This window comes from Columba livia, chromosome 16 (genome assembly GCF_036013475.1).
Source record: "Columba livia isolate bColLiv1 breed racing homer chromosome 16, bColLiv1.pat.W.v2, whole genome shotgun sequence".
Classification (NCBI taxonomy): Eukaryota; Metazoa; Chordata; class Aves; order Columbiformes; family Columbidae; genus Columba; species Columba livia.
Genome location: NC_088617.1, coordinates 8,347,856 through 8,469,751, shown reverse-complemented (window position 1 = coordinate 8,469,751; position 121,896 = coordinate 8,347,856). Strand labels below are relative to the sequence as shown.

The following is a 121,896-nucleotide window of genomic DNA, read 5'->3' as shown; positions in this document are numbered from 1 at the left end:
AATTTGCTTAGAGAAGGTGCGTCAATGGCAGAGGAAATAGCGAGCCTCTACCAGCAGAAAAAGCACTACACTTTGATATAATAACCAAAAGAATCCCCTTAGTTTTTCCAGTGAAAAAGCAGCAAGCCAAATTAGATTGCTACATTGCAAAATGTTCCATTACAGACCCATAAAGAAGCTGAGCTGCAATTGCAAAACCTTTTAAATCCAGAAGGAAAGATACTAGTGAACCAAAGAGTGAGGCTGGAAAGTCTTGATTTTCAACTCTGGTACTGCTTTACAAGCCAATTTGTTTTAAGAATTCACAATCAGAATCTGTATTTCTTTTGAAGACACACATTTCTAACTCCTTTCAGAGTAGCTACATTAAATCAAACAATGTTTACAACTTGAACAAAAGACACAACACAATGTAGGTTGGTTTGAACTCTTTATTTTACATCAGATGTTCCATATTCGAGTTGTTTCGGTTAGAAGTTCCTAGAAGAAAATGAAACAAACATTGTTATTAGTTTGCTTCAACAGCTCAAGTAAATATTTTTGACCAACTGTGTAATCATCCTATAAACAGTCTATATATTTTAATCCTAAAAGTTGGATTTGGCTATGGAAGTTACCCCTGCAAGAGTGAGAGGATAAAATAAACATACATACTTGGAAACAATTCCATCATTTTTTGCCAGACGCAGAATGGAGTCATCTGATTCACCCTTTAAAAAAAAATAAAGATGATTCTGAAGTGACCAAATAATTGCTGATACACATGAAAAAGAAAGACAGCTGCAGTGTTTAACGCTGGTAGGGAAATGCACAACACTTTCCACAGATCACTATGTTTTGTATGCACAGATCAGCGTTTTCCAAACAAGCTGTTAAAATACTTTGTCGCTGTTTAGGATAAGAAATAGTTTTAACTTGATAGAATATGTACTTGCATTAACAAGATAATACTTCTGGGTAAGCAGACTACTGATGAACTCTAGGAAGATTCACACCATGTTGAACAAAATTAAGTCATGGTAGCATCATCTCTAATAATTATAAAAAATAGGTATTAGTACCTTGGTACATTCTTATAAGAAAAAAGAAAATCACATGCACCCTTCAGTGATTAAAAAAATCAACATAGGTAATTCCACAAACCAAAGGATTGAGGAAAAAAACAGAAGAAACAGATTCTTGCAAATGAATTTGGTCCCATCTTCACTCTGCCTTCATTATTCCCACAAAACGCGCTTCCTCCAGAATGAGCTGAAGGCAGACTGTGCTTCAGGACCAAACAGAAACCTAAAAAAGTACTTACTAATCAATATAAAAGGAAGCACAATAGCATTGTATGTCAAGAAAATACTTACCATTCTACGAATTGCTCCACAGATGGCGTATGTTTTGAACTGCCCATTTACTCTGCCTGTCACCTTGTCAACCTGTAATGACAAGTAAGTCACTCCACACAGATTCTCACAAGATTTTATATTTACATCACATTTGTCAAGCACCCAAAGATGCAAAAGGCTTGTTAAATTCTGCAAACTACAAACCTCAAGGAAAACACTGAAGTTAAAGACGATTATAGAATATATTTTCACAGTGAATTTATGGTTTATTAGATAGTGCAGCTATAAAACTGAATAACAAGAACACCGTAGAACACGGTAGCCAAAAGAAGAAAATACCTGAGTTCTCAAAAACTAGAAAAGTTAAGTATAAAGTCTACCTGTGGATCATACTGCCTTTGTTATTCTTTTTAATGTTTCTTTTAAGGTCAGAGTTATGGAAAACTGAAGTGAAGGAGGGAAAATGATGGTCTTGTTGGGCAGAAAAACAACCAACTTGAGAGACACAAATTATCTCACTTCCTCCAGTTGCTGAGAAATGTAACAGAAAAAGAGACTGAGCAATATAAATAGTGAAATTAAACAGTGTAGTAAAGCCAGTAATACCACGTGGGTTTGTTTTCAAGATCTGCTAATCTCTGATCCTTTGAAAGTAAGAAATAGGGATCACTGAAGGAACGAAGCAGTGAATAAGAAAAGTATTTGCCTTATCACTTACAGGAAACTGCAAACAGCATGTTCAAAAACTATTTTTTAAGTCAAACAGATAACACAAGACACCCAGTTGTTTAAAAATATGGGAATGTAGTCTTGTGGTCTCCTATTCAAGAAGAAATAAATCAAGCTATATAGCTCACACAGGATAAGAACATTGTGTACACAGAATTCCTGCAAGATTAATACCAATAAACAAATGAAGGGAAAAAAAGCCTGCTAAAAGAAGTTTAAATCAACGGGAGCCCATGTGCATTTGCTGGGATCCTGCAGGAGTCAAGGTTTTCTCAGCACATGTGTTAAGCTTGGAGGGATCCGCAATAATTCTACCATGAGAAGATGAAATTAAACTCAGACAAGAACAAATTCCTTATGTTACAGAAAGAAAACCAGATACGTGAATACCAAGTCGATGCAAATAGCCAGCCTGCCTCAGGAAAAATGCTAAGCATATAACACCCCAAGCACTGAATTAATCAAACGATAATGCTGCACAAAAAACACATAAGCAATTTCATTTGTCACCTATCAAGAGCAGCAGTGTCAAGTATTAACAGGAATGATTGAAGCAGAACACGGAAGATGGCATTTTAGTTAAGCAAAGAGGAACAGAAGTAGAGTTCTGCGCTGGAAACTGTATCTTAAAGTCTGGACAAACTAGAAAAAAGCACAAAGAATATCAACAAAAATACAAAATTAAAAAGTAGAGTGCAGAGGGACAGACTGAAGAGCTGTTCTTTTTTAGACAGGTGAAGGTACAAGGAATAAGAATCAGCCAGAAGCAAACATTTCTTCTTTCCTTCTGGACAAGGAACTCTCTAATTCATAACTAAATGTCTAGTGTTCGGAAGTTGTGTTTAGTCAAACAGTGAAGCAGAGCTTTGTGCAGTCCCGCTGTTTCTTAACCTCTATCAAAAGTTTAAAAGCGTGGCTGGCTCTCTCATCACACAGTTCTGTTACGGAACTTACCTCAGAAATGTTTATCTGGATAGAAGCATGATCCTTAGCACCAATTATTCGGTTGCTAGCAGAGCTAAGGAATAAAATCACAAGATATATTTAAACCAAACAAAATAGTGACAATGAGAAAAAATATTAAAGCCAAATCTACAGCAGCTAATTAAAGTTGCACAAGAAGTTTAGAGCATAACAGTTTAAGCTTTCACAGCTCGGCAAATTAAAATGCAGTTTTAAGTAGATTTAAATGAGACTGTCACTTGGTAGCATCAGGCTAAGTTGCCAAATATCCCTTCACTTTGGTTTCCATGTGCCCAGTTCACCCCATACGGTGCACACAGCAGCACAGTCCTTCAACACACAAAATATCAAGTTTTTCTTCTATAAGGTGTGAGGAAATACAACAACCAAGGTCATTAACGAGAATGCAGTTTCTGTGCTTTTCATTGGGAGTAGCAGTTGGAAAATCTCAGAAATCAAAGGTTTGACTTGAATCTAATAAAATACGTCCAAATGATTTATTTTCCAGTGACTTTTAAACACACACATTTACAAAAAGCTCCTCGCTCTCCATTTGCTGTAATCTCAAAACTGTACTTAAGATGTGCTACCAAGGCAACAAGCCATCGCTCAAGAGGGTCACTATGAGCTTGTAGCACAGAAGTGTTCGTTTGCTTCTGAAACAAACCCCACAGGAGCTGCCACTGAATCATTTCGGTTGGAAGAGACCTTCAGGATTACCAAGTCCAACCATAGCCCAACTCTGGCACTAAACCATGTCCCTAAGAACATCTGAACACCTTTTAAACCCCTCCAGGGATGGTGACTCCACCACTGCCCTGGGCAGCCTGTTCCAATGCCCCACAGCCCTTTGGGGAAGAAATTGTTCCCCACATCCAACCTCAACCTCCCCTGGTGCAACTTGAGGCCGTTTCCTCTCATCCTGTCCCTTGTTCCTGGGGAGCAGAGCCTGACCCCCCCGGCTCCAAGCTCCTTTCGGGCAGTTCAGAGATCAGAAGGTCTCCCCTCAGCTCCTGTTCTCCAGCTGAACCCCCCAGGTCCCTCAGCCGCTCCATCACACTTGTGCTCCAGCCCCTTCCCCAGCTTTGTCACCTCCTCTGCACTCTCTTAGTATTTCAATGTCCTTCTTATGGTGAGGGGCCCAAAACTGAACAAAGGATTCAACTTAACCAAGGTATACCTATACTTTTTATAAGGCAGCTTCTCTTCACTACTACAAAAAAAGAGGCTCTGGCACAGATCGTGTCCCGGGTACAGATGCCGCAAACCCGCCGCCCGCTCAGGAAACCGCTCACCATTTCCGCGGCACGTAGAGGTCCACGAACTCCCCGGCGTCGTTCTGCATCTCGCTGCTGAGGCACTGGCGCCGAGCGGTAACTCCTGCAAGTGACAAGGCCGAGCTTACGGGCTGGCCCCTACGGGAACCCGCCCCGCGGAGAGCGGGCCCAGCCCGGGACACGCCGCCCCATTCCCCGGCCTCACGGCAGCCCAGGAACCGAGGAGGGAACCGAGGAGGGAACCGAGGAGGGAACCGAGGAGGGAACCGAGGAGGGAACCGAGGAGGGCGCCTCCCCCGCCCCGCGGCGCCGCTCGGGCCGCCCCACACGCTCTCCCCACAGAAGCGACACGATCGCGCTCCTACCTCGCGTGTGCGGCGGCGGAAAAGGATGAGCAGCGGCGGAAGCGGAAATACGTCACGAGGGAGGAGAGCGCTTCCGGCGTGCCGCCGTCATGTCACAGGGCGGCAGCGCGGCCGTTAAATGTCCGTTAAACGGTCTCTGTGGCGCCCCCGCCCCTCCGGGAGCGGCATCGGCGCCGCCGCTCGGCCTCGTCCCGCCGGCCGGGGGCTTCGGAAAGGGGACCCAAGCCCATCCGCGCCGGGGTCTCCGTTAGTGACGGGACGGCCATGAACGTGAGGGGACTCACAGAATGTGAGGGGTTGGAAGGGCCCTGGAAAGCTCATCCAGTGCAATCCCCCCATGGAGCAGGAACACCCAGATGAGGTTACACAGGAAGGTGTCCAGGCGGGTTGGAATGTCTGCAGAGAAGGAGACTCCACAACCCCCTTGGGCAGCCTGGGCCGGGCTCTGCCACCCTCACCGGGAACAAGTTTCTTCGCATATTTAAGCAGAATCTCCTGTGTTGCAGTTTGTACCCATTGCCCCTTGTCCTAGTATTGGCTGTCACCAAGAAGAGCCTGGGTCCATCCTCCTGACACTCACCCTTTAGATATCTGTAAACATGAATGAGTCCCCCCTCAGTCTCCTCTTGTCCAGCTCCAGAGCCCCAGCTCCCTCAGCCTTTCCTCACACGGGAGATGCTCCACTCCCTTCAGCATCTTGGTGGCTGCGCTGGACTCTCTCCAGCAGTTCCCTGTCCTGCTGGAACTGAGGGGCCACAACTGGACACAATATTCCAGATGCGGTCTCACCAGGGCAGAGCAGTAATATAGAGTAATACACGCCAGGGTGCCATTGGCCTTCCTGGCCCCAGGCCCCCCAGGTCCCTTTCCCCTACACTGCTCTCCAACAGGTCATTCCCAACCCGCCCCGTGCACGTAAAAAACACTCCAAAAGAAGACATTTGGTTACAAAACACGTATCAAAACAGTGTTTATTTCACAGCGTCTTAACCTCACAAGTTCATGGGGAAAATACGGAATGGGCTACAACAAAGACCTTTAAATAATGGAGTAAGACAAACCCAGTATTGTTGACATGACAAGGTACAACAGCCTCTTCACCAGAGAGCTCTCCAGCATCTGTACACAGCGCCAGAAACACCCTTGGCATAAACCAGCGCTTCTCTGCAAAGCAAAAGGAGTTGGGCTGGGAAAATGTCAGGCCAGCATATTATTAATATTTTGGGTCCCAGTTTATTAATGGACAAGGTAATAATAGTCCTTTGCCACACGGTGGCAGCTTTTCGGTGAAAATAGATTCCAACACAAGACTGCAAGCTATGCTCCAGAAACGGAAAAATCAACACATAGACAGACACAAGTCACCACATCCCTGCAGAAGGGCTGTTTCTGCACAGACTCCGATGTACGAGGCACAGACCAATGCCACGGGACGGCATTGGCCCCAAAGCCGCGCTCTACCAGAGACACCGGCCCGGTGTTTGCTACACCAAGTTGGTTTTGGCCTGTGCTCCAAGCAGCTTTTTATGCTCAGGAACACTGCACGTGCCCAAGCTGATGTGTAGAGTAACCTTTAGACAACATAAAGCATCGTGTAATTTAGTGCTCCTTATCCTAACTTGTTCTTCTGAAAAAGAAAACAAAAGCTTGCCGGTTTATAATGAGAAACTGTAACTTCAGGGAGTGTAACTCCAGCCTGACACCCACTGCAGCTAGACAAGCTTCCACTGAATAGAGACCGCAAAGTGTTGCAAACCAAAGTGTATTGTTTTTCCTTAGATGGTGAGAAAGGAAAGTTAATTTCGTTACAGAAAACTCTTCATACACTAAACAAAGAGGTTCCCAGAGAAAGACAATTTCTTATTCATACTAACCTAAGTGTTTTACTAGTTCTCGAGATACCGTGTAAGAAATTTCTTTGCTCAGTTCTACTTCTTTAGAAAGTGGTGGACCACTTCTCTCTACTAATTTGAAGGTCATTATACACTAGATGTTTAGTATGTCACTATTTCTTGCATGCAAGGACAGTTATATTCAGTAGAAAGTTTAACTAGTAGGCAATTTTTTAAACCTTTTGGAAGATAACTGGCAAGCCTGTCTAACTTACGAGCTACTATCTCACTTATGGAGACTGGAAAGCCCTTCTGTGTTAGAGAGAAGTCACAAGCATATTGAATTTTACACAAATAACTTGAAGCTACATACAGCTGAACACAGTTACAAAGGATTTCATAGTGACTCTAATTACGATATACAAAAAAAATACATTTTGAGCCCTAAAGAGGAAGGGGCTCCAGTAAAGTTTGCTGCAATTCTAATGAAGCCAAATTAGCTTCAGATAAAACACAGCTGAAGCACAAAGATTCAGCTTTGGTTTTGGCTACAACCAACACTTAATACAAGGAACAGGAATTTACATTACTTTACATATTGGATAGCAGGTCTCTCGCCTCAGTCCAAGGTCTAGTATTCCACTTAGGAGTCAAACTCAAATTACAAATTTCTCAGTCGTAATAGCCAAGCATCAGTTTTGTTCCTTGCAAATGGACACCGTTACTTGTACCCCAATATTGCTTCAGAAAATAAACCCTAGAGCCAATATCACAGGAGGTTCCGCATAAAATCAAGAGTTCATTCCCAACCCGGACATTTTAAAAATAAATGAAGGAATAGCCAATGGTCAGAGCAGTTATTTAACCCTTGCGTAAGCATCAGAGCACTGCTGGGCACCAGCCATTTAAAGTGGCTGTTCAGATGTGCAACAAATGCCAGTTTTATGAGGACCACCACAGTGATGCAATGCTTGGAAGAACCGAGTGAAAATAAATAAAATAAAGCATTTTAAATATTGAGCATGCTTTGTTTCATTGGCTTAGTTTGGCAGCAGCAGCTCTACTGACTTAGGTATTTGCTCAGAGCATGTAAGACCATATATAATACAGTCGTACTAAAAAGGTGCTTATTTCAGACTACAAACACTGAAACAGATAAAAATCATTATACATTTGACAGAAAATTGCTCTTAGTCCAGGGCTAATCTCCCACTGAAGAGTGAATTAGGATGGCAATCGCATTGCTGCAACTACCTTGTTCAACACGTGGTACTTCATTACACATTTTCAAACAATCCTTCCTTTTAAAATAAATGTTCTTAAAGTATTAATAGTTAACTAAATTGGAACAGAGTAGTTTCAATTTTGCTACTTATAGACCTATAGTATAGTATAGATGCCCTGTGTATCATTAGTGCAGATATACTGGAATTGTTTTCCTTATACGCAAGGCCAACGCAGGTAAAGAATAAATGGCTATACAAATTCATGATTCCCCACTAAATAACATAACTAACTTAAAAAGCACTGGTACCAGACCAGCCAGTTTTAGGCACATCTTTAAAAAAATAAAGTATGCATTTCACTAATGTAAAAACGTGAGAGGATTCTTGGAAACATCTGAAATTCATGGTGCGCTGGAATGGAAGTGATGCTTCCTTTAGTTTCAAGGAATACAATAAAAGGTTAAAAAAAAAAAAAGGAAACAATACCATAGTATTCTTCATAGGGAAGAACAGTTTTAGTAAAACCAAAAAGATAAATAAGGAATAATAAGCAGCCATGACAGCTGACAAGTGAATATTTGTGCTTTAAATGTCCAAAGAAAATAAAGTTCAATGACTGTTCTCGTACCATCCCCCAGGCTTGGCACACGTGTCCGTAACACACACCTCGACAGTTTAATCACAGCCCGCAGGCTCCAAACTGCGGCGCAGCTGTGGCAGGATGCGCACAGCAGCGTCGAAAGGCCAGCGGCGATGTCCCCAGCGCTCAGTGACGTCCCCAGCACCGCTGGCTGTCAGCTGCAACGCGGCTTTGGTTACGACTGTTGTGTGAGCCGTCTGTAATGAGGTAAAACTTGGTTTTCAGGAAGATAGAGAGCCAGTTCCAAAGCTACAAGGACGGTGAATTCAAAACCGATGAGATCTCTTCTGTTGAATCTGAATCGCTCTTCTAGTTTCTATGATAGTTATTAAAAAAGAGAGGGGGAGAAAGAACCAGTTAATCCACAAGATACCAATGCACTGTTAAATTAAGTCAGCATAAAATAGGAGTCAGTGATGCACAGTCAGGGCTGCGCCTACAGAATCAAAGGTGTTGCCAAGGATCAGACAAGTAAACCAGCTTATCAGCTCAGCTGTGACACCCACACAACAGCTACATATGTTTGCCTGAGAAGCAGTCAATGTAAAAATAACCTCGCTGTAGGATCAGTAGGACATTAAAACTACCTGACTGGTGCAGTGTAATGAATTAAAATAAAGAAAAATCATGGAAGAGCCCTAATGAGACATAAAACTGACTGAAAGGGCTGGTCTTAAATGCAAACATACACTGCCGCAAATCTTGACTTTAATCCTTGTCTTGTTCTATGAAATAGAAGGTTTTGACAACACCTGAAACAAATCTCCTGTACTTACATCTATAAGGTGTTTAACTTCATGTTTCCTGAGATCGCTGCTGATCTTGGCTGCGAGCAGAACACAAGCACCAGCGCACAGTTTGCGGTTCTGTTTGTTGAGTTTGCCTTGGAGGACGAGCTTCTCAAAGTAAACGTAAGCCATGGAGACGGTAACCGGCTCCAGATTACACTCTTCACTCAGGTTCCGCATCTCTCTCTTTAAACTGGGAACAGGAAAAGAGGACACCTTCTCAAACATGATGGCTTTTATAAAATGCTGTAGAAATACTGCAGCCTGGGAACTCAGAAGAGCATCTGGGCAAGGCTCCTCTTTGGAAACTGTGATGTGGATTATCCCAGAGTGGAGAAGCCCAGCTGGCAGCAAGCTGGAGCTGATGCACAGATTTAACCCTGCTGTGGGAGAACAGCTCTCCACCTGCCCATAAACCCCAGGGGCTTGGCTACCTCACTGACACACAGGCTACTCCTGAGTGGTTGCCTATGGGCCCCCAAACTGGTTTGTGATTCATAAGACCGAACACCCCTGACCTACAGAACACCACATCAAAGCCGCATGTGTCACAGCAGTTGCTGCACTGAGGCCTGTCTGCTCCCCACCTCATGGAGGAACCAGGTCTGCGAGGGAAGGCAGACTGGTTTACACCCTTCCCAAAACAGCTGGCGTTTCACTTCGGCACTAAGGCAGACTTTATGGTGTGTGCTGCCCCTCAGGGCTGCCATCCATGCTGCACCTGCAAGAAGCTCTCTGTGCAAGGACACTACTCAAAGCAGCTACAAAGAGGAGTATATGCAGGATGCCGGCAGCACACAGACTCCGCCTGAGTGTCTGCTCAGCACTGAGAGTTACACAGAGCTCTGGTGATTCAGCAGAGTCATGGTTAAGCTGCCTACTTCAGAAGGCCCCGACTGCATTAACTGTGATACTGGCAGGACTACAGCTCTTGCGAAGTGCAATACTGCGTCTCACTGATGAGCAGCCAGATACATTTCCAGGAAAACAAGGAATTCGGTGTGGCATAGTCCTGCCTTCATGAAATGCTTTTCTTTATTACAACTGCCCAGACCTAATGTTCTTCTTTATCCTATAATCTTATTAGAGTTCATGGTCATCAATGAGCCCGGTAATTGAAAGGAGAGAATAGCCCAGGGGTCCAGAAAGACAACTCAGAGCAGGACTGCACTACAGCCAGCCAAGCAGGTTACAATATTTGTTTCAAGGCTAATGCTGCTCCACTGTTAATTGGCTATGAATGTTAGTCCACCACAGTTGGTGAAACAAAACCCTTTTAGACTGAACTATGAAAACCAACTGTTACCCTTTCTCATCATCCTAAAGATTGCTGTACGGGGTTGTCATCCTACACTCAGCTCAACTGGCAACAGAAAGATTAGTGTTTAATCATATATACTATTAATAGATCTAGTATTTGTTCCACACAAGTGGAAGATAAAAGCAGCCTTGTACAGCACAGAAGATGTTCTTGTTATTTGATGCTTGTCTCTTACCTTCTAATTTTGCTCAGTGTCAACTTGATATGAGGAAACTTCTCTCTAAAGGTTTCATTCATATCCTTTTTAAGGTCCGAGGGTTTCACATATTCTATGACTGTAGTCTGAAACACAAGAGGCAAAATTTACCATTCCTCTTGTGAACAGTACTAACAGCCAAGTCTTCCAAAGACACTAATGCAAAGGCAAACCCGAGTTTAACATTTCTATAATGTCCTAAGTTACAGAACATGTTGAATCTCAACCACAGACAATCTTAAAAAAATAGTAAGCGAATGGTTACAAGAAGCAAATGACAATATGGAGATACATGTGAGGTTGGTCCTCAACAAGCTGAGTGTACAAACCCAAATATTTGTATTTTTCTTAATCAATTCACAAAAAGCCACAACCTTTTCGTCCTACTGGAAGTTTTCTTCCTTGAGTAAGTTACTTATAGGAGGACCTTCCAGGCACACTCTCGCTCCCCTGTTCAGGTATGCCAGTCACTCACCATGTAAGAGGCAAAGATGAGCACACGTTTATGTTTTCCACACGGCCACTGAGGATCATCCAGAAGATTTGGATCATACTCTGCGGCGTCCCCAGCTTCACTTCCTGAGTGGATGAGGAAAGCAAAACAGACAGAGCTTTAAATTCCATTTCCTCTTAAAAAAAGAATTTTCAAACAGCAAACATTAAGTGTGTTGGCAGACCCCGTGGCACAGGCAAACTGCAGCTACAGTCACCTGTTTACATTCCATGAATGCACCAGTCAGGTATTAGAATTATTAAAAACCCCCACAAGCTCTTTCTCCAGCATGTGCCTGACCAACCATTTCAGACTTAGTGCAAACCAACAGTTTGTCATCCACAAATATGCACAGAGAGCAACTGCACAAGACTGAATTCTTTCACCTATTATCTAGAAGACAGAAGGTTTGCTCTTTTACACAAGGGATTGTTGTCACAAGCTCTTCGACTCATATATTGTTACGGTGCTAGAAGACTGGGAGAATCACCTGTACCAACCTACACCAGATGTTGCTTGTTGAGTAATATGAAACTCTGCATTTCCAAGGAAATGGCATTGTGCTCCTTGAATTGTGTAAACAGAACTAGGCCAGATATATGGAGGATATAAGGAGTGTGTTCAAGTCTTAGTCCTCAACCTCATGCTTCATTAACAAGCCTGCTTTACTAGGCTGCACTAAAACCAGTCTCCTTCCAGCTGCAGCACGTCCTTCCTAAATAACACACTTTATCACTTGCAATTGTTTCAGACAAACATTTTCTGCTGTGTGCGCAGCAATGGCAAGGCTGGCGGCTGTCCTTACCAATGTCTGTTCCTGCTGGTATCGTTTTTCCTGTCACAGGTTTATATCTTGATCCAGGAAGACTCCGTGAAGCACTAGCTCGACATGAGGGAACAACACAATGGCTGTCGGCTTTGCGAACAACTAGGGCATTGGTGGGATACAAGAATTTTGCATAGGAGACAACCTTAAAGAAGAGAAAGTTGTAATAGTTTCAAAAGAAAATTTATTGAAAACCTTATTTCCAGACATTTATGATTTCCCAGCTCAGAGTCCCCTGGAATTTGTATTTGGGAGTGGGGGCCTTGAAAATGTGGGACAGGAAGAAAGGGAAAAGTTGGATGAGGAATGCCTTGTTTCCATGATGCAGTGTGCAAGTGTTGTAACAGATTTTGTGGAATGGCAAAGAGAAGGGAAAAAAAAAGTCACATCAGTAAAATTCTGGTAGTGCATAAATTTAAATAAAGAGGTATAAATTTCACCCATGTTTCTCTCAAAACATCACTCACATGTTGCCTGAGGTACCAGAATTAAATCAGTTCCCCAGAAGCAGAAGCGATCACGGCCTCCAACAGCCTCCTCGGAAGCAGTTTTATCACAGGCCAAACATTTCAAAGTTTAAAGATCAAAACAAACTTCAACTGCTCCAAAAAGTTACAGCTTTTGCTTTACAGATGGCAAAGTACTGCATAAATGAAGTGATCTGCCCCAGCATGAAATGGTTCTGCTGCCCGCAGCTCCAGTCAGCTGTTTGGTCATTGGCATTACAGATCAAGAGACCAAAAAAGAAACTCCTTACCTTGCCATCAGCACCCAGCTCTACACCTTCCAGTCCAAGCACCATCTCAGTGGAGACTGAAACTCCCCCAGAAGGATGTCGTTGCTTCTGTCCTTCCATTTTGAGATCGCTAAATGCGGATAAGAAAAGGCAGTATTGGAAAATGCTCCTCTATGGCAAACACCAGAGTCCACCCACTACCTACAGCCAACGCTGCCAGGTCAGAGTTCTGTGTGAGAACAGTGCATCCCTCAACCCCATCTCCAAGAAAGCATTAATTAAAGTATTCCTTTCAAAATTTAGAGATGTCAATTAACTGAAGAATCAGATTTAGCCTCATTTTAACTCAAATCTGTCCCATATACCTATTAAAAGCAAACTTTTAATACAGTCTTTATGCACAAGACCATACAATTTATAACACTCTAATGCTCAAACACTTAACAGCCAATATGACTTATATTAACTAGTTTTCCAGGATTAGAAACTTGCCTTTTCAACTGCAATTTTCCAACCCTTGTGCACACAAGCTCAAATTCAGAATCAGGGCTGCGAGCAGAACTCTGCACGCAGCTTTGTCACCTATATTCCAATGCGAAAAAGCAGCTTTCAGTTGAAGAACTGCATTGCCAGCTTACATGCACAACAACAGCGCTCAGAACTGCTCTAAAATAGCTCCAGTGACCTCGCTGCTTTTCTATGAAGTGAGAGAATATTTTCCCATCAACTATTTTTGCAGCAAGTGTATTTACATACAATACAATTCCCACCACTAAACATCCGTTTCCTTCCTCCATAAGTTACATACAGGACAGAAGTGACAACACAATTGTTTTGCCAAAAGTGGATTAGAACAAAACTCAGTGTTTTCTATGGTATACTTGTAGATCATAGACTTTCACAGAATCAACTTTGACTCCACAAAGCAAAGCTGCAGAGAAATCCAGTGAGTGGTTTCGTTTCCCACAAGTGATCATACTGACAGTTCTATACAAAAATGTAGAACACACACTAAAAGCAGTATCAGTCTAAACTGCTGCTGTATTTCTCAGACTGCAAACAGTGACATTCATGGCTTAGGAGAGCTGAAAAAAAACCCAAAAGCATTCTAAATTTCCTGAGATGGAATTTCACTATAAAACCTTGAAGGGTTTCCAGTGAAGGTGGCAGCATCCTTCCCTGATGCTCTGTAGGCTTTTATGCTGAAAAAAATGGTTTGTTGGACGAAAGACAGTTGATTTCTGATCATTTTAGAAGCATAGGAAGTCCTACAAACCACATCATCGGTTCAGAACTGGTTTCAGGGATTTCACAGGACTGGGGTGCTTTAATTGTGAATAAATATCTGAAGAAAAGTCTACTTCTCCGCTGTTTTTCTCTTGGAGTTTGAACACTTTGACACCGTGGCAATGTCTGATTCTCCTGCTCTGATAACAAGCTCTTGTCCTTACACATAAGCCATAAGCTAAGTAAGTTCACCTGCTTCAAAACAGGAGACCTACACCAACCATACACATTTGAAAAGAAGATCTTTTGCAAACAATAGACCAGGCATTTCACAAAACCATTAAAGACAACTCACGTGATCCGTAAACTCTCCCCGTAAGGTAGGATAGAAAAAGCCACACACAGTGTTCGTTTAGCACAGATTAACACTATCCTGTAAGCAGACGGGAAAAGATCAGGATCAAAATTAAGATGCAGAAGTTACAACACAGCTTTTTGTGGAGCACAAACACAGAACTCTTAAATTGTTCTGTAAATTACACAGATACTGCTATGGATTTTATGGTTCCAGAAAGCAGAGGTTTCATTCTGACTCTGCAGATCCTTAAAGCTGAGCTCTACATCAAACCTCAGTGTTCAGGAACCACCATCACCTTGAGAGCTTCTCAGAGGAGATCCCAGTCTTTAAATATATACCTATATTTATGTCATTTTTACATAAACCTCATGAAAAGATATAGATAGTATTTTCAATTTAGATGAAGTTTCACACCTCAATAATAAATATGAACGCAGCTCCCCCTTCTGCCCAGCAAATACAAGCTAAGAATTTGGCTAAATCAAGCCATCCGGAGATAAGCAGGAGAATGATTTAACCTCCTTGGAGCAGGATGGCAGAACCATCAAAATATTGCTGCAGATGTAGCAGATATGAGCACCTACCGCCTTTGATAGACGTCGGTATGAAATTATCAAGAGCCCAAGGACATCCCCAAATTAAACAGCTAATTGTGTTGAACTACAATCTACTTCTGAGCACATCCTATTGCACCTGAGCCCAGGGGGCACTTGGATCTCCACAACTTACCTGCTGTTCTTGGTGTCGTACTGCCTCATGTTCTTGATGAAGTGCATCTTCTTCAAACTTTTGTGTCTTGGAGACCCAGATATATGCTTGGTTCTGCAATTATAGAAAAAAAACCAATAAAAACTGTTAAGAGCTCTGAAAACAGTCGTGCCAGTTGTATGATCAGATGGCAGCACTAGCATGCAGGACCTCATATTGGCGTGGAAGAGGGTGGAGGGAGGAGAGGACTGCATGCAACGAGTTGAGATTAATGCTGCTTTTGAAAATACAAGTACCTTCGTACACTGGCATATTCCACTACGTCTTCTAAAAAGTCTAGAGAGCAGCGCTGGGAGATAAAACGCCTTCTGTAAAATGTACAACACCACGAAGAGTGAACAGTATTAGTTCATGGCCTCTGAGTTTATGAACTGCAACAGATCTATGAGCTCTTAGGACAAATGGCAGGTTTTTGGGATTTTTTTTTGTTGCTGTTGGAAGAGTGTTTAACCAAGAGTTTCGAGTTCCTAAAAAGGCCAAGAACTTGTCTCCCCCTCCAGGACCCCTACAGTACATACACCAACTGCGTTAACGAGCATTCACTATCTTCAACATATAAGAACACCTACCTATAACTTCAACACCTAAAAAACTTTCAAATACTCATTTAAAATCCTACAAGAAATATCACAAAAAAAGCCCAACCCCCTCCTCAAGGCAGGGGAATAAATAATTTCCTATCAGTCTGTGGACAGATACAGATATATCTGGATGATGAGTGAACATCTGTGTATGTTCTCTATTCAGAACACAGCTGTGTCCAGCTGCAGGAGGCGACAGACCGAGATAGCTCAATAAAATTGACAGATCTCTCTGGAAAACAACAGAGAGAGCTATTAGGGAAAGCAAAGAGTACTCGGTACCCATCTGAAATCCCAGAAGGGAAGATGCAAGGAGAATAATAGTAGGAATCAGGCGAGTTAGTGTAACAATAATAGGATATGACATTTAAGAAAAAAAAAAGTAGTCTTTGACAAAGTAGGATACATGACAATTGTCAAAGTCAAGTCATTCTTTGTTGGTAGAGATTTCCAAATGAATTGTGAATTTCTTAAAAGAAAAAAAGATCACAACTCAAACAGGTAGGAGGATGAAAAATTAGTGTTCCTTTCTGTAAACACAAGAGAGGTAAATCCTCCCACAGGACTAACAGCTTCAGAATTGCCAGAGACTGCCTCCTACAGATCAACAGCACTAAGGGTGCTACTGAAAAACATTCCTGGCACAGCTTTAAGGCCCTTCACCTGCACTTCAGTTTTAAAATTATTATATGTATACATTTTTTTTGCTTTTCAGCAAGAACTGCATAGGAAATTTTAATGCTTTCACATATACACAGTTCTCCAGTGTACTTTGGCATCTAACCTGGGATAAAAACCAAAAAACCTTCATGAAATGTGAAGGCAAATCTCAAACCTCCTGGCATGAACGCAGTTGGTAACACCCAGAGTCCTCCTGCCCTCCTGGGGAGACCTGGTGAGATGCAGATGAAGATGCCACATGTAGAGAGCAAAGGGAAAACACAGCTCAGGCCAAGGATAATCAGCATTGGTATGAAAAAAAGCACATCGTTCTGTAAAAGGATGCGGGTGTCAGTAACTGGGTGGACTGGGAGAGACTTGGCAAGACCTTCACCATTAACTCCAGCTGCCCATGGGACCCGTCCGGAGCGTTACACCTGCTGAACATCACCTCGTTTTCTCAGTAACATGGACAAGGGTGACAGTCACCCCAACCTGCTGCTCTAAGAGCACATCTAGAAGTCAAAACCTGCTGCAGGGAAGGGAAGATCCTGCCCCTCCTCTCCAAACCACGATGACTCATCCCCACTCTGCCAACAGGAAACTTCATTTTTAGCTACGCCTGTAAAGAATATTTTCTGTTCTCAAGCGAAGCTGTCACCTTGGAGGAATCCCAGATGCCAAGCAAGACACTTTCCCTCAAATCTCAAAACAAGGCGTACAGAAAGATCTCTCACTAATCCAGTTAGAGCACCTGGAACAGTTTTTGTGCTCACACTGATGTTTTATAGAAACAGCTCCCCACTGCAGCCCAGGAGAGACTTGCTGGATTCCTTATTAACACTCATGTACAGAACTCCTTTATTAGGTAGCACAGTACTTGGAACGCATTGCAACATTTCACACTTTTTGAGTAGTCTGCACTTATATATATATATTAATACACTCATTTTTTTTAGTTTGAATGCTCTCCTCATGCAGCTAATCCATATTCCAACAACAAGCAGCACAGTATCATTCCAGCAGCTCCTGGTTTTGATGACAAAAAGATGTCGAGTCACTTATCCTGTGCTAAGCAGCTTCACCTGGGATAACACTTCTTGCTTGTGCTCTGATCCACTGGAATTCAAAGGATTTTAAGTAGTTTACACAAAGCATTTGTTGCCAAGTGCAACCTAAATACTAAACCAGAATACTAAAAGTTATACACATGCTGTATGTTACCTTACACACATCCTTAGCGACATGCTACCTGATAACTAGAAATCAAAGTATCCAATGTTAAAGCGTTAATGAGTTCTGTGTAATTTCAACAGCATCCTAAAGAAAGTCCAAACACTTGTTAGCCAACACCCGCTATTTCCTTGACAATTTCTAGGGGGTTTTCTTGCTCCTATGTCCTTGGCCAAGAGCTCACTTGTGGGTGCTTTACCCCACTAATTTAGGAGCCAGTAAAGCAAGACCCTCCCGGGACTTGAACCTTAAAACCAGCAACTGTGTTTACACAACCAGAATCTCCGAGGGACCCACAGAGAGAAAACAAGTGCGGCACATGCTCCGAGATAAGGGGCTATCACACACAGGAATTCTGGATTACGCCTCAGCTTATCTCCACGTGCACGCATGGACATACACAATCCAAACCCGCTGCCGAATCCCTGAGGAGCTAAACATGCACTTTTAGAAGCCCACAAAACCCCTTGTGTTCAGGTAGAACCCCATAAAACTAAGTTCAGAGCTGCATTTTGACTCCCATCCTGGGAAGCAGCAGCCAGCCCACACGTTTATCCTTTCTGATGGATTTCCCACTGGGGAAACCCCAACTGCTGAGAGCTTCCAGCTTTGGAGTTGTCCTCTTCTGCTCTGGCCAGGGGGCAAACAATAGACAAGAAACACTCAGGATCCCTGTCCCTGGGGCTGACACAGCTCTCAAGTGTTCCCAGCAGAAAAGGACACAGCTAAGAACAACCTATGTATAGCACCGGTAATCCCTGCGTGTCCTGTCTTATTAATTGAATGGAAAAAGCTGGTTAGGTCGCAGCTCCAGATGAAAGAGCAGTGACCTTTCCGACAGCTTGCCAAGAGTAATTTTCCCCTTCCTGCCCACGGGCTGGGCTACCTGCAGGCACCCACGAGGACCAGGGTGAAGTCTGAAGGTAGCTGGAAACGTCAAAGATGGCCATTCTTTGGCAGAGAATAAGTAGAATGCAAAAGAGATATTAACCCTGTGCTATCAGATGTGGCTTCAGGCACACGCCAGCCTTGTCCACACCTGCTCCAGGGCCTGTGTGTGCTCCAAGGGACAGCCCTTTGTGTCCCTGCTCAGCACTCCCACGCTTTGCAACAGCCCTCGTCAACATCACTTTAACTTCTAATATCAGTCTCTAAATTGCAGCGGTCACTGATGTTAAGCCACTGCGTGCAGCTGCCATTTGGCTGTTTTGAAGCTTTTGTCTGTTTTGCCCTTCTGGTTCCTACATTTCTGCTAATTTCTTCTTTATTTTTCTTCTTTCTAAAACCTTACTGGGATTCTCCTCAGCAACCCAGTTAACCCCCACCTGTTGCACGGACAGGTTTGCACTCTGAGCCCAGCACACACCCAGAGTTCAATCAGCATCCGGCTGTTCTCACCAACACAGCAGCTCGACTTCATCTTCTGCCCTGACTTCTCATCCTCATCACTCCCAGGATCACCGAGCAACACGAGCCTCCCAAGACTCTGCCAAAGCCAGACAGTGACACGATCTGAGGCCTCTGGGCAGGGGACTGATTTTTGTCACACGGAGCCACATCCATACGATCCTAGAACAGAATCCATCGCCGTTCTGCAGGATACAGCAGACAGCCCCGGGCACCGCGCTCACAGCAGCAGCCAGGCTCATGACCTCTGTTGCTCTTCAGCCATATGCACTGTTAATATTATAGATGGGCAGAATGCGGGAGGCCAAGGATTTCTAATTACCATGTAAAATTAGGGGCTGATAGATTTTGGTTTCTTATTTCTCCCTGGAAAGAGTTTTATTTTAAGACAGATGCCCCTTTGTAAGGTCCTTTACATGCCTTGGTATAATCACAGCTGTCAAGGGGCTGAGTTATTAATATAACAAAGACAAAAATAATTTATTGTTTTTGGGAAGCACTAGCTTAGTAACAACTGTCAAAGGTAATTTGCACAAGAAATCCAGATCCCAAATCCTGTTTACAATAGGAAGACATACCTGTCAGATTTGTTTTGCCAAGACATATTTTAAAGATTAAGCTGTATAGCTTTCCTTTCTCACGGGCAAGCCAGCAATCCAATATGAACTGCACTTCAGTTAGACTACGTGAAATACTGGCGTCGAGGGATTAAGAAAAACAGTTCCAGTTTTTAAGCTTAATTTTCCACAACAGCCATTACTCACGCAGCCCAGGAGACATTTATTGTTTCCAGGCTTGCATCTCGGAGTGTGAGCATCCCTGAGCTCGTCCCCGTGCCCCACATCTTCCCACCCCAGCGCTCACGTTAACGAGTTCCAGCTCACAAGCACATTGAGTGCAGCTCACTGGTAGCAGCAAGCTCTCAGTAATTAACACCAAAACGAGTCAGAGACCACGTTTATACTAAATCACCATCAAAACCACATATTTGGTGAAACAAATGACTTCAACAAAGAACATACACCATGAAGTGCCCAGCACTGAGCAAGCTGTTTTCATGGACAGATGGTTTCAGTTCTGATGTTCAACGAGAGGCAGAGAAGACACCCTGCATAAATGATAGTAAGCGTACAGCCAAGTGCTCCTTCTTTAAAAATCAACTACTCACTGCTTTATGGCACCACAAACGTGCCGTTTGGATCGCAGGCCATCATCCCAAGAGCTTGTTCTGACATTTGTTTAAGTATCAGACTGCCAGAAAGTAAATACAAGTCCCACAGCAGGGTTAGTTTAAGTTATTCCTCCAGTAATCTTCATTTCAAAGAGTAAGCCCAAATTAGCCACATGAGCATGGGAAGAACTTAATGCTTCAGAGCAGGTCCCTCTGTGAGGCCTCAGGATGAGGGAGGAGGCCCAATTCCTCCACCTTTGTGCCCTTAGTCAAGGTTTGTTTGCGAAACTGAAGGGGTCCCAAGGGTTTTCCTGCAGGTCCCCAGCAGCCAGGAGAAAATCCTGCACTCGGCCACCAGGAAAGCCACGTGTAAGGAAAATAATGTGGCACGCGCCGTATAGCACAGGAGAGAAGGAACAGAAATGAAGTATAATTTGAGTGAAGGTGGCGGCAGAGTAAGTGGGAAGCTCACTAAGCCTGGAGAGTTTTAAACACTAACAAGGAAAGAAATTAGACGCTCTTCACAGCAGCTGCTGCTTCACTGCTGATTCACAACCACATATGATTAAGACGTAATTCTACTAAGAGACGAGCTTTGTATTCATTGCCCTTCATAAATCACATTGTTTTGGCGCTAAGAGTGTTTAGACAATGTAAGGATAAAACAATGCCTTCCAGTAAGGATTATGAAAGCCATCTGTTGCAACAGAGCCACCAAACCAGATGTAAGGATTGCTCTGCCCTGAGCCCACTTCTAAAGCCCACTCCTAAAATCCCTGCTGCTTCTCACAAGGCAAACTAGATGTGCTGGCCAGGACACAACCACTAAACCATATTTCTCCAGATTCCTACCAGTTTGTGGAGATGTTCTGAGCTCACCAACCTGCTTCCCTCTGCACTTTGTGCTCTGCTCACCAAGCACTGAACCACTGACTGAATCAGGTGAGTGAATGTGAAGTGTGTCCTTGATAACCCTGTGGGCATTACGCTAGAAATATTCATGCACTTTCCCGAAAGATGATTCTGATGCTGTCATTTCATCATGTACCTATTAGAATAAAAGCCATCAGCTCTAAAAAAAAAAAAAAAAAAAAAGGAAGAAATAAAAGAGAGAAGCTTCTAACTGAGAAGGAGAATAAAAACCAGGTGACTGGAGGAAACCCTGTCAAAGACAGTTTAGAGTGTTTTTATGGGCACTTGTTTCTTCCCACCACCACATCACTCATCTCCTCCAGCCCACAATCAAAAGGCTGTAGCCTCAGCAATGCAAAATTTTATGCTTAAATTGCAGCAACCACAACAGAGCAAGTGCAAATCCGTCCGTACTGGTGAGGGAACCGCTCTGACCAGCAGCAGTTCAGCCTGTGCTGCGGGTGGCAAACATCTGCCCAGCTCAGAGGCAGCTCTGGATGCTGGGCTGAGCTGGGTAGCAGCACACGGAGCCCGAGCTGGCCCAGGAGGGACGCTCCCAGCAGAAGGTGGCTGCACATTCGGGGTGTTCAGAGCCCCAGGATCTCAGCCTCAGGCAGCGGGGTCAGCTGGCAGCAAACTTTGTGTGTTAAAGACTCGATACATCTCAGGAATCAGAGGGATATCTCATGAAATGCTTCACTTGCACTTACGAGAACAGTCAAAGGTTCTCATTTAACATCTTTTTTCAGAGGTCATACTATAATAATTTACAGTTAATTAAACACACAACAGCTATAAACCAAAAGTTAGGAACTTAAAGCTTTGCATTTGAATAGCAAGTGCGAGCGGCTTTAGCCGAGCACCCTCCATCTGCAGTCACCTGCTTAACAACAATACCTCGTCCTCATTAAATAATCCAAATTTCATTATGCTTGTGTGCATGTCAGATTTTGCATTTTTAAACTCCAACTACAGAGCCAGAAGACTTTAGAACAGCCTTCAAAAGAAGGCTCACAAGCATCTGCAAGCTCGCTCAGTCTGACAGCCCCACAGCTTTAACTGGGTGACAGATGCGAAAAGGAGAAACACGGGACAACTGAGGTTACGTCTTCAAGATTTAATAACTCAAACAAATACTGCAGGAAATTAAAAAATAAAAAGAGAATTACGCAAGAGTCTCTTCCTCTCCCTCCACCTTCCCCCCGCCTGCTTCTAAAGCAAACCAACCATACCCAAACCCAGAGAAGAATCCATCTGTAGCTCAGAACTACTCTTGAAAACGGAAAGCAAAGATCTTTCCCTCCTCGCCTCATCCCACAGTTCACAGAAGCTTGTAGAAACAGCTCACCACTGCTGGGAACTCTTCTGAACTGGTTCAGTCGCAGTGCCAAGAGCACCCTACAGCCCTGAAGAAGCTTCACCTACAGCCAAGTGAGACAGCTGTCTGGTTGGCAAAGCACATGTAAGTCTGGGCAGCCCACATCTCTGCAATTGTCAAGGAGTTTGAGGCTCAGCAAAGTCACGGTAAGGATCCCAAGAACCTAAACATGTCCTTCTCACTGAACATAAGTCTCCTACGGGACTTGCTTACTGGAGGTCTCAAACGGGAGCCCACCAATTCCTCTCTGAAATTAAGCTATTTGGCTTTTGACCTGCATTTGGTAGCATTTTCCCCTCTCTGCTGATGACTTGTTGACTTGAAGAAGCAAGACAGTATCATTCCAACCACCCTCATCACCTCCTGCTCAGAGGATCTGGGAGCTGGAGCAAAGGAAAAGGTGGAAATGGCACTTCCAGATAATCCCCAAACCCACTGCTGTGAAAAGCTGGTGAAATAACTGCAATTACAGTTAATTCTGTACAGACTCCTCCTACCTGGAGATCCAAGTCACTTTAAAAGCCTCTGGACTCTTCTAAATGAAGATGTCAACCTCGGTGTTAGCAGTGTTTAGCAGAGGTGTGTGGGATACCAAGATGTGCAATTTCTGATCTCCAAGTCTCCTGCTAGGCATACAATTGACTTCTGATTAATGTACCTGGCTGAGAATGCCAGATAAAAAATACTACAGGCAGCTATAAATTACAAACATTTAATACTGGACCCATGCAATTCACCTGCAGTTGCAAATACAAGAGAAAACTACCGAAGCAAACTGTGTATGCCAAGGAGGAAACTGCAGCCTTAACTTTTCAGCTGATGTTTAAGTAAAGTTCAGGTTTCGAATATGTTCATTTTCAGCCCTGAGCAGCACATCCCAGTCTGCTCTTCTGTGACCTGAAGGATCCAAACTCGCAGGCTCTGACAGATCTTGCTGCTTCCTAAAAAGCACCATGTGTGCTCAAGTTATTCCAAATAAGGCTTAGAAATTAAAAGTAAGGCAATTTTTTTTTTGGTAAATATTTATAGTTCTCAAAGTGAAAGCAGCAGCTAAGCTGACAGGAGAACAAAACAACACATTAACCATCATAAGCATAAAAGTCTGACCAAGCATTCCTGCCATTCCACCCAAGAAACTAATTTGCTCACACCTATGTCAGCAATCTGGCATCCAATGAACACTTAAAAGCAGAGTTGGTCCAAAGTGTTGCTGTTATCAACTGCTATTTAAACTCCCACCCTTAAAATGACCTAAATTAGCTCAGTCATTTCTGATTTATCAGCAACCACAAACCTGAGTGTTTGACTCCCTGACCACTGAACACCAAGGACATTACAGCATCAGATGCATATAATTCAGTCTCTGTATTTATTCTTAGGCCCAGCAAAATGCATCAAATATATGGCAAAACCAGCTGCTTTACATTGCACTGTAGGGAAACCTCAGAAGCACAAGCAGCATTGACATTCTGGTCTGTTGTTCCCATTCTTCCTGCTCTCATAACCTGGCTATTTTCAGGGCTCTGTTATCTGTGTTTCCTCAGAAAGCTCTACCAGTTTCAGACCCAGCTGCAGAAATTCATTAAAAATCTGTGAATGCCGGTTTGTTCAGTTTGCTGCCACCCTCCACTGCTTTTTGTGAGGCTTGTTCTTTGAAAGAACAAAAGAATGGGGCAAGATGGAAAAGGAGAAGGCATGGCACGCAGATTAAGCAAGCTAGTATAATAACACGTTTGTAATTTCAGATCCTGTAAACAGAACATTCCTTAGGAAAACAAAAGTAGAAGGTTAAAGTCATTAAGCTCATAACGCTCAGCCAGCAGCACAATGAAACAGATTGAACGGTGCCTCTGTGGGAGCGCACACCGCCAAAGTTTACATCCTAAAGGACCTGACAGCTCCAGAGCAACTCTGAGAAACTCCACCTTATGTCAGCTGAGCAGATCACCCATTCCTTGGGCTCTACCAAAGATCCCACGTGTTGCTAATAAATAAGCAGGAGCTGTAGCAGAGGTGCTGTCACATCTGTGCTGCCCCTCTCATCACCTTCTTGCAACTTTGCAAGCAAGTTGAACAAGATCAGGTTTTGCAATAAAACTCTGCCCAGTGAAACCATCAGTTGTAGATAAAACCACCTCCATGGATAAGGGCAAGACCCAGCGTGATGAAATCACCGGGCACAGCACTGCTCACCAAACATGGATGGAGCAAATCTAGAGACCCCTCAGCCCGTGTTCCTACTGTGTTTACAGGAGGCTCCACTGAGGGCGATTCGAAGCAGCTCATGACAGTGACTAAAAAAGGACTCCGAGGAAACAGCTGCCTTAAGTGGGCACCACAGATTAGATGTCCAGAGTCACAGCACTGATTCCGCCTCCCCCTTCCCTCTGATGACTTCATACGCCTGTATGTTTGCATGATGCACAGCTAACCTATCTGGAGTGTAGCAACATTACTGTACGGCAAAGGGATGCCCAGATTCCTGAGTCCAAATGAAAGGAAACCCATTTTTTGCAACTGTTTGTTGATTTCTGAACCTTATTTTTCAAACAGCACATCACACACAGAAATGGAAGCAGCATAAGCACCACTGTCCCACAGGAAAGTCCCTGAACCGTTCCTCATGTATTTGCAACAAGAGGAGACACCGCCACCCCACAGGGATGAAGGGATGCTCGATGCAGAGCAAGCCATGGAACCATCCAGAGAAAATAATAAAGTGCTCCAAGTCGCATGTGAAATTGCAACTACAGAGGGATGGTCCATCTTACCCACTCCTGTGCTCAGTGTGACTGCAAGTAGATGCCTTGGGTCTAGCACATCCCCACAGGCAGCATAAAACTGTCCTTGCATCAGAAAATGTGGATCTTCTGCCCAATAGCTTTGGCAGATATTCTCCACTCTTTTCTCTTTAAAGACAAAAAACAGATGAACTCTCACTCCAAATCACCCTCATAAGCGGTACACAAAATGATTAATGCCATACAATATACCCTTTCAGCCATCTCTTCCAAGATGAAAATTCATGGTCTGTTCTGTCATTACTCAGACAGAAGCCCTTTCATTCCTTCAGTCCTCACACTTATCTCTACCTTTTATTTCTGATTTATCATTATTTTCAGGTGGATTGATTAGAATTACTATAATGGAACATAACAACTAAAGTGAGATGCCAAAGAAAGAAGCAAGAAGGACATCATATGAGATGATCCTAGGAATATTTTCTTAATATCCTACTGACTTAGACATGGGAAGGGGGAAGGATTGATCTATTTACACAAACTCCATCAGCCCGGAACTCAGTATGTACAGGCACACTGAATGTCACCCACTTGATGCAAAACTTGCCTTCAAGAGCTTTACCTACAATATTAAAGCAATTAAACTAATTGGACAGCAGCTACTGGTCTGGCTTTTGTGGACCAGGGGTGCTAGGAAGGAGCTGTGCCACAGCAACTCCCTTGCTTCAGGCTTCCCTGCTCAACAAGCAGTACACTACAGCGCAACCTGTGCACACAGGGCATCCATTGAGCATCCCCAGCTTCAATTTCTGGAAGAAGTACAGAAAGACCTCTTCCATTACAAGAAGAAAAGCAATGAGTGGCAAATGACAGTTCAAGAAGGAAAATACCCAGTAGGGATGACACACAAGAGGACCGACCAACAGCTACTTCTCTTTAAATTCACTTGACCCTCCAAGGAGACATTTCCTTAGGATACTCAGAACATCTCCACTGTGAGATGTATACTGAAAGGTAACACCCATTAGGGCATTAGCAAAGCTCCCCAGCTTTAAAGCACAGACAACATCTCAATTGCAGCTCACTAACGAAGCTCTGAAAGACACTACAAAGACCACAGAGACTTTGATACTGCTCTGCCTATCTGCAAGCTTAGAGGGCCAGCTCACTTTACAAAGCTGTTTATGCAAAGAACAGCCTGAAAAGAGTTCCTTCAGAGCTCAAATCCCCAAGATCTGAGCGAGGGCCCACCTTCCAGTCGATTAGAAAACCTACACTGTCAGGCTGACAGAAGTCCCTTGGAAATGCGATGGTAATCCTGCACTAAAGGCCAGAACATCCTCCCTGAGGCTGACTCAAAGTTCCCAGCGTACAAGTGTTTATTAATATCTAGAGTTACTGCACAGACAAGCAGCAGAGATTAGAAGGCTCTACATCAGCACTATGGCCATTGCACCGAGGAAGAGTCCTACCGAGCAATGACTCCATCGGCTTCATCTGTAAACGGAAAAATGCAAAAACCGAGCTCGGGAAAAGCAGGAGGCAGGGTTCAGGATACGGCAGAACTGCAGCCAGAGACTCAGCAAGTGAAACACTCTGCAAATCCCCCTCACCAGGCGCTCCCGCCAGCTGGGGAATCCTCCGCGCAGGCAGCCGCACATCCAGGGGCAGCGCTCCCCGGCTCCTGCAAGGCCGAATCTCCCCGGGACAGGTGCTCCCTCCCGAGGCTGGCGCCGCCTGCCAGGGCCGCTCTCCCCCGGGGGCAGCCGTTTCCCAAGCTCCGCTCCCCACGCCCCGGAGCCGCCGGCCGGCCGAGGGCCCTGGGAAAGTCCGTCTCTTCCCAGGGCCCCGGGGGGTCCCGCTGCTTCCCACGCCCCGCGGGGTCAGGACGGCCCCGCCGGCGGGGGCGGAGGGTGTGCGGGCTGGCCCAGTGTGCCCCGTCCCCTCACTCACCTCTGCCGCTGCGCCTCCAGCGTGAAGCCACCGCCCGCCGCGCTCTGCGTGGGGCTCAGCAGCCCCGGGGCGCCCGGCTTGGCGGGCACCAGCATCCCCGGCAGGGCGGGCGGCGCCGGCGGGCACAGCGGGCCGCCCAGCAGCTGCGGCAGGAAGATGCCCCCGCGGGGGGGGTCCGCCTCCCCTTTAGCTCCGGCGGCGGCGAGAGGGGGGACGCCGGGCAGCAGCAGGGCGGGCGGCGACTGGCAGGCGGGCGGCAGGGACAGCAGGCGCGGGGGGGCTCCGGCCGGCTCCGCCACCGCCTCTTCCCCCTCGCCCGGGCCGGCGGGCGACGGCTGTTTGTCGGCAGGCGGGCAGGGCGGTCGGCCGTCCAGAGAGATGTTGTTGAGGAAGAAGAGGGCGGCCTGTCGCCGCCGGGAGTCGCCCCGCTTCCGCGGCGGCGGCTGCTGCTCGCGGGGCGGGCGGGGAGGCGGGGAGCCGCACGCCGTGGCCGCGGCCATTCTCCGAATGAGCCGCGACGGCCTCGGCCGCCCGGGCGGGGCGGCGGCGAGCGCAGCGCGGCCGGCAACTCGCACGCTCATTGGATGCGTCGCGCCAGGATGTAAATGAGTCCGGCAGCGGCCCAGCGCTTATTGGCTCGGCTTGTCATCACGGGTAGCCCCTCCCTCTCCTCGCCGACCGGTGAGGCTCGGCTGGGTCCTAGCGCCGGAGGACAACGGCTCCGCGGGCCCGGGCAGCTCGGTGGTGCCCCCGCCAGGCCGGGAGGGGCTGCCCCGGTAGCCGGGCGGGCCGCGGCCCGGGACACCCCTCCCTGACCTTCTCCCCGAGCCTGTCACGCAAACAGCCCCTTCCTCCCTCAGGTGCTCCCCTACCACAGCCACAATCCCACCAAGTCCCCACCCAACCACCCACCATGTCCCCACACAAACATCTGCCATGTGTCTTCATGTGACTTTTTAAAAACTTCCCCCCATCTCCCCACCCAAACCCCCAGTGACTCTGGTGGTCGCCTGTTCCCAAGGTCTCCTGGCCTTCCTGCACGCAGGGAGGACACATCTGCTAAAACCATCAGCAGGCAGCTGTGTGCATCCGACTGCTCCTACAAAAGCAGATGAAGATGGTTGTTCCTCATGCTCCAGCCCAGCAGCCTGGGACCCAGCCATCCAGTTTGTGGGGCTGGCACGGACCTGAGGGCGCAGATCCCCATGTGTGGCATGGATACCCATGCGCAGCCCTGTGACTCACTGGCAGCCCCCAAAACCCCCGTGGAGGGATGAATCCCTATGTCTCCTGGCCCCTGAAGCAAAGCCAAGGCAGCACTGATCATGGACCGTATATGGACAAAGCAGACCCGGATTTGGGAGAGCATAAACTTAGTATTTATATCCACAAAGTGACTCAAGGCATTTCTGCGCAGCATGCCGCTTCCCGGACTGGTGTGTTTATAGTGCACGGAATAAACATATCCCTTAGGCAGTTGAACCAATGTCTACCGCATCCAGCGATGATGCTCTGACCGCTTGCCAAGTCAGAAAGCTCTGCCCTTTCCGCCGTCCTCAGAGGACGCTGACGTGCAGTGATGGTGTCTGTGCCACAGGGCCTGGCAGAGGAGGTTTGGGAGCTTTGCTGGGTGTGACGGAGCCTCTGGTGACGAAGCAGGATGTGGGTGCTGGTGGCCTTGGTGTTCCTCTGAAACCGAAATGGCCCTTGCAGACTCCTGCGCCTCCCACCTTGTGTGCTGCAAAATCCGAGCAGGATTTTGCCCATAGACTCGGACAGATCAGACCCAATTTACCATTAATGAAGGACTACTAAGATGTTTATAATTAAACATATTAATGTATTTGCAACACAGGACCCTTAGAATGGTCAATTCTTTTGACAAATATGTTTAAAGAAGCTACGTGAAAACTCTTAATATTGCTTGCAGTTTATAACAGCAAACTTATGTCTGATGATACAACTTGAAATATGGGCACTGAATAAAAGAGAGATTTTGAAACTGTCCTGTAAAACACACACAGGTCCTATGCCTTTTCATATGGCTGTTTCATAAGATCTTTTTTTTTTTTTTGGAAACTGTTACAAGCGGGACATCAACACTTGTCTAATATTATTAATAATATTTAATAATAATAATAATAGGATTAGGATAGGAAACATAGACAACATTTTCTTGTGGGCTTCCATTTAAAAGCCTACAGTGAAATATAAACTCTCCCCTTAAAATCCCAATAATATCCTGAGTATCTTATGCTATTCAATATAGGTCAGATTTTGAGCCTAAATTATTTGGCAGAATCATCTCATATCACAGCTGCAGAACAAATATTTTGGGATAAAAGGGAATTAAAATCCTTCCTACTGGCAAGCTCATCAAATAAGCCAAGGGATAAGTGGGCATGGAAACCTCGCTAGGCTTGCTGCAAACAATTCTCTAGAACCCAAGACTGTTTTTTAAAAACATATTTATTTTTTTTTCATTCTTTCCTTGTAAAAGCAGCTGTGGGATGTAAATCGTCCCACTGAGTCAGCGCAGGATGAAGCAGCCTCCATAGCTTACTGGGTTGCTAACTTCAAAGCTGAATTTAGCGGTTTGAATGTCACTGCTGTTACTGCTGGGGAGCTTTCATCTTCATCTGACAAGAGAACTAGCTCGCAGCATATGAGTACAGTGGGCATGTTGCTGTGTTTCAAGGGATCTGACACTAAAACAAATGGGTGGCACATCAGCATCGTTTCCACAAAAAGTAGGGCCTGGGTATAACCCAGAGCAACCTTTGCTCCCCCTTCCCTGCACCGAGGGAATCCCTGCAGAGGGGGCACAGAAGGAGCCTGAGCTCTGTTTTGACTGGAGATGCTCCTAATTCATACACAGGGATGCTGTTTTGGAGAAAGGCTGGACTCATCACAGTCTTGCTTTAAGTTCTGGGCCAAAGCACGCTCCGGTCTTCTGCAACCCCCGGACAAATGGGAAGACAGGCAGTGTTGCATTTACAACAGCATTATTGCACGAATGTCAAGTGTTACTCCGACTCTCCAATGCTCAACTCATGCTCCTTTTGCTCCTGGAGCTCCTGCTCTACCTTAAAAAAGCCCTGGGCTGTGTGGTTACATATCTGAGCAGTCAGGGGTTGCTGGAATAAGGAGCTGGTCTGCAGTGGACCAAACCTGTGAGTCCTTATTCCAATATTATGATGGGAATAGAGCCACCGAAGTCATCGAGATTTTTCTACAAGCAAGAACTGCAGGATTTGGTCTAAGCATCTGATATGAGACAGCACTTTAAAGTACATATGTGGGCTGGGTGTTATATTTTGTGCAAAATCATGGCCCAAAATCAAGCAAAGATAAACAGGTCATGAATATATTTAGGCTGGGAACCAGAAGAACAGCCTTTCAGTTGGAGGAACTGGTAGTGTTAAGATTAGGGAGCAGAAATTGCTGAACACATTTTTCCAGCCTAAGCAGGGTGTGAATGGGAATCCAAGAGACAGGGGATCAGGGGGGTCTCTGGAGGACTGGGAGGATGATGACTAAATCCGGAGCTTACTGTCCCCTCTCTCCTGAACAGGCTCTAACCCAAGGACCTTGTCCAAAGGATCCTACCATAGTTCACCCCTGGTAAATCCTCTCCTAAATCAGCACAGCCAGGGGGACCAGGGCTCTTTGGAATTCATTGTCACACTCACCACATCCCCCTAAAGACCAGCTGCTGCATTTTTGGGACTATGTGTTCTCCTGAGTTCATCTTCCCCCTCCTATTTAGCATGTCTCAGAAAATCCTTGGAGGTACCATTCCCTACATGTGTTATACATGTAAGGAAAATATATATATGAAAAATTCTAATTGCATTCATACTTTGGACCACTGCTGCTCTCCACTGGCACATCCATCTCCATCGCTCATCTCCTGCATCCCAAACCCATGAGCCGGGTTTGACTCAAGCTGTTGGCCCCACCAATACATTAGTGACCTTCAACGGTTTTAATCTGTCTTCAGTCGGTTCCATTTGGGAGTCCTGGTTTCTCATGGCTGCTGATGGAATGGAGTGACCATGTCCCCTGGGTGCTCATCCGCAGTGGGTGACATAATCCTCTGCTCTGACTGCAGATTTCCAGTTACAGCAGAATAACTTGTTGAGCCCCAGGAGGCCGACATTGTCAGCAGACCTCTGCGCTAATAACAGTGTGCCTGGAAAATGACTCAGACTCTCCTGCGCGATACGAAGTATTTAAAAAACCATGGATCTGATTGATTTAATTGTATAGCTCTGTGCCTCTGCACTCAGGAGGGATGTATGCTCGAGTCGTGAAAAATGAATGTGAGGAATTGTGAATGAATGAATCAAACCCTCTTCCCTGAACCACGTGGCACCTCACTACATGCTGTTATTAATAGATGGATAATTTTCATGAGGGAATTCTGCAAAATGTGTTTTCTGGAGAGGTCCCTGGAGATCAGCACCTCTAGCAGATGATTCGGTAAGAGCAATGTGTGCAGCAGAGCCGAGCCGCAGCTGGGGAACACTTGAAGGGTTGATGACAGTGTTCAAGGCAGAACAATAAGTCATGATGCCCAAGGGCTGCAGGAGGAACGTGCGCTTTGGCTCAAAAATTCCTACAATAAACTTTGCTTGAGATAAAAGAGAAAAAACTCCCCAGATCTCTCCCTTCCAAGAACCACCACTGCATGTTGGACAGGCTAAATCTGTCCCCGACTTCACAGCCTCCTGTCAGCAACATACAGCATTGCTGTCGACAATCCAATTGTCCCTGTCCCTTCAAAGCCCCCAGCTACACACCGCAGAGCCGCACATGAGGCTGCCTGGGCATGTGCTGCTTCTTTCACATGTGCAGGGTACATCTGAACTTGGGAAGGACCTGTGCAAAACACCCAGCCTACTTAAATCCCCCCAACGGGACTTAAGCAAGACTTCAGTAATGCCTGGAATGAGTTTTCCTACGTTGAACTGAGGAATGAAGCTGCATTTCCAAAGCCAGCACTATAAATGGGCATTGCTTACTGCTCAGATCTCGCCTTAAAGAAATTCACTGCAGAGAAAGCTGTGCTCAGTCTCATGAAAAGGGCATGAATTAAGCCAGCTTCGAAATATCAATTGCCATAGAGGCGATACCACCACAGAAAACTGTAAGCAGGAAGAATCTGATGTGAATTTCTCTATTTTTGTCGCTTTTGGTTCCTGCATGGCAGCCAGCTGCGTCCCCAGCACAGTTCCCTTTTGCTTTGAGCTTGTTGCACTTCCCACTTTGCTGCTCAGCACCATCGCTGTTACACAAATAACAGAGGAACCTTTGTGTGGTGGCATTTTTTTTGAGTTGGAGGTGTGTACTCACAGCTAGACTTGCACAAACTTATTTCTGATGCAATTTTACAAATAAAGTTCAGAGAGTAGCTGAAAATGTTAGTTCACTGCTGAGTTTAGGGGGAGGCTGATGTGCAGGGAGGAGCAGGGGGGTCTGTGTTGTGGGAGTGATCCAGTAAGCACAGTAATTTAATGATCAATGAGCAAAAGAGTTGTGATGGTCTGTTACCGGAATTGTTTTGCATGATGGGCGATAAGGGAGCCAGTTGTTGCTCTTTTGGATGGTCTAAAAGCAAACAAATGCTGAGACTGTTTCAGATTTGTTTGGGATTTCAAATCCAGCCCCTGGCCTGGGCAAACCCAAGTGTGCTTCGAGCCTGGTTCTCTGGGAAACCAGTTCACCAGCCCAGGCATCCTACCTACATCACGTCACTGATGACATCAGAGCTATAATTTCTCTGAACAAAACAAACATGAGCTGCCAGTCTGCCAGCAGGACTGGTCTGTTCACAGGACAACTTCTCTTTGGCTGGGTTGTGACTCTAAGGGTAACTTGAGTGGCTCTTTTGGAGACCATTGTGTAAAATAGTTCTTGTGCTGAACAGAAGTGCAGCAACAAAAGCGGTTTATCTCTGCAAAAAGCACAGATTGCTGGGTCTGGGCCACAGATGCCCCTCGAGATCATCAGCCAGACACCAGTGAAGTCACGTTCCTGCTCTCAGGGACAGCAGGATCAGCCCAGGGGATGAGCCCACCCAGTGTGCTCCTGCGAACACGGCACCTCCAGCAGAACTGAACCTGCACATCGAAAACCTCCTGGGCTCCTTGCAGGTCTCAGATTTCTTCCTTAGAGCAGAGGAGTTCCAGTCTGAGGCTGGCTGCATATCACCAAATCAATAGGTGCGTTTATCTGTCAAGAATGACTTGAACAAGAGACTGACAAGCATAATTATGAGAATTAATGACTTCAGCAATTACCTGCGATTCTGCAACATGGTGTGGAGGGGTAAGAGCAAGCCAGGGACTAGGTAGGAGCAGAGTTTCCAGGGCTGGATCAAATGCAGTGTATAAAGTTTTATTTTACTTCAGCCACTTGCTCAGTGGAGCCCTTTACACAGAGCTGACAAAACCTTTATTTGTTTTTACAGTTGTGGGATTGCCCTAACTATGAAATACGTGTCCCTGCCAGCCCCTCACACACGTCCTGCACAGAGATATGGGGCATCAGCTGAAAATGGCAAGAAAAAATATAAAAGAAAATAGAAGTCCCATAAACAAAGGTCAAACCTGTGGTGGTCTTGTGCAAGTGGAGGAAAAAAAAAAAATCTCCTTAAAAAAAACAGAAATTGAAGAGTTCATTATTTTTGGCATGATGTCTGCACAGTTTGCTTATCAAGGGATTGTCATAGGGAGGAGATTATTTTATAGTCGCATAAAAGTTCCCTCCCTCTCCCAGTTCTCCCAATCCCAGGCTGCCTCTCTGCAGTCTGAGGGGCTGGGGCTCCCACATGCGCCTCTTCCAGCAGGACACCTTGGGACCACCAAGCCCTCCCATCTCATGCTCTTCTCCCTGCCATCTCCAGGGCCATGTTCCACCTCCCTGCCCCTGTCCTTGCTCCTCGCTTAACTAGAAAAACATGAGTTTTCTCTCCAGGCCAAATAAGATCCACATGTGTATGAGCCCTGGGTAGGGATTTAATCAATGCAGGTTTGTGCGTGGGGCCCTGCTGTGTCCAGCTTGGTCACCACCCTTCGACCAGCCACCTGGATGATGTTCATGGAGGGTGGGGTCTGGATAGTCCATTCTCCTTGCATGAAATCCTAGGGAGAAACATGGTGCTGATGCAGGGTGAGTGCTGTAAAGGTGTCTCCTGTTCCTAGCACCAGTCTGAAGGTCACGGCGCTGCTCCATCAGCAGTGACCTGCCAGCTCCAGGTACCACCTACACCTTGCACAGCCCCTCCCAGGGCACCGACTGAGGATTTTCAGGGTGTTTTACTCCTTGATGAGTCCTTATGAAATCCCCAGCGCCTGGCCCGGCTCAGCAGGAGGAGCCACTCTCCCAGCCTGGGTGGGATGCTGAGGTCTCCAAGCCCTCTCCTTTGGTCGGCAGCGTCGGTGCCGCTGCTCATCCCGCCCCGCTGCTAGCTCTCCTCAGAGGTGTCGTTGTGGGAAGCAGAGCAATTCTCAAGTTCCTTTGTGACCCCCACTGAACACTGCTCCACTTTGACTTTCTTTCTTCCTCTCATTGACTTCTTAGCTCCTGCAAACAGCAAGGTGACCGCAGGAGTTAACCACTTATCTCAGTGAAATGAAAAATTCCACTGTATCACCTTGGGCAAGCATTTTTTTGCGGTGTGAAATGTTGTTCAGCCTGAAGAACAGAAGGCTGAGGGGAGACCTTCTTGCTCTCTACAACTACCTGAAAGGAGGTTGTTGCATGGAGGGTGTTGGTCTCTTCTCCCAAGTAACAAGCAATAGGACCAGAGGAAATGGCCTCAAGTTGTGCCAGGGAGGTTTAGATTAGATATCGTGAAAAATTTCTTCCTGGAAGGGGCTGTCGGGCATTGAAACAGACTGCCCAGGGCAGTGGTGGAGTCACCGTCCCTGAAGGGATTGAACAGACGTATAGATGAGGTTCTTAGGGATGTGGTTTAGTGACAGTGTTATGTTAATGGTTGGACTCGATAATATTGAGGGTCTTTTCCAACCAAAATGAGTCTATGCGCTCAGCAGAAGAGCACCCTCCTCTCTGTGACAAGGAAGGTGTCCAGTGCCCTCGGGCGTTTCTCACAGGAGCCCCTTGGGAAGCAGCAGAAGTTGTAGCCCTGAGCATAACGAACTCCTCTTCCCTACCTTTTGTCCAGGGATCCTGTCCTCTTTTTCTCTTCTTCTGCAGTGCATGAGCTTTGTCTTTCGTGCAAAAATATTTCCCATCAGCCTGGGCTTCTTGTAGGATGTCATCTTCATACGGGGCAGCCACCTACATCAACAAGAAGAGCAGTTCATCTACAAATTAACCCACTTTCCCTGGGAGCTGATGACCTGGTGGCATGACTGGGGACCTTTGTGACCATTGCTACAGAGTGGTGACAAATATTCAGAAACCTTTATCCTTCAGCAGCAAGTTGGGTAACGGTGAGGAAATGGGGTTTGGCACCTTGTGTAGGAAGGGCTGTCACCTCCCAGAGTGAGCTTGGGTCAGGACAACCTGTCTTACACCTCTTGGACCTGATGGCTCAAGCTAATGGGCTGGGGAGAGCAAACGCACCTCGCTGTCCGTCGTGTCTGGCTCATCAGATTCCTGCTTCCCAGACTCAGCATCATCATCATCTATGGAAACACAAAAAGAAGGGTTTTCTTTTGGCTGTCAGGGAACCCGACAAGCTCACAAGCAGATGCAGAGCTGGTGGTACAGCCTCTGGGAGCCATCAGGGCAGAAAACAGATTCAGCAATAAACTGCGTTGCAAAGCAAAGGCACTTTGAGCTACATGGCTTGAGATGAAAGTTTATGGGAGGTCCAACAGGGCTCTGTTGGGGAACCAGCTCCCAGTGAACAAGTATCTGTAGGACTTTACCACCCCAAGGTTGCAAGCGCTGCCCTGAAATCCATGGCTACATGCAGATTGGGAACCTGAGGTGTGTTTAAAACCCCCAGCTGTGCCATCTCATTTGAGACCCAGATGAGGAGGAGCGTGTCTGGGTAAAGAGGCCAAAATGGACAACCCTCAAATTTGCTGCCCATGCTGGTCGATGGCTCTTGACAGGGCACATGTGCCAATGAGCACAGGAAGGAAAGGTGGAGAAGCTGCTTCCCTGCACAGCAAAAGGATTTTTCTGCATGCAGGCCCTGGGGCTACACAACCCCAGACATGCACCTGCATGCACCAGACACGCACCCAACCTTTGCACAGAGCCGAGCTGCCCCGGTCAGTGGCCGAGCCTTGCTGGCGGTGGCATCACCCTGTCTGCACACACAGCAGCAACCCGTGCTGGCTGTGGAGGGCAGAAAGGGCTGTGGATGGAGCTGTGCCCTCCTCCAAGGGGCGGGAATATTCTAGGACCTCCACATTTCTTGCTCCTGACACCCACGTCTATGCAGGGTGGGACTGTCAGCAGAGCTGCCCCTGCCCAGCTGGGAGAGCAGATGCTGCTGATTTCAGGCACTCCCAGAGTCCCTGTATTCTGATCCCATCCTCACTTTATCCTTCCATGGGTTAAGGTTCACTAGAAAGTGCAGAAGTATTTGTGTATTGTTTCCTGGGCTTTCTGTCAAGCTTCAGGTGAGAACTGAAGAAAGTCCTGTATTCCCACACCCAGAATGTAATCAGCTGAAATTCTTCTGCTATGATGATATCTCCTTAGCATGTAAATCATGGAGGACTCTTTTTTTTTTCTTTCCTACCGTGCAAAATCCTGCTCTGGAGAGTGTTCCCAAACTGCTCCGACACGCCCAGACCAACTAATCCAGGTGAGCTCAACTTTCTGGCCAAGCTGGTAAGGCTGGTTCTGAGCAGCTCTCAGCAGACGTGCATCCTGCTCTGCTCCCTATGGCTGCTGCCTCTCACCCACCCGGCAAACCTGCTGCCCACATCCCACTGCAATCGGACAGGGAGAGAGCACCCTGTGTCCACAGATTGCAGACACTGCTGGTTTTGGGAAAGGAAAGGGCTTCTACATGGGATGGAGCAGGGAAAGGGAGGAGAGCAACCTCTCCAACCTGCTGCAGGTACCAGCATTCCTCCCTCCGTGCTCAACACTCTGTGCTGTGCCAGCACAGGGCATTCTTTGGAGCAAGGGGGCACAGACAGGGATGTTTTTTCAGGGTTTTGCCAATAGGTCAATGCTAAACCAATCTCTTTAGCTGCTGGAAAACTCCATGCCACCCAGAAGCTGGGTGCAGGGTGCTCTGTAGGGTGTGCAAGGGCACCCCATGGGTGGTTCCTGCTCTGTGCAGGGCAGAGATGTTGGGCTTTACTCCAGAACAGCCAGGGTTTTCTTCCTACAGGTACCTCGCCTAAATTTTGAGCATCCCTAGGTTTGAAAACTGAGCCCTCAAGGACAAAAGTGTCAAACTTAAGAGTTTCCTCAATGTCCCAAAAGAGCTGGGAGCACCTGCATCCCTGGAAGGGTGTCCCATGTGGGGTGACTATTGCTTCAGTCAGCAGGGATTGCGGGTGGTGCAGAGCTCAGCACAGAGAGCTCCCGGCTGTGAGGTATCTTCACCAAAATGCACCTTTTGCTCTTGCTGTCTCCAGCGTCACATTTGCTTGAAGCTTTTTACCTGGTTCTGCTTTCTGTGCGCTGACAGCCAGTCTCACCCCGGTCTCTGGAAGAGCCTCTGGTTTGCTTGGCGTGGACTTGTTTGTTGGATGTGCCCGTGAGAAAGCGAGCTGTAAGACAGAGGGAGGGCAGCAGTCCCATCAACACCAGATATTATCTCAGCTATCGAAACCCTGCCTTTGCCAGGCAGGACAAAAGGGCAGTTCCCAGCCCCTGCATCATGACTGTGACACCCATGGGGATGAGCATCGCAGAGGCGTTTCTATGCGCTCGTGACGTGTTACAGGGGAGCCCAGCGCCCTCCTGCACTGACTGGCAGGGACGGGTGCAGGTGCTGCTGCATACTGGTCCTTGGACCTGGATGGAAACCCATGGATGGGCACCAGAGGGGAAGGTGGGTAGGGAACAACAACCAGGGCTGGACAGCCATGGCTTTACATGTGCAATACAATCCTGTTGGCTTCACATGCAGCAAAGCCACCTTCCCACAGGGATATTCACAGTGGTCAAAACAGCACCAGCACCAGGGCTGGAATCCCCGGGAAGGGACCACAGTTGATATCAATAGGAACTGTACTCACCACAGCTGCTGCCTCCTCCTCCTCCTCTTCTTCCTCCTCCTTGACAGCATCAGGCAGTGCCCGGGTGGCATTGGGCCAGTGGCAGGGTAAACACAAGTTGTCCCTCTCTGCCCCGTGTCTCCCGCAGGGGCCACAGGCTACCGGCAAGGCAGGGCTCTCCCTGGGGCTCAGCCGTGGGCTACCAGCCCCCTGGGGCTCCCGCCGGTTGTGCCAGCCCATTTCCCTGCCACGGCTGGAGTCTGACAGATCCAGCGGTGCGTCTGCACTATCGTCTCTTGTTGCCTCCACCTTTCCTCGGAGCTTGATGCTGTCTCGGCTCAGCAAAAGATCCTTCTCTGCTTTCCCATCCATGGCATCCTCCAGGAAGGACCTTTCCTCCTTGCATGCCGGTGTGATGCTCAGCCATGGGGAGAGTGGCCGCTCCTCTTGGACGGGCTTTGGGTCTCCATCAGCCCGCTGGTCGGGCTGGCACTGCTGCATGAGGAAATGCTGGAGCCGTTCCCTATGCTTGAGGAGCTGCAGCTTCTCCTCCAGGTGCTGATCCCTCACGTACACCATGGTGGCAGGAAGCTTCAGCAAGGCTGCGTGATCTTCCCAGCCGTCATGCGACCTCGTCCTCCCATCGGCATCTTTGGACCTGAGCAAATGGCTGGAGAAGCTACTGCCATCCCGGTCAGCCGAGGTGCAGCTGCTCACCAGCCCCAGCTGGTGCAGGGAAAGGTGCTTGTGCAGGAGACAGAGCTGCTCTCTTCGTGCAGTCATTTTTAGGTTTTCATATGATGGAGAAACCTTGGGGGAGCCTGGCTTGCTTGCTGTTAAATAACTAAAAGAAGGAGGAAAAAATAATCAGGTTAATTAGAGCATTTTCATGTGATTTCTCAACTCCAGCAGGTGACATATGTGGTTTCTCCTGCCCTTTCTGTGCCCTGTGGCAGCCCTTGGCCTGTGCATCACTCTTGCCTTTGGGTGCTGTGCTGGGGAGAAGGGTCCTGGTGGCCGTGGGGGTCAGGCAGCCACAGCAGGTCTCCACATCACCATCCAGCAGTGCTCTCCTATCCCTGGGTCACAGCAGCTCCAGGCAGGGGGTTGAGCGAGTGGGGGATGCGGTGGTGGCCGCAGAGGAACAGCCCACCCTTCCCTAATCTCACTCAGTGGGAGATTTGTACGGCCATGGTAAGAAGGTTGATATGGTGTAAGAACCTGTCCTGCAAACCCAGCTCCTGCTGTCACTGGTTATTTGGCAGCTTCCATGTGTGTGAGCTTTCCCCAGGAGCTCTCAGCAGATCTGCTCCCAGCTCTGAGAAACTGGCTGGCTCTACAGGTGAACTCACTAGCTTTGTTCATCCCTCTGCACTCCTTGGGCAGGATAAGCCCGGGGAGATGCTGAGCCCTGCAGAAAAGCCCATTAGAATAGATAAGGAGGAGCTGGGATTGCTGCCTCCTGGGGGGGGCAAGTCCTTCTCCTCCCCGAGGTGGGGGCACCCCATTCGCTTTATGGGTCTGTCTGACAAAACCGGAGCAACAAGAGGCTGATTTCATCAGACTGGATTCCAGTCATTTTTTGCTGGTGTAAACTGGGAGATACCCCCTGCCCCCACAAGGCTGTGGGAGAAGTCTGGAGAAGAAGTTGGGCAGATATGGAACATACTGACCACCGCATTGCCATCTGCCTGGTGGGACATCTGCAACGGGCCATGGGTCAACCCCACACCACCAACCCCGGGGCAGGGAACTCACCTCTCGAGGCTGGGGCTGTGCTCGCGCTCCGGCGGGAGAGGAGGCTTCCTCACGGGAGGGGACACTGCTGCCCCTGAAGGACTTTTCTCCAGGAGGCAGGGTCTGGAGCCAGGTCTCACCAGGGCGATGGTTCCATGCAGCTGGTTGGCGATCCTCTGGGATGCCTGGAGCACGGGGAAGAAAGGCCATGTGAACTGTTCTGCTGCGCACCCTGGGCTGGAGGGAGCCTCGCCGAGCAGAGACACAGCTCTTCTCTAGTGTGAAGTGCTCTGACACAATTCTGGCCAACAGCTCAACTGTATTTGTATTGGTTTTCCCAGGAAATTTCCCCCTTCATGTTTTCTAGCAGGATTTGCAGTAGTCTTTATTTTCTGATTGCACAGATGTGTAGTTCAGGATGTCTTGTGCCTCTTCTCAAGTCAAGCCATGATTCAGTGGCTTAACCAAGATAAGATCCTGAAAATTCCCCGACCCCTAGTCAGGCCACTAGACTTTATTTATGCGATCTTCTGGGCACGCACTGGTTTGATGGGTCTATTTCCAGTGGAGTACCCAGCTGTGAGGCCAGGACATTATCATCTCCATCTGCTGTCATCAAAGGCTCACCACATGTTCTGACTTGATTTTTTTCTGCCCACCTGGAGATGTCACCAGCCCTTCCTGCAATCCCTATTAATTATCCTCACAGCCTGCCTGCAGCCTTACCAAAACCCCTTTTCACCTGCTCTTTCAAGTTTTCTCTGGAGTTCAGGTAAGTGAATCCTGTGCCAAAACAGAAGCGTCTTTGTGGGTGTGTGTGTGGGCTCGAGTTCCCACGATGGGGAACAGGGCTCCAGGTCCTGAAGTCTCATTTCCCACTGCCCAATATCACTCAGCATCCCTGAGCTGACACATAGTCTTTCTGATTTAAAGGCAGAGCAGGCTTGCATCAATGCACTAAACAGCAACCACTGAATTCCAGGCCCTCTGAAAATACCAATATTCATTATGCTGCAGATGAAGACACATCTGCAATGGTCTTGGGCAGGGCTGCTGTGGTGTATTTGTTCTCAGTAGCCACAGCTCCCACGGTTTACATGTTCTCCAGGCTTTTTCCATTCATAGTGCTCCAGCTTCTTGTCTGCTCAGATAATGGAGAGCTGACTCTGTAACTCAGAATAAGCTACACTACGAGGTGGCTCAGCCCAATCTCCCTGGGTCCTTCACTCCTCAGAGCTTTCTCCAGCGAGATACCCGAGAGAGGAACCAGCGTGGTGGGCAGAGGATATAAGGATGCTAGATGTGTTGTCATGGAGGATAAACAAGGGAGCAAACAGAGATGTATATGCTCACAGTGGGGACAGGAGCCTTTGCTAAACTCCAAATACTTTGCTTGCAGTGAGTGGCAATTTCTACGGAGAGGATGCATCTGGCATTTAGTAGATGCCCTCCTTGGTTCTGGCAATGGCAAACCGCCCAAGTCTGGCTAATTGTTTTACCCTCTAAGTGCCTCCTACTCATTCTCTATCCTAGTCCACCTGCCTTGATCCAGATCAGATGACCACAGTGTTGGGGAGAAGGCCTGAGGACACCAGGCTGCCTCCAGCAACTCACCATTTCTGCGAGGCTGACTTCTTGGAGGACAGTGCTTGGGGAAGTCCTGCTGCTTGGAGAGCTTCTCTGTCCTGCAGGCTTTTCTGCAAAAGAAGACACAACCAGCCACCGTGACGGTTCGCAGAGCTGTTGCGGGCTGCCCTGCGGCGTGTTAGAGTCTCACAGCCTCCTGAGGATGCTGCTGGCTGGCACCAACCACCTCCTGTTGAGGATTTCCAGCCAAAATTTCTGTCTGGCTCGAGCCAGCACCTGAAATAACGTTCCCTCCATTGCATGTGTGGGCAGCAGCAAGGCAACAACATGGTCTCTACATGAAATGGGTGGCAGGTCCACACCTGCAGAGCACTCATCTTACAGTGAGGGCACCCAAGCACCCTTTTGCTCTAACACAGAGCAATGTGTTTGTCCCTTGACATACAGTTTCCCCCCTAACAGCTATTCTGGCCATGGCAATGTCCATCTGAGCTGCCAACAGCTTGGTCTTTGCTCTCCAGACTCTTTCCCAGAGCAGCTTTGCCCTGTGGCTCATGTCACTCTTCCCATCCCCAGGTCCCTTGAGGGTGATGGGAGGCAGCAGCACCCACCTTCTCCCAGCTCAGGGCTCGGCACATCATGATGGGCTTCTTCTGCTCCCCTGTGAGCTGCTTTCTCTGTGCCAGCATTTCTGCTTGTGGGGGACAGTAATGCCAAGGGGGAGTTGGAGGTGGAGCTGCTTTCTCTGGAGGTGACTCCTGGGTGTTTTGTCCCATCCCTATTGAAAGGAGAAGAACATGAGTGAAAGAGAAGGGGCAGGAGTAGGAAATCACTGCTTTGAGAGCCACCATACTGGGAGTTCTGAGTTACAGAGCCCAATATATAAATATACACATTTATATATATAGGTATGTGGATATACTGTATCCTCAGACTCACCTCCTTGCATAGCAGCTTATTGCTGGCTCAGCTGCAGTCTGGAGCATGGGGCAGAGCCAGCGCGACAGCTCAGGCTCTCATTTCCCCACCTGGCTGTGGGTAACGTCACAGGAAGCCACCACGTTGGGCAAGCCAAAACCCAGCTGCAGCTATTGCAAAAGCTCTGTGAGAACCTGTACATCCCTGAGTGAGCTTTCAGCCGGTGTAGGGGTGGATTCAGCACGGGGAAATGGGGACAGTCACCCTGTACCTTACTGAGCTAGTGGGGCTGATGCTTTTGGTCACTATGAGGGAGTCACTGAGTCTCAGAGCCCCACGCTTAGGGCATGGACAAAGTCCTGGCTAGACCCTGATGCTGAGACATGGGTGTTTGGCTAGAAACCTTCCTATCCAGCAGACCAAAGAAGAGCAGAGCAGAAACTCTCAGTGCTCAGCAAACCCAGCCCGATCTAGAGCTCCAGAACTCCTTGGGCATTGGGGAGCACCAGGGAGCGAAAGCAGGAGTTTCTTTTTTAAGTGGATGATGCTCTGTGCTCCAAAGAAAACACATTTCTAAACTAATCTCTTGGTGCTAATTCCTCTGGACTTTAAACCCTTGAGGAATGAGCTGATTTGTATATATTGGCCAGCCTGGCATGTTCCTTGGCTTTCAGCACAACACGCTGCTGAGATATGAACCTGTTGGTACAGATCTCTCCTCCCTCCTAACCCTGGCTCAGTCCCCGCTCTCTCCTTCCCCAAAAACGCAACCTGCTCCCTGCAGACCCTCCCTGGTTGCTGCAGGAGGGAGCTGGTGCCATGGAAAAGACATAGAAGCCCCTGGTCATGTCCATGGCCAAGGTGAGCAGCCCCCCCACGGAGGGATGTTGAATACCCTTGTTCCCCAAAAACTGAATTATTGCCTGCAGGTGAACAGAGAATAAGCAAAGGTCAACAAGGACTTAGAGACCATTACAGGTGTTTTGGTGTCTAGCATCTACAGGAATCTGTGGGAATTAGATGCTAAAATATCCCTGATAATGACACAGTCTGGACACAGCTCTGCTCAGCTGCAGGGATGCTTCTGTCCTTACCAACACTCCTCATAATGAATAAAACCCAGGTGAGTGCTTACTCAAGACTACGGAGCCTCTTCAGTTCTTCCTTGAGAGTTTTGTTCTCTTCCCTCAGGCGGTTTGTCTCGTTAGCTGCAGAGACACAAGTTGTGTTGTGGATTCAGGCACTGCAAGGAAAGAGCTGATGCCCCTCACATCTCACTGGGGTGGGCGGAGGAGGAGGGAATGGCACTGGGCTTTGGAGGGATACTGACCTTCCTTCCTTCTCTGAAAACACACTGGGCACTAAGGGATAAAAAGGAGCAACTTTCCAACTCGGGTTTGCTCAGGACTAGGGGTCTGATTGGTGAGGAGAGTGTGACCCAGATGGGGAGGTGGCTGTGGCACGGTGGGGCGGGCACAGCTGGCATCCTTTCAGTGGGTACCATGGCAGCATCCCATGAGAGGGTGCTGTGTTCAGGGGAGAGCTGGGGGCCTCAGGAGTGATGGGATGAAGAGCAGAGGGAGCTGTGAGTATCCAGCAGCCGGGCTGCAGCGAGCGAGAGCAGACACGCTCCCAGGCAGGGTGGGCGGCTGCTACAGAGTGCTCCTGCTCCAAAGCAGCACTTGGGGAGTGATGGCATAATAGGGGAGATAAACCACAGGCTGCTGGCACTTTTCCATCCCTCCTAAATGCCTTATCTCCTTTACCCCCATGAGCCTCCCTGGGCCAACCAGATCCCCAGGGAAACACACCCTGAGCCAGAGTGGTGCTGGGAGCTCTGCCAAAGGCTTGGGAGAGGATCCATCGCACGTGCTGCCTGATTTCCATTTAACCATCCTGAGCTGCTGCTGGGACTTCCCTGTCTTTGCCAGTGTTGCTTCTGCGATGCCGAATGCATCTTTTATCCAAGCAGCTGACATGACCTGGTTGGCCCAGGGCTGCTCTCAGCATGAGCATCTCTTATTTTTCTGGAGGTGCAGAGGGCTGTGACCCCCCCAGCTCTGCCACTTCGTGCGAGCAGTTACCTCTTCTCGGAGAGGACATGGGCTGCCATCCGCAGTCCTGGCCAGCTCTGATTTTTCAAGGCCCACACACTCAAACTGGCTCCCTCCCTTCTCCCCATCCCCAAGCCCCTCTTGGTTGCCCAGTCACTGGCTTATGTGCAAATGTTTGGGAGAGGCATTAACTGAGGAAAGTCCCAGCCAGCCAAAGCCGAGCTTACAACAGGCAGTGGTGCTTACTGAGGATGAAGATGTGCTGCAGGCTCTGGAAATGCGAGGTCTCATACTCATTTTGCTTCTTTTTTGCCAGCTCCTGGGTGACCATGCATCTGTCGCAGAGACCCGCTCGCAGCCTGGAGGAAAACCCACGGCGGCAGCTTGTTACAACACGGTTCCCATCAGGGAAATAAGCTCCTGCCCTCCGCACAGAGAAGTGTGAACACCCAGCCCTTCACTCAGAATTGCTGAGAGGGGTTATCATCCATGCAGCCCAGCCCTGGCCCTTCCAAGCCCCCCAGATCCAGCCCCACCATCATCAGCTTAGGAAAACTCCTCTGCATGTGCCCAGCCTTCTCCAGCTTTCTCAGTAGCTGAGTATGAGCAAAAAAGAGGTTCAGGTGCTACATCCCCTTCCTGGGAAGACAGCAAACCTTAAACTCTCCCCCAGGAGGGTGCATTCACTGCCACCAAACAGCACTCTGCTGAAGAAGAAATCTTACCTGTTTTCTAACACCTTCACATTTTCTTTAAGGACCTTCTGTTGTTCCCTTAATTGGTGATTTTTAGCAAACAGCTCTTCAATTCTCTGAGCATCGCTAATTGAAGAAACAGAACAAAGAAAAGAGGGTTGTTAAGCTTCTCCCTCAAATCTGTGCCTTTATCTGCAGTGCCCTCTCTGAGGCCCCTGTGCTGCTCACACCCATGTGGCTGAAATGCTTTTGCTTGTGTGACAGGAGGGAAAACAAATGTACTAGAATCCAGATGCTGCCCTGTGACACCCACCCTTGGAGTTAGCACCTTGCTTTGTCCCAGTTTATTGCTTCCCAAGAGATCATGCACCCCTCAGAACGAGCATCACTTGGTGGGAAGGGAAGGTAAACTGGAGGTGGGCAGCGATCAAGGGAAGCCCTGCCTGCGCTGCGGACTTGAAGGGCAAAAGTCACCAGTCTGAATTGGCAGAGCCAGAAAGGCAAATGATACTCTCTAAACCGGGGGAGCAGAAAATGAAGTGGTGTAACCTCTGTCCACCCCCATCCCACTCGGCGTTGCTCACCGGCACTTCTCTGTCGTCAGCTCCATCAGCTTGCTCTGCAGACCTGCGATCACGAACAAAGAGGTGGGGATTTATTGCCAGTTCCCCAGCACTTCAGAGATAAAATACACCCATGGAATATCAGGAAGGTACCTGGCTTTGCTGAAACCTCATCAGTTTACAAACCATATTTCTCAGAAGGAATAACACATTGCCTGTGTTAAGTAACACCACAGTATAGTATAGCTGGAAAAATTGTACAAAACGTGAGCACATTTTGTATTTTCACTATTTAATGAGTCTGCATTTCCCTCCTTCCTCCAAAAAGTTTGTTTCAGTTTTGTTTCTACTTATTTCTCGTTACAACATGCATTTCCCAGGTGGGCAGTGTTTTATAACTCTCAGTGCTGCGAAGCGTCTTGGAGAATATTTACAGCTCAACAAGAACGGCTTTCATTGATGGATCTGCAGACGTTACATCTTGTCAAATCCATTTTATGCAAAGTAGATGTAAACATGTGGTTTAAATTGCTCAACAGTTTCTTCTAACTCTCACATGGCTGGAAATTACACAAGAGAAGAATGAAATCATAAGCCAGAATCCTCCAAAAGTGCAGTTGTTTTGTTCGTAATTTTGATATTGGGAATTATTCTAATAGAAAAATAATTGGATTTGGCATTTGTTTGCTTAACCTGATGGTTCTTGTTTTAATAATACATGACCTGAGGAATAATTTATTCTTTAGAGGCATAAACTATCCAACCTGTCTCTAAGGTTTTCTTCAGCAGAATCTCACACTCCTACTGCTTCTGTTTTATAGATTATTACATCTTTCCACTCTCCCTTTCATCCTTCAGTATCCAAATACACTCCAATCCATGTGGCGCAGAAAAGATGCCCAGTGGGTGTGCGTGTCACTTCTGCAAAGCTCCCAATTCCCCTTTATCACAGACCAGAGCAGCAGGAAAGGAGCCCAATCCCCTGTGATTAACCCTTGAAGCAACTGGGATTCCTGCAGGTGGGATATCTCCAGAGATATCAGATGCAGGAATGCCTCCCCTCCCCCTTCTGCTCCTCCTCCTCATCTAAAAAATTACTGATTTTATCAGTAAACCTCATTGTCCACCAGGATAAGACAGATAAACTGTAGCAAGGTGCCACTGGATGGTGTGGTGCCCTGAGGGCTGTGACCCTGCATCCTCATCCATCCCTCTCAGCCCTCATTCCCAAAACTCCCCCATCCACACCCCGCTCCTGCCTTCAGGTGATTTGAAACCAAACAGATCGAGGTGGCCTTACAAAGGAACGGACCTCGTTTTTAATGAGACTTCTTGTATCTTCTTACCTTGGACCTCTTTCTCATGGATTTCTTTGAGTTTATTCAGGAACTCTGCAAAACTCTCTGTGGTCATGTTCAAGGCTGTGCCACACGTCGGGCTGCTTCGAGTGCGAGGATGTCCTTTCGTTTCAAATTACTCAAGTTTCAGTCTAAAATAGAAACAAAAAGTCCAATAAAAGGAAAGTATCTTGTGTATGTGATGTTTTGCAAAGTCCTAGAAAGGGGAATCATTTGCTAAACCACATGCATGCATAAAGCAGCAGGCTCACCCAAGGATGCGTTTTCAGACCTGTCCACCCTGCCTCAGCCCCAGCCTGGGGGCACCAGAAAAGTGGAAGAACACCAAAAGCCCAGCTGAAAAAGAATAATAATAAAAGAATCAGGCTTTCCCTCTACTTTTTGAGCTGTTTAAATCACATTTATCTGGGATGAGAAGGGGGCATCTTCTTGAGGAAGAGACTGCAGGGCTTGTGTAGGTACCACAGTGCTGGGGATGGATTATGAGAAAACCTGCAGCATCTTGGTGCTTGAATCGTTATGGTGTTATTAACGCTCCATCATGCTGAATGCCATCACTTAGTGCTGGTAATAGTGTTCAACAATCCCTGAGAACAGATAAAGTGCTCTGCTTTCTAAAAAAAAAAACCTCAAAAACCTTGCTTTTTCCTTTTTCAGTTGAAAACACCCCCAAACAACAAGAAGACATGGAGAGAAACCCATGGTACCCCCAGCTGTGTATGATGGGAAAGGTAAACAAACAGTCTGGTAGTAAAGTGGTTGTTTTGTAAGAATGTTGCCCTACTTTTAAGAATTTTTGCCCTAATTTTAAGAATTTTGCCCTCCCCTAAAAGTCATACAGGGTTACCGAGTTGCAGCCAGCAATCCTGATAAAGCACCCAGGCCCTCAGCCTTCAGCCCTGCAGAGGTGATCGGGGGGGGGGGAAACCCCCCCTCTGACGTTGGAAGGTGAAAGGCTGGGCTGGGACCCGGGTTTGGCAGCCCCCCGGCAGCACGGGGCGGTTTCTGCTGGGCTCCAGCACGCTCCAGCGCGGCTCCCTGCCGACAGCCCGCCCGTGCCTTTATCTGCATGCAGAGGTGTGCCAGATCGCCTGCATATGCAAGATGTGGGCACGCAGAGCTGGAAGAAGAAACTTGCCCCTAAAGCGCCTGATTTTCAAAAGAAATGAGGCACGCGCCGGCGAGCAGAAGCAGGGAGCTCGGCTTGTGTGCTTTTGCCATGGTTGGATCAGCGAAATAACTTCATTGCCTTTTGAGCAAACAAGCAGAGATTTAACTGTGGAAACAATTAAAAAGAAAATGTTCATTACTCCCACTTCCCTGGGCATAACCCACCCTTTCCCAGGGCTGGGTGATCTCTGCCAGCAAGGAAAAGCCACGCGAGGCATGGCACAGCTTGGCATGGCTCGTGCAGCTTGGGATCAGATCATCTGCCGTGAAATGCGATTGGGAATCAACATCTGCTCCAAGAGCCATAGCTGAGTAATGAGCCAGGTGAAATAATACCCAGCTCTACTCCAAAAGAGAAAAAAAATCAGACCCCTGATGTTAACGGGAAGCACTTCCTGGGATTGTTGAGTCCTAAATCCAACTCTACCTGGGCAAAGCACCTCCCTGGTGCTGAAGAGGGGTGTGAGACCCACAGCTGCCATCACAGGGCTGGAACCACCAGGGCCGGCTGGGAAGGATTTGAAGTGCTCAGCCACCGATTCCCATTGCTTTGCCCAGCGCTGCAATCTGGGAAGGGACTGCAATGGGCAGCAGAGCCCGTGGCAGTTGCGTGGGCTCCACATGATGCTCATGGTGCTGGATCAGCCCTTGCCCACCCCAGCACTGCCCAGGGCTGGAGTCTGAACAGCAGCCAGCATTTCGGGCCAGGGGCCTCCAGCTGGGACATCCTGGGGAGGCGATATCCCGAGAAGGTAACATCCCATCTGGGGCTTGTACCAGCCTGTGGTTGAGCCCAGCAGAGCCAGATTTGGGTCTGCGGTGTGGGCAGGAGCTTTGTCCTCAACACATGGCTGCGATGTCAGCAGGGCTGATTTTTTTTTCCTCAGATTGCCCAGGTCAGCTGAGATCTGTGACCTGCTGGGGATCTGATCAGTGGGGAAAAGCTATTGCCTTTTTTGGTGCTTTTTGAGATGCCAGCATCTATCCCTGCCTGCAGACAGGACACCCACTCTGCAGCAAACCTGGTGAGGACATTGGGTCTCTGGTCCACACATACACACACAGTTACAGAGATGTTGCATGAGCATCACCCTCCATGTATCTCTACCCAGGATTCAGAGTTTTGCTGCAGCACATCAAATCTGCAGACAGCCCAGGATGTTTGAGGCTTCGGCTTTGCTCCTTTCCTGCCCCATGTGGACTGACCAAGGCATGAAGCAGTGGCCGCCTGCTCAAGAGGATTTACTGAGGGAGATTTACTGATGAAGACCAGACCACAGAGTTCCTCAGTGTGGAGATCACTCCCTGAGACAGAGATTTCATTTACAGCCCTGAGCCCTTTCCAGAGCCATCACTGTAATATACACCCAGAGAACTGCATGCAGCCCCTTGGTGCGCTGACCAGGCATATTTCAGAGTGACAGGTGCCCTCCGCAAACAGAGCCCCAGTGCTGGGGACTGGAGGCAAGCTCCTCATCCAGCCCCTAAATCTGGTGGCTTTGGAAAGCCCAAGCCCACGGGATGGCCACAGCTTTGCTCACCTGCTCTCTGCATCGCCTGATGTTCAGCTCAGAGTGGGACACAGGGTCCAGGTGTGGGGGTCCCTGACAGGTCGACTCTCACACATGGGGCTGGACCGTCCCCCGGCATCTTCTGGGTACCGCTGGCATCGTTCTTCTGGGTGGGATGCTCCTGACCACGGCTGTGGAAAGGAAAAATGGGAGGAAGGTTATTTCCTCACCTGTGCCAGGAGCTTGGGAGAGAGCGGACTCAGACAGCTGGATCCCACAGCACAGCTGTCCCCAGTTCCCTGGTCCCTGAGGGGTTCCTAGCCTCTTGTCACCATCCCCAGCACTGCTGGCCACACTCTCAGTGAGCTGTGGTGCATCCCTACCCTCAGCACTGTTTCCTTTCAGAAGAATAAAGCAGCTCATTAGATAAATCAGCTTACACCACTTAAAAAAAAAAAAAAAAAAAAAAAAAAAAAGGCAGGACTCTGAAGTTCTGACTCTGTCAGATCAGTGAAGCTTAATGGATTTACAACCAGATATTTTCCCATCAGCAGTGCTGGGGTTGTTCAGCTTCAGGCTGGATTTATGTAATATACCTTTCACTGGGTGATTGCTGGGCAGGGCTGCTTTTGCCAGCCAAACTTTCTTTTCTTGGCTACCCTACTATGCTCCTGGTCTAATTTTAGAATTATAAATTGAGTTTATACCCAGAAAAGCTGCCTGATCACTCATGGAAAATCTGCAGTGCCAGAAGTATTTTGCAGGCCAAAGTCAGGCTGATGTGCTTTGCTGATGTACCATGCACTTGTCACATTGAAGAGGGGCTTTTTTGCGTGTATTGGGAATTTTTTTCTTTTTACTGGGCATTTATTTATTTGTATGACTTAATGTGGCACAGGTTGCTCTAAAATGGAGCCCAGCGCTTGCTCTCCACCATGCTGGTTTTGTGCGCGGGTGCTGGATAGGGGCTGGCAGATTGCAAAATTATCCCCCGACCAGTGAGACAGGAGGAGCAGCTTTGGCTCACTGGGAAGGAGGAGAAGGTGCTTTCCTCCACCTCGTGCAACCCGAAAATCCTCCCTGATGCCAGGCAGCCGCTCTGTGCTTCTCCGCCATCCCAGGGGCCAGTTTGCAATGCAGACACCCAGCCCCAGGGTCCCCTCTGACTGAGGATGGGGATTCTACCAGTCTCAATGGTCCTTTGGGGTTGCTGGGGACCAGCACTGGTCACAGCCCCCCCAGACAAGCTCAACAGGCCCAGCAGCCCCCAGGACTTGCTGCACCTGCTCACATGTGCACAGACACGTCCCATTGTAGGGAGAAGAGAACAAGAGCGAATCCTCCAAGATGAAGCTCCAGCCTCAGGTCCCAACCTGCACACACCTCTTTTCTCCAACCCTAAAAAGCATGTTGCACAGTCCTGGCTATCACAAAACCAGCAGCTCAGTTTTTCCTCTGCCACCCCAGCCCCTTTGGGAGCAGCTGCTGCTTCTCTAACCGCAGTGACAATTACCAAAGCAACAGGGACTTGCTTCCATTACCTTATTTCTGCTTGGGAGCCCCCAGCTAGTGGGTGTCCCCTGAGCACAGGGACATCCCTCCTCCCAGAACAGAGTTTTTGCTGCTCGGGTGTTGCAGGATCACTAAAAGCAGGAGGTGTTGGTCCTCTGCAATGCCTAAATATAGCCAAGAACCAGAATTTGGCTTTTCTGTAGCAGGGTGAGCAGTTACAGGGTCTGTTCTTGCACCATCCCCAGCTGGGAGGGAGGCTTTGTCCTCCTGGTCCCCAGTTTCTCTGACAGACAATTCCATGCTGCTTTGCTGAGGTTTAGCCATAAAGATTTAACCTGCTCAGGAGGGACACCCATTTGGACCTGCTGTCCATGCCAGGATGCTCCCCAGAGCACGGTGGGCTTTGCCAGATCCACAAGCAGGTCTGTGTGCCTGTACAAGGATTTGGAGGATGATTAAAAGTAGCAACTTATCTGCCTGCACATCTCAGGGTAACCACAGCTTCTATAAACATTATTTAATTAACACCTCAAAATGCTCTGGGAAGTGGGTAATGAAGCATTATCACATTTTTCAGGTGTTTTAATTGGGAAGCAGTGAGGCGCAGGGAATAGCTCAGGGCCCTATTGGGTGCACAGTCACCACCTCCCAGCCCAGCCAACACGCTGCTCTGCATCCCCCATCCCCAGAGCCCTTGGCTGGGGAAAGTGGGTGGTAAATACCTTGGGAAGCTCTGATAGATGCAGTATCACCCCACACTCTGCTTGTGATCCCGTTACGCTCTGCATGGTGCCTGGAGAGCAACCCAGTCTCGCTGTCTCCTCCTCCACAGCAGAAGACAGCAGCATGCCTTGGAGCTCACGCTGCTCCTGATGGATGGACAATCCATCATTCCTGATCCTGCGTGGGCCAAGCAGGTCTTGTGTGGGGTAAAGGGCATGAAAATCCATTGTAACCACACTCACAGACTGGTACCTCTGCTCCTGCTGTGTGCTGTCCTCCCAAGTCATTCAGATGGCCATGCCAAATAAAAGAACAAATCTCTCCCCCTTGGATACAGTGCAGGTAATGAATCCCTTAACTAAATCAGCTTTTGTCTTAATCAGTATTTAAAAAAGGGGTTACATGCTGGGAAGATTCAGTCTTGCACAACCATCCTGGGCACTTTGTCTCCCCTGGCTGAACCAGGTCAGCTGGATGGGGGTGGGATGGCCTGCAGCACTTCTCCTCCTGGGAGCCTGCAGGACCTCAGGCTGCTGGATCCAGCCCCATCCCCATGGCCAGGGCAGTTAAAGCCTCTGGTGGTGCAGGTTCTAAAGCTGAGCTGGGACCTCCTGCCATCAGGGGTTTCCCAAGGGGGAACGTCCCAGCTTTCAGGAAGCTAGGAGACCACTTCAGGCTTTTCTCCGCTGATGTTTCCCTGTACATCCAATGCAGTTCTTCTAAGGCAGGAATGGAGCACATCTGCAGATGCTGCTTCTCTTTTCAAGGCTCCTTTAAGGCAACTGGAGAAATGACAGGGTTTCAAGCATCATGCAGCTGGGCAGGAGAGGTGGATGCTTTCTCTTCCCAGCCTCAGCATCTGCTCCTGGTGAGGTCTGGAAGCCAGGTTGCCATCACTGAGGTGGTACAGAAATGTGCTGATGGTGTTGGGGCAGCTGGAACAAATGACCTGCCTCCAAAAGCCCATGAGGAGCTTTGACAAAAGATACCAAGGACTCATTCCACCAAATCTCTGTCCTTTGGGAATTCCTGCACCTCTCATCAGAACAGGTGGGAGGTCCCACTTACCTCCCCACTTCTGGGGAGGGAAAGTACCGAACACCTCTAATTTAGAAGCAAATCCCACGCAGTGTGGCTTCGCCTTCCTTGCAGCCATACATCAGTCCAGCAGCTGCAGGCACCGCTGCCAAGCAGAGCTAGTCCATTCCCGAGCACAGCCCCTAACACAGCACATACTTGCGGGCTAGCTGGGACATGTGCACCTTCTCACCGCTCCCGAGCAATTGAGGGCAAAGCTCAGTGCAAGATGCTGTATTTGAGAAATATCTGCTTCTTCAATACCTGGTCATCTCCCCTGTAAGAGCTTTCAGGGCATTCCCCATCACAGGGCTGTCCCAGCAGAGGGGACAAGGAACAGGTGATGGGGACAGTCGAACCCACCGCAACATGATCCCTGTGCAGCGAGGCAACATGCATGGACACAGCCCTGCCGACCCAGCAATCCCCTCATTGTTTCCTTCAGTCTGGATTTAAAGTAGGGAAGAGGGACAACAGCCCCTGGTAGCATCACACCCACTGGGAGCCCCAGCAAGCTCCAGTATTGCTGAATATTTGCGCTGCCCATAGGAACATATCTGCCCACCCCATGAGGACACAGGCAGGCTGTCCCATGGGGAATGTGATGGGGATGGAGGGCTGAATGTGGTGGGACAGGGGGCCACTTTGCCCGGCTACCAGCAGTCGCTGCAACCTGGCTCCCAGCTGCCACAGAGTGAAGAAGGGAGAAAATTCCTTCTTAGACCTGGCAGTAGAGCTGGGATCAACTGCTGCCAGCCCCTGCCAACTCCCTGCACCCCGACGTGGCCACCAACCAGGCTCTGCCCGCACCCAAGGAGTTTGCTCAGAGAAAGCTTTGCTGTTTGCTGCCTCTGGTCTCTGCTCCCTGGATGCAAATGTGACTGGACTCCCGGGTACTGACATAAACCCTGACACCCACAAACTGCTCTGACCCTTGTGCAGCTATTTCACTTCGCCCGAGCTAGACGCCGTTTCTTTGCATTTCAGATTCCAGTGATATCTCATTACCTTTCATGCTCAAGTGGAAAATGCCAGAGGAGAAGTTTTTGTTAGAAGAGAGGACAGAAGAGCCCGGTGTCCCATCTGGGCAGTGGCTGTGCAGCCTGGGCTGGCTCAGCTCTGCTCCCTGCCAACCCCACACACTCGCAGAAGCAGAACCGCCGCTTTGCAACAACCCACCGACTCCCCGGCTGCTAGAAAAATCTGAGTTTCCTCCTCAGACTCTGAAAAGCGACAGAAAAGCAAGTAAACCCATGACACAGCAGCCTCTGCCCATCAGATGGGAGCCGGACCATGCTCCGGCTGCCAGCACCAAGTGACAGCTCTCCCCGGCACTCTGCTGTGCAGATTTTGGGCAATTCTCCACACGTGGCTCACGCCAGCTCCCTTCCCAGCTGCCCGGGTTGCCATAGGACAGATAAAAATCAGTGCAGGCACAATACTCACGTTGGAGGGCTGCCTCTCTGTCTCTGCTTCGACTCCTGTGGCTCGGTTAAGTTGTGATCAAGACACTGTCATCTGGGACACGGGAGACAGGAGTGAGCAGTGTAGGTGAACTTGCACAGACAATAAGCCATAATTTTTCTTTGCAGTCTGACCGGCTCTACTGGTTCACGTTTCTTTGCCCCAGCAGCAGAAAGGAGGCTCAGCTTAACTAAAGCTGCCCAACAGGTTCTGCTATAATACAAAAAAAGCAGCAAGACCGGTATGGCCTGAACCCAGATAGAGATTTGATTGTTTTCCCGTAATTACAGTTCAACCTGTGCTGTTGGTTGAAGTCAATCACATTAGCAAACAGACCCATTTAAATAATTCATCCACCATTAAGATGGGAAAATTTTCATTTTATATAACTCAGCTCTTTCTGAGAGGAAGAGAAAAAAAGAAAGATCAGAGGTGACAGCAGCAATGTTCTAATCTAGGATAGTCCAGGGCACACAGCAGCCCCCAGCCCAAACTGCTTTGAGAGGGGAAGGAACATGCCCAAATTGACACAAATGGCTACTTGCAAGTGCAGGATGAAAGCCCACAGTCCTCAGCTGTCTCTGGGGGGCACTTTGCAGCAGATGGGGATGCTTTGCGGACCAGTGGGGAAAGGCTGGGGTGACTTGGGTACCGATCCTGGCTGGCAGCCCCAGCTCAGCCCGAGTTGCCTCCTGGCTCCAGCTGCTGACACAAGCAGCTTCCACCCCAAACCATGGGCTGGTGGAGCCGAAGGCAACGTGGACGCAGCCTGAGCCTTTGAAGTGCAGCTCTTTCAGCACCCCCTGGGAAAACGCTGGCACGGATTCACTGCCCAGGCTGGGCAAGGACAGCCTTCCTCCACATCGCTGCAGACAGGGGCTGTGAAAGCAAGAGATGCATTTCCTCACCATCAGCACAGCACCAATAAAAACTCGTTCTCTGAGACCCAGACAGCACATCCTGCTCAGCCAAGAGCTGCCTGGTGAGCACAGGGTCCTGCTGTGCTGGTGTAGCCACCTCTGAGCACGGCTTCACGCTCAGGAGGGACGTGTCTGTGTTGCTTAACAGGACATGTAAGCTGGGGAGGGTGGTTTCCCCATGATATTTACAGGGCTGGCGGATAGGGAGAGCTCCTATGGAAGGGGATATGGAGCATCAAGGTTCAGCTTCAAGTCATCCTGTGCAAGGAAGGCAGCTCTGCTGTGCTGCGCTTCCCCAGAGCTCAGTCCCCAGCCAACCAGCTCAGATCCTTAGCTGGTGCAAAACCACATCCATGCCCCGGCAGCAATATCAACACACTGATTTACACCCCAGCTGCTGAGCTGGCTCCTTAAGTAAGCCCAACACAGTGCTGAGCATCCTTGGCAGCATTTCCCTGCGGCGATCGCATCGCCTATCTGTGGCTCTGCTGCCAAATGGTGGCTTTACGCTTCCTTCCCTGTGCACAGACAGGTTGGGCAGGCGGGGAGCAGCCGGGGCTCCCAGGAACGCGGCTGGGCGCCCACGCTATGGAAATGGGCGGCAGGTAAACAAGCAGCCACTTGGTGAGCCATGGTCCTTGGCAGACCTGTAGGGACTGTTCAGTGGTTACTCTGCGTGCATGAAATTCCTGTCTCATTCCTCTGCAAGAGGGACATAGCACAGGGCTAAGGGGGTTATTTCCACCTGAAGCTTCTCACAAGCCATCTGCAATGGGCGGAGGGAACCTCTTGGCCTCTTTATTCCCTTTTCTTTGAAGATTTTTTTTTTTTTTTTTTTTTTTTTTAACCAAGGGATATGGCAATTAGAGATTGATTGCTTGATATGGTCTGGTACCTCAGGCTGATGTTTACGGTGGCAGAATTAATGGTAACCACATAGAAAAGAGATCCTTCCTCAGACCAGCCCAGTAATGCCATGGGAGGAACAATGGGGTAACAGAGAGGTGTGGAGCTGGGGAAGACCTGCAGCAGCCAGAGCTCCCAGCAGCAGTGGTGGGACAGGCAGCACGAGCCATGGGGGCACCACCACCATCTCATGCTTCTTTCCAATGTTTCAGCCACTGCTCTATCTGCAGCATCACCCACAGGGGTATTGGGAAGGGAAACACTGAAAGGGCTCAATTGTAGCGGCTCCTTGTGGGGAACAAGGAGACTCAAGGCAGGACCAGCTGTCTGGAAGGTTGTGCTGGTGCATGAGAAGGCAGAATGGACATTCCTGGGAAGCAGAAGGTGATGAACTTTGAAATACTGCACCTTGTCTTGCAGGTGTCTATTGGAGATCACACAGACTGCTCACATGAACTGTGATCACAACAAAGATTGTTCTGCTTCAAGGCTGAATAGACGAAAGATCTGGGCAGGACGTCAGGTTCTATACAACTGGAACTTCAATTAAAAATATTATACAGGTGCTCCCCTGAATTGATTCTTTCAGTAAGTTCAGGACACAAAGAGGGGAAAAAGACCCTCCCTCTCCTTCTAACAGAGAAAGCAACCCTTGTAGTTTTCTCCTCTCCTTTTTGTACCAGGGTGCTTGATAACACAATAGAGAAGAACAGTTTGATTGGTCCGAGAACATCAGCTCAATATACATAACAAGGAAACTGTTTTGATGGTGAGAAAATCCATTCTCTGAATTGATTCAGCTGACACCCACCCGAACTCAGAGGACAAGTGTGAGTCAGGCTTTCGGAGAAATCTGGTCACCAAAAAGAACATGTTTTGGATGTAGATTACCTTTCACTCTGCAGGTTTCAATAGAACAGGAAAAAATCCTGTTTCATGGAAGAACTACATAAGAGAACAGACTTGTTCCTACCAAAAGGGCCACCACAGGGGATTAAAACCACCCAGGGACTAGAGGGGGGATCCTCCCCAGGGGCTGGGAGCTGGTGCCAGCAGGACAGGGCTGTGGTACCTGAGCAATGAGAAGGGCAGAGCTGGAGATCACAAGCAGGTTCATCCCAGACCTCAGGTCACAAGGTGAGATCATAGTGACACAGCCAGACCTAGACACCAGCATCCTACATCATCACTACAACAGCTACTGAGAGCCCCATGCTGGGCTGAAATGGGCTCCTGGACTATGGGTGGGGGTGGAGGGACCAGGTGAAGCTGCTCAGGGCAATTAAAGCCCATTAATACCCTTAGGGCCCCGACAAAATGATCCTCCCATCATTAACAATCACTTATGGACACCAGGGATCAGGTGAGCAGAGCCCAATGCCTAATTTTAGAGAACATCTATGATGCCAACTACAGCACGTGCCAGTGATACTAGAGCCAACTTCACCTGCAGCATACATAACTGCACGGAGCCCCATTGCCGTTTTCATGTATGTTTTGAGGCTAAATAAAATGAAACCGAAACCCAGGTTGAGAAGCCGGAAGTGTCTGGCAGCTCCAGAGCAGGATGAGCAGCAGGAGCACCTGCTACACCTCATTTGCATTGCCCTGACCTTCCCACTCCCTGGCATGGTTACACAGCACAAAGCCGTCCTGCCTGTCCTTACATAAATTTAGATAAGTACTTCAGAACCACATCTTATTGGGCTTTTCCATAAAACCCTGTGAGAGCAAACCCACCAAGCTCCCCACAGCAAGAACAAGCAGACGGGAGCAGCAGCACTGGGCTCATTTCAGCAGGATGCTGCTCTGCAGCAGACATGCAGAAAACCAGGCAAAAATATAAAGGGGACCTATATAAACAAAACCAGGCAGGTGTTGTAATGAAATAATGAAATTTTCCCCAGTTAAAACCTCTCTGTCCTGACATCCTTGCTGTCCCTGTGGCGGGCAGGCTGTGGGTGATAGCCAAGCAGCACATCTAGCAGGCAGCTTCCAGCAGAGGCTGCTCGCCGGCTGCAGAAGTGCCGCTGCCTGCAGCTGCCTGCACGGGACACGGCTCCGGGCATCGCCTGGGGCAGGATCTGTGTGCCCATGGGCCTGGAGCCTGGGCAGCACTGGGTGCTGGACCCGAGGGAGGGATGGATCATCATCCAGCAAATGGGGGCAAGGAGCTTGCAGGTTGCTTTTGCAATGTGGCAAAGGTGCAAAGAGCCTGTAAAAGTGGGATAAGGAGAGATGGGGATAAATCTGTCATTTTCAGGTGCTATAAGCATTTAAATAATGTTAAATAAAAAAGACATCCTGCTTTTGTGTGCTGTTGTTTCACCCTGGGTTTGCGTGGGGTGGCACTGGGTGACACAGGGTGCGGGCGAGAAGCAGCTTTAAGCCCGAAGAATACCCACAGATCTCCTTAGAAACCTGCTTGAAAAAACCTTAAGGCACTACCTACCTTAAATTTCCATTACTAAAAGATATAAAACCAGATAATCTCAGAGAATGGTGACCACTGCAAATGTAGTGTTAGCACCAGCAGAATAAATTCAATTTTTACACAGGTTTTCCTCCTGCCATCTGCTTCTGGAGAGTGTAACTCGGCTTCTCTGAGTCATCTCACTGATTTCAAAGCCAGGAGCTACCTGCTTGGCAAGCCTCCTGGCATAATTAGCAAACTGGAGAAAAATGCTTATCAAGGCAGAGGATGAACTTTGGGAAATCTCCATAAAACATTTAGACCCACGGCAAAGGATACCACTCCCCAGATGTAAGACTTTCATGCCCACATGGCAGCACTGCAGGCAGGGAAAAGCTACTTCTGGAAGGGATGTTCAGCATAAAGATATCCGTGCTTTTTGGGCAGGTCTTTCCTAAATGGAAGGACCCAGCCTGCATTGGATGCAGCCACGGAGACTGCAAACAGTAATAGCAGATAAATGTGTGGTGCTAATGCAGCCCCATTGCCCGGCAGATGGCCCGGCTCTTTGCTCTGAAGTGGGTAAATATCATTTTCCCCCCATGCAGATGTGGCAGCTGCCAGTTTGAGAGATCAGAGCGATTTGTTCAAAGTGATGGAGTTCGCTTGTGGCCCTGGAAACGACCTGACACCTTGAGGGAGGGTGGCTGCGGGGTCCTTCATGCAATAGGAACAGATCCAGTCCACGGCTGACACTGCTCCAGTGACGCCAGTGCTGGCAAACATGCCACGCAAAAACAGCAGAACAATGGTGAGTCACTCCAAAATCGAGCAGTCAGCCGATTTTCATCCTTTTGCCTCTCCAAATGGTGATGTCTTGTCCAGACTCACGCAGAAAAGGGAAATTTCCTTCAAAAAGCTGTCTTTTCACCTCCTCTGGCCAGTGCTGCCAGCTGCAGCCCTGGACACATGCCGAGGAGCTGCGTCCACGTCCCAGACCTCCTCCCACTGCTGTTGCTTTGCCCTTTAGCTGTAACTTTTTGCTCAATTGGAAGGAGAAGCAGATGAGCCCTTTCCACTCTGGCTCAGTTTCCCTTCGCCTTCTTGAACCTGCACCATCTGGGATGCAAAAACCGCAGGTGAGCAGCTTTTGTCTTCCAGGGTGCTGCAAACATGAAGGAGAGTACAAAGATCTTAGCAAACTGGGGGTCAGCTGCTCTCAGTGAAATACAAAAAGGATGATGGAAACGTAGCTGTCGATATCAGGATTTGGCACAACTCGTCTGGTCGGGAAACACACTGTAAGTTTTCATGATCCCACCTAAATTCACCTGTTCCTATCGCTGTTGCTCAGATTTGCCCAATAGCCCAATGCACGAATATTTAATACCTTAAAATATAGTCTGGCCCTGTGGATCGGGTGGTGTGCAAGGTGCATTGGTGCTTGATGCCAAGGAAGGGGTTGTATCAAAAGTTATCCCCCTCTTTCCCTGCAAATCAGCTTGTTGAAATGAGCATTTCTTAAACTTTACTAAGATGACCTATTTTTGGCTCATCTGTCTTCATGTGACCACTCGGCTGGCAGTGGCTTGGTCCAGGCTGGCGAAATGCGAACAGGCTGCACGTGCTGGGGTTTACCTCCCCTCCACCTCTGCCTTTCCCTCCTTCTGCAAGGAGGAGATTAATGCAATTAGGGTTTTTTCTTGACCATTTACGCACTAACAGGGAATCATGTAGCCAGTGTTCACAACTGGCTCCCACCTCCCACCTCTTCCATCCTGTGCTCCTGTCCAAGCTGGACCAGGATGATGATCCTGCCCAAAATTCATCATTTTTTAAATTTTTTCCACAGGGAGAGAGGAGCCAGGTCTGTTTTCAACTGGCTCCTGCTCGGCTGAGCTAGGGAGGACCCCATTGTCCTCTGACATGTCTTGGCTGTCTTTTAAGCGGTCATGACCCATAGTTTGAGAAACTCTGCACTTAACAGTCCTTCCTATCTCTTACTCCTCCATCTCAGCTCTGTCTCCTGCAATATCCATTTTTCCTTGCCCCTCCCTCCTCCCCTGGCCAAAAAGAAATAAAAAATTAAGTGTGAATCTCAGAGCCAAAGATGCCTTTTTTTTTTTTTAAAGCAGACACCGAGAAGTGAAAGAAAAACCTTTCCCGTAAATCATAGTCCCATGAAAATGGCTACAATTGCACAGAGGGTTTGGCAAATTACAGAAGATGCAAATGTCAGTTGAAGAAACTCTGGCAGTAAATATTTTTCACAACTACTTCGTTAGCAAAGCTTTTCATTGGAAAGGCTCCTGCTCTGGAGAGCTGGGAAAGGTTGACAGCTCTTTATTTTTTGGTAGGCTTTGAGTGGTTTACCCATAACACACAACTATGTCATTTATCCCTCTGTAATTAATTCGTCAGTAATATCTCAAAGGCAAGGAGCCTTATTTTGAACTTCATTTCTGGCACAGATGCTTGGAAAGAAAGATGCTTCATTGCTCTCCTCTTCCCAGCTCTCCTCGATGTGTTATCACCTGAACACGCAATGTCTGACCCCTGAAAGTACCCAATTTGGTTTTTTTCTCACTCTGTTTCCATCTTTTCTTCTGCATGATGGAAAACCAGCAGCAAAGTGGTCACATCACAATCAAAGGCAGGAAGAGATGATTTGCTTGAGTCCATTTGAAGTGGAAAGAGTGAACATCAAACCAGCTGTGGAACATCCAGTGCTGCTAACCCATCACTGGTTTCTCACCAGTCTCCTGTTATCTGATTATTTTCTTTAGAAAAATCGCAGAAAGCCCAATTCTTCAGTTTGCAGTGGTGGCTATTCAACTCTTAGGCAAGAACAAGTAGTTCTCTGCCAAGTTAGGCTGCAAAAAACCCTGGAAAATGTTTCCCATAGCCTCCAAAGCCAGAAGGTGAATAAAAGGACTGAAACGAACACTGCACTTACATGGACAAATTGCTAAGCTGGTGCTACCGGAGTTCTGTTCTCCTTCTGGGGCCAAAACCTTTGGAAATGTAAGATTTGCCCTGGGGCCCCGTTGTTGATGGGCTGTTTGCGGGGTGTAACGCTTGCAGTGGTGTATGCGGTTGTGCAATGCCGCAGCGTGAGCCTGTGATTTATGTCTCTTTCTCCCAGGCACAAATAAAAGACAATGTCATTTGATGTATTTGCAGGGATCTCTGTGAGATTTCCTTCTCCAAGTGTGAGAGTTCCTTTGGGGAACGTTGTTTATTTGGGCCAACTTCTCCCTGAACCTGGCCAAGGGTTGTGTCCAAATAAGGACTTTCCAGCTTTGGTCTTTGCAGGGTCCCCTCTCCCAGCTGCCTCGGCATGGGAAGATGTTGAGCAAGCATGTTCGGCACATGAGGGTGGCCAAGGGGATGGCTCCTGCAAACCCTCCCTCTCCCCTACATCTGCCCGTCCTGCCTGGAGGGGTCCAAGCACGCCCACCCCAGCAAAACCACTGCAGCCACACTGCATGGTCCTTGTGCAACTCCTTTTGGGAAGTATTTTAGGCAGCTCCTCTCCATCACCCGTTTCATGCTCTGTGCAGAAACGAACTTGCAAATAAAGCCCGAAGGTGAAGGGCTTCTCTGCCTGCCTCCATGCCTGGCCTGGCTGCTCCCAGCCCCATGATTTATGCTTTGATTTGAGAATGCCTCTTCCTGCCAGGTGATCACATGGGCCCTCGCCTGCACATTATTTTCGTATTTGCTTTTCCTTCCCTTCCCCCCCCCACCCAAAATGGTTTTAATTTTTATTAAAGCAATTTATTCTTGTGGTTGCCAAAGGCTTATCGGGTTCGGCATACGTTCAGACAAGTCGTGCCTGGTGATTTTGGAGGGGGGGTTATGTTTGAGGGGAGGAAAATGAATGAAAGCAACTCCAAAAGGGCGGCCGAGCTGGGCTGGAGCAAGCATGGCTGGGCTCCAGCGCCAAGATTTCGGCTCCAGGCAAGGGTGGAGGTCAGGAGCGAGACAGCCTGTGCAGAGCTGGGGAGGACCAGAAAAGGGGCAAAGGGAATGGGGAGAGATATTTACACCCCCTTGAGCTCTTTGCAATACGTCTGCTGCCAATCCAGAGCTGTTGGTATTTAAAATGGTACATAGAGAGGTGCCTCTCCTCCCTCACAGGTATGTTAATGAATATCCCGGTAAGAAACTCCTTGGAAACTTAAGGGAAGACAAATCCTCTTTGTTGACAAATTAGTTTTCTCCCTTTGCTTGACCCTTCATCCCGTGCTGCCAGCAACATTCCCATTAGCTTTGGCGGAATTTGCCAACATTTGCTGGGATCCAAGACCCATCGAAATCCACTGGAGCCTTTCCATGGATCTCAAGGAGCTTTGGGTCAAGTCTTCTGCCTGTGGGATGAGGCTCGGGGTATGCGCGTTGGCTGCCTGCTCGGAGCCTGCCGGTGAGTGATGAGCTGTTGAACAACGTCTTCATCTCTGGGCAGGGCTGGGAGGGGGGACGGGGATGCTAACTGGAACCAGCCTGGAGTGAAGTCATTTGTTTCACCGCACTGTTTCCCTTCTCCTGAAGGCTCCCAGGGCGGGAAGCAGAGCTCGCAGGTGGTGATGGCTGCAAAAACCCCAGGGCTCTTGGTTTGTTGTGTTCACGCTTCACATTCATCCCCAGTCCCAGAAGAGCTGCTTGGTCCTTGAGACTGTTCCCCACCAAAGATCAACCCACCAGGGCAGTCCCACCATGGGAACCTCCCACTGCTGCTTTCCCGCAAACACCGTGGCTCTGTGGGGAAAGGGCCATGTCAAATGCTGGTGGCACGGGGAGAAGTGTGGCCCCTGAGGAGGCTGCCTCGTCCCTGGACAAAGAGACTGAAATAACTCCAAACTGACATTTTTCCAGTGCTCTTTGCGAGGCAGCTAAACATGTGTTTTATCAGCATATGAGAGCTTGCAAAGATAACACTTCAAAGAAAACACGTTCTAAATACACCTTTAAAAGCCTTAAAATGTAATTCCATAAATGTTTGTGTTACTCGGGCAAGAGATAAAGCCAAGTGGTATTACTGAATTGTAGTGGGGCTGAATACCTGCAAACTTCCCTCACGTTCCTATCAGATGAATGGTTCACTTATTAATCTATATCTGGATACAGTAGAGCCCTTTCCTTTCTCAATAATCTTTTTCCCCCCATTTCTGTGTTCCGGCTGCTTTGCTGCTCCGGCAGGACCCGGGTGCGGATGCAAATCCCAGCAGGAGGGTGGTGGCTGCACAGGCTCCAATTTGGTGCAGAGACCCCATCCCTGAAGCTTCACCTGGCTCCTGAAGATTAACTGAAAGGCAAGGCTGCAGAGAAATAATAGAGATTAATTCTTGTTTAATTGATGATGCTGGTCCCACTGGTTTGGAAGTGGGTGATCCCTTTTTCCTCTGCTGTTGGTGGATCAGGACCATGATGTCTCTGTGTCCCAAAGGATGGACTGCAATGACCATATTTTAGTGTTATAAAAATGCTAGGAGAGAATCGTGGCATTTGAGGATTGCAGAGCTGTGGGGTACAAATATCCTACTTCAGCTTTGTTTCTCGTGGGTATGAAAGAAATAAAGAAAATCAAAAAGGCAGGATTGAAGCAGTCTGTGCAAAATCCTGAATTGAAATCCTTCACAGCACTCTGGTAAAATGAAAACGACTCACATTAACACACGTCCAGAGAGATTTCCCCCTGCCTGGAGCAGGAGTGAAGGAAATCCCTGAAATCTCTGTTTTTCCGTGGGAGAGCTCTGCTCTGCTGTCGCTCCAGGCAGCCAGTGACCTTACAGCGGGTACATATTTACGCAGGGTTGCGAGTCTGGGGGGAGGCTGATGTAGCTTTATAATTAATTTCCCTGCAGCTTGTTTGGTCCCTATGATGCTTATTGGGGAAGGTGGAACGCTGTTTAATGGGGCCAACACAGCATGTCATAACAAAGCATCAGGCTGACACCTTTGGAAATGTTAAACCTTGAGAGTACCAACCCAAAAAGCTATTATAAGAAACAAATCTGCCCACACTGGCATACGTGCATCCCTCCAGCTGTCTGGGATGGGAGCAGAATTTGGCAATTAGTGGAAGATTTCATGCCCACTCACCAAATCCATCCTTGACTTACACTCAACAGCTTTCCTTAAGCTCAGTCTGAGGGATCTGGCTGGGGGTCCCAACTCCCATCACCAGTGAGAGGTGACACATATGAGCCAGGCTGGTTTCTGAGGGGCTGCACGGCTTCTGAGATTTATTTCCACATGAAATGTGGAGATGAGGCCAGAAGTTTTCTGGCAGAACTTGCAGCTCCCACCCATGGGCAGGTCCCCCTGGCAGTGTTAATGGTCCAGGAGTGGACAATGATGGTGATGCAAAGGCAGCGCAAATTGATCCAAACTCTTGTGTGACAAACAAAAATTTCCCAGCATATTGTCCAGTGCACTTAGTCTTAAATAGTTAACATTGTTCTTAGATTCTTTCCTCTTTAAACCCCCATATGTGTCTTCCTCTGTATTTACCCTGTGCAGACTACTTCTCAATCAAAACCCTCTGGATTTCTTCGGATGCCAGAAAACAAGAGTTTGGATATTTGGTTTAGATCCAGAAACATTTCCCTCTCTCTAAGCCAAAACAAAGGCATTTGCAATTTTTTTTATACTGTACAGTGCGGAAAGGTGCTTAGAGAAAGGAGGGTGTGGGGTGGTCCAGGGTTTGCCACATCTTTGAGATCTTGTCCTATGGGAACCACCACTGGCACCCAACAACTCCAGCAAAGACCACAGGGAACCTGTTTTCTCCCTTAAAGCCATGATGATACAGTTTGCAGGGAAGGTGACTCTACCCTGAAGAGAGCGGCTCTGCAGGCCCTGTGGCTGACCAAGGCAGCCGGGAACCGCTCACCCGGTGGGCTGGGAGATCGAAATCAGGAGTCAACAAAGATGAAGAATGGCAGAAGGTGAAATCCTGTGTTTTCTCTCAAGGAGGCATTTTCTCTCCTTTATCTAGCATGCAAGCTATCTAGGCTGTGTGTACGTTTAGCTGTCAGTAACTGGGACGCTTAACATATTCCCTTCTGCTCAGCATCTGAGGGCAAACCCAGTGAAGGCAATGACTGTAGCAGCACCATGAGCAGCTCGAGAGCTTTAGAGAGCCAGGATAGTAAGCCCCCATCCTTCTCCAAAAGTCCCTTTTGAAACCAAATTCTGTGCTTGCCCACGGGCTCCTCTGGCTCCTGGTGCTCAAAATGAGACCCTGGGCTGTGGGGCTGAAAAATCAGCTTGGTAAACCCAAGTCACTAATGGTAAATAAAGGTTTAATCATCTGTGTAATCTTTCCTAATTACCAAAGAAAAGCAATTACTCTGAGCCCACCCAGGGGCTCCAGTGTCAAACACTTGTCCCTGTGGTGATTGATGCTGGTTCCCCAAAATTCAAACTGATAGGAGTGTGTTGAGTGAATGCTGATGGGCAGGAGAAGGCACTCTGGAGGGTATACACAAACCCGAGGCTTTATCTTCAGCCCAGAGCTCCTCAACCCATGGCTGTGAGTGGTTTCTACCAGGGAAGTCAGTCACACTGGCCTTTTCCCCAAGTCCAGATGCTCTGGCTGGCTGGAGATCCCATACAGCAGGGACATGAGGATTCCCCCATGGGTTACATGACCACGTCAACAGCTGCTCTTACAATGCAATAGCAAGAATGCAAAGGACCACTACAAAGGGTTAACTAATTAGGAATTAATAACCCCTTTTGTCTGGGACAGAGTTGTACTAAGATGTACTCAGGGTATCTGGAAAGGCTGGATGTGGCTCTGCTTCTGCAAAAGCTTTCCTGAAACCCACACTGATGAAGAAAACGTTATACCTGCTCTTTGCAGAGGCAAATCAGGTCCTTTCAGAGGGAGACCCAATGGGGAAAACCAGAAGGGCTCATCACAGACTGTCTGGAGCCATATTTACACTTTTCATGCTTCAAATGTAACATGGCTTGTACAGGATTCACTGCACCTCATCCCAAACCAAAATGACAGTGCCAGGAGGTGATGCTCTTCTTCCTTCTGGCCAGGATCCTTAATTTTATTGCAAAGACTCTATTTTTTCTTTCATTTTATCTGGCTGTTTTATGTTTTTCTTCCTACAAGAGTCAAGTGCCATCCACTGGTGCTGCCCAGGTTTTCGAGTCTCTGTATCCCTTCCATCCTCAGTGTAAATGAGGGAGATGTTTCTTTAGTTGTGTGACATCTTTGCAGCATGAATTGCCTCATGTTTTACAACACTCAATTGCAGTCTGCTGTGCATGCACACTAGCACCGATAATTTTTTGGCTAACGGTGATATTAAATCATCAAATAAAAACTAATGAAGGAGAGAGCCAGAAGATGTGATGATGATGAGGGGGAGGAATTCATAGTAGCAGAGGGGGCCAGCCATCATCCAGGCATGGCTGCTGAATTTGTGTGTGTTAATTAACATTTTGATTCATTAAGCATGGCTCATTTTATGGATTCATTGACGAGAAAGTAATTTCAGAGCTGGTTACAAGGAGAAGAAAGTTTTCCCGGGTCCCACCCTGCCCTTGTTTTGCTGGTGTAGGACAGAAGCGGCTCTTCATTTTAAATGCAAATACAAAGAAAGGCCAAACGGAGCATATCTGGGGACCCGGCAGCCCACGGACTGGCTGGAGCGAATGCAGGAATAGGGGTCCCTACCCACATCAAGTTTCCTGAGGCGTTGCAACAATTAAGGGAGTTCTCCAAAATCCAGCATCTGCATTCCCCAGCTTTCACTTATATATACAGAAAACTCTGTACATCTTCTCCTGGATGGCATCACACTGCATAAAGGGGTTACTGCTGGAGAGATAGGGATGGCCACATTATTCTTGTGCAGCCAAGTGCTGAATCATCAGGAGATGTCATCTATACTTGTCATGTGTATTTTACAGAAGGAATATTTCCAGGATTTTTAGAGAGCATTAATATCATTTATATGTATTGCTTCTTTTATCCCTTTGCATAAAAAGCCAGGTGTACTTTTTTGCCGTGAATCTGGCCACCTGGGACATGTAAGGAGGGAAGAGTTATAGCTCAAACATTTCAGAAATCTCTAAAATGCACCTGCAATCATGTCTTAATCCATCACCACGCTGTCATTTTAAGCTTCAACATCTTGGGACTTCCCAAGCCCCCAAGTGAGCATTGCACATTGTCTCTCCACACGCTCCTAGAAATTAATAACTGCAATTAAGAATGTGGACCAGCTTCTCCATGGGCAGAAATCAGCCCAGCGCCAGTCGGAGCCATCAAGCCTTTCTATCACACACCAGCAGAAGACCTTGCCCTATGCAGCTCTAGGCAAGAAAATGCTGATCCAAGACCAGAGGGACATGAATGATCCTTCTTGAAGCACTTCAATATCTTCTCCTTTGACTCTTAGAGCAGGAATTACAGTGACTCATAAACACAGAAAATAACCTGATTAATTCTATCTGAACATCAAGAAATGAAGGGATCAAGATCAGAGACTGTCACTTATTGTGTCCATTATTTTGCCCAGTGCCTGGTGCCCAGCTTTTTTACTGATATTACTTTTTCTTTGGAAAAAAAAAACCCAGCCAAGTTGCTCTGCTGGCTCACTGTACTTTCAAGAAGTGCATTCAGCCTCATGAGAATGCATCAAAATTTTGATGCCTAGCAGAAAATAAAAATATTTGCATTCGATTCATTTATAGAGTTGCACATGAAATGCTCCCCCTCAGGGCATATCCAAGGAAAAGACTAGAAGTAAAATATAAATTCTAAACAGCAGTAAAATGTTTATCGCTTTGGGGGTTATGAGTGTTCAGCTTTTATTACTACGAAAATCAATTTACTGAACTTGGGTTTACTGCAAAATCACAAAAGTGAAAACCTGAATTTCATTTGGCAGCCACAGCTTTGCTGCTTCTCCCTTCCCATGCCCGCTCCCGGCATGGTGCCCTCTCTACCCTGTCCCCTCCTGATGGCAACCCATCCGCTCCCAATGGCTACTGAGCCATCGTCCATATCTGACAACCTACCTGGGCTCCCTCCCCCTGGACGTCTCCAAGGAGGAGACCAAGAGTCCAACCTGAAAAAACAAACCCTGAAGACAAAAAAACAAAGAGGAAACGGCCCATTTCCTCCACCAGGATTTTTGGTTGTGTTTATGACCCTGCCATGAGCCGCAGTTTGGGATGGGGATGCAGGATATGGCCAAAAAAAGGAGCAGCTGAAAGCAGCCTTAGTGGGAAAACCCTCATGTGAACTTCATCGTAGTGGATTACTTGCTGGGAAGTGCAAATCTGCACGTTCAAAATAATATTAGGATATTGTAATAATGACTCAAATGGTCACAATAATTAAAAAAATAAGAAAAGTAGGTGCATGGAAGCCATTTCTGTGTGACTCGTTACCATTTAGTGCAGCCCAACCCACCAATGAATCCCACATAGCCACTGCTCTACTTTCATTTCAGGAGTTTTCAAGGCAAAAATCAATGTCTTTTCTAACAGAACAAGTGGAAAGTGGCACAAGATGTTTGGCCAAAGAGCTTCAGGCTCAATGTCCCTTAACAGTAGCTCAGAAGAAAGCCGTGACCAGGCTGCCACAATGGTAACACTTCGCAAATCCTTCACAGTCCAGCACATTCTTCCTCTCCTGGGTCCCATTTCTCCATAAATGCAAACATTTAACATAAAGAGAATTTCAGCCCTGCTGATAATTTTTGGAAAAACTGTGAGCGCAACCCGCTCCCGATGCAGACGGGACTTCTGTCCTTTCCCTTCCACCTTGACACCACTCTGAACGTCCCACCTGAGCTGAATTTTTCAGCTGTTGCACCAAAGCAGCCCCTCAAAGCTTTATCTATCTATCTTGCAAAAGATGGAAAGTGCTGTACAATTTTTCCAGAGGTCATCTGATAACCCTGTCAGGCTTAATTGTGCCATAATCAAATCCCCTCCCAGCATGGGGTGGGATGAATCAATCGCGAGCAAACACTGCTGACAGACCCCACTGACATGAAAGGCGTGAGCTCACAAATAATTTATTACAAATGCATGCGATGGAGAGGATTCATTTTCATTTCCTAAAAAGAAAAAAAAAAAGAGGTTTCTTGGCTTTCAGGGGAGCAAACGAGAGATGTGGGCAGAGCCATTAAGCCACAATGAATCATGAAGAGAGGGCGGATGGGGATGCAGGAGGACAAACTGTGGTGTCTCCACTGTGTACACTCAGCCCTGAACATCACATCATGCTGAGGAAAACTGGGGACCCTTCATCCCTCCTGGGGCAGATGGAGGGGTTCCCGCTGGGGATACAGAGCTTTTTTCAGCCATGTCCCCCCTCAGCTAACAGCTCCTGAGTTTGGGTCATGGTGTCCTGCCTGCTCTGCCTGTGCTTTTCAGGGTGGTTAGTTGCTTGTCTTTAATACAGACGCCTGCTCAGCTGATTATTATTTTTCCAATAAAATAAGCTGTCCTTGTCACCTCCAACATGCCAGACTCTAGAGCAATTATAGAAACCTGTAACTACACCCAGTGCTCTTCTCCTGGGTGTCCAGAACCACCTGCCCCGGTGCAGAGGCACAAACCACTCATAAAGCCATTGCAAACCTGTCACCAAGGGACAATCCCCCCATGGGACCAGAACCCCTTGAATTTTCCCTTGCACTGAAATTATTTTTGAACAAAGCAGACTCCCCCCTCAAAAAAAACAATCCTAATGAAATGACTCACATGAAGAGGAATTAAGTCATAAAGGTGCTGAGTTTTGCATCCCTTGAAAATACTTTGGTTGATATCACTAGGAAGAAGAACACGTGAAAAATAACCTGAATTTTCCCCCAAACGGAAGCTATTTTCCCTGGAGCTCCAGCACCAGCACTGCCTCTGTGGTGGGATACGAGCTCCTTTGGGCTCTTGCAGTGCTCAGAGCACATATATTGCAGGTCCTACACAAACAGCCCCTCTGCCACAGGCTGAGGGAAGAAGGAGAACAGCTTTCCTCGCTGCTACCACCACACTGATCCACCTCAGCATGAGCAATGCCCTGATTTCCAAACTCCTTTGACCATTAACATTTTTTATTTACCAACAAAGAGTTTGTGCTAATATCCCTATTAGCCCAGCTTTCCAAGAAACAAGGATCTCGGCATGAGTAACCCTATTAATTGAGGTTTCAAGCTACCAATTAAAAAAAATTAAAATTATAAATTACATAAAGGTTATAGATTATATAGAGGTTATTTAATAGACTGATGCAGCACTCCCTCATCATGAACCAAAGCCACCAGCACCTCGCCATTCCCTCAAGCCATGATGATAACCATAATAACACCGAGATAACTCTTATTTTTTCCCGTACAACTGGACCGACCTCATTTCCTATGGGAAGGGGAGAGCCCCGCAGAAGCCGTTCACATTAAATATGGGAAATGACTGCCACCTCCAGCCCTCCGCCTGCTACTGGAACCAGCAGCTCCAGCCTCTCGGGGTGACTGGGGAGCCTGGAAACTTGTTTTACCGCTCACTTGTACCCAAGATATAAACACTGGGGCTCTGCGAGCAGAAACACGAGATGGCAATTAGCCCAGAGCTATTAGCTGTGCCTGAATGTCATATACTCCAAGCTTCCTTGATCCACTGGAATTTATATGACCGTTAATGGGGACTGTAAATTGCTGTCAGCGGGGATAACTCGATCCATGTTTTTTTCAGAGAGGTGGAGGGATGGGGGGAATGGGGAGGAAGACGGGAAGGTGGCCTGAGATGGACATGTACAACAGCTTAAAGGCACTGCTGTGTGCTGGCATGTAACAGATAATAAAAATATGGTTGAATTTAAAATGTAAGGATATGGTGTCAAAATAAAATGTCTCAAGGACAAGTAGGGAGCATAAAAAAGTCACAGCCCATGCTGTGAGCATCAGCTGCACATCATAAAGATACATTAATGGTATATTTCTTTGAAAGAAATTTTCATACTTGGGGGTTTTATGAGAAATAAGAGTTTAGAATATTAAAAGGGGAAATTTTATGATTGGAGGGGAAAAAGTGTTCAGATGAAGGTTATGGGAATAGCAAGAGCACAGAAGTAAAGCACTGGTGCCTTCAATGGTACTGGTGGTGACCGAGGGCATTGACCCCACCAGCTGAGCTGGGGTCCCCAGCAGCCCCCCGTGTCAACCCTCTGCTCCACCTATTCTGCATCCACAGAAACCAGTGGGATCTGTTATTAAATGGGAACAGAATCAGGCCCCTGAGGCCAGAGATACAGGCACAAAGTAATTTCTCATTGTAAAACAACAGGCAAGCAAAGCTACTTAAACCAGATCCACTTGTATGCCAATGAACAAAAATAAAATAAATGAAAGAAATGAGGCTTTGTTGTCAAATTCAAATGTTGGAGATAAAAGCAATTAATCTGGTGCAGATTGCTCCTTTCTGATTCTAGGCTTGGAGAAACGTCCTAGGAAGAGCTCACAGCATCAGAGCACCTTTGCTGATGGCTTAAAGACAGAAAATAGAGACCCCTGAACTTGTGGCCAGTTTCCCTGGGTTCATTTGGGCTCGGGAATAACCAAGAGACCCACAAGTCCATTTTTATCATGGGAAAAAAAAAACCCAAACCATTTAACTCAATGACTAAAATATCCCTTCCTATTGTTCCACTTCTCTGTCAGCCTCTGGGAAGAATAACCTGGCATTTCCTTCCCCTGCCCTGCCGCTAAAGCCACAGGTTTCAAGGGAAAGATCAAAAACCAGGGAATTTCTCAAATTTGATCTCCCATACACAGCCATCGATGGCAAGCAGCTGTTGACAATCTTCACTTTTAGGGATGGTTCTACTACATATTTCACTGGCATTAATATCTAGGGGTCCTGAATGGAGTCAAGTCACTGGGATGCTCCTGAGCCAACTTGAAATCATATGCTGATTTAATATTTGTCTTCAACATATTTACAATACCTGCACCACTTCTGGTTTCTTAAAGGTGAAGAGATTTTGCTGCAGAGCCGTAGGGTCTGAAAACGATGGGTGTTGCCTGCACGACTTGCATTTTGTATCTGACATTTGGAGGATACTGCTTGTCCAGCCCCAGCCGAACACAGAGGACCATGTAAAGAGAGTTTGGTTGCACACCCCAAGGCTGGAAATTACATCTCTGGAGAAAGAAGGACTACAATTTCATGCAAATCCATTAGAAAGACAACATCTTTTCCCAAAATATGAAGCCAAATTTGCAGTATCTTGGACACCATAAATATTAATGCAGAATATATTATGCTTGTGTATCGTAACTATCCACCCTGCAGCTGAAATCTCCCTCAGGGCACTCCGTGCCCATCAGCAAACCTTCGTGGCTCACAGGAAGAGATTTTTCCCTCCCTTGATTTAAAACCCGTGCTTAACCCAGTTGTGTAAAAATTGCAATTGCGACCATTGCTCTAGGAAACTTTGTAGGAGGAGTGTCCTTAAAATAAACCAAAACCTTGTTCTCTTGGTTTGCTGATGCTGCAACAACCTACCTGGACCATTTTACACAACAGGGCCCTCCATGAGGCTGAAGGTGGCACCACTCATCCTCGTGGTCCATAAAACGTTCCTACCATCGTCAGGCTGCTCAGAGCCTTGTGTGGTCCATTATATTTTATGCCGGTTTCCTAAACATTCAGAGTTAAATAAACTATGATAACACTTCATAAACATTTTTCTAACATGTGGAATGTTTGACATGAATTTCAGCTATTTTAAAACTAATAAACAATTGTCAATCGGACATCGGAGACTAAGCAGAAGCCACAACTGTTCTTATGGAACATCAAAGGCACAATAAATATCTGATTTTTTTTAAGTGAGGCTTTTGTACTTTCGCATATGAGCCTCTGTCAGAGAGCAGAGGGAGGAGCACTGGGGCTGTGTGTTATTGTCTACCATGTTTTAGGTTTTGACTGAGACATATGAGGCGATACACTTCATAGGATCAGACTGCACTTCAGAAATCTCACGGTATTTGGGAAAAAAAAAAGGACAAGCAGGCATCAGGCTCCTGCTCTGCCTACTGCAGAAGCGCTTACACACCTTTATCCATCTCAGGAGTATTTTGCATTGCTGCAATATCAGAGCACACACGGGGTCCCTCAAGCATTTGGGACATTGCCACCAGGCAGGGACGGGAGCACAGGACCAGGGCCCCATGGCCACCCCAAGCACTTGCGGCTCCTCCTCGGCACAGGACCAGCCCTGTGATCTTGTTCCGCTGGGTGGGAAGAGGAGACAGCTCAGAAAAATGTTTGTCAAGAGAAACACAACGTCAGTGGAATATTTTTTTCTCTGAAGAGTACCCTGGATTGGAGGGGAAAAAAAAAAAAAGCAGTTAATTTAGAATAACAGCTCATTTAGCAAGATGTAGTTCATCTCCTTTAATCTAATGTTTGCAACAACCCAACTGGTTAAAGGTTTCCCGGCTGGACAACAAGAGCTTGTCAGCTTTGGAGAGGAAACTACCACCGCTTAATATTTATCTCTGGGCACATACATCAGGAAGGAGTCACCGCGGGAGCGGAGCTAGTGGGCCCCTGGTCATCTCTCCTGTGCCACGAAGGATGCGCCATTCTAGATGAGATGAAAGTTGTTCTCCTGCTTGGGATGACAAATGGTGGTCCATGTCAGGGGAGGACCGCTGGGATAATCGCGCTGCTTTATAAAACTAGAGAGTTTTGGAACTGAATCTAAGGGAAAGTCGTAGAGATGCACTAAAAGCTCCATTTTTTGTCATGACACAAAACAGAAGCACTGGAGAAATCCTTTAAAGCCACCCATGAGGCTCACGGGGGTTTGGGATGCTCTTGCCAAGCTGCTGTAGCCAGTGGTCCCCAGTACTGGGCTCCCACATTCCCTGAACAGCTCTGGAGCCTCTCTGCCTCACTCAGTAAAAGCCCAGAGGTCCACAAGGTGAGAAACCAGGAGGGTACAAAGCTACCTAGCACATATCTCACCCTTGTCCAGAGCTTTCTGCAGGCTGACAGGTGTGATGCCCGAGGAAACCATGTCAGAGACCTGCCACAGGGATGCTGCTCCCCTCTTCCCAGCAAAATCTTCTCTAAATTCACACCTCAGCCTGTGCAGATGCCCCCTGCCCCTGCTCAGGATTTGCTTTAGCCCCTTCTGCCCTGAGATGTCTCTTCTTCCCATTACAGCCCTGCCGCTCCCATCTGTGCTGTGACAGGAGAAGAGGTGATGGTTTTAAACTAAAGGAGAAGAGATTCAAGCCAGACATGAGGAAGGAATTTTTGACATGGAGGGTGGTGAGAGCCTGGCCCAGGTTGCCCAGGGAGGTGGTGGATGAACCATCCCTGGAGACATCCCAGGCCAGGCTGGACGGGGCTCTGAGCAACCTGAGCTGGTGAAGATGTCCCTGCTCATGGCAGGGCTTGGACTAGATGACCTTTGAAGGTCCCTTCCAACCCAAACTGTTCTATGGTTCTGTGGTCCCTGCTGCTGCCGTCCTCCTGTGCCAGGGCTGTGGGAAGGTTTTTGGCTGCCTCACTTTGCCCCTCCTGTCCCGACTGGCTGGGACGGGGCCGGCACCATCACCCCATTTTTCCCAGCAGCAGGAAAAGGCTGGTGAGCCCCAGCGGAGCCAGTCTGGCTGCTTTTGGCCTAGTCGGGTGCTGGGGCAGATAAGTAAACACTTGCAGCTCTGACATAAATTACTTTAGTCCTTGACAGCAGGACACTGACCAGGGTCGCCTGATAAGGGAGGGAAAACCTTGCATGTCTCTCAGTCCCACTCAGATATTTCACAATAAATGTCACTGGGAAAGAATAGACACTTCTGTACCCATTAGGCAGCTGCATGTTCCTGTCACCTTGAGAAGAAGGGACGCATTGTCAGAGCTGTCCAAGCAGGCAGGAACCAGCTGTTAATCTGCTCCGACATCCTTTTTCACAGAGCAAGTGTGAATGGGGCGTTGCAAAAAGCCAGTGGAAAAGTGATTAAAAATAGGCCCTCCATGAACACCTACAGGGTCTGTCACTGCCCTGCCGATGGGGAGCATCAGCCAGAGAAGCAGGATGGAGACACCATCTGCACCACTCTCTGCAGTCCCCGCCTACCTGTGCCTCAGTTTCCCCTTGTCAGGGATTACATCGCGCAAGAGCAGGACATCTCCCTTTACTTCTGTGAGTAGCCAAAGTATGTCTTGCCTTCAAAGGACCCTGATTCACCCAGATCCTCCTCCAGAGCAGATTGTTTTGGACTTGAGCTGGTTGCCCAAGTCCAGGTGGCACAGCTGCAAAGTTGATTTACAAAAGTTGAGGTGGATGGACCAATATTACATCATCTGCATGGGTCCTGGCAGATGTAACAGTGATACCTGAGGATGCCACCTGCTCCAGGTGGACACCCTGCTCCTCTGCTGGACATCACCCATGGAAACCTTCCTGTACCTTCAGCATCCATACCCAGTGTACAGATGAACAGATTTCTGTAGTGGAAATGAGTTTGATTTTTGCCCCGATGGCTAAGATTGCTACAGACCCGTTGTAGCTTGTTACTCACAGTGAGACCTTGCTGGCCCAGCTTTTGTTCCATGTAAGTCACCTGCATGCACTCTCTGTCAGATCTTTTGTCTATTCTTGAAACACCATGCCCTGCAAGTCTTCAGGTCATTGCTACTTGGTCTTTTAGCAACAGGTCCCTTTTATTACTTCAGATATTAGGAAATCTTGGGTGGGAGTCATTTGTTTAGTGTCTAATGTATTTAGTATACTTATTTAAGGGATATTTCCCTCCACTCTCTCACATCTGATCTCTGGAGGAGAATGCTGGTCACTGTGGTCAAAGGCTGCCACATGTCACCAGGGTCTCACCATGGCACAGGCTGTGCCCCCCCCAGCCCTGCACACTCCCGGGGACTGGCCTTGGCTCCTGTCCAGGTAGGACACGTCTGGCCAACACCGTGAGCTTAAAGCTCCCTTGCAACTCCACGTTCAATATTTGAGTTTGCTCCACTGTTTAGCCTATTAATGTGGTTCTGCTTATTTTTACTGGTTTCTCAATCTGCCCCCTCCCTAGATTGTTTATATTTTTGGAAAGCCTTCTGTTTAGTGCCTGTAATACCCTTGACGTCCTTTAGCTGCAGTGGTCTTCCCCCACCCGACCCTCTGCTGAGACTTAACTGGGATTTGTTTCAATACTAATCTCTCAAACTGTTTATTAAACCACCTCCTGATTTATCGGCAAAAGATTTTTCTTTAAGTTATAAAATTTCAATCAAAATTCCTTTGGGTATTTTACATTCCCCTCTTACGATCACTAAATCCTATTTGTTCTCGGCGTGACCCCCCTTGGCTTGCAGCCTGGGCTCAGCTGGAGAAGCGATGGAGAATATGGATATGCACCACAATTGAGTTGCTCCGGGTACCCCCCTGCCCCAAAAACCTCCCACCTCCAGGTGATCAGCAGCACAGGGGCAGCTTTGCAGCCTTCCCACCACAGTGACTCATTCCCTGCTGGACTTTTTCTTGAGTTGCTCTGCTGAAACCATTTCTTTCCTTTTCACCTCCAGCCTAAGCCACCAGAAAGGCTTCCCCATTAGCAAGGGTGAGTTTTCCTTGTTGTTTCATCCCCTTGCACCTCGTTCCATGCTAAATAATTCCTCTTCCACCTTGGTGTTTACATTCTTCAGATACTTTCCACTGCTTTTCATGTCCCGACTCATTTGGCCCTTTGCTGGGTTATACCCGGCTCCTTTTATCTTTGCCCGGTGGTGCTGCCTCCCAACCCTCGCTGTTTTCAGCTCAACAATGGCAGCACCAGCCAGGCTGTTTTCTCACCAAAAAAGACTCATCCACCCACCCCGGTTCTTTCAGGACAAGAGTGGCCTAAAGGATGAGCTTGTTCTCCATCCCTGTTATCCCTCAGCCTTCCCACCCAACTCACTCTTGGTGTAAATCAGGTGTAGATCAGACCAGGTAGCGCTTTATACCCATTTCTCACTCCGCAGCAAATACAAGTGTCCAAAATCCTGATTTGAGAGGCAGCCCAAGAATGTACATGGCAAAGCTGTACCCTCCCAGATGGATGAAGCTTCGTCCTCCTATTTCTCACACGACCACCACAGATTTTCCTAGAACCCATGGAAGCTTTTGGCCAGAGGTGAGGACAGAAAATATTTCATCTATCTGGGAAAAAATATTTGGTGTTCAGCCCTTCAAACAGCTTTTGGGCTTTATTTACGGGAGAAGGAAAACCCTTTAATGGTCTGCATACTAAATAATGCCACATTGGGGGTTCAAATCCTTATGAGGGTTTTATCCTTGATGTCATTTGATTATATATTTACTATAGCAAAGGAATGGCAAGCCAGTAATTGGAATAATACAGCTGTACAGAGAAGAAAAAAATGCCTTATTAGTTTAATAAACACTATTTCCCCCAAAACACAGCTCCTGACTAAAGTTAGCCAAACAAAACCATCCACCTACTATATGCAAGACACTTCAAAAAGAAAAATAAAAGGGACAAAACTGATATGAGAGGATGAGGAATCCCAGAGGGTCCTTATCAGGATCCCTTTCAGTGGATGTTCCCAGGTTTTAGTGGAAAAAAAAAGGCAACAACAACAGAAAAGAGCCAGGAGCGCGAGCCTCTGTGGCTGATAGAGGATTTTCCTCTGGCTAGACACGAAGTCTTTAAAAAAGCTGTGGCAGAGTGTGGGATCATTAAACACCTTCAGATTCCTTCCCCGCTGCCAATCATGGCATCAGCAACCGCCCTCTCCCTGGCGTCTGCTGATCCCACTTTGAAAACCTCCCCATTTATCACTGCTGGGAGAGATCCTGCTGGGACCGCTGGAGCCTGCTGCTTGTCAACAGGGCACCTTATCTTCTCCAAACATTTGCTTAACCCTTTGTCTGGCAGGCCAGGAACAATGGGAGCCCGACCCCAGCCCAACACCGGGATCCCAATTCCAGTCCTGCCTGGGGCAGGCGATGCTGGACCCTGCGTGGCCATGGGCACCGGCGGTGGGCTGAGCCAAAGCAGAGTGTTGGAGACCACCATAATACCAGCCTCCATCTTCATGGAAAAGGTCACTTGCAACACCATAGAACAGAGAATTATTTTAAAAATATTTTCTACCAGGGACAGAGGTACAAGGAGCTTTTCTAGCTCTAAGCAGGCAATGAAATATATAATTGACCCCAAAACCCACCCCAAGCCCCCCAAAGTGACCCTTTTTTTTATCCACCCCACCAGCAGTGAACCGACATTTAGCACTGGGATGACAGCACACCTAGACCTTTGCTGTTCAGGGGATCTCACCTACTGTTCAGGTGATACAATTCAGCCACAGACCTGATCTCCAGGTAATAGTGTTAAAGATAAGGAAACCTTTTGGGGATCATCAGAAGTACTCACAGGATCTGAAGCATGCGTGTTGAAGCTGTAGGTCTGTATCAAGCTCTTCTGCCTTTCCCTGGAGCTGGCTCTGCAGGAGCAGCAACCTGACTGCATGGAGACCAAAATGTTACTGATTATGTGATGGCAGACAGGTCTCTGATGCTATAGCATGGCATGCTTACACAGGTAAACTTTGTCTCCTTCAGGGGAAATATTCCTCAGGGAGAGAGGGCCAGTCTGAAAAAGCCTCCTGTGTTTCTCTTCCAGGCATTGAGCAGAATAAGTTTTGTTTGGTGGTGTTGTTTGTTTTTTTTTTTTCCCCCACCTGAGCTATTTTTGTTTAAATTAACAAAGAAGGATGACTATTAGGAGGAAAAGGCCATGGTGTTGTTTTTTTCAGCAGCTTGCAGAAGTTAAACCTCATCTTTAGGCTTTCATTTCAGAACAGGTATATCTGCACCAAACCCACCACATTGAAAACTGTTTTTTTTTTGAGTCACCCTCTTCAGACCTCTTTTACCCCAGCCAGAAAGTTGTTCTCATGGTACCAATGCCAGGTAAGCATTGCAAGTCTGACTCCAGCTCCTTGGGTCTGAGACATAAGTGGAGTTGAATAAAAGACATTAAGCTCATGAAACATCAGTTTGGACACCATGGGACTTTCCCAACCAGTAATTATCTGACTACTATAGACCAGAAGACCAGATGCAGTGCATTACTACCCACAAGTGTTGGCTTCCTCGCTGTCTGCTAGGTCACTGTTAACATGGCTTTAAGAGGAGAACTGATGAGAGCCTTGTGATTATGTTTTACACACCAAAAATTCCCCACATTATGAACTTCACTTAATGGAAGATTATTATGAAGCAAGAGGAAAAAGTTGTCATGAGCCATTGGAAGGGTTAAAATAGAAATAAGCCCTTGAAAGTTTCAGGCATTATCACAGCAAAGCTGTGGTTTTTTGGCTAATAAAGCACCCAGGACTGCCTGCAAGACCCCAGTAACCCCAGAGCTGGATAAAGAGCTGCAGGTGAAGCTGAAGAGGTGAGCTCCTCTGGGCCATGTGCTGCCAAACCTGGGCACAGAAACCCTGATAGTGGCAAGTCCTCATCAGCAAATTGGGAAGCAGAACACAGAGAAATCTCAGACTCAAGTCCCACTGGGGGAGAGAGAGATTTCAAGCCTCTCCACTGGGGAATGAAGCATTTCTGGTAGAAGCCAAGGTTGCTTCAAACCCTAGAACCACATCCCTGAGACAACACACTGTTTAGCACAGCTGATGTCTGCAGGTCCTCCAGGCAGGTCGGCAGCTCTCATTTGTCCTGGGCTTTCTTGGACTTTGAACCAGGTTTGCTGCACATCAGGAGAGCAGCAAGTGCTCACATGGGGTGGGGAAACACTGCTGCATCATCCAGAAGCTGCTGCTTACCTGAGCCCACCTGAAACCTTCACCTGCCCCCTCCACCAAGAACTTCCCTTATAAAGCCCAGCACCTCCAGCCAGGGCTGGGGACATCCTGCTCACTCTTAAAGAGGCAAACTCTGGATCTGGCTTGTTCTCACAGAAATTGACTTTGTTAGAGGGAGATAATTGCAAAGGAAAGCTTTGGGCAGTGGTTGATGGATGTGCTGCAGCAGGGGTGGAGGTGGGGAGTGCCCAACTCTCTTTTGGGCCACACGGCATTGATGGAGCATCCTCTGCTCTGCGTAAATACAGAATCATAGAAGTACATAATAAATATTTAATGCATAATTAGTCATTTTTCATTCATCGTCACTTCTATAACATGGCTTCAATATGGAGATAATTTAGCTGGAGGAGTATAAAAAATACTCGAAGTTCCTACACTTGCATTGACTTAACATTTTTCCAGATACTCTTCCTAGTCTTTATTCATATTGTCCCTACCCATCATGGTCTTCTTTTAGCCATAATTTGGTTATTTATTTCTTTAGTCCCAAAATGGTGAGGGAATACAACATGGAAAAAAAAAATGGGAAATAGGCCCGGCAAATGGAGTTCAGGAGAGATAGGAAGGAGCCAGGGACTGTCAGCTCCCCGGGGCCCCGCAGGATGCCTGCGAATGACAGACAGCATTTCCCGAGTATCAGACGAGGCCAAACACATTTCTTGATAAACTAATTAAGTAAATGTGTTGAAACAACATGAGTGTGACTGTATGCGCTGGCTGGGGCTGCTGCTGGGGCAGGAGGGAACCCTGTGCCTCCCGAGGAGGGTACGGCAGAGGTGCAGCATCCTTCCAGGGAGACGGGACCCAATAAAGTACATTTTGTGAGTGGGTTATGGCCAGGGTGCCTGTTGTCACTGCTCAATAGGGAATCTCCAGTACCTGCTTGAGGGAAGCTCAGTGGGTGCCCATCTCCAGGGCCATCATCCCAGTGTGCTGAGTGAGTAAAGGTCACTTTATGGGGCTTTTCTGATATAAAGTGGGGGTGCTGAGGTGGGACGTGGCATGCCACAATCACTGTTATCTGGGGTAGCCCATGGGAGCAGCCATGTGCCGAGGGTTCAGCCCCAGGGCAAGTGTCCCAGCCCACAAGGGAGATGTGACATTTTGTGGGTGAGACTGGCAGGTGAATAAGGGCTGCCAGCCTGGACCAGTTGAGCATTGGCACTGGGAGTACTGGGGGATGTGATGTGGGGAGCTTTGCGCAATAGCTCCGGGTAAAGCCACCTGCACTTATTATTTAGTTACAATGCTGATGCTGCTGGGGTTGAGGTGAGAGCAAAGAGGAAGATGGTGGTGGTACCCTGGAGAGGAAGGATGGGGTGAGCTGGGATGTGGCTGCCCTGGGGTATCCTGAGCTCACACCTGTGTCCATCAGCTCAATGCTGAGCATCCATCCTTCTTCCTCAGCTCACCCATCCCCACTGGACCTTGACTGTGGTACGTTTGTGCCTTTAGATCTTCTATTTCTTCATCCACACAAGAATCACCACTGAGTTTAGCATAACATTGCTGATTTTTTCTGACTCTATGTTTTTCCTGTACTCAAAAATATTCTCAGAATAGTGGTGCCAGGGCTGCGGAGACAGTGGCTGCTCTCTGCCCGGGCTGGGGACTCCATTCCTACACCCACTTGGGGTGAGACCCCCAACAGCAACAAAAAGAAATGTTCCCATCCAACATACTTGCTCGCAGGATGAAAGGTTACATCCTATCCTTCCTTCTCCTCCCTCTCGGTCCTCCACTGCCTTCCAAAAATGACGTTGGGCCACGTGTATCCTGAGCAGCATTTGCTCAGACACGACAACCTGGACTTGACCCCTGCGGTTCTGGCTCCACCGAGTCTTCCTGGCCGTTTCAGGCAGCAGGAACCTCTGTCAGCGCTGGTGATGGATGGGTTCAGTGGGAGAGAGCCCTACAGACAGAAAGTCTCACAAACACAGCGACAGGGGAAAATAAAATAGGCCCAGAGCAACAGCAGCTTGCTATGGGCAGAGCTCGTTGTTGGCGGCCTCGGAGAGCCATCCCTCCTCAGAGACATTTGGTTGTCACCATCCTTTCTGCAGCCCATGCTGTAGATAGAAATCTCTCTTGTCCAGGTACACATTGGCTTTTAGGCTTTCCCACCCTTCAGTTTAATCACCAACAGCTGGAAATAAAGCAAATAACAGCAGAGATTTCTCTAGTGTGTTAAGAAGCAGAGGTTTGAGTTTTCCAGGTGGAGGGAGTAACATGGCAGACACAATAAATGCCTGAGGCCACATCTCTGTTCATTCACAACTGAACTCCCAGGAAAACAGCTGGTCCACAATGGTATCTCCAGCTAAATGATGTGATTTGACAAGCAGATGACTTCATTATATAGTGCAGGGTCAGGACAACTTCTGGGTGGGATCCATCTCCTCAGGACCATACTACCTGTGAGATATCTCTCAACTAGAGATGCTCCAGTATCGCAGCCCGGCACCCATCTCTTGCAGCTGCCAGTACCCTGGGTTTGGGGGTTCACACTGGGAATCCCTGGTGAGAAGCATCCTGGACACTGGTCTCAGAGACATGAGCCTCTTCACTCCTCTGTAGTGTCTGAGCAGCCAGTACAGATAGAAGAGGAAATGAAAGCAGAAGAGAGAGGATCTGACCTTGTGTTTCTGCCTCCTTTTCCAGATTAAGCCATTTCCTTATAAGAGACACACACCCTGCAGTCCAAATATTAGCTGAGTTTCCATTTCAGGCAATGCCATCATCAGCTAACTCAATCCCAGTGTGCATTTGTACTCGCACTCCATTTCATGACATGCTAACATCAAAACTCTATTCATTTTCTAAGACTAGTCTTTCATATGTGCATCCAGCACAGGAGACAAGGTTGTCTGGAGTGTCAGCGATCTGTGAGCACTGGATTGGGGGAACACCAAACTGGAGGGACAAGTCACAGCAACCCTTTGCTGCTGTCCCAGCTCCACATGCGAGGACACAAGCAGAGCAATTCTGCTTCTGGGAACACCAGAAATAATGTCCCTCCTTATTCCACTACCCCTGTTCCACCACCAAAGCAGCAACAGGAGCCACCTTGTGCGAACCGTTTCCTTCAACCATGGGGATCAAAGCTGGAGACTAATCCTTTAAGAATACAGGATTTGACCAAGGAATCGAGGTTGCTGTAGGACAGTGACCGTGTCTGCTCCGAACCCTTGTCGTTATTGCCTGTGCCCCCTTATTCACCTGGTGCTTTATGATGGGTTATGCTAACATACATGAAATTTAATTTCCGGTTATTAACCTGCATAAAGGTATTGCTGGTTTCAGAGAAATTACATTGCTTCCAATTAGCGTTGCCCTTTGGTTTATGGTATGTTGTTTTGCTTGAAAACCTTTGAACCAGGTTGTACGCCAGCTGAAGGGCATGCTGGCGCTGTTAATAAAGATTAACTCTTTTGAGCAAATACGTGTTCTGATTCATTTGTGAGGATTGCACCGTTGCAAAGCAAAGAGACATCAGGAAATGTTAGATGGCTCTTTGCTTTCCCTTCAATGTTCTCCATATATATTTTTATGCTTTCCTGTTCCTTCGGTCCCAGTTTCCAGTCTTCCCAAAGGAGATGTCCTTTCTGTTGCCACAGCAGGATGGTCATGACAAAGTTAGGAGTTGCCTTCAGAAGCTGGACATTCAGCAACTGCCCTGTTTCTGCTAGAGAGGGCTTTGGGTTCGCTTTGTCCAACATCTCTGTAAAACTTCCATGGAGAAGAGGAAACTAGAGACATCAAGAAGAGGGAAATGGGAGTCATTGTCACTTAGGAACAGTGATATACAAATCAATTTGACCATCTTGCATAGTCTTGACTCTCACCGTCCATCTTTCCCCATGGTGCAAAGAAATTTTACGGCTCTGAGCCTTAGTCTTTCTACTTGTCAGTTATTTACCCAACCCTTACCTTCAGACTACCGATGCATGGTACAAATACAAAGGCAAAAATGTCCCCAATGTGTGCATTTTCACTCTGACTGGCTTTCAGGTTACTTTTTTTATCTTACACTTCTATCATGCTGCCAAAGGCCATAGTCTCCCATGCTCATTTATTTTGTCCTTTCAGTGGACCTTCCCCAGTTAAAATACTCAAAACCAAGGGAAATAAAAAAAAAAAAAAAGAAAGAGAAAAAAAAAAGAAAAAAAAAGAAAGGAAAGAAAAGGAAAAAAAGAAAAAAAAAAGAAAAAAAAGAAAATTTACCATTAAAACAATAGCTTTCATTCCTGCCTTTCAGCCAAATACTTCTCTAGACTTCTTGCAGCCCCTGCAGGAGAAATGTGGTTTGCAGTGTGGGTACCTGTGCTGGATGTTTGTGAGGCAAGGTGATGGGGTTTTGCCTAGGTACAACAACTCAAAATATTTCAATTTTCCTTTATTAAATTGTTTGCATGACCATGTGATAAACAACAGGTGGTGGATCTGAGCCACTCAACAGTATGTCTTTCATCTAAACTCCTTGGATTTGCCCCAGCCTGTCTTTTTTTTTACCCCCTCCTGTTGAGTCTGGGTAGCATGAGATGTAATTTTGCATTTATTGCATGCTTCTCACCTTGGTACTTAGCTCCTAATGCCCATATTACCCCATAGATGCACAAGACTCTCCAACATGGAGCTCCAAGACAGAATGCGGCAATTCCACCTTCATCCCTATGCTCCAGGGAGACACAGATGTTTCTCATTTCTGAAAACCTATCCTTGAGCTCTTAGAATGCCAATGTGTAGAGAAGTCCATTGTCTTTAATTTCAAGCAAGAAAGTGTGAATTAGACTAATTTGTGGACAGGTTTGACATTTTAAGAGGCAATATCTACATGGATTCCATTGGGATTCAGGAGCAGCTCACCCCTTTGCAGGTGCAAACTTAAGACAAGATCAATGTGCTGATGGCCATGGGTCAATATATCCCTTGTCCATACTAATTCCTTATGGAAGTGAGCGCCTTGTTCTGTGCCTGTTTAATCTAATGTCCTGGTCTAGCACTTCTCATGAAAGCTGATCTATAAAGCAATGAGTATAAGATCCTGAGTGGGAAATACATTGCAGATATATGGCCATGCTAAAAACAGATAAGTGCAAGGATGTGTGGTGAGCAAAATGGCTGCAACCTTGGCGGGTCCGTGGACATTTATTGTGAAAAGCAGCTGGGGAACAATCAAAGTAACTGCTCTGGGCCAACGTACGTGTTTCTAATGAGTCTCGTTGCAGAGGGACTTATTCAGTTTGTCTGCATTATTTACACAGGACACCACTATCAGTAAAAGGCCTTATTATCTTCTCTGTATTTGTTTCTATATCTATCAGTTTAGCAACTCTCAAATTCAGTGTGTGTGGGTTTTTTTTTTTTTGTTTTATTTATTTTTATAGCTTGTTTCCTCTTTAGTGATATTATCACAGAGCCAATAAAAGCGCTTTCCTTCTACATCTGGTCAAGGAAATATTTTGCTGGGTATACAAGTCATATTTCTGAAAATGCCTCTGAGTGAATATAAAAAGCTGTTGGAAGCAATTGAGTTTACGGTTGCCTTATGTACTGTCATTAATTAGGAAATAAAGCAAACTGCATTTTATATCACTTGTAATCAAAATGTTACAGTCTTAATGTGAAGTCTTCCAAGTGCAGAGCCTGCAAACAGACTCTGTTCTTGTGCAGATGAGCAGAGAAGAAAAAAGGATATGGAGCTTCTTTAAATTTTAAATTCATGGCCCAGATTTTCAAAGTGACAGTGTAAGAAAAGCTGCCATACAGTGAGGCAGGATGGGGGCAACTGCCCCTATGGGGAAGGCAGGATAACTGCACAGGATAACCAGGTGGCTGCTGTGATTTATTCCACCACTGCAGCATCACAGCAGCTGCAGTAACTGAGCTACAGCTCAGTCTGGCTCCCATTCTTGGGCACCACAATATGCCCATCTTCAGCAACCACTCTTTTCCTCTGTCTTAGATTAAATTGATATTTTGCCCCTAATCCTGTTTTCAGAGAGTTCAGAGTTCTCCTGATTCCCTTTCCTGCCTCCTGGTTCAAAACATTGAGCAGGAAAAAATATAAATAATAGAAGAAATACAAACAAAACACTTTAAAAGAAAAAAAAAGGCATTTCATCAGCAGCCCCTTTTTTCACAACCTTTAACATTAGCTGCCTTTGTCAAGTCCATTAGGACCATATCTGCACTTTCCGGAGTTTGAATGCTTTCATATATTTGGCTCCGTGTGAACAAACTGGTGGAGCAAACATATTAGTAGATCATTTGCCATATATATGATTCAGATACCCAGACATGTACAAAACCCAGGCAGGGATTAACCAAGTCTGACAGCACTGAAGTGACTCCAGTTCTGTGTATGTATAAGCGATAATGAACCAAAGGCCCTGTTTGTCTTCAAATAACACACAAAATGATTAATTAGACAGAGGGGCATGAGTAATAATCACAATATTATATGCTCTACCATAATGGAACGCTGCTCTCTTCTTGCTTTGTTCCTCTAATCTCTGAGAAGCAAATATCCACAGGGTGTTACCAACAGAGCTGGAGGCAGATTGCAGTTGCTGCAGTTTATAAGAAGTACTTCTTTCCCATTGTGATTTTATACCCCAGGGACATACAGAAAACCTCTTTAGAAAATACACATGGTTGCTAAAGGATTAAAGGGATCAGCAGAAAAAAAAAAGCAAAGAGCTCTAGTTGCAGATTACAGAATTGAACATGTTCCCATTAACTTCAGTCACAAAGTTTTCTTTGAATCAAGGTTGGATCTTGAATGCTTAATCATCAAGATATGATTTGGTAAAAATCATATAGATACATTAAAAAAACCCAAAAACCTGGAGTTGCTTAACTGCTTATTTCCTGATTATTCTTCTACTTGTTGTGTGAGGCAAAACTGCTCTTTTGAAAATTTACCAAAGCAGCTCTTCTGGTAGGGGGTTCCCACCCTGGGAGATGCTCATGGTGGGGCTGGGCACAGGGTCTAGGTCCCTGGGCTGAGCCCCTCACTCTGAGCTGGAGTTGGCAGAGGGAGCAGCAGCCTTGGCCACTCCTGGCCCCTTGTCCCTCCAAGGAGCATCAGGTTTCCAGCACAAACTGGAGAGCAAAAGGTGATGGCAGGAGCCACCTTACATGTTACTCCATGGCCCAGATAGCTGGGCAGCAGCTGCTGTGTGAGCCCATTTCCAAACTGCAATCCCTGTCCTCCACTCCTCTCACCTGCTCAGAAGAGGGTAAAATCCCCCTCTAACACTCAGTGCCTTTATGATATGATCCATACTTGTCCTCCAGCTTCCTCAGGAAGCCCACACACTGTGAAGCAGCCCCCAGGTGAGCTCAGCAACGCACAGTACCCCAAAAGTATTTCTGGTTTTGAAATTAAACCTACATCACAGCAGTTATCCAGCTAAACATCTATGCTTTTTTGTTTTCCTCATTTAAGCAACAAAACCCATTTTTCTGTGTTTGTTATATATAGCTTTGCCATCCTCCAACTTTAAAAATATTATAGGCAAGTTCCTGTCTTTGCCTATTTTTAGTTGCTATTGTCCACTTTGACATTTTAGTGTGCAGTATGGACTTGGATGCATGTGGATCTGGCAGAGGTTTTGAAGTGGTTTTTCAGTAGGAAGGGACAAGGGAACACAAGCTCTGATGCATTTCTACATTTTAATTAATTAATTAGAGCTCAGCCCAAGGAAAGCCATATGCTCAAGTACCATTTGATCTTTTCCCCCAGGGACCTTTGGGTCTGGAGGGAGCAAGAAAGTGATCACAGCACCTGCATGGGAGCCAGCCCTGGACAATGGAATTTCCCAATGCATATTTGCTTTTTGCAACCATATTTTCCTCCTTTAAAGGTGCCTCCCACCTCTCCCTCTTCAAAGACGACTTGGTTTGCGGATGCTCTTTGCAAGCAGGCAATGTTCAAGTGGAAGCAACATTAAGTTTTGCTGTCTCCAGAGTATTTCTGTCTCAGCAACATCAGTTTCTGGTGGAAATCTTTGTCTAGGGTTGCAAAAGGGCACTCTCATTCATTCAGCAAAATAAGCTGTTTCCACCATGACCTTTTGGTCCAACTATGCTTTTGAAGCACCTCAACATTGGCTGTTGACAGACGGGGTAAATGGAGATGTGAGAAACTCTCCCAGGCTCTGCCAAGCTCTTGCTCATGTTAGAAAGACTGGAGCAAGTAAGAGGAAAGATGTTCTTCTAGCCTACTCCAGAAACACAAGTTGGATAAGCTTGGGAAAACTGGTAGCTCTTAATGGTTTAACTGTCCTTGCAACCTTGCAGTAACCTCTGAAATGCAGAGCCAAGCGGCTCTGCCAGCACAGCTCATGAACACCAGCCTCTCCTTCACCACCTCTGAGTGCCCAGCACCCCATTCCCACCAGGGGCTGGCCCCCTGGCATTGTTCCTTCCCCACAGCCTCTGAAGAACCCTGGACCACACAACTTTACTCCTTGTCAGCCCTGACATTTGCAGACACACTCCTGTGAGTGACCTCAGCAAAGCTGGAGTCTGATGCAGAAGGGAAAATATTCCCTTCACTTGACATACCTATGTGTTAAAATGGAACAGGCTTGTACAGGGGAAAAAACCTCACCCTTATCAGTGTGACATTGTGGAGTCTCACGATCATAATCCAATATTAGCGTGCGATAGGGATCCTGCTGGTGCTGCAGTCCATGACGGGGGAAAAATTGGACCTTGTGAGTGACCTCTGCCTGGGTCCCAGGTCTGCTGTCACCTGCTGCAGAACCCCAGCACATCCCTGCTCCAACATGGGGAACATCGGAGCATTAAAGCCACATGTTCTGCAGGGAGGGCTACAGCCCCTCTAACAACCGGGCACATGTCAAGCCTCCTGCAAAACCAGCTGCATGTCCCTTCTCGTATTTATCATCCTATAATGTCTCTGGCTCAAGGAAAGACATTGAGCATGTCAATCATATTCCCATTACTGTAATGATTTGTTAGTGCGGTGGAGTGAGAACCTGGGAGAAACCCTCTTGAAAGAAAGGGGAGGAGGAACAGGCTGGGGAGTCTGCAAGGTTAATTCACTGTGGAGTTGCTTTATTTTTTGAGGCAAATTTAATCATGCCTGCCAACTATTTTAAGGAAAGAACAATTACCTCAGGTGCTAAAACAACACAGAGACAAGCATAAATAGGGACTGGTCTGAGTTACACCCCTAAACCCAAAGCAGATACAAGTTTTTCCAAACCAGGGGTAGAAAACAGCAAATGGCACTGCTCAGCCAGGCAGCCATGTACCAGCAGTAAGATCTAAACCTAATACTAAAATTTAACGTGACAGTGGTTAGATGATGCTAGAAACCCTCCTTTTACTTTATACCCCTTGTAGTTCTGCCTTTACTACCAGGTAACTACAACCAAACAGCAGCACAGGCAGCAGTCTGTTTATTTGCTCCCCATACCAGATCAGTGGGATGCACATGAGCCCCTGGAAACACAACATTTGTCCCTGCCCTGCAACATCCCTGGTCCAGACTTCAACAAGAGCTGCTTGAGAGCATCCGCTTATAACCGAGACGGTGGAGATCCTACTCAGCACTACGGAAAGGCTTTTTACATCATAAATTGTATTTAAAGGCTCTTTCAAGAAGACAAGCAAATTTAAGAGGGCAGTTAGCTTCTGGCACTTAGATGCATAACTTTATTTGAGTATTCAATTTCCTCCTTCATTCATAAAGTAAACATCTGAGTTATCTGAAAGTGACTGTATACTTACGCAGTGTTTTCTTAAAAGAGTCAATAGGAGCAAGGCGACATAAAATGCTTCAGAGAGCATGACACAGGAAAACACAAGCCTTTAAATTATACACATTCAGGAAACGGTTGAATTCAGCATTTTAGATGGAAAGGTTAAAATGTTTGTGCTGAATTGTATTAAATCTTTCACCAGTAAATCCTGTAGGAAGCAGAGCATTTGAAGGAACCTACTTATTCCCAGTGTCTAGGAAAGACTCCCAGAGTTTCGAAGGAAAAAGTCCATTAATCTCATTGGACAAGCGCAATCTAATAAAAGCTGTTGTTAAATTAAGGCAACTCTGTTAAGTGTTTTCCAAATTTAGTCTATTTTTCTCCCCCCAACAAAACCCCTTTTTGTTCTGAAATAGAGGAACCTTGCTGCCTTTCAGCCCCAAATGTTCTTTTTTATGAAGACTGTGCACAGAAGATTGGTGGTCTGCCTGCTAGACAACAGTTTTCTTTACTACACATCAGCCTTTGCAGGATTTCTTTATAGATAGATGAGGTTTTGGTTTGGGCATCACCTCAGTGGTATAAATATCCTACTGACAAGCCAAAATTTACCATATACATATTTTTTACTCTAATTCCATGACAAAACCAGGGCCATTCTCTGCCACTGATCTCCAGTCGGACCTTGGTCATGTCACTTTGCCATGTTGCAGCTCACTGACCAAGCGTGCTTGTGACAATGACCTCTTTCATGAGGATGACACCAGAAAGTGCCCTCAACACTGTAGGGTTAAAGGTTAGGAACCATGCTGAAACTCTGATGGAGATTGAACATTTTACCAATATTTTACCAAAAATCTCTCTGGGCAAGTGAAGGAAATCAACCGACAACAGGACAGTACATTCACAGCCACTTTTCAAATCAGAACTGAATTAATACTCAGTTTCAGTGAAGGACTCACGATGCATAGCTAGATTTATTGAAAAACAAAACAACAAAAAAGATAATTTAGCACGTCTAGAGAGCCTGAGGATCTGAACCATTGAAACTCCTGAGCTTCTCGCTTCTCAGTGGTCAATTCAGACTTGGCTGGGAAGGGAAATTCTCAGCTTTCTTACAAAACAAACTAAAAGCAAAACAAACCACTTTTCCTGGTGAGACTTTCATTCAATTCTGCAGACTCAGGAAGCTCACAAGATAAGCCTCCACTCCAAGGATACACTCCAAGGTGGCTGAAGCTTAGACCCAAGCTGGCAATTAACAGGAATGCAGCATGCTTAATGAATTAACACATTGGAGCCGACTGACCCAGTGTGGAAAAATAACCTAAACATTTGTGGTGTTTTCTGCAGGCCGACTGAGCACCTCAAAAAAGGCATCAGTGATAACAAAAAGCATGTCAGTCTCCCAAGAAACCCCCCAAGGAAGTCCCCAGATTTCCTAGTTCTGAGAAATAATGAGTATTTCTCCCTGACTTATTTTTTTTCTCCTCTTGGTTTTGGATGTCAGTGGGAAATTCAGAAGCACTTAAATATCAAGTTAAAACACAAAACAAAACACAACATTATAAGCCTCAAATTGGGTTTTGGTTCTGGTTAGATTTGGTTTCTGATGAAGAGATAAGTAGATTTCTATTATATCCAAACCAATTTCCTACTAATTATAGACTGATCCCTAGCCTGTTTTGCTTTGAAAAATCAAAACTGAATTTAATTTTAAGAGTAGAAGACAGTTATTTCAACTGGAAAACATAGATGCTATTGTGGTTTTATTTTTGGCTTTGAGTCCTGCAGACGCAAGGGGGTTTGCTTGCCATTTGTTCTGTCTGCCTTCAAAAAACAAAAGAAACTCCGTCCCTGGTGACTTCGCTCAACCCGCTCCAGATGTAACTGATTTTGTGGTTATGTTACAAGCCCCATTGACACCACTTTAACTAAAATGATTGGTGATGCACAAACCAAACCAGAAAAGAAAAGCCAAGAGGTATCTTCATTTCAGAGCAACCATAGGCTTTAAAAAGTTTAAGAAAAACCACTTTGTGCAAGTGCAGAGACCTTCTGAAACCTGGAGCTCCCGAGGAGGAAAAGTGACAACATCTCAAACCAGCTGCTGCTGTCTCCAATCTGCCCTGGCTGTCATCCCCCAAAATTGTACAACGCTTTTCCTGCCTACAACTTTGTTTTAAGAATAGGTACAAATTTCCAAGGGTGGGAGACGAGGACAGGCCAAGTGCTCCCTGCCTATGAGCACCCAGGGTGCTGCTCCTGCTCTCCCAACCATGCAGCTTCAATGTGGTGTGGCAGATATGGCTCTTCCCAGGTTTATTGGCATTAACTCTGCAAAAGTAACACAGGCTCTGAAATGGGGGTGCCAAGGGAACTCCACACAACAGGGGAAAGAAAGCAACATGAAGCCCAACCCTGCATCTTTATCTAAAGGGCAAGCGGCAACGTCAAAGTCAATAACCTAGAGCACAGTCAACCTGAGAAGGAGCACTGTTATTAAAACTTGCTGCTCAGAAATGAGCTATCCATTATTAATATTTTAAGTTGCTAAATCCTTTCTAATCACGCTTTAATATGAGGCAAAGGTGTATGACTTAAAAGCAAAACTCAAGCCACTGCCAATCACTCCTGGTCATATAGCTAAGCCCACTGCAGAAATATTGATGATACCAGCTTCAGGGAGAGATACTTCTGGAGCAGCTTTGCTGGGTCCTCAGTCTCCTCTGAGAGAAGCTGTGTGGCCTTTCATGCTTTGATACTTTCCTGTAAGCCACTGACTCTGCAGGTCCATTTACCTTGGATGCAGAGCATGGGGCCAAGCTGGCACACAAGGCTCATGCTCACAGGTCCTCTTCCGTGGATGCAAGATCTGCAATGCACCAAGAGAAGCACATCCAGGTACAATGTCCCTTTACCCTTGGTTCATATCATAGGCTCTCTACAGACTCTTGTGGAACTGCAAGGTCCTTCTAGCATGCAGGAAGGATTTGCTCCTGGGGAAAGCCAGTTTTGGGGCATGACCTGAAACATGGCTGCAACCAGCAGCCCAAGCTACAGGCAGTGAGGTCTTGGATGCTGTTGAGTGGGATGAACTTGGTTATGGAGGAATGACAGTCCCTATTTATCACATGTTCCAATCAAAGGAAGGTGATGGCATCACGTTCAGCTACATTAAAGTGTCAAGTCAATCCCAAATCTTGCTTTGTTACTGTATTTGTATTATTAAATATAGAAATAATATGTACATATCATATTCACAATGACATCATAGATTTAAAATGCTGTGGGACAGCAGAACAAGCTTACACCTTTCCAAGGGAACTCCCATGGAGGCTCAGCCACCACCATTATTCCTGAATGCTCACCATTAGTCACCGCCTTCCATGGAAGTCCTCTGCTCCTGTCTGGTGCTGAGGCATCATTAATTGGGGAGGAAAGATGACAAGGTCAAGCTCAGGAGTGACAATCACCCTGCAGGCCCCACCTGCACTGACTCATGGTGAAGGGAATGTGCTCCCACAAAACAACAAAAAAGTGGATCTGAATAAACTGCCTACCCCAAAGGCCACTTTATGCTACCCTTTGAGCAGCAGCTTCCCCATTTAACACTTACGCTTACAGATCCCTATACACACAGAGCATCTATTAAAGCCTCCTTCATACTCGGGTGAATGATTAACACTGCAGATTCCACCTTGCTGCTCACCTTAGTCCTCCTGCTTGTGCACAGAGGGGTGGTGTCTCCAGCACTGTTTTTCTACCCATCTCGCTACAGGCACATCACTAAAAGCAGATTAAGCACTGCTCCAGTCGATGTTTTAGTGGGCTCCTGCAGCTAAACACCCGTCATTTCCATTCATTTCACGAACCAGAGCTATTCTTCTTTATTACAAGCAAAGACTAAACAGATGGGAAGAATGATACCGACACCTGAAATAACAGTGACATCAGGGCCCCGCTCCGTGCTCACCTCTCCTTTCCTTCCATTCAGGCTCTCAGGAGGTCCCACAGGAGGGTCAATCCCATGCCTTGCCCTGGAGCAGAGGAAATGGAAACACAGGTGATACTGGGACAAGGGCTGGAAGTTTCCACCAGGGTTTGCTTTAAGCTATTTGCTTGGTTTGGAGAAAAAAAACAAATAAGAAGTACACTCATTCTACTCTTTCCTATCCATCCTTTCCCCTGTGTGTGCTCCCAGGCAGTTAGCAATAGGACAAGGGGGCATGGGCTTAAACTCTGCCAGGGGAAATTTAGGCTGGATATTAGAAAGAAATTCTTTACAGAGAGAGTGGTCAGGCATTGGAATGGCTGCCCAGGGAGGTGCTGGACTCACCATCCCTGGAGGTTTTTAAACTGAGATTGGACATGGCACTTAGTGCCATGTTCTAGTAAACGGACTAGAGTTGGACCAAGGGTTGGACTTGATGACTTCTGAGGTCTTTTCCAACCCAGTCAATTCTGTGATTTGCATTCATTCCGAGAAGAGGGTTCCCAAAGCTTTCACAGGCACAAAGCAGCTAGTTTTGTACCCAAGACAGACTTTACTACTTGAATGATAAAGTTTTCCCACTTTCTCCTGTTTTCTTCTGGGTCATCAGGAAACATGAATAGCATCCTGTTAATGAGGTTAAATGCTTATATGGGAGACCAGTGCTGTTACCTTGTGTCAGCTGAGGAACTGGCCCTGGACACAGCTCGGACTCTAACATTTTCAGACACCACAACAGTCAAGGTCCACTCTCGGCCACATTTAACACTCCTGTAGAAATATGTGTTATAAAAATCTTTCTTTAAATTCCAATACTGATGCATTTCCTAATGACATTGAAGAGCCTGCAAGAACAGGAAAAAGCTGGTAAATGCTGACAGTTCCATTGACATTAGAACACTGTAGATAAAGCTGTTTTTTTGCCAAGTTTGACTATAAAGACAGTCTAACACTGTTCTCCTTTCCTCTCATCATCTATTGTATCCATGACGTGGTAGTCTTGGGTAGAAATTTTACTAAAATACAGGATCTGGGGTTTTCAATGATAACAGCCTGGGGATAAACTCCCTTTAACAAGAGCTTTTATGGTATGTTCTGCTGCTCACCGAGCTTCCCCTTGAGGAAGACCTTCCTTGAAATAAAACCACTTTGCAAAAGGTGTTACTGCTCCTCATTAAGTGTCTTTTGGGTTATTCAATGTAAATTTGATGCTGAACAGGAGATGTTCTTTGGAGACACCACCTCCTACCAACCCCTGGCTACAAAGCTTTCTCCATGGAGGACCACCTGATGTGATGAAAGGAGCAGTGCTGTTTGTTTTCTTCTCCTATGCATACAATGGTGAGAAGGAATATTTGGCTCTGGTTTAGCTGCTGCACAAGTAAATAGCCTGGACACTTAATTACTGCAGCACATTGGCCTGGAAAGCAATGGGCTGTTTTCCTCACTGGTACACAACCAGCTTAGCAATAAAAAGCGTTGGAGAGGAGCAGGGGACAAGGACTGAGAAATAACAGTGAATTTGTTTCTCTGTACCGTCAAAACTATCTAAAATCAGCATCCTACACCCCCACCAGTCCCTATAGCGCTGCTGTACCTGGTCACAGACTTGACTCCACCTTTTGCTTCTGGAAAAAAACCTCTCAGGTTCACACAGTGCTTCACATCCCAGTGCAAACACTGGGATGAAGAGAGGGAAGCTTGATGCTCCCATCCTCTTATAACCATGATGGGCTTGTTCCTCAGCTGGCACAAATCAGCCTAACCAGAGACTTTGGTGGATAGCTTCACCTGGGGCATCCCCAAAGCCTGTGCAAGCTTAGAACCGAGCCTATCTGCCAGCTGGGTGGTGGTTGCAGTTCAGGCAGAGCTCAGGCAGCAGCTGAGCTGCCACACAAGTTGTGCTGAAGACTTCTGCGCGCAATGCAGAAAAAACGATGTCTCTCTGTGCTCCAATGTAAAAGTGACACCCCATTAGAGAGTCTAGGACTTTAGGGCATCCAGCAGAAATTTAACCACAACTTTCCATTTTCCATGCAGAAATCACAAAGAAACAAACTTTTTTTTTTGAAAGCAACTGCTTGGGTAAGCAATGATTTTATTGTGCTATTATTATGATCATAAACAAGAACAACATGTGTTTATAGGCTCAAGTGCTTCATTACTCACTCGCTGACTTGGGAAAAATCACCGTGGCATTAGTATAAAGTGCAAAATGGAACAGATCATTGTAGTTGTGCTGTAAAATCATCTGGGCAGGTGACCTTTGAACAAAGGCAATTGATAGCTCTGAGGCAGCTGTACAACAACAGTAAAGATAATAGTTGTCCACAAGCCACCAAACCTGTAGGAGAGCAAATACGCACCATGCCTGGGTAGCGTGAGTTGGGAAGACCCAAAATTTCCCGTGTTTTCTGTTCACACCTATTGGGGCAAATGCTCCTCTTTGCTGTGTAATGAGGGATATAAAGGGATGTGGACCCCCTAGGGAAGGCCTTCAAAATGGCAGGTTGGGAATATAATGGCTGGAAGGTGCATGGGTCCCTCTGGATGTGGCTGCTGCAAGGCTGAGACCTCCATAGGGTGAACATCCCGGGGGTCTGGTTCCTCGTGGGGGTGTGAGGAGCAGGAGCAACGGAAGGTTCCTCTCTCCTGTTAGGGCTGATCAGGAGTCAGAAGTCTGCAGGGGTGGTTCCTGCCTTGGGGATTGGAATGAAATGTTAGAAGACACCCCTAAGAAATGAAAAAACAGTGTTGTGGATGATGCCGTCCAGTGAGTGCAGAAAGCGAGCAGGAAGGAAAAATTACACACGTCCTGGATGTTTCATTTCTTGTCCCTCTGCCTCATTTCGTCAGCCACCAGCCCCCAGAGCATCCCAACACCCGGTCGACAGTTACCAACAGGCAATAAATAAAACCTCTGGAGCCACTGGTGTCAACATCTTGGCATTGTTTGGGTCTTCTTGTTTGCCTTTAAAATAACATTCCCCCTCGGGGTCACATAGACGAAAAAGCAAGGACCCCCTGCCATTGTCCATAGAAATCAACTTGCCACAGCTTGTGTTGCGCTGCCTCTTTTTGCCTGCAAACTTGGGGTTTGGGGAGCTGCCCAGGAGTGTTACACTATGCCCAGAGTTCCTGCTCCATCCTGCCCGGTCGTGTCCTGACATGTCATCTTGAGTGCCTGCAGGTAGCCTGAGCCTGGCCCACATCACCCATTTTCCTGACTCCCAGAGGCACAGTTTGGGCTGGATTTGGGGACGGTGTCACCCCGCCAGCCCTCTGTTGCTGGCTTATCTGCTGCACGGCTTTGCCTGGCTCTGCTGCAGATGTTGGCAGGCCAGAAAGTGGAAAAACAAACGGTGGAGATGTGGATCTGTGGTGAGAGCCTGGCCATGCAAACACGGTGTGTCACTGCCAGCCCAGCACTGGAGGGATATCCCTCCGTGACAGCCCCTGCCCCAGCACTGGAGCTTGGCATGACTCAAACTGCTAACGAAGCTCTGGAGGCACAAGAAACACTCCTCCAAAGACAAATTTCAGCCATGGACTTTGATAAAAGGATGGCTTGAACCCCCCAAGAGTTGCACAGAGCTACACTGAGGGACAAACCGCTGAGCGATGGCAGCACTGGAGGGGACTGATGCTCCCCAGGCCTGGAGCATCTCCTTCCCTCCAGCAAGGGCTACATGGTGGGAAGCATCATCCTCCATCTCAGCTGAGTTGTGCCTTGATGTCAGATTCACTCTCCCTGATCATCTTTAGCTTGTTGTTTATAATAAAAATCAAACGATCCATCTCTTCTGACAAGAGGAAGAGTTGCTCCAGGAAGCCCTGGACAGGTCAACTTCTATATTAAGGAACTATTACTTGACAGCTTCCTGGCCATAAATAGCTGTCCAGCCAGGCTGGGGATTTTATTTAGAAATAACAAATGAAGCAGGCCATAGAAGTAACTTAATGACCTTGCTCCCCTTCATTTCCCACCCATGTCCCCTCCTTGCCATGGTCTTCTCCCCACCCTGAGCTCCTTGGGAGCTTCAGGACCTCTGCATGTCCCCAGCAGAGCATATCTCCCCTTTGCCCACCTCCCTGGGGCAGGTCCGAGAAGCCATAAATACGTGCTGTTGCCAGCTTTAGGAAGTGTGCTGTGGGTTTTGCATCACTAATGATATTTTGCTACAGCGCAACTCCCAGAAATTATTTTCTATTTGGCTTTCATTAAAATAACTAAAAAAGAATCTCTACCATACATGGGAGAAAGCTGGAAATCCTCCATGCAAAATATCCCCCAAACTGGATGCAAACAAATACACCTTCAACGCATCCTTTATTTTTCAGTCCCTCAAACCCTTCTCTTAACTTTTGGAAGACTGACTTCTGGTTTTCTAATGCCCAGAGTTGGCAATATCAAAAGTGATCAGGAAATACAAAAGAAAAACAACATTTCAGTATTCTTTTATTATTAGGAGGTTTTGACCATTTTTGTCATGTGGTTTGCCTAAAATAATAATTAAAAAAATCTTTGTTTGGAGCTGGAAAGGGAAGAGCAGTGTGTTTATTTCATGTATGACTCATCAGCTCAGTGTTGATACGCTAAACGCTTCAGAAGCTAACACTCTATAGAGATGATAACTTTTAATATAAAACAGTAAATGTTTAAAACAACCGTTACTTTTTTTTCTCTTTTCTTCCTATTGTGGCCAATAAAACATAAGGGAGGCCACACAGTTTACATTTTAATAAAATTAAGTTATTTTGTGCCATGTTATTACAGTCTTTATTGGAAAGTGGAATAAATTGCACACAGAGGAGTCATAGGAGGGAGAAATCACTGTGAATAAACATAGATTCTGCGATGCATTTATTTGCTGGTTTCATCTCAAAGGAAGAAGGCTTTCCCCAGGAAAACAGAGGTGGCCCCAGGACTCCAGCCTCAGGGAGACAATCCTGGGTTTCTCCGGACGAGGATGAGCTTTTTGGGGAGCTGGTGCCACAGCGGGACCATCCCGACCCCATCCAGCCAGTGTTTTCCATGAGCATCCTCCAACAGAAGCTGGCCACAGCTCGACACCCCGCAGTCCCAAAGCGCCAGGGCAGCCCGCCCTCCTGCCCATCGGACGTTTGAAGGGCCAGCCAAAATGTTGGTCCTGAGGCTTTTTGCTGGAGGTTGGGGGTTTCTAGGCTAGTGCCAGGGCACACCAGGAGTCCTGCCGGAGTGGCATGCTCAGCCCGGGCTGCGGGGCCATGGCGGTGGGTGAGAAGGTGTAGTCCTCGGGCTCGAATTTGAACTCGCCGTGGCTGCTGGCCAGCGCCTCGTCCGACTGGCTCTGTGCCTGCTTGGGAAGGGAAGAAGAAAGTCATCAGAAAGCCTGTTATTAGCCAACAGGTCACTATCACCCTTGTTGTAAGATGGTGGTGGGACCTGGATAGATTATGGACATGGTGGGTTATCCCTGAAGCTACTGCTGCTCTTCAGAGCAGCCTGGAGCTGGGCATAAAAGGTGCTTCGTCCCCAGCAAGCACAAGGAACACACCAGAAGGAGACATCCTGGGGCCCATCTGTATTTATTTATTGACTAAACATGTCCAGTTTGGAGATCTCTAGCCCTGAGTAAATTTTTAAGAGTGTGGCACAAATCAGGTTTATCAGTTTCAGCCAAAAAAAAATCCCTCTCTCATATGACACACCAGGCACTCGGGTGCTGGAGCTGAGCTTCCCCTACATATATGTATGTCCAGCTTGGGGAGGGCTTAGACCCAGCCTAAAGATAGAGCTGGATCACAAAATGTTGGTGTGTGGGTTGATTTAGGGGCACTTTTTCCTCAGTCAAGACAAAACAGCAAATAAATCCTCATTGCGGAAGTACGGTCTTGCAATCAGGTGTCTCTGACAGTATCACAGCTCTGTGAGCACTGAGCACCTCAGGGCTATAAAGCACAGATAATGTATGTCCTGGAAGACATTTCATAGGAGCTACAGAGGTTTCCACCCTGGGATGATCCCACCAGCTCGATGGGGTTGTAATTCCCAGGATTTCATGGCAGGAGATGGGAACTAAACCCAGCCCTGCACCAAAGCTGGTTCCTCACCAATTGCCTCTGCAGCAGCAGGGCTTGGACCTCCCAGTTCCCCATCACAAGATGGAATAGCTGATGGGGAGCCAACAGGCTGGAGGCCTTCCCAGTCTGCAAAATGTTGGCTCACGCTCCTCACTTTTCTCTGTCTGAGGCGGTCCATCAGGCTACTGGCTGCCAACACAACCAACAAATTGCTCAATACCATCAAGCTCCCCCCAGGTCTGTTGAGGTGCATGGAGCATCCACTCCAGCACACAATGGATGTGGGCCCCTGCGCCTTACCTGGGACACTGACACGATGGTTTGCCCAGGATACTGCGAGGTCGCACTGGGTTCTGACTTTAAAGTGACCGTGCTGTCTGAGTTGGTGATGGAGGAAGGGGAGTTAGTGGCCGAAGTTGTAGACCCTGGAAGAAAATCGGTACAGGACGATGAAGCAACATAGCACAAATCTGCTCTTAAGTAAATTTGTATTTTAATGGCTAGTATCACATCTCACGGCATGAATCTACTGTTCTCTTTCTCCATCATATCTCTGTCAGGGTAAGGCTTTGTATTTGGCTGCCAAGATACTGGAGGAGCAGCAGCCTTTCACAGCCTGGTAGTGCTGGTCCTGGTACAGAACGAAGGGGCTAATGTTGAATGTATCATGATACCTTCTCCTCAACTCTTTAATATACCATTCCCAGCCCTGTCTTTTCCCGTTACTCAGTTTAGCCTAGATCTGCTTGAACATGAACGCTGCTGGGCTGAAACTGGGTGTCTACAGCACAGAGGAACCTCACGGGAATATGACGCTGTTGAGATTTCCCTCCCAGCATCCTCCTTCCACGTGAGGTCTAGGCATAAATACAGGCCTTGCACCTAAAGTAATCATCAGGCAAAAATTCACAATAGTGTGTTCTAGTTATTGTAATTTCTTTAAAAAGAAGTGTTGTGGTGGATTTTACTCCAAGCACCTGTGACGGATGATAGCAGCACTGTACCTGTTGAGGTTTTGCCTTTGGTAATGTTTTTAGGCTTCCTTTTCCTTGTCTGGATGCTTTCCTTTTTCATGGCCAGAGGTCGTGGTACCTTGACATTCATAAAGTTTAGAATCATTAATATTGTATTTTACTTAGCTCCTTTCCACACACGTTGCTCTCCTATTTATGTGCTGTAGCTCATGCAAAGCACCTAAAGTCCTTGTCCTTCACTAAGTGCTATTTTTCTCTGCAGCAGGCCTTGGATAGGAGATGTATAAGGCTAATAGCTAAGGCTTTCCCACAAAGTTTTCCTTAATTTCCTATTTTCCTTTTCTTGATTTATTAGTGACCTTTATGACAGCACTCTATTAAATTACAATGCCAGACTGAGACCCTACATGGCTCATGGGATAAAGAGACTTTAACCTTTATCACAGAAATTTAAAAAGGCCTGTATGGAGGGATGAAGTCTCATCTTTGGCTGATGGACGTGTTATCAACAATTCCCATCCTCTGTGGATGTCATCAACCAGCCTCCATGTGGACTCCTTAGCATCCTTCACACATTCTTAATCACCACATCTAGAAGAAATGTAGCCCTTATCTCCAGTTTGAGATTGGGGAGCTTCAGTCTCCAGCTACTGGAACCTGGTAAGCTTTCTTTTTGGAGAGTAACTTGGCAAACAACCTAATTAAGAGCTACTCAGTGCCAAAAATCTCCCCTCTGTGCAGATACCTCCTGACACTATTCCAGAATCCCCTTAGCTTTACTCTGGAGAACCTCAGTAGACTGAGCTTTTAACTGTTCAAGGAGACAGGACTGAATTATGGCTCTTCTGGGTCCAGCCTAGAGGCTGGTGCTTAATATCCTGAACCTACTTGGTGGTGAACCCAGCACCGAAAGGGTCCCTCCCAGCATAGATATGGTCCTTACCCCATGGAGCTTCATGTACAAGCCACAGGCGTTGCAGACGGGCTCCCCTTCGGCATTCCTTCTCCAGAGGGTGGTATTGGTTGTGTGGCAGTTAGTGCAACATAGGCCAGCACGTCTAGATGAAGACTTAAAAACAAGCAAACAAACATGAATGCACACATAACCATGATTAATTGGGAAGTTTCCTTTCAAATCCAAATAAAATCTCCAATTACACCAGTTTCTTGGAAAATGTGAAACACGGATGATAGCCAAATTCAGATCAAAGAAATTACATTCAAATGAGATCACTCTAATTCGCAAGTGCTTTTTTTAAACGGAGCTTGATAAACCTGGCAAATATCCTTGCAACACACAAACTTTCAGCAAATCTGCTGGAAGTGATCAAAACTCAGAGCACAGAAAACTTTCTTCCAGTAGATCCACTCAGATGGAGAAGGAGATGGAAAATGCCAGACAGGCTTTAAGCACATGAACAAAACTTCTCATGCTTTAAGTGAACTCTTCTTCTGTTTTCTGCACTCAGAACTACTGCTAAAGTTAGCAACATCCCAACTAATCTCTGGTTTAAGACAATTGGAATCAATTGGCTGAACTGAGCAGGACTGAACTGAACTGGCCCATGATGGGACCAGGGAGCTTATTCTTTGCACGTCTCGCAGATAATCTGTTCTCTTCCAGGCTGCAGAAACACTGTGCAAACATTAATTAATGACATATTTGGTGAGAGCAGTGATTGCTGGCTCTTAGATGTTAATACTGCCAAATGGAGAGGGAAAATACTCTGGCAGAAGCAGCAAACTAATTTCTGACAACTGTACTCTGAGCCACTGGAAAATTCACAAGTGTCTAAATACAGACTCATCAGCTCAACAGGCATTTCATTTGAAAGTCTCTTAACACCAGGTATTGAAACTATTTTAATAAAAGCCTTCACTAAGTATAAGATATTAGTGACATAAGTAATACCACAGACTCTCCACATTCAGGTGTTTGAATACGTTCTTCAGCCTTGAGAAAAATCACTTTGATTCCTCTCAAAGGCAGAAGAGAGGTGATGCGGGCAATAAAGAACTCCCTGTTTGTTTATTCTTCCATTATTGCTTGATATCATGACTGAGCAATACAACAAATGAAGTGCGAAGAGTAGGAATAAAAATGAAATGTTTTTACAAGGTTAGCAGTCAAATAAAGCTCTGCTTTTAGTTTCAAGAGACACGAGTGACATGCCCAAGCTCTGATTCACTTGTTGCTCAGCAAAGAGGTCCCAGCAACTATTTGCTAATAAGAGTATTTCTTTGGAAATCATTTAGCTTTCAAGAAATAACCAGGCCAAAATAATAATACACTGAGGTGTGAGCTGACAAGCCTGGCACAGAGCAAGGGACAACAATCCTTGTCCTTCATATGGGACATGGCGTCACAGCAAGATCCTGGAGCAGCTACAGAGCTGCCTGAAAGTATTCCAGCTGCTGGGGCTGTGTCATCCATCCCTGTGGCCAGGAGGGACCTCAGCCCTGATGGGGGCAGAGGGAGGGATGAGCACCCCATGGGTGTGAGGGCTCTGAGGTCCAGCTCCTGCTGTGGGTACAGAGTGGAATTTGGAGGTGCTGAGTCCTGCGGTGCCTGGCACTGTGAGATCTGCCATCGCCTGCTGATGGAGAAAGGCCAACACAAAGACCTTTAGAGAGCCCTGAGATTTCTGGGCCACCACAGGTCCCTAGAAGGGAGGGACACACTGTCCCTGTCTCATAGAATGGTTTGACCACGGCTTGTAGATGAGGCGGCAACCAGATCTGTGGCTCCAGTGGCCCAAGGGTGATGGCAGCTCTGCCAGAGTTCTGCCTGTCCTGCCAGCACGTTGTTGCCACCCGCCCATGGGCAGCAACTCATGTCTTCTGCATCTCCTGCACATCATCTCTCAGATCCATGGAGACCAGAAACCATCCTCCGCAGCCAAATATTACAGTTTAAACCCCCAAAACCCCACACAAACCTGGTCCTGTAGCACAACCTGCCAGCTTAACAACAGAGACAGTCAAGGTTACTGTTGGTCACTGAAGGACGAGAGTACAATACATTACTGCTGGTTTCCCAGGAGTTCCCTTAAAAGAAAATGCATTTCTGCCTGCCTCCACCCGTCTGCCTTTGTATCGTTCTGACCTTGTCTAGGAAGTTGTTGACTTCAACATTGTGCTCCAGTGTTTATTTATACAAATGCAGCATACACTCAAACAAAAACCTTTCACAGACCTGGTTTGACAGCCAAGTGCTGCTGATAAGCTCAAGGAACGGTGAGCTGATGCCTATTGAATCGACTGTGTGTGAGCGCTACTTGGAGAGCCCAAAAAATTTAGCGCCAGCAGGGCAGATCCTTCAAGGCAGCCCGAAGTTGTCAGAGACTTTGCTTCTCCTCCTTTTCAAAGGTGGTTATGGAACCACAGGGTCTCACAGGAAAAAAAGAAGCCTCTGAACCTTCAGATTTAATCAACGCTTCTCTGTCCTCCCTGCCAGCAGGACGGAGGGGACGTGGAGCTGATAGGAAAGAGGTTGCAGCAAAGCGTGCTGACATACCCAAGCTCAGCTCCTGCAACTGGGCAGATCGAGGCTCAGAGCCAAAGGAAGCAGCATCTTCTGAGATTTGCTTTTGTTACCACGGCTCTGGGCAAACCCGCACCTTGGAGGATGAGGAAGCAGCAAGAATTGATGTCCAGGAGAAAGCCAAGGCACACAGCATGTATGCTGCATGGCTCTGAGGTCCTATTAGATCATTCCGGGGCTGTGATCAGCCCCATCCGCACCTTCCCCAAAAGTGTCACCAAACCCACTATGCATTTTAAACTGTAAAAAAGGACAGGCTGAAAAAAATACCCGCTGAGCCAAGCTGGCAAAACTCAACTCCAGATTAGTCCTTCAACTTAGGATGGTGTGGGAGCTGCTGAGCACAGGACGCTGCCGTATCTGCCCCTCTCCGCGTCCCCCGCCCTGTGCTGCACCACGCAGTGCAGCTCTGATCCTTACAGGGGGGAATCGCACAGGCAAGAATGGAGCCATCCACCTCCACTGACTGCTCCTGGATGGTAAAAGTGATCTGGCTTTTAGGACTGTGTCCAAGGTATCATCTTGTGAAACGCACCAAGAAACTTTGGCTAGAAAAGATACTGCCTAAAATTAAGTGCTGCTCCCATCCTCCTCTAAGATAAATAGTTTCTACCGAAAGCCATGGTGCTTTGAGGCAAGACACAGGCTGTAGCAAAACGGCTGTCCCTGCTGCAAAAGGGATGTTGCCCTGTCTCAAAAAAAAAGAAACAAAAAATGAACTGGAAACTACACTACACACTCTCACACACAAGCACTACTGAGCTGCAGGACGTCATTCCCGCAGTGTTATCTGGGTCACGTTGCATTCTTCGGGGCTTTCAGTAGGACTTTGCTTTGTGAAAACAGAAGTCAGAATAACTCCCAGTGCGGCATCTACTTACAGAACAAAGGTCGTAACGTAAAGGACAAAAGCAACCATTTTTCCTCCCTGTGTCTGTATTTCACTGCATCATGAAACAGCCAATTTAATCATTTCTTTCAATTGTGTATCACTGCGTTCACCACTCTGCTCCAACCCAGCCCATATGGGGAGGTTATGGGCGAGGAAAACATTCCCCACCATGGAAATCGTTTGAGGGAAGAAACATGCCAAGCCACAGGGGTGCAGGTCACTCCCTCGGTGGCGGATTTGCAGATCACGCCTGGCACCCTCTTGCTGATCATCAGTGGATCCTCCGTCCTCTGATGGGGCAGAACTTGTTGCAACACGACATTCTAAACCCTTGGGAAAATCCAAGATTTTGAAATGTTTCATTCCAAAGTCAGAATAGAAAGTCAAAATTGCAGCCTCTTTTCTAATCCATAGAATGAAATCCCCTCAGGTATTTCAAACTTATTGAAATGTTTCCCCTGAATAAGAATCAGCTCTTTCATTTGGGCTTTATCATTATTGTATTGATAGCCAAAATAACAATTAAAAAGCTTGTAAGTTCTTTGATAATTCCCGGCAAGCTTTTCTTGTCCCTGGGAAACGGTTTTAATTTTACAAACTAGCATTCTCCACCTGAAAACTTTGCTGAAATATTTGCTGAAAAGTTCTTCACGGGTGCTATGTACAGGGTGCAGGCAATGCAGGGCTGTCTCCCTTCCCACACACCGAACTAAAATACCAAATAGCAACAAGATCTCTCCAATTCCTTTGGGGAAGAGCTGTTAAAAAAAACCCTCTAAAATTCATCCAGTGCCACATTTTGATGTCAGTCCAAAATGTGGAGTTGGATATAAACTGGTTTGCACCGATCTCTCAATTCACGGATTGTATTTGCTTTGAAGAAATCAGCAGTGTAACTCTGAGATTCGCAGCACAGCAGTGAGCAGAGCCTGCTGCTGCAGTGCGGAATTAATGGCATTATATTAAAGGAGACCAGGAAGGTTTTGGTGAGAGAAGCAAATCCTGTTGGATAATGCAAAACGTCTCACAGAAATGCTTCGATTTTGATGTGCTAAACGAAATAGGGTGATTTTCTACATAGCCGCCGCTCATTTCGTTTTGCAAATCTGGAGCCTCATTTCCAGGATTGGAATCAAAAAGAAACATCTTGCTCAATCCCAGCTTATGGGGGCTTTTTATGGCTTTCTTACGCAGAAACTTGTAACTATTGGGTTATTGCTAATAATTTGTTTTGCAATGCAAAAAAAAATAACTGCATGAATACACCCCAAGTGAAAGCAAAAGGAGCTCCCAGCTGTGCCCCCGCACAGCTCCAACAAACATCCTGTTTGTAAGGACGGCTTCTGACAACAGGCGCTGAAACCAAAACTGTTACCACCAAATTTAAACATCCCAAAGCGACTCTACAAAAAAAGAAAAAAAAAAAAGAGGAGCCTTTGCTCTCTCACTGTGGAATTCCAATTGGAATTGGAATTGTACAAAGCCAAATATCACATTGAGTGGGGGGAATTAATGCCTTAACCTGTGGAGAAACCAACCACCACTAAACCACAAACTTCCCTCTTAGGCAGGTAGGTGAAGGCAGTGGGGGAATGAGCCTCATCCTGCTCCCATCATGACTGGCCGCAAACCTGCCTGGGCCAGCTCAGGATCATCCCTGTCTTCTGTTCAACCCTGCCTAGACCATCCACGTCTGCATGAAGAACTAGGAAATAATCATCACTATTATAGAATAAAAAGCAATGCACAATGTAGGAACAGAGCCGGGGGAAGCCCGGAGAGCCCCAGATCGTTGCCAGGGCTGATCAGCCCCTGCTTGGCTGTGGCGCAGCCCCTCCATGCAGCCCTGGGACCCCTCTGGTCCCTCCTGCCCTGTCCCCGTGCTGCCCACTCTCCGACTTCACTCCCTTCCTCCAGCCAGCTCTGCCCCACAAGAAGGGGCTCCTTCCAGCACTGGCAGCATTTTGTTTGTGGGAGAACCGAAGGTCAAACAGGGCCTAACACAAAGTGCAGAGACCGTGACAGAGCAGACAGCGCAACACCCCCCGGCTCCTGCTCTCCAGCCACCTCCCGGGTGGAGTGAGAGATCCCTGTGGGGTTCCCCCCTCTTACCAGCCTCTTCTGTGGCTTGAGTGGCCGGTTGATGCCATTCATTTTGTGGTAGAGCCCGCAGGCGTTGCACAGGTAGTGCCCGGTGCCGTCCTTCCTCCAGAGCGGCGTGGACATGGCCCCGCAGTTCACGCACTCCCGGCCGTCCCCAGGGAACTCCTCCAGGTACTCTGGAAGAGACACCCAAGACATGAAGGTCAGGAGCTGTCCACACCGGACAAGGCCACCTGTGGGGACCCTGTAGGAGAGGGTTCCCAAAATCCTCTGTGCCCTACTGCTTCTCTGCAAGGGAACATCCCTGCTCGGTGGGAATTTATCGCCAGCCTGCAAAGTGAGGAACAACCGCTTTTCTTCCCCCCACACCTTAATTTTTTAAGATTTTGCTCAAAACTAGAATATTCCACATTTCTTCCCCAACAGACCGCAAAGTGCTGAGGGCGGCTGGGGTCTCCCTGCGATGGGATCGGGCAGGGAGCCCATCAGTGGGAGAGCGCGGTGTTACCCCACACCAGGCACAGCCCGAGTTGCGAAAAAATAAATGATGAGGGGGGAGGCAAAATGGGGAGATTTTCCTAATTTCCAAGGAGTTGCGTTGGTCCCTGGTCCGGGCTCGGGGCTGCCCGCGGAGCAACGCCCGGGCTGCGGCTCCGCTCGCCCCACTCCGGCCGGGCTGGCAACCGCGGGGCTCCCCCGGACACCATCCCCGACACTTCCCCTCCCTCAAACTCCTGCTACAGCGGCTCTTCCTCGCTTTTCTCCCCCTCCGAAAGCCCCGTGAAGAAGCCGCGGAGCCGCCCGCTCCAAGAACCGTCCCCGGTCCCTCTCTGCCCCGAGGGCGGCTCCGCGGGGAACGGGCAGCCCGGAGCAAAACTCTCAATCGAGAGAGTCGGTCTTTTCCCTCCTGCCGCTTTTCTGTCTCTTTTTGAAATAAATTCCTCTGCCTGGAATGTTATTTTCTTTCGAAGAAAAATATGGTCTCATTTTTTTTCTTTTTATCTTCGATCGTATTAATAATGATCCATCGAAACGAAAAGGAAAAAGAGCAAAAACCACAAAGGGAAAATGGAAAATAAAAATGAAATATAAAAAGTACAAAAAAAAAAAGGCTCAATAATTCATTAAGGAAATAAAGAGAATAGTTTACGCTACTTAAGAGCAGTTTACACTATTCAAGAGCAAATAATAAACGGCAGAGAGAACGGTGGCCACTATTCCGGATCCCAAACCACCAGATTCAAAGCGCAGAAGACATTTCCGCGCCACCACCTCTCTCGGCAGGAACGGGGAGATCCCTTCTAGCACAACGCAACGGATTTTCCCAGACAAAGAGAAAATCCTAGAAAGAAATTGCTCCCGAGCACCTCCGGCATGGGAGGAAAAGCCGAGCCGGGGAAGCAGCACGGTGGGGAGAGGGGCTGCTTCCTTGGTTTAACTTTGTTTTTGGGGTAAAGATAAGATAATTCGGTCCACCGCAGTAAAGATGATAACGCGGCTGAGATCTTGAAGTGGCTTTTAAAGGATTTTGCAAACCACCGCCGGAGGAGGATGGTGAAATACCCCCGGGGTTATAAACCCTGCGCACGGAGAGCCCTTTTAAATCAAGCCCCAAATTTTATTTGCTCAGGGCTTGGTTTAAAAGGACTGTCCGGTGTCGATGCAAACGAATTGAAGTGAGGTTTATTGTTCAACGCCTGAGTGCGTTTCAATGTCTCTCCAAAGGCCGCAGAGCCATGCAGCTGCGGACCTGTTTGGGAGAAGGAGAATTAGGAGACCGAGAGTCTGTTCAAATATAAACTAATTTACCACAATAAATTACTTAAAAGGGAGGCAGCTATAAATCTGCCCCGCTAATTTAAACACAAGGGTAAGTATTGAAGCACAGGCACAAAGTCGATATTGTGAGAAGGAGATATCGCGGGGGTGGGGAGGGAAAGGGTTGAACGGCCCCTGTTCCTCTGTCCTGCGGGGGAATTGCTCTCCTTTGAGACGTGGTCGTTGCCCTTCGTGTCACACACACACCCCCACACCCACCACCTCTGTCCAGGGTCAGCCACACACGCCGCGTGCCCGAACCATATCTCCATCCCTGGAAAAAGTCATTCCCTGCTTTTCCATCGGGGATGGCAGCTCAACCCAGGGCCAGGCCACCAACACGCCGAGGAAACGGGAACGGGAATGGCTACGACCCGGCGCCGAGTGCCGGGAAACGAGCCCACGCCCCGAGGCGACGGTGAGGGGCGACGGCGACCTTACCGAAGGTGGACCTGCGGCCGGGTAAAGCCGCCTGTCTCGTCTGCAGGCTGTGCAGGACACTGCTCTCGAAGTGTCCGGCCGTCCAGGAAGGCGGTATCTCGGGGGTCACGTAGGCGGGGTAGGGGCTGGAGTAGGACCCGTTAACGGAGCGCACCAAGGCGTTGCCATATTGCTCCCGGCCCCCGCCGCCCAGCAGCAGGGACCCCTGGTAGGCGCCGTCGCGGCCCGGGGGGCTGCTGCCCGGCGGGCTGTGCGAGTAGGAGAAACCCGACGGCGGGTGGGGGCTGCCGGCGTTGAAAGGAGCGGCATCGCCACTGCTCTGCCCCCATCCTGGGGGGCTGGAGAGGTGACTCTGGTGCGGTTCGCAGCTTTGCAGGTAGGGCAACGTCTGAAGGACGGAGGGTACCCGGGTGGTGGGCACGTAGACGGGCGAACCGGCCGACGAGTGGAGGAAATTGCTGGAGTCGTGGGAATAAGCCGACTGGCCATGGTTGGGGGCGAGGGCCAGACCCTGATACATGTTCCGTCCTCGGCGGCGGCGGCGGCTGCTCAGGGCCAGGCCGGCTGCTCCCCGACGTTGCCGAGGGACTCACTCAGAGGAACCTGGGGAGAAAGAGTCGAGAGCCACAGGCTGAGAACCCGGCAAACCCGGGCCCGGGGCCCTTCGCACCCGCCGGCGTTTCCCGCGGCAAAAGCGCCTCTTCCGTGCCTCAAGCAGGAGTTGTAATTTGTATTTTTTTCTTTTTATTTAAACTTTCCTCTGGTCAGTTCGTCCCGCGGGGAAACCCGCGGCGCCGGGCCGAGAGCAGCGGCCGAGCCACAGCGACAAATAACCTCCGCGCAGCGGGAAGCTGCCCCGCCGGCACCTTCCCAGCGCCCCGCCGCCCGCCTGGGCACTTCCAAAAGGTCGGAAAAAAAAACCAACACCAAAAAAAAAAGCTTTTTTTTTTTTTTTCTCCCCCAAAGTACTTCCCTTCCCGTTTTTTTTTAATTTTTTTTTTGCCCCTTTCCTGGAGTGCGTCTCGGGGCCTTGCTGGCGGGGAGGCGGCCTGCAGCGCCGCGGCCCTTGGGGCGCCCAGGTCGGGAGGGAGGGGGGTCCCGGAGGCTCTGGGCAGCGGCCCGGACCTGGGGCATCCCCGATGTCCCACATCCACTAGCGCTGCCGCTTTCTTCTTAAAAAATGAAATGACCCTCAGGCAGGCCTCTCCGTGCAGAGGAAGCCGTGGAGCACCGCAAGAGCATCCCGCCCCCGGCCCCCCTCCCGGGCCGCTCCTCCCGCACAGGTACTTACATGGCAGCGGACCGGGAGCAGAGCCGGGCATGGCCCGGGTGGGCATGAAGCTGCACTCAGACCATCCAGGGGTATCCCATGAAAATAAAAATAATAGTAGTAACAAAAATAGAATAAAGTTTACAGGGGAGGGAGGAAAAAATCCCCAAACAACCAGGACCCGCTGGCAGACAGGGGCTGCTCTCCCCGGGTCCCTCCCCTCCCGCCACCGCCGTCTCCCGTGGGTGCGTCCCTGGCTGAGCCCGGCGGGGAAGTGGCGGCGGCAGAGGCGGCAGCGGCTCTTTACGGCGGGCCCCGGTGCGGCCCGGCCCACGTGACGACCGGCGGGGTAGCCCCGGTCCCGGCCAGGATTGGGCGCCTCCCGATATGGGGGGGGCACTGGATAAGTCCCACCGGCTCTGCTCCCGGCGGGGGGGACGCGCCCGCCGGCTCCCCCCTGGCGCGGGGCCGCGGGCGCCGGGCGGAGTGGGGACAGGATGCGGCCCTGAGGGTGCCCCGTACGCCCTGGCTGACACCCCCGTAAGGCTGGAGGTGTCCGCCCGCCCCCCAGGGAGGGGCAAGGGGTGGCTCCCTCTATTCCAGGCCTCGCTGTGTTTCCGGGGGTCTCTCCGACACCCCGATGCTCCCAGGCCGTCGGTGGATGCTGGGGAACACACCGAAATTTTTCCAGCGGGGGTTTCGGGGAAGTGGACAGGCGGTTTTCTGCCCCGAGCGAGCGCTCTGGTTCTGCTTTTCAATAAAACCGATATTAACGGGGGAGGGGGGTCTTGCCAACATGCCCCCCAGCCCGCCCTGCTTTTCTCAAGCGACCCACGGTCCTTGCGAAGCTGGACCGACGGTTGCAGCCTCCCCGGCCCGGCTTTGCCGGGGGCTCAAGGCGGCTCTGCCCGACAGGGCCGCTGCGGAGAGCAGACCTCCGGGTCCTCACCGTCCCGTCGGGGCCGTCGGGCCCCGGGCTGCCCCGCTTGCGGGGATTCTGCTCTTCCCCAGCGAGGGCAGCGGAGAGAATCCTCCTCCCCGGCCCAGCGGCTCTGGCCTTGCGACGGCAGGAAAATCCCTGTTCCCGGTTTTCCCCGTCGGCGCGACCCCGCGAAGGGGCGGCAGGAGGGGAAGGAACACTTGGTCCCTTCTACTCACTTAGCCCGGGTAATTTGACCGATTTAATTCTCCTCCAGTACGGAGCAGCGGGGCTGGGCCTCACCCGCCACCGAAGCGAGGAAATAATTTAATCGTTATCGCATTTTGCCTCCGGGGCGTGCGAGGGAATTTTTGCGCCTTTGCCCCAAGGCGCCGTTTCTCTTCTCCTTGGAGAAACGGAGGAAAAAAAAACCTCGTCGAGTCTCACCCACCGCTTGTTCCACTCACGGCCGGACAGAACTTTGCCGCCTGCAGGGTACTACCGACAGGATCAGGCCCTGCTCGGCCCCAGGAGCCCGGGCTGAGCTGGGTCCCGGCGCCCGGGGGAGCCCGTCCAGCCCCGGCTCCGCTGGGACCAGCGCTGCGGGAAGGGTGGGAAATTTCAGCTCCAAAATAAACTGGTGCAGGAATGCCAGCTATTTCCCTCGGAATAATGCAACGCAACTGGTTGGAGATGTATTTATTTGCTCGCGAAAGTGGCCGTTTACGACTCGCAGTGTATCCCTGTACCCGCAGAGCAAAAGACAAAAATAAAGGAAGAAATAGAAATTATATTAATTAAAAAAAAATCAGAAGAAAAAATAAAATAGGAAAATTAGCGGTAGAAAAAGAAAATAACAAACGGGGGATAACACACAGGGGAGGCTCCTGCTCAGCGAGCCCCGCGGCGGCACGGGCAGAAACGTCCCCGCGGAAAACCAGCCCCAACCCCTCCGTGCCTGTGGCTGAGCCACCGCCGGAGCTTCCTTCGTTTCGTTTCTGTTGTTAAAAGCGGGGTGAAACCGTGGGGATGGGTGGGTTTGCAGGCTTTTCAATTTCAAATTGTTATTTAATTGTGATATTTATTTTTTCTTAACGCGTTCGAACTGCCCCCTCCCATCGCTTCTGGAGTTCAAATAAATGTGAAAACGTCGAAAGAAACGAGGCGCTGCTGAAATGCGGAGGGATTTACCCCAGGAGCGCGTTCACACCGGAGGAAACTGCCGTGAGCGAAACACTGCCCGTGGACGTGTTCCGTGTCTGTGCTCAGACCCAGACATTTTTCTTTTTACCAGTTTTTCAACCCACTTTCTCACGGCGGTAGCGTTAGCTCAGCTCCCGGTGGTGCCGGGACTGCCCCGCTGTTGCCCTGCCGGGCAGCGGAGACCCGAGGCCGCGGCGAAGGGCGACGGGTTCCACGGGTGACCCCTCCCGCTGCCGCGCAAGGCAGCGCCCGCAGACGCGGAGCAGCACTTCGGGCAGGTGCTCCGACACCGGGGGGTGTTTCAGCGTGAGCCTCGAGAGTCGCCGTTGGATTGGACCCATATTACGGTCCCAGGAGGGGATCGGCCCGGTCTGGTGCCACCCACCCGTGAAGTCTGCGTGGGGCTGCCAAGGGGTGGGGGAACCGCACCCGGTGCTCACACCGTGCTTCCCTGTCGCTGCGGTTTGGGAGTTTGTAGGAGTCTGGTCTGTGCTTGGTAACCGGCGCCAGGCGGGGGAGGCGGGGGGTGCGGAGGTCCCCCGTTGAGGAAGGCCCGGTGTGGGCGAATCTTTAGGTGAAGCGGGAGGGAAGTGCCAGCGTGGCACCGGTGACAGAGGCGATGCCCCGTCCGCAGCCCTCGCACTGCGCCCAGGGACGTCACTCTGGGGCGCGGGACACGGGGAGCCCGGGCTGCGCGGGCACCCTCCCGTGGGGACAGGCAGGGGGTCCCTGCCGCTCCCTGTCCCACCGCGGGCACCCCCGACGCCGGCAGCCGGGTACAGGGTGCCGGACCCAGTTCACGGCGAGGCTTAGACGGGCACAAAATTCCTAACACCACCGCAGGGGCAGATGATCCCCGGACCCTCCGGAGGAGGCCACAGCCCCTCTCTTCCAGCCCCGGCCGGGGCGGGGGTCAAGCGGGAAGGTCTTTCGGGAGGCCACGGTGACACCCCGACGGCTTTACCACAGACTCACATCCCTTGTCAGGCTCACGGTCTTTTAGATGGGCTGGATAAGACCTGGATCAGCTCTTCCAGGGGGATACAGCCACTTTTGGGAGAAGAGAGTGAGTTAGGAAGGGGTCCCCGTTCACCGTTCCCCCCATTCAGGCAGAGTTTAGCTCTGGCTGCATCCGAGCGGGGCCGGTGCGGCTCGGCACGGCGCGGCTCCCGAGGGAGCCCTGACCCCTCCAGGTGAGGCTCCCCCGGGCCGGGACAGACTGCCCGGCGCCCCGGCCCCTCGGCCCTAATCCCGCTCCGGCTGATTTGTGAGTCCTGCGCAGGGGCGGACGCGTGGGAGCGTCCTGCGAGGTCCCCGAGGGGAGATTTTAGCTCCCCCTCTCTCTCCCCTCGAAGAAAATCAAGGGAAAGAAAGTGAAGTGGAGAAAGGAGGACAGAAGCGTACCCGTTCCTGCTGCACCGGGCACGGCAATGTGCACCTTAAGTGGGGAAACGCGGGTTGGCGTTCCCCCTCGGTGCATCGAGAGGTGGCAATTAACTAAATATGTTCCCACTCCTCCCTTTGCCTCCTGCGGGCTGTAGCATCCTCCCCCGGGCTCGGAGGCAGATCTCAGCCCGCTGCCCTCGGGGGTGCGGCTGGCGGCGAACCCCGGCGTTAGAGCCGAGCCTAAGCCCGTGCCCCGCGGCGGGGCTCAGCCAGCCCAGCAGCAGGGACAGGGCCTGTTTCGGGATGCTCTGCACCGAGTACCCCGCTGCCGAGTATTTCCTCCCTGCAACCCCGATGAGGAGCATCGGGCTGCTTCCCAGCTCAGTCCCCGGCCCCAAACTGAGCATTCGGAAGAAAGGACGAGCTGCCTGGGGGAAGACCAAGTTCCCCAGTGGCTGCTACCCCCTACCCGTTGGGCTGTGAATGGCAGCGATGGATAGGAGAGGACCAGCAGGGTTTGCATCCCCAGGTCTGCATCTCCCGATTTGCATCTGTGGTCCCCATCCCCTGACCAGCATCCCTCCCTCCATCCTCCCCCCAGCCCCTTCCTACCCAAGTCTCCAAGGAGCGACTTGGCCCCTGCTCCAGGACCAGGCTCAGGTACCTCCTGTGGCCAAGGTCAGGTTGACTCGTGGGGCAGTGCTGGAGAGGAGAGAGAAGTGATGGATACGGCCAAGGCTGGGGGAGGCCCCAGCAAAAAGGGGCTGTGGGCAAGGACTGAGCTACCCCAGGCCAGCCAGCCAAGGACAGCAGGATTTTGTGCCTGGAGAAGTGAGGGGATGCCAGAGGGCTGTGTCTCAAAAGGGTTAAATAAACAGTGGGCTCTGCCAAAATATATTTATCTCCTGTTATATGCATGTGGCAGTGGCTCTTGAGAAATGGGGCTGTGAGAGATGGGTGGGGGAAGTACTTAAAATCTTTCCTCCTCTTACTCTGAGATTCTGTTTTCTTCCTTAGCCCATAAAGATCTCACTGGAGTGGAGAATAAAAGAGCCCCATAGAGCTGATGTTGCCTGCTCTCCCCTGTGGACCCATTGTATGGGGGTGCTTCAGTCTCAGCCATTCTTCCATCTGCTCACAAACCAATAGCAACCACAAAAATCACCTCACTTCCTTTGATGTTTGAGGGTACGAAGTGCAGACTGCAATGTATGCCCCCCTAATATGGCTAATTTGGCACATGACCCCCAAAAGTGACATTTGCTTGTGTGATTTTGGTCCCGATGGTTTAAAATTCATTTTCCTTCCAGATTGATATAACAGAAAGCTCCAAGTTTCAGTCATGAAATCCTCACGGTGACCATGGCAGGGCCAGCAGGCATGGGCCAGGGCTGCAGCGAGTACTCCGTGAGGGATAAACCACCTCTTTTTTTTTGCAGATGGGCTCACTGTGGTCTCCACATTGACCTGATGGGGGACCCTGTGGGATTCAACTTTGCCCCAAACCCAAATGACAAAGATATCCAGCCCAGGCAGGACATCCAGACCTGGGAGAGGCTCAGTACCTCACAGGGGGTGAGGACCAGACCCAGCCTGGGATGTTCTCCAGGACTTTTGCCGGGGGCAGGAGCAGGAGGGAACAGACAGTGACTCAGGCGCTGGCCACACCGGGGTATACGTTGTGTATCCTGTTCCTTGTGCATGTAAATGCTTGTGGGGTTGAAGCTGAAGGGCACAGTGAGCCACTGGTCATTCAATGAGAGGCAAAAATCTTCCGTACTGTGAAATGGAAACTATTTCCTTGAATAAACTGGAGCCTGCGTGCGCTGCGCTGGTGTGCTGGAGCTGGCAAAGTCAACCTGGCACTTGTGAGCAAAGACCTGTGATGCAAAACCACCTCCAGAGCCTTTCCAGCCATGCAGGTTTTCACCACGCTCCCCACTGCCATTACAGGCAATAAATGAGGAAAGAAAAAAAGGAAAAAAAAAAAGGCTATTTTCGTATATTAACCTCCTTGTGGCCAGGTGAAAGGTTAAATTCACATGATTCATTGGCGGCTGAGAGACAGCACTTTGTTGCTAGGATTTTGGGGAATGTGGAGGGCTCCAGCAAAGGAGTCTCGCTAATCTTTAAGGGAGGGAGCCAGGCTCCTGTCTGACGGCTGCAGGCCCAGCAGCTCTGTGTTTCATTTCAGACTGTCACTCTCCTATCTCTCAGCTCACTCCCAGCTCCAGCTTGCTGCCAGATCTTGGGAACTGTTAACTCAGACAAATTTATAGATGGAAAAAGAACAGTTAGCCATTGTTCCTGATGTGGGGGAGGGAGGAAAGTGAGGAGCTTCGGCCACCAAAGTCATGATGTAACCTGGTTGTTGCTTGGTTGGAAGAAACGTGCAAAGGATCTTGCTCTTCCCATGCCAAGGAAGGAAATTGGGACTATTATGTCACTGCTAAATGTTGGGAGATGGGACGCTGGTGCCCAAGTCACTTGGAGACCTTTGTAGAGCGTTCCCATAAAGCAGAATCTCCCAGCTGGACATCTCTGGGGTATGAGCTCATTTTTTTTGTTTTGAGTCCTGTGATACTGGGTGTTTTTCCTTAAAGCTTCAGACTCTGGAGTCATGAGATGTGGTATCAACAGCAGTGTTCTCATAAACAAAGCTCCTCACCATGTGGGCTGTGGAGAAGAAACTGGAACCAGGGAGATCTCAAGGACTGAAAAAAAGAAAAATCCAGTTGACGAGTATGAAGACCCTCAGATTCGTTATTCTTTAGGAAGTATTACTGAATTCATCTAACTGTGAGAAAAGTGGGGCACCAAGAAGTTGTTGTCTGACTCGGTGCTCTGCCCCTGCTTCCCAGTTGGATACTGTCCCAAGCAGCCTTCTTGGTGGAAAGACGTTTTTTATATATATATGCATATATATATATATATATACACATATATTCTCCTTCCCCCCCCCGCCCTCCCCCAATACAACATTAAACCCTATATCTGGAAAATGAGAGAGCATTTACTCAACTTAGTATAGTCTCTTTTGGAGGCATGTCTTCCAAAATTACTCAAAGAATAGAGACGCACATTCTGGGGCATTTACCTCCCTGCAGTAAGGCTGTCCCTGTGTTCCCATCCTCACGGTTTCTGCAGTCCCTTCATCATCTGGTTCTTTGTGCTTACTTGCTCAGAGGGAAGCATGGGAAGGGTTTGGAGGACTGTTTGATGTGAGTGGGTCCACCTGCCTTCTGCATGTAGCTTCAGGCCAGGAGGAACGTGCATCTCAGTCGGATAAACCAGTTGAGGTTTTTATAGCAGCTCTGAATCCAGATTCTCAATTTTTTGACCATTTAATGTGTGCACAGAGTAGATGGAGGTGAGAAATTTTGGATTTCAGAAGTAAATGGTGTCATGTTAAGCTCTTAGTAAATCCAACCGCTTGAGAATATGGCTGCATGGAAGATGGTTTGTTCTTCCAAGGTCTGAAGAGCTGCAGAAGTCTGTTTGAAGCTGCTATTTTTAATAAGAAGCCTGCATAGATTAGATTCTGAAGACCTGTAAGGCAGAACAGTCTCCAAACATGACTCCCTCTCATTTTACTTACTGGAGTTTTATTTAACTCTGCAATAACAGGGACAGACTTTCACAATCTATAAAATTTCTGCCCAAAGTCAGCTGCGATATTGATGCTCATTGTCTGCTTAATTTTGGTATCTGTAACTAGAAGCACTTCTTTTTCCCATTGCAGTCTTGGTGTGAATTATTGACTCAAACCCCCGGCATTACACAGATGTGCACTTATAAATACAGGTGAGAATTAATCTCAGGTGGAAATTTTTCACTGAAGTTAACACAGATGCCCTAGGGATGAATTTGGGACACTATCTGCATCATGGGCTAATTTTCATTTTGTATCTCTCTGCTCATATATTTTATGTGTCTAAAAATAATCTTCCATGAGGGAGAAATGGCAGTCTGACTTCTTATAAGCAAGATACTGAAAGGATGTGACAAATGAATGGCACAGCATTCCCTGTCTGCTAGAACTAAATTTTAATGTTCCATGCATTACTTTGCTGTGCTTAATTTTTGTACCCCTATGCCCAATATTTTTTCTGCTTTCTCTCACTGTGCTCATGGGCTCTGCTGTCCTTTCGCAGCTTCCCAGCCACATCAGAACTGTCTTGGTTTGGGTCAGCAAATCTTCTCTTCCACCCCACAAAACTCTCCTTGTCACTTCTCTCCATCTCTTCAGCTGCATCTCTGACCTCTCCTAGCCTCATTTTTCACCTTCTCAGCAACCTTTCAGCCCTTGATGGCAGCATTTTTCATCTGCTTTGGCATGAAAACATGGCTCCAATTAGTTGGAAAGGTGGTATGGAGAGGGAGAGGTGGAGAGGCAGCTGGTTTGATCAGGGTAGGGAGCAAAGCACCTCTTTCTCTGGGCACCCCAGCTTCCCAAGAGAGGTGGTGGCTTTCATGGTTGAATATTTTGGAGCTGGGAAGAAGGTGGCACAGCATTTTCCTATTCCTCTGGATTTGCAAATATGAAGTTAAGCCAGACCCTGAGCTTTGCACCACATGAGTTTTAGGCATGGACCATAGCTGGACCTACCCATCTGCCTTCTCCTCACACAGTGGTGACCCACCAGTCCTGTGGTCAAAGCAGCACCCGGGGGAGGACGTGGCAATGGGCCACTTGGAATCTCCTGCTCACTCCTGAGATTTTGCAGAAACAAGCTGAGCAAAGCCATGTGTTACAAGGAACCACTGGAATGATTTTAAATGAGCAAAGATATGCAGAAGCAGAAGTCCTGGCAAACCTTTATTCAGTTCCCCATGGAAGAGGAGAAAATTATGAGCATATATATCCCATCTGATTGTACCCAGGCCAATCTCTAGGTAGAGTTTAACCATTGTCCAGCTTTTCCAAACCTTCAGCCCCACATCTGGTCAGCAAGCCCCTTCCCACAGCCAAATGTCGGGGTCTTCCTTTCAGGCCACATTGGCCGATCTGCATACAATTGGCGCTGTGGGTTGAAGCTGAGGTCACCATTGAAGTCGTGTGTTTCCAAGAGCTGTTTGATCAAACAGAATTTACAGACCAGGACGATTATTGACAGGGCTGACAAAAGTGATGCTCCAATGATTTACAGTCCAGGTGTGTTGTCAGAGGAAGATATTTACCTGAGATCCCAAGAACTGTTAAAATTTAATCCCTCGAGACCTTCTCTGGCTTTTCTGCAGTGTCTTGAAGGGTCACACCTCCATTCGAAGTCACCATGCAAATAGCCCAGAGTTTAGGAACTTCTAGGGGAAATATGAGCAGATACAGTGATTTAAAATGTTTTTAATGGGTATAAAATTAGAGAGGTGAACTGATATAGGATGCCCTTTCCCTTATCCCAAATGTACAATTCTCCACAATAAACCTCTTTGAATATATACACATTAGTCAGGATTATCTCTGAACGTCTAACGGGCTAAGAATATGGATCCTGGAGACATCAGCAGGAGGATTCATTAGAGGAGACGGCAAGTGCTTGGAAATGGGAAATGTTTTCTCTTATAAACACAGCCTGCACTGGCGTTGACCTTAAGACTGAACAGAATTGGCTGGAGAAACGGGGAAGGCAGGGAATGAAAACAATGTTCATATGCAACTGTCTCAATTTTTTGCAACAAAACCCATTATCGAAGTTTCTGTAACTTCTCTTCATGTTCCAAATGAAGGGAACTCCCACCCTCAAAATCAAGACTGCTAAAAAGGGAATGACAGATCAGCCCAAGCTTACTCTTACCTGGTGAGACAGATTTTGTGGGTTTTGGGGGCACATGATGTTACTTCAGGAGACATTTCCCTTCTGCTGATGTGATGGAACATCCATGTGACCAAAGCAATGCACATTTCTTGTTCCACATATCAGATTATTAGTTGTTATCTCTCAAATCTTACTGGTCATTTCAACTCTGTAATATAAGAATTCACATATATGGATGAATTCTTATATTTGAAGTGAAAAGATACCAGGAAATTTTAAATCTCGTCTGTGCATATGTGTGCACAAAACGTGGATGTTTTCCCCTTTATTGCCACCTCTTCTTGCTCTCTCATTTGCTTACTGGGCAAAATGAAAGGAGCCAGCACTGAGTATGAAAGGAACTCAGCAAGCCAGCATTGACTCCTACCTCATATCTATTAGCTGTAAATTACTTTAACATGAGTGACATCACACTTGACTCTTGGTAAAACAGTGTTAAGCTAGTGGGTAATAAAACAGCTTGACACTAATGATGGGTTCTGCGTGATAAATTACTGTCAGTGATCAGATAAGGGTTCTGGAGACTAACCTTGAACTAAATCTGTTTTGTTGCTACATCTTGTGTGCAGTGTTCCACTTCTTACCGTGGGGATTAAGGGCTCAGAGCCCGATCCTGCTCTGTGCTTGGGGGCTAAAGGCTGCTCATGTGCAGGAGCATTTCCAGAAGCAGCTTCCCAGCATCAGGCTGCTCCCACGAGTGGAGCAAGGAGGGTTTGGCCCTAAGATTGAGAGCGGCCGTCCAGTTACGTGGGCCTCATGACCAATCTTTCAAAGGCAGGAACAGTTTCCAGCAGTGACTTAAGCATCCAAATCTCTGATATTTTTCATTAAAAAAAAAAAAAAAGCATTACACAACTAAGGGGTGGATCCTCAAAGTTTCATTTTTTGTGTGTTTGGTATGATGGATTTCATTATTGGATGACACTGTTTGACCTATGTGTT

The 121,896-nt window shown here is 48.0% G+C and overlaps 4 protein-coding genes and 1 long non-coding RNA gene across 8 annotated transcripts; all 5 read right to left on the bottom strand.

Annotated features, from left to right (window-relative positions):
- Window positions 1-417: 417 nt before the first annotated feature.
- Window positions 418-4,788, bottom strand: RPS21 (ribosomal protein S21). Its single transcript, XM_005499594.4, has 6 exons — window positions 4,672-4,788; window positions 4,325-4,409; window positions 3,021-3,084; window positions 1,356-1,427; window positions 655-710; window positions 418-480 (listed from the first exon to the last, which is right to left on the bottom strand). The coding sequence occupies exons 2-6, from the start codon at window positions 4,372-4,374 to the stop codon at window positions 471-473; spliced, it is 252 nt and encodes an 83-aa protein (XP_005499651.2). The 5' UTR covers window positions 4,375-4,409; window positions 4,672-4,788; the 3' UTR covers window positions 418-470.
- Window positions 4,789-5,611: 823 nt separating this feature from the next.
- CABLES2 (Cdk5 and Abl enzyme substrate 2) lies at window positions 5,612-27,651 on the bottom strand. 2 transcript variants are annotated; one of them, XM_065032384.1, is made up of 10 exons: window positions 27,119-27,651; window positions 15,319-15,390; window positions 15,044-15,136; window positions 14,312-14,389; window positions 12,751-12,859; window positions 11,973-12,138; window positions 11,150-11,253; window positions 10,654-10,760; window positions 9,146-9,350; window positions 5,612-8,685 (listed from the first exon to the last, which is right to left on the bottom strand). In XM_065032384.1, the coding sequence occupies exons 1-10, from the start codon at window positions 27,616-27,618 to the stop codon at window positions 8,545-8,547; spliced, it is 1,575 nt and encodes a 524-aa protein (XP_064888456.1). In that variant the 5' UTR covers window positions 27,619-27,651; the 3' UTR covers window positions 5,612-8,544. The 2 variants fall into 2 exon arrangements, with proteins under 2 accessions (XP_064888456.1, XP_064888457.1); XM_065032385.1 differs by lacking the exon at window positions 15,319-15,390 and having other exon boundaries at window positions 27,119-27,650.
- Window positions 27,652-33,504: 5,853 nt separating this feature from the next.
- RBBP8NL (RBBP8 N-terminal like) lies at window positions 33,505-54,789 on the bottom strand. Of its 2 annotated transcripts, XM_005499592.3 has the most exons (15): window positions 54,641-54,789; window positions 49,913-50,073; window positions 47,190-47,332; window positions 45,865-45,907; window positions 45,311-45,406; window positions 44,832-44,944; window positions 43,667-43,739; window positions 42,225-42,391; window positions 41,641-41,723; window positions 40,048-40,211; window positions 38,311-39,133; window positions 37,731-37,839; window positions 35,717-35,778; window positions 35,302-35,428; window positions 33,505-34,708 (listed from the first exon to the last, which is right to left on the bottom strand). In XM_005499592.3, the coding sequence occupies exons 3-15, from the start codon at window positions 47,254-47,256 to the stop codon at window positions 34,590-34,592; spliced, it is 2,046 nt and encodes a 681-aa protein (XP_005499649.2). In that variant the 5' UTR covers window positions 47,257-47,332; window positions 49,913-50,073; window positions 54,641-54,789; the 3' UTR covers window positions 33,505-34,589. The 2 variants fall into 2 exon arrangements, with proteins under 2 accessions (XP_005499649.2, XP_064888455.1); XM_065032383.1 differs by lacking the exons at window positions 49,913-50,073; window positions 54,641-54,789 and adding an exon at window positions 47,453-47,525.
- A 38,300-nt stretch (window positions 54,790-93,089) lies between these two features.
- LOC110356428 (uncharacterized) lies at window positions 93,090-96,215 on the bottom strand. Its single transcript, XR_002409645.2, has 5 exons — window positions 96,123-96,215; window positions 95,198-95,296; window positions 94,508-94,571; window positions 93,903-93,947; window positions 93,090-93,406 (listed from the first exon to the last, which is right to left on the bottom strand). It is a non-coding gene; the product is annotated as an uncharacterized LOC110356428 (long non-coding RNA).
- Window positions 96,216-98,967: 2,752 nt separating this feature from the next.
- On the bottom strand, window positions 98,968-111,906 carry GATA5 (GATA binding protein 5). 2 transcript variants are annotated; one of them, XM_005499591.2, is made up of 7 exons: window positions 111,652-111,906; window positions 110,361-110,963; window positions 108,111-108,277; window positions 102,506-102,631; window positions 101,593-101,680; window positions 100,889-101,013; window positions 98,968-99,861 (listed from the first exon to the last, which is right to left on the bottom strand). In XM_005499591.2, the coding sequence occupies exons 2-7, from the start codon at window positions 110,878-110,880 to the stop codon at window positions 99,706-99,708; spliced, it is 1,182 nt and encodes a 393-aa protein (XP_005499648.2). In that variant the 5' UTR covers window positions 110,881-110,963; window positions 111,652-111,906; the 3' UTR covers window positions 98,968-99,705. The 2 variants fall into 2 exon arrangements, with proteins under 2 accessions (XP_005499648.2, XP_064888454.1); XM_065032382.1 differs by having other exon boundaries at window positions 99,558-99,864.
- Window positions 111,907-121,896: the final 9,990 nt, after the last annotated feature.

Coding starts and splice junctions, on each gene's coding strand:
- RPS21 (XM_005499594.4), bottom strand. CDS start 4,374: ATGCAGAACGACGCCGGGGAGTTCGTGGACCTCTACGTGCCGCGGAAA. Junction 3,085..4,324: donor CTCTACGTGCCGCGGAAATG/GTGAGCGGTTTC, acceptor TTTATTCCTTAG/CTCTGCTAGCAACCGAATAA. Junction 1,428..3,020: donor TCCAGATAAACATTTCTGAG/GTAAGTTCCGTA, acceptor TTGTCATTACAG/GTTGACAAGGTGACAGGCAG.
- GATA5 (XM_065032382.1), bottom strand. CDS start 110,880: ATGTATCAGGGTCTGGCCCTCGCCCCCAACCATGGCCAGTCGGCTTAT. Junction 101,681..102,505: donor TGTACATGAAGCTCCATGGG/GTAAGGACCATA, acceptor ATGAATGTCAAG/GTACCACGACCTCTGGCCAT. Junction 101,014..101,592: donor CAAAGGCAAAACCTCAACAG/GTACAGTGCTGC, acceptor ATTTTCTTCCAG/GGTCTACAACTTCGGCCACT.
- CABLES2 (XM_065032384.1), bottom strand. CDS start 27,618: ATGGCCGCGGCCACGGCGTGCGGCTCCCCGCCTCCCCGCCCGCCCCGC. Junction 15,137..15,318: donor GAATATGCCAGTGTACGAAG/GTACTTGTATTT, acceptor CTATAATTGCAG/AACCAAGCATATATCTGGGT. Junction 12,139..12,750: donor AGCTGGGTGCTGATGGCAAG/GTAAGGAGTTTC, acceptor CTCTTCTTTAAG/GTTGTCTCCTATGCAAAATT.
- RBBP8NL (XM_005499592.3), bottom strand. CDS start 47,256: ATGACCACAGAGAGTTTTGCAGAGTTCCTGAATAAACTCAAAGAAATC. Junction 42,392..43,666: donor AAGAGGCTCCGTAGTCTTGA/GTAAGCACTCAC, acceptor TCCTTTCAATAG/GGATGGGACAAAACACCCAG. Junction 34,709..35,301: donor ACAGGATCCCTGGACAAAAG/GTAGGGAAGAGG, acceptor TGCTGTTTGCAG/GAGCTAAGAAGTCAATGAGA.